General features: G+C 43.8%; 1 protein-coding gene and 5 long non-coding RNA genes across 9 annotated transcripts; 3 read left to right on the forward strand and 3 right to left on the reverse strand.

The window, feature by feature from the left end:
• The first annotated feature begins 2,055 nt into the window (after positions 1-2,055).
• Positions 2,056-43,741, forward strand: EFNB2 (ephrin B2). Its single transcript, XM_072782418.1, has 5 exons — positions 2,056-2,276; positions 24,305-24,588; positions 40,766-40,858; positions 41,593-41,706; positions 43,009-43,741. Exons 1-5 carry the CDS (start codon positions 2,155-2,157, stop codon positions 43,395-43,397), a joined length of 1,002 nt encoding a protein of 333 aa, XP_072638519.1. The 5' UTR covers positions 2,056-2,154; the 3' UTR covers positions 43,398-43,741.
• On the reverse strand, positions 33,732-43,016 carry LOC140607850 (uncharacterized). The gene is made up of 3 exons (XR_012009761.1): positions 40,031-43,016; positions 39,636-39,809; positions 33,732-36,143 (listed from the first exon to the last, which is right to left on the reverse strand). It is a non-coding gene; the product is annotated as an uncharacterized lncRNA (long non-coding RNA).
• Positions 43,742-86,338: 42,597 nt separating the features above from the next.
• LOC140607851 (uncharacterized) lies at positions 86,339-89,385 on the reverse strand. 2 transcript variants are annotated; one of them, XR_012009763.1, is made up of 2 exons: positions 89,295-89,385; positions 86,339-88,200 (listed from the first exon to the last, which is right to left on the reverse strand). It is a non-coding gene; the product is annotated as an uncharacterized lncRNA (long non-coding RNA). The 2 variants fall into 2 exon arrangements; XR_012009762.1 differs by having other exon boundaries at positions 88,365-89,381.
• LOC140607852 (uncharacterized) lies at positions 89,283-97,957 on the forward strand. The gene is made up of 2 exons (XR_012009764.1): positions 89,283-89,656; positions 91,602-97,957. It is a non-coding gene; the product is annotated as an uncharacterized lncRNA (long non-coding RNA).
• Positions 97,958-127,402: 29,445 nt separating this feature from the next.
• Positions 127,403-131,148, reverse strand: LOC140607855 (uncharacterized). 2 transcript variants are annotated; one of them, XR_012009767.1, is made up of 2 exons: positions 130,864-131,148; positions 127,403-128,073 (listed from the first exon to the last, which is right to left on the reverse strand). It is a non-coding gene; the product is annotated as an uncharacterized lncRNA (long non-coding RNA). The 2 variants fall into 2 exon arrangements; XR_012009768.1 differs by having other exon boundaries at positions 130,328-131,148.
• Positions 131,149-134,679: 3,531 nt separating this feature from the next.
• Positions 134,680-137,307, forward strand: LOC140608282 (uncharacterized). Of its 2 annotated transcripts, none has more exons than XR_012010304.1 (3): positions 134,680-134,876; positions 135,043-136,040; positions 136,160-137,307. It is a non-coding gene; the product is annotated as an uncharacterized lncRNA (long non-coding RNA). The 2 variants fall into 2 exon arrangements; XR_012010305.1 differs by having other exon boundaries at positions 135,043-135,676; positions 135,884-137,307.
• Positions 137,308-144,179: the final 6,872 nt, after the last annotated feature.

Consider the following 144,179-nt stretch of genomic DNA (forward strand, 5'->3'; position numbering starts at 1 on the left):
AAAAAAAATGATTTCCTAAAAGTGGCCGCTTATTTTTAAACCAGCAATTAGGGAAAATGAAGTTGTTTTCTTCTCAAAGATTTACCTGGACTCGTACGAATGTACTCGGTACCTCCCGTGCCTCGCTGTTCGTGAGCACAGCAAACCAGTCCTGACCACATTTTAACAGTCCCGGTTGAAACGTACATTAGCTGATGTTTAAGATTTCCACAACGGAGCACTTAGCCGTAAAAATCTTCAAACGTTCTACAGACAAGTTATCTAAACGAGATATTTTACCAAATGCTAAGTGTAGCTAGGCAATTCAGCTACAGAAACACACTTTGTAGGAATACTGTCTGGTTCAGTGCATTTATTTGAACGTTAAATCCTGGAGGGGACAGGTTTGTTTTGTTTGTTTTTCTCCCCCAAGCATGTTGTAGGTACACAACATGCTTTATTTTTTTCAAACTGAGCTGTACAGACGTGCAAGCCGTTGGAGTCACTTGTCTCTGCCAGATTCTGTCCGCCGTCCGTCATTTCAGGAGGCGCTCCTCGGCCCGGCGCGGGTGGGCTCCCGGTTCCGTCCCCGGCTGGGCTCCGCGGTGCTCTCGGGGCGGGCGCGTCCGGCCGGCCGCTAGTGGGCGCTGTGGGTCCGTGGAAGCCGCCGTCGCGTGGCGCTCGTCCAAGGCGTCCTCCGGGCAGCCCTCGCCGAGCATCCCAGTGAAGAATTCCCGCCGCCTCTACACTGGGGCGCTGTGTGTCCCCGTCACCCCCACGCTCGGTCACCTTGGGGCTGTTGGGCTGTGAGAGCGTGTCTCCGAGGCCAGGAGGTCCCGCGGCGGGCGCGGGCGCGGGGGGGCCGGCCACCCTCCAGGGAACGCCTGGGCTGCCGCCCTCCGGGAGGCGCGGTGCAGGGCGCGGGCGCGGGCGCGGGCCCGGGACGCCTGCGCCCCACTGTCGGCGGCCCCGCCAGTCGCCTTCGGTCCGGGCCCCGCCGCCCTCAGGACCCGAAATCCGGTGCCGCCGGGCCGCGGGCAGCGCAGGGATGCGCGTGCGGGGTGTGCGCCAGCCCCGCAGAGGGACGCTGCGCGGGAAGGAGGAAGACCCGCGGGGACACCCACTGCCCTCCGCCCCGCAGGGAAAGTTTCGCCCCCGACGTGGTCCCTCTGCTGAAGTTGGAGCCCCTGGCGGCCGCTGCAGGCGCGAGCCGGGCGCGGGCACAGCCGGCCCCGCGCTGTCCTGCACCGCACCCCCGGCACCCCCGGCACCCCCGCCCCGCTGCCGGAGGGGCGCCGGGGCCACGCGCTGGGCACCGCCCCCACCCGCCTTCCGCGGCGGCCGGGCCGAGCTCCCCGCTGCGCCACCGCCCGGGGCCGGGGCCGGGGCCGGGGCCCGGGCCGGGGCCGGGGGCGGGGCTCACCTGTCAGCCGGCGCCCCGCCTCGCGGCGCCCAATGTCGGGCGGGGGCGGATGACGGACGGGCCTGCCGCCCAACCGGCGTGCGGCTGCCCTGCGGCGGGCCAATGGGCGGCGCGGCACGGGGCGGGGCCCCGCGTTTATAGCGCTCTGACAGCGCGCCGGCCGCGCTGACTCTCCGCGGCGGGGACGGCGGCGCCGGCGGAGCGAGGAGCCGCGCGCAGAGGGTCCCGGCGCCCTCCCCGCACACAAAGGCCCGCGCGCGTCCGGCGCCCGCGGCGGGGACCGAGCCCCCCCCCCCCCGCGCGCTCCTCGGGTCGGGAGCCGCGAAGACCCGGGAGGCCCCCGCGCGCCTGGAGGCGCCCCTCGCCGCTCTGCGCCCCTCGCCCCGGGACATGGAACCGCGCCGACGCGGCGCCCGCGCGCTCGGGCCGCTGCCCGCCCCCCTGGATCTATAGTGCGAGGCGGTCGGCTCGGAGCGCAGCGTCCGCCGCCCGCGCGACGCGTCGCTCCGTCTTTGTGTCCCGGCCGCGCGCCCTCCCTGCCGCCCGCCGCCCGCGCCCGGCACCCTGGAGTCGCACGGGAGCCTGGCGCGGCGCCCCGGAGCCCCGAGCCCGCCGCGCCGCCGCGCCCCGCGCGTGCGCCCCCGCCCCGCGCCCTGAGGGCCCCGCGTGGAGCGCCCCCGACCTCGGCGACGGCTGGAGCCGCTCGGCGCGCCCCGGAGCTGCGTGCGCGGAGGATCGGGAGCGGCTTGGCCATGGCCGCGAGGAGGGACTCCGTGTGGAAGTACTGCTGGGGAGTTTTGATGGTTTTATGCAGAACTGCGATTTCCAGGTCGATAGTTTTAGAGCCCATCTACTGGAATTCCTCCAACTCCAAGTAAGTGGCGTCCGCGATCCCCCTCGGTCCCCGCCGGCCGGGTGGGAGGAAGGACCGGGCCGCGGGGCCTCGGAGTCTGTTTCTGGAGCCCCGGCCCCGGCCCCCGCCCCAGGCTCCCTGTCCCCCACCCTTGCCGCGTTTTTCCTGATGAAGCTCCCCGCGCGGCTTCCCGGCCAGAGCGCGGGTTCTAAGCGGCGTCCTCTCCCCGCCTTCCTTTCCCCGAGAGCTCCCGGGCGCCCAGAAGCCCCCGGCGGCGCGCGTGTCCTGCCCGGGAAAGTGTCCGGCGGCGGTACCTGACCCTCCCTTGGTTTCGAGGACGGAGAGCGGGGCCTCGAGCGGGGCTGGCCGCGGGCGCGCAGGCGCTGGCGGGCTGCGGAGGGAGGCCCCCGGGGATGCTGCGCTCGCGAGGAGCGCCCGACCCCGGCCCGACCCCGGCCCGACCCGACCCCACCCCGCAGGCGTCCGGGGCAGGAGAGCGGAGGCTGCGGGCCGCGGCCGCCCTCAGCGCCCCAGTGTGCGCGGGGAGCTCGCCAGCCCCGCCGGGGACCTCGGGCGGCCGGCCCTCTCCTCCCAGGCGGGGACACGGGCCTGGGTTGCTCCCGGAGAGCCCTCTCTCTGCACGTCGGCCTCTCTCTTGCGAGCCACTGGCGCTGAACTCTGTGCGGTCCAGACAGTTGAGTTGATTCTAAGGGCGGCTTTTGCAAAAGCGTAAGGCCCTGCCCAGTCGACACAACAACTGAAGCCTGGCGTTTGGGGAGCCTGGGAAGGAATGGGATCCTTGGATCTGACTTGCTCCTCTCAAACAGGGTAGCCAGGAGAAAGCCAGGTCTTGTGGAGAAGAACTTTCGGTGTGAGCTACCCAAACAGTTACGTTGAAAATTTAGAAAAGGCGACTCATCCTTAAGTAGGTACGGCCGTGACTTCTATGTAGTTACCTGTGCGTTCAGTTTTTGCATCTTGGCTCCCTGGTGGAATACAGTTTTAGCCAGATCCAAAAATATTTTACGGAATCATGGAATTTTAGCCTTGAGAAACTTGGAAAAAGTGTGGAGACACTGGCTGGCTCCTCGAGTAAGCGTTGGAGATCAGAAGGAAAACCAATGGCCTAATTTTAGAGGACAAGTAAGTTGGCCATGGATTTAGTAGTGAAGAGATGGGGAATTGATTCACAAGTCAGATTTTAATTAAAGAGTTATATCCATCCTTTAAAAAGTTGTGAATTTCACATTCACCGACATGTTTTACGGAGAATTCCCTATGTTAGGGGCAAGAAACGTCCCAGTCCTGAATCGGGTTAAATGCAGCCTTAGCATGATGCTGGATGGTACTTTGCACCACCACTCAGATTTAAAAGTTACTTAATGCGACCTCCTTCCGTGCAGCCCGGTTTCGCATGGACTAGCCTTTTTCCTTGATGTAAGATCTGTATTTGCCGAAAAAGTAGTTGCAGTGACATCGTTAACACCGATACGGAATTGTGAGGCACCAGCTGGTGCGGGGAAGCGCGGGGCTTGGACCTGCGCGCAGCAGCCTACGTCCGGGCGAGGCGGGCTCCGGGGCTCCGGGGCTCCTGGGCTCCGAGGCTCCGAGGCTCCGGGGCTCCCGGGCTCCCGGGCTCCCGGGCTCCCGGGCTGGGCGGGCCTGCAAGAGGCCAGCCAGTGTTCGCTTTGCGCCTACAGAGGTCACTCTTCCACGCGCAATGCTCGCGGCGCCAGCTCTCACCTCTTCCCGCCGGCTGTCTGCTCCGCTCCACTTTACACTTTCGCTGACGGATTGTTTAGGGAGCCCGACTCCCTGCCCCCACCCCTTCCGCCAGGATTTAATATTTACATTTAAATCTTGTTTGAAGAAATTCCCATTAACCCGTCCATTGCACAACTCAGTATATGTATCTCTGTGTTAACTACTTACTACTAGGTGTGTAATCAGGAGGAAGATTAGAAATACCCACTTGGAAGAAGAGGTAGAGACCTGTTTCCACCACATTAGTATCTTCTTTTCCTAATGCATTTGTGGTGTCTGTGTGGGGGGGGGGGGGGGGGGGCGGACTGATGTTTTACTTGCCATCCTGATGATCAGGATTCCTCCGTTTTTCTGTGTGGCGGCCCCAGATTTGAAGACCTGCTGGAGGCCTGCATTTTGGAGACGCCTGCCTCCCTGCCACTGATGAGGTTTCTGTTGCTGTGATTGCTCTGGTCCTCAAGAGTAGAATTTCTTTTAAAATTCTCATGATAATGACTTTGCGTGGAGGACTGGATAATTTGTCCCTGGAAAAGGTCTACTTAAGAAAGTATGCAGCTGAATGCTAGCTTGAGAGATCAGAAAGATTTCTTCCTGGAGGAGTGATATGAAAGAGCCTTTTCTAAGTTGGAGAATGAATAAAAACCCCCAGTGCCAAGGGGTTGCTCTATTTGGGGAAGTTGCATATTTATTTCCAGGGAAAAGTTGCAGTCCGTGAATACGATGTGGCACGAGGGTGATCAGAGGCAATTGAGGTTTCACATCAGTTCATAGGAACTGTGGAACAATTCATTTGTAATGAAGCAGCCATCAGTAATTAGATTTGTTTCATTCAGAGGTCAGCTTTTTTAGCAGGTGGTCGATGTAGGGAACAGGAGCAGCTGTTTGGATGCAGCGTCCAGAAAATCCTTTGTAAATTCACCGTCTCCATAACTACTTTAATCACACTGTCTGCTGCTCCCATCCCAGAGAGTTGATGCAGCAATCAAAAGAAGTTCTGTGTGCTGAAACATTAGCAACTACCCTGTGAGGTGGATTACTCCTATCGCGTCCACAGGCTCCGGTGGTGTTGCCTCAGTTGTAGTCCTAGGTTGCCGAAGCTGTTTTCTTTTTTATTCCACCCCCCCACCCCCCACCCCCACCTTTTCAACTCAGTAGAGAATAGCAAAGCCTGGCTTTCATTTCCAATTAACATTTCAGTAGAACAATTTTTCCAAGCATGATGAATAGTTGCCCCTTCTAAAGAAAAAAATCCATTTTCGAGTGAGCAAGGCTGTGTTCGTACGATGCTCTACAACGAATTGCACTGACTTTGCTGGAAATTTCAATGGAGCGTTAATTTCTTCTGTCTGGGGGTACTGTTCCTTGTACACCATATACTAGTTAGTTAACAAAGCGTTTTGCTTTTCCCATGTCATTTTTTCCCTGCATAATACGGAATTCCTGATATTGATTGCCTTGATACAAAAGAATGGCTGGATAATATCCAGATAACCTATAATATGTGGGCCCCACCACAGCTAGGCTCTGAATAAATACGGACCTGTCAGAGATTGATAAAATAAACTACAATGGATAGTGCTGTTTAAACAGCCCATTCAACACCATATATAAGCCAGCCTGCCTTCCATTGTGTCTGAAATTCTTATTTTTGTAGGTAAACAAATGCACATTCAACACTGATTGAATAGCCCCTTGAACTATGCTCCACAGTTTGCGTTTGGGTTAATCTTGTCGGTTTTAATATAGAGAGAAAAAAGCACAAAGCACCAGGGGTGGAATTGTTACTGCTTTCCCATCCACATTCCTCACATTTTGTCAGGATGATAAACTAGAGGTAATGGACTGTCGTTGTTTCAGAGGACAACCGAGCCAGGGAGAGCACAAAGACGGAGCTAAAGCGATATCTCACAACAGGCTTGTTCGCCCTCTTTTCAGGCGAGAAGAGAATTTATTTGGGAATCGTGTGTCTAGGGACTGCACTTTTTAACCTCGGCAATTACAGCTTCAAGCCTCAGGAACGGGAGCTGGAGGTTAAGATGATTTGTTAAGTACTTGGTTCTAAATCTTTCACAAAGCATAGCTGTTGACACTTGTCCTACCGAGGTAAAGAAATGCAAATGACTGCAAATTTTGAACCGTTTCTGGCTGGTGTCTAGGCCAAAGTGTGTTAGGACAGGTGAATTAGCCATCATCCCCAGACCATCTAAAGAGTACAGATTGGAATGGTTTCTCCATATGGAGTTAGCTTGAAGAATAATCAGTCTATTTTGATTACTTTTTGCAAAACCTCTTGTCAGTAAAGTTACCGAGAGAGATCCTTTGGTTGGTGGATCAGTGTGGTGATTATGCTCAGAGGGACGTTGCAGTCGGAGCAACTAAATCCTTGCTACCTTTGCTTTCCAACAACTTGGTCGGGGGTGGGGGGTGGGGGGGGGGGTGGAGGGGGTGGCTCCCAGGAGGTTGAGTGTGGCATCTACCGTACTGTGATGTTTCCCAGAGCGTGTGCCTGATGGGAGACGGTCTAAGATCCCAGCATGACTGCAGTGATGCGTCATAGGAATGGGAGTGGCAGAGAAAGGAAATACGGAGTGTAGACCCTCAACGAAAGGGACATAATTTTTCCTGTAGGGAGGGTTATTCCTTGAACATTTTATGAAAACTTTATTCTTAAACTGTTCCATCACAAAGTAGACACAAAGCGGGCTCTTGTAAGAAAAAAATAATGATGAAAATGGTACTCCTGTCTGCCTAATCTCTGCTTTCGTTAGCTGCTGACATAAAGAGCCTGTTTTTCAGGTCACTTATCATACATCTACATAGATTTGCTTATGAGCTCAGCTTTTGTGTAGCGGAGGAGAGCTCTAAATGGGAGTGTTCAACTGTTTAAAATATTTTGATTAAAATATGCAGAACCCATAGAACTATAAGCTTCTGGCCAGGAATTAGCTCTTTCAGAGAAGAGCTCCCCCCCCCCCCCCACACACACACCACCTTTTTTTTTTTTTTTTTTTTTTTTTTTAAGGGGTGGGATTAACATGAGGCTGGGACAGGGTAGAAGAAAAGGAAAGAAGGGAGGATGGCGAATGGGACAGTGTTCGAACAGCTTGGAAAAACTCCTGTGGCTTCATTGTCTCTGCAAAGCCAAAGAATACAAAGACATAAGCAACTCAGCCCTTCTCCCATGATGGAAAACGTAAACCATTGACATGGCCCCCTGTTTAACTTGTTTAATTCTTGTTTTAAATTCAGGGCTACGCCAGCCGTGTGAACTCTGAAGATTTCCTTAGTAATCCATTTTGTAGTTCCGAATCAAAAACAAAGTGAAAGGGTCTGACACAATTTGCTTTTATTTTTAGGCAAATCAACCCTGGTCATAGTTAATAAGGGGATTACAACCCAGACTACGTCTTTACAGATGTAATGTAAATCAAGGGCAGAGTATAAAGAAACTGATCCCTTTTGATTGAAGTATGGTAAAAAGGCATAGAGAAACTTGCACCAGTAATCTGATTGTATGGCAATAAAACCACCATTTTCTGTCTTTCAGATAAAAATAATGCGGTAAATCCATGCAGTTCATAAGATGGAAAGGCAGATAAAGGGGGGAAGCCATGGCAACATATAGATTAGCTTGATGTTGGAAATGACACGTCTCTGAAAAGGGGGTAGGAGCGAAGGCCCTTGCTCCGGGCTTTTGGCTATTATGTGAGAACCACACAGACTTGGAAACTCGGATTAGAAAGTATGAAAGCCCTACTTGTGGCCCAGGATGGTTCAAGCGGGAAAGAAAAGCTGCTCAGTTCTTGCTCATTGGTGGCGGATAATATGGCAAAGGTGGATTTCATTGGCTGCCTTTTTTTAGAGGTTGAGATATGGGGGCTGATTAAAACTTCAGATCACTGTGGTTGTTAAGGCCTGCAAGATTTTCCTTTTTAACTCCTGGCCTGACAGCGACAACCATTCTGTAGGATTAACTGCATTTGGCGGTCCTCGCCTTAATCTCTTTGGGTTTTGGGCAGGGCCATGCTGGGAAGGTAGGGCTGGAGCTACATGCAAAAAGAGAGAGAAAGAGAGAGACCTTTGGCTGGTAGTCATGCTTCAGACCCAGCACTCTCTCATCGCGTGGGAGAAGCAAAGCTGAATATTACCTGTCCCCTCACCAGAGAGCTCTTCTGCCAGGATTGTCCTTCCCACCCTGCAAAAGAGTGTATACTAAAATAAATAAAGTTGAGGGGGAGATTTTGTTCTCCTTCCAATCAGCAGTAATGCAGTATGACCAAATCAGTGGGCTCTCTTTAGATAATACGTTGCTCATAAATGTGAGTCTTAACTTTTGAGTGGGATGGGATGGGCGCTTGTCACGTAAAGACAGGATTGTGGAAGGTCAGCACTGCCCGGCCTCCACTAAAAAAAAAAAAAAAAAAAAAGGGCAAAAAAAGAATCACTGTGCCCTTCAATCTTACTGATTAGCCTCCTGTCTTCCAACAACCTTTCGAATAAACTAGACTTGTTTGTGCCTTCCACGTTTTCCATTTTAGTCATCAAGCAAAACAAGCCATCGAAACCCGATTGGGTTACATGTGGAGTGACATCCGCCATCAGGTCAAGCCAGAAAGGAAATGTGTACTCTGTTGCCTCCTATTTTGGCATTTTAAAAAAGTCTCAGCGTTTCTTTAGGAGAGCCTGGAAACTCTTTTAAGACATTGACAACACTGAACGCTACAAACACCCCCAGGATCTTTCTTGATAGAGTAGACCATGGGAGTTCCATGCTGTTCTCTTTACAGTGACATGGGGCCTTTCTAGACTAACTTGTTCAGTAAGTGAGATCTTCATCAAAACCTCAATATTCTCCTGCAGACTCATTGGGTTGATTTGGTTCCTAATACTGTAGACTTGCTGACTGGACCCTCTGTTTGGCGCTAGGACTTAGCGCCTTTGTTGCCTGCTTTTCTGCTCGTTACTATGTAGCTTTCATAGATCCAAAAACACTTAAAAATTATTGCACATGCGCTAGCCACATCCGGTGCCTGCGACGTTACCTTCCTTCTGAGTCTGATTCAGTAATCTGTACCAAAAGATCCATAGCACTGATCTAGATTCACCAAAGAGAAGGGACACCCCCTAATTTACAAGCTGGTCACATCCAAGCACCTTGCATTCTACATTTGACAATGATTGCTAATGGCCCATTCAGCTAAAGTATTTGCTTGTTAACGGGGAACAGAGCATGATAAATGTCCAGCAAGCTTGCGGCCTCCTTCAGCTTTTCAAATGCAGACTGGTGCATATTTATGGCAGGCAAATGACAAAAGAAGAAGCTGAATTGGCCTGGCCTCCCGCTTTCTACTAGGAACGGGGTTAAAGTGATTAGAGAAAGAAGCAGGGGAGCTCTGCCTCCTGTTTACAGCCATCCTGCAGCATTCAGCTTCTCGTTCTACCTGCGGAAACGTACTGCAGAAGTGCTGGAGATAAGGATGGTTGGATCTGGGGCACCAGTGGAAAAAGTAGGTGATCGGCGGTGAAGTGTTCTCCATGTACACTGGATGCTGGGTGAACCTATTTCTCTTGTGCCCTCAGAGAATCAGGAGTGGCTCTTTCTCTTACTTTTCCTATATAAATTCAAACATGTAATTCTAGTTCACAGCATTTTGTGGCTGGTGAGTCCATACTTGCTGATTATAACACACTCGGACACACAGGCACGCCCAAAACAAAACATAGTAGAAGAATGCTGCATTAAAGAAAAGTTGTTTCTGCCTTCGGTAGTTCTCTACGCAGAATATGAAGGAAAAGGGATTGTAGTGCAGTATTCATAGTTTGCTGTTTTGTTTCTCTAAAAGCATGGATAAGTAAAGGTTTAACAACTTAGTCGTGGGCAGACATTCACGATGCTTGAGATGAACCATTGGTGATCTGCTTTGCTTTGAAAACTTTGTTTTCTTCAGTACTACAGATTCTTCATATTTGCTGTATAAAGTGATTAAACAATCCAGTATATTTTCTCAATTTAAGTTCAGCTGCATCCTTTGATTACAGTCCTGGTTATATAGGTCTTCCAGTACTTGCTGGGCAAGTCCCTATTGCCTTGAAGGCATTACCCTGTGCTTTTTATGTACTGATTCCTTCCATATCACCCCAGAATGATTATGAGTGCTACTCTCGTCTTTGAAACCAGGAGAGTCAACGTGTTTGTATTGGAGGAATGTGATTACGGATGGTCCTAAGGCTTGGCTTCTTTGGGAGTTTGAGGCATGTGCGTGAGGTGCAGTGCCCTACTGTGTGTGTGTGTGTGTGTGTGTGTGTGTGTGTGAGGTACAACACCCACCATCTGCCCACTGTCCTGATGTTCCCCAGCCACACTCCCTGCAGGATACCTAACCTCTTGAGACCTATCAGTGTCTCAGGTGTGCCTTTTCCTCTCCAGCCTCCTGTGTTTCAGCTGAGGACCTGAGGCACAGCATGATGAAGTGCTTCTGAATCTTGGTTCTTGCTCTTCCTGTGAGCTAAGCTGGCTCACTGTAGCCTGACAACATTGGCCTGAACCAGAACTGTCGTATGAGTGGGCCTGGGACAATCATATTCAGGGCCAGCTCAGAATGTATCTTCCTGCCAAACAAGTTAGAAAGTGCCAGTTTTCACATAACCAGGACAAAAGTTGGGGTACATTTTAGATGAAAATAAGCTCTTGTAAGCCACACGTCCCCTCTTGCCTGGTGAAAATAAATCTTCATTATAATGGACTGTCTAATAAAGTTTACAGATTCCCCTAGATAAGTGCCCTCTTTATGACATAGATCAAACATAATTTCTTTAAATCTTTTTTCTGTAATCCCCCAGCACTTTAGTTAAATATCTAGAGTATAGAAAGAACATTATACACTGCACCGTCATGATTCATATGCAAGGCTTAATCCCCATCATTGCCGTCTTGTCCCTAAAAAGCAGGGATAGGAGCTGTTGCATTCTGCCAGTCTCTTCCTACTAGCTAGTGGTAACAGCCAGTAGAAATTAGTCTGGTGAACAGATACAATCTAGATGTATAATTATGGCTGCCCATGGTGTGTTAACCTGTCACCAGTTACTAGAGATCTCCCTGGCCCAGATCAGTGGCTCTAGAACTTTAGGGCACAGAATCACCTGGAGGGCTTTTTAAAACACGGTTTTGGTGGGCTCCACCCCCCCCTCCCAGTTCCGGATTCCTGAGGTCTGGGTGGGACTTGAAATTGACATTTCTGATAAGCTCTCAGCTGATGCCTACTGCTCTGAAACCACACCTTGAGAACCACTGCTCTAAATTAACTTTTTTTTTTTTTTTTTTTTTTTTTTAACAGCTCAGCATTAGCTCATCAACCTGTAAGGCTGTTTTGGGATCTCTGAAGAAGTCTGTGGTCTTTTTTTTCTGCCCCATTCTTGCCTTGTTGGAAGCCATAAGGGATCATCTAGGTCATTGACAGCAGATAAAGCATTGATTTATTCAACAAGCATTTGTTAATTGTGAGGCCAGTTACTAGGCTCTGATGATAGAAGAACAATCTCTACCCTCAAGAGACTTAAATCCTAAGGTGGGGACAGGGAAGGCCTGGTGGAATTACCATCACACTAGATCTCTGAAATGCACATTAATAAGCAACTCAAGGTAGTAACATTTCAGTGAAGAGCAGTCTGTGTCTATCAAGTGTATGTCATGTCGGTAAGCTTCCACATTATTTCATTCGTCTGAGCATAGCTCAAAGACAGATCCCACAAATGAGGCAGATAGATGCTGTGGGATAGCTAACCCAGTGATCTCAGCTACCTTTCTTGAGAATTAGCAGTACCGATTGGTTTTTAAGATGCACTTGATGGTAATGGAAAGGTCAGGCAATTTGATTTGCAAAGACGACCAGGCAAGTGCTATTTTAGTTTGATGAAGAGTACCTGCTTTGAAACCTGGCTGAGGCCAATCCCAGCATCGCTGTTTTGTTTTTTTTGTTTTTTTTACTGTGTAACTAGGAGGACTACTTCCTAGGTCTTATTTGTCCCATCTCTAAAATGGGGGCAGTAACCTAACAGCATTGAATAAAAGAAGTAATAAAATTGTGGTCAGGATTAAAAGAGTTTAGCTCCGTGCTTGGTGTAGTGAAGCAATAAATGTCAGCTATTGTTAATAAAATTAAATATCTGTGCACCTGGCTATGGTTCATTTTGCCTACCATATACGGATGCAGAATAAATAAAAATGACATGTTAATAAAGATTACAACATGGCATGTTCACCTTTTAAAGTTTGTTGTGTTGTATTTTGTTCAGCTGCCACACTTAATCTTTAAGAGTTCTCTGCTAGGTGAAGCACTTTTCTCTTTTCCCCTCTGCTGCAAATTGGACGCTCTCGCTCTGTTCACGGCCCCCGATGCTTTGTGACATAACACTGGAGAGATCTGTTTCTCCACCATGGACTGAGGAAAGCCTGGGCTGAATCCACTTTGTGTGTTATACTTGGGATACGGTGAGAGATTGTGGTGTTGAATAGTTATATGAATGCGGCCTGTAGGGATCGGCATAGTAGCATTTTTTGTATTAACGTTACATGTTATTCCTCATTTAGAAACCTACTCACCTGGTGGACACTATTTAGCAACAGTCATATAGAGAGCTTACTGTATGCCAGCTGCTGATCTAACATTTTAACAAATACCATCTGAGGGAGGTACTTTTATGTTTCCAGAAGTATCAATGGGGAAACCAAGTCATATTAATTAACTTGTCCAAAGTCCTACAGCTAATCAGTGGTACAGTCTGTGATTGAACCTGATTACTCTGTTTCCAGGAGCCGTCTTCTTCATTCTTTGCCTTTCTCTCTTATGCTATTGCATGGAGTAATTAGAAATCGAATAACTAAAATAAGCATATGGTTTACCGAAAACAGTGCATAAGCAAGTGGGTTTTTTAAAAAAAAAGGGCTTGAGGTATTATTCTTTCCTTGTCAATTGTGATTTATAACCTTTCCTATGATGAATATGCAATTTTAAATGGATCCTTTGAATCTTTGATAACAAGGTTTTACCCAATGGGAACTAGACAGTTATAAAGGTATATAGTATTAATGCATTTATTGAGTTTGATTCCTTTGTTAACATTTTCGCTTTAAATTTTTAGATATTTGATTGTTTCTTTGGGAGAAAGAAAGGTCAGATTTTCGAGGACAGTTGCATTTGGTTAGGTGCTGAGCATGTGTCAAACTAAGGAGATAGTATGACATCTTTTTTAGAGTCTAGTCACAATTAAATGCCATTTTATTTTGGATTTTGGGATCTTTGCCAGCTTCCAGCTTGTCAGAGCTGAGAAAACTCAAATCAAGTCCAGGCCTATTTCTACAGCAAACTGGGATTCTGGCTTCTTGCCTGTGGATTCATTCAGTATATCCCATCTGGCTTTTGATGTTCTGCAAGTTTGGAGCAGTTTGTTTCAGGAAGCCAGGCAGCCTGGGGTTCTCTGGACTCCAGAATGAGCCTCTCTGCTTGCATCTTCTCCGGGACTCAGTGTCTGCTTACCTGTTGACCAAGGAGCCAGCTGGAGGGCTCAACCAGGTTTTCCTTCTTTTTAGAGCTCAGGACCCACAGCATTCCTCCTATTTTCTCCACATCTGTGTAGCAGCCTGTTTGAATAACTTAAGAGTGTTAATTTCCGTGCATTTTTGCGTTTTGGTGAAACTATCAAAGCTGCTTCTGGTGACCGAGCAGGAGCTATACTGTCCACAGTTACAGTGGTGCACCATGCACATTTTTATAAGATACAGCTTTGGGGCAATCTCTGTGGAAGTCTCTAGGTTTGACTCTTGTGATGTCAGCAGGGCTGACCTGGCTGTTGTATAGCCTCCTTAATTTTCGTCCCTCTCCTATTCCCTACTCTCTGGGCTGTCCCAAAGCCATGAGAGGTGCAGAATAATGTCTTCTGTCCTATGCCCACAGCAGTCCCGTCCCTGAGCCAGAGTCCCTACTCGCCTGGGACGCAGGCGATTAGGTGGTTGGTTATAAAGTGATTGCACACAGCCTTGTAAACTATGTTGGCAGATGTATCCTCAACTGGCAGGGAGAATCTGTTCTTATATCAGGAGAGAACTAACAGTTTGGTCTCTTCTTCAACCTTACCTATTGTGTGCAAGGTCTGGGGGTGGGGGGACCTTGGAGTCCAGCAGGGAGCACTCAGGCTCCTTCCCAGGGATCTACACCTGCTTGAGGAGCAGGAATTGGACCCCTGTAGTGTGCCTCTTTCTTTCAGTGCTGGCTTCCCCACCAAAGGGGAGAGGTTTCATTCACCCATAAAACATGGCTGAATTGTCTTTCTAAACTGGCAAGATTCTTTGGAATTAAAAAAAAAAATGTGATGATAGGAATGAAAGGAATGGGAAGGCTGGCTAGAAAAGAGACGCCCAAGCTCTAGTGTGACGTTGCTGTGCATGGAGATCGCAGTGCCATTCCCTCCAGCGTGTAAGGTGCCAGCCCACTCCCTTTGTGAGTTACGTGTGCCTTTCAGCCCTGTGATGTTCCCACTCAGGCAGATGAGCAAATGGGATCTGCTCGTTTCTATCTGAAACAACAGAGAACCAGCTGGAAGTGCCCCTTGCATTTCCTGCTATATGAAAGCCACCTTTCTCTCTCTGGTGCCTCACCTATAAATAACAAGAGTTCCACCTTCCTTTATAGACTCTTGCTAAAAGCATGGCTGGGAACAAGACCATACAGGTGCAAACAACTCAGAGTTGGGAAAGAAGTTCGCAGCGTCTCTAGCCTCCACGGGTTATGAAATATCTGTTTTGATAATGGGGCCAGCGTGGATGAGCCAGCATGATGGAGTTGGCCCAAGTGGCTCACTTCGCTCTTGCCGTCCCACTTCGCCTCTAGCACCCCAGCCTTCTTCTTTAAGCCCCCCGGTTTGGCCTTATGTGGCAATGAACTTCACTTTGGAAGTGTTGAGGGGAAAGAGGGTTGCTTAGATCAGTTCCGTAAATAAAAACCTCTGTTTTTTTTGTTTTTAATGGCATAGCAGAGATCACCTAGTCTCTGTGAACCTGTGCAAAGAAAATAGTGCTATATGTACATCATGCACTGAACATCTGACTTACAGATGCAAAGCTCTTTTAAGTTTTTTATTTAATTCTGGTATAGTTATCAGTGTCATATTGGTTTCAGGTGTACACTGTCGTCGTGATTCAACAGTTCTGTAGAGCACTCGGCGCTCCTCATGACCAGTGTTTAAAGCTATCTGTTTCAACCTCAGCTTGCTGTAGGCTGTTCTGTGAATTGGAAGGGTTTTTGTTTTTTGTTTTGTTTTGTTTTTACAGCAGAACAGATAAAACTTAAAGAACTTGTGTTGTTTTCCATGGACCACAGTGGCAATGAAAATTTAAAACTACTGAGAATATTCTCTCTGAGCATTTTACAATAAAACTTGCTTAAGCCAACAATGTTTGAGCATTATGTCGCAAATAAAAAAGAAAGATTAACATCAAAAGGAGTCAGTTTTCATTCAGTTGTGCAGCATTGTAGGCTGTGAAACTTAATATTATTTTGACTCGTACAGTAATTGTAGAATGACAAGGAAATGGATTAAGTTTAAATACAAGTGTACACAGCAGCTACACGCAGACTGTCAATTGCAAGTCGAGGTCATTGGCCAGAGTGAGGCCTCTGGCTCTGCAGATTAGGATTTTATAAATAAAAGTTCCCTTTAGACTGGAGTTTAATACTTTCTTCAAGTGTATGCCTGGGTGAAGAGGCACAAATACTGTCGCGCCTCACCTTGCAAAGTTGCTAAACTGGTTTGAGCACCCATCTGCTCACAGTGCATTCTGAATTTCTGTGCTTCTCATCTTTCTTTTTGTGGAAGAGTTTGCTTGTCATTGGTGTGAAGCTTGAAACGCACCCCCCCCATACACCCCCTAGCTCTCAGATTTATAACACGTTAATGGTCTCAGATTCTATACCCTGCTTTTATGCCCCTTTTCTTTCCCTTGAATAAATCAGGTTCATGTTGCAGATATTTGTTAGTGAAGAGTGTGAAAGAAGGGGCACCTGTGCAAACCAGCACCCGTACACTTTCGAATTAAAGCAGAAAATGTCAATTAAAGGCTCCAATTATGACCTTATTTCTTAGAGCCACTCAGAAGATGGTGGTGCCCTGGCTTCAAGTTTTCAGGTAATTACCTGCCACTCCAAGCAGTGGTATCTGGTGACCTGATTCTGGATACAGCTGACACCCTGTAGCTACACCCCACTCTCGCTCTGCTTTCAGAGAAAGTTTGTGCAGAATCTTGTTCTGATGGGAAAGTGCAAAAGGGGGCAGTAAAGTGCTATCCACAAAAAAGGAAACTTTTTCCAAGTATTTCTCAGGGTCGACACTGCCTGTGTCTGTTGTGGGCCGTGCTTTTGTTTATTCCTCTTATAACAAACTCTTCTTTTGGGGACACTTAGAGAGATGATCTTAAGAAGCTGTGGCAGCAATGTAGCATTCAACGGAAGTAAGAGGAGAGGGGTATCCTGTCTGTTTATGATATGCACATGCAAATTCAAGTCCTGCTTCTGCAGTGTTTCTAATTCCCCTGTGCACAGGGTGCTTCTGAAAGGAACCTTGAGCTTCTGTGTTCATGCTCTCTTCTAGCCCCGTAGAGACAGGGAAGGCCCCCAGTGCATGATGAGGTTCTGGTCGTGGCTCTGGGCTTATCCAGAGCAATGTTTGTCTTTTGTCAGGAGGAAACCAGAAAACCCAACCGGTGACAGCCAAGCCTGCAGAGTCCTCCTCATTGACAATTTCGGACTGATTTACAGACCGACTGCTCCTCTTCCCTGCAGCCTTGGACATTTAATTAAAATAAAAATAGAAGCATTTTATGGGAAAAGTGCATGTTTTCCAAAATGTAGTAAACTCAGAGTGTGCTTAATATAGAACACTGGCTTGCAAATAAACCCATTCTGTGGTAAGACGTGATTTTTGGTGCCAACTGCTAGGGTAAACCTGCTCCTAGAACTAGAATTCAGATCCCCTGAAATGTTAGCCAACTTCCAGATTTTTGCAGTGCAGTGATTAGGCCTAAACTGTATCCATCCCATATTTTCTCACTTATTCAAATAAACTAGCTGTACAGTAATATACTAGGGTTTTGTGAACTCGGGAGCTGATTTGTTAAGTAGGCCACAGTTTCAATCATAATCACTTTAGTTACTTCCTAAGGAATTGCAGCAAAAAAGTTAAAACATCTACAGGTTTTACCTATTTTAAGTGCTTCTTTTTAAGACCAGAATTTCTAAAGATTGCTGAGGAACGTGGTATCGTTTGTTCTTGAAACTGTCCATGAAAGATTCTGTTCTGTCTTCTCACAAAAGCATTTAATGTTTATTGTAGAAAATTCTGAAAAATGCAGAAAGTGAAAAATCACCCTAGGTCCACCATCCAGTAGCTCAAAGCAGTCTCAGGTAAAGGTCTCAAGTTTGATCATCTGTGTATGTTTTTCTGTGTCATTGGGAAAATAAGCAGTCACACACCACGTATTGTCTATATGTGTATGTTTTCAATTGAAATTAGCCACGTACTTACAATAGTGCTCTGATGAAACTTTGAAAGGAAAGGAAAAATAAAAGCAATCCTCCATGGAAAAAAAGTAGCGTCTATTCATTTATGAATTATTTTGCTCTGCAGTTTGCTCCACAGGTAGAACATGGGGGTGAGTCTCCTGTCTCCCAAGTTGCCATATTGGCTGGATTTGCACTGTCCTACTACAGGAGACCAGGGTCCTATTTTCAGATGCATGATACCCGCCATAAGTTTGCAGAAATATTAGATACTTAGATTTTTATGTACCTAGTAGTAAATAGAAATGGCTCTGGATCTAAGCTGACACTTAACTTAGAAGCACTGTCATCATGCCTGGCTAAAGGGGAGTGTGCCCAACCCAGTCATTTGTTTGGACACAGACATGGGTCATTCCAGTCCAGGTCTTCTTCTTCTGATCTCTTTTTATCCTGTGTCAACAAGATACTTTGCATTCAGCTACCACTTAACTGAGCTGCTCCTATTTATATGGTGATCTGGCTTATCTTTCAATCACTAACCTCCAGGTGTATCCCCTCCCTCAGGAGAACCAGGCCTCCTGTTTCTCCTGTACATTTTCACTGACTGCATCAGCATCCAGGGAGCCCCTCAGCAATTTGGCCATTCTTCTAGGTTAATTTTGGACAACTTTGAAGAAACGCATAAGAAGTCACTGAATGTCCTGAGGTGCAGGAGTGGGTAGGAGAAGAAATGGGGCATTTTTAGTGAGGTTGGGAGTGCAGTTCTGGTTCCCCCCTACACCGTGATCCCTAAACACCTCAGCTACTGGCTTCCTATGGATTCTCCTCCTCCATGTGGCCAGGGTCAGAAGTTGTTGGAGCACCCACTGCCTCCGTCAGATTTCTCAAGCACCCCAAGACCTGGTAATGCAGTGATAGTCAACAGAGGAATCTGGACCTGAGATCACACGTGTGATGTTCTGGTCTGTCAGAGAAAATTATATTTTATGATCTGTGAACTCCTCAGTGGCTAGTTTATGCTTTAAATGCATTGTGCTAGGTTATTGTTTTTGTTTTGTACAGCATGGATTCCTAGTATGGATTAAAACATTACAGGATATCGGGCAGCCCAGGTGGCTCAGCGGTTTAGCGCACCCTTTGGCCCGGAGCGTGATCCTGGAGACCCAGAATTGAGTCCTGGGTCGGGCTCCCTGTATGGAGCCTGCTTCTCCCTCTGCCTGTGTCTCTGCCTCTGTGTGTGTGTGTGTGTGTGTCTCATGAGTAAATAAATAAAATCTTAAAAAATTACAGAATATCACTCATAAGGACTGTATTATAAATAGTTGCTACAATAATGAATATGAAGTTGAAATGTCTAATTGAGGTTATTTGAGATCTAATTTAGATTACTAAATATTAATGTCTAATTTAGGTTATTAGATTGATTCAAAGTTTTCCCCGGGGGAAGTATTAGAGTGTGGTGTAGTGAATAACTTTTTTAAAAACTTGGATTACACTTGATAGGTAATCAGAAGATAAAAACATTCTGATGTCCGATCAATTCATTTTAGGCAGGTTAACTGTTTTATTTCACATTGTCTCTATATTTTGATTCAGAGTCATTCCATCTATTGTCTTGCTTGGAAATGACTCACTGGGGAAAACCATAGGAGTTAATTCTCTCTTACATTCAGGGGAGGCCCTGCAGTGAGCAGCCAAGTCACAGCACTAACTTCCAGGAAGCAGCCCTGAGCCACCATCTCCTGATAGAGAGAGGAGGATATGGCTTCTCCCTCTCAGGACAGCAGCAGGGTGACTGCCCTGCCTTTCAGTAGCCTGGCTCTGAAAGGAAACTGGCCTGGCTCTTTTCTCTGGCCTAGACAGGACACGAAGCACTGTTAAGTCTTCTTTGGTTTTTGTTTTGGAAACCAGCAGATATTATGAAATGATGCCTATTGCTGCTCTTTGTTTGGGTAGCATTTGACAAAAACAACCTTACCTGTATGGTGTGGGTTGTAACTCTGCTCCTTTTGGTTAGAAGATAAATGTTATTTCAATGTATGTGACCCCCACCATGGGTAGCCAGGTTAATAATTTGAAATTAGCCAATAGTCACCACCATAATTCTTCCTGTTTTTTTTTTTAATACTTCCTAAGTCAAAACAGGATACGTGCGTGTATTACTAAATGTTACAAAATATTCAGGGCATAGTTATAATGTGTAGTTGACTTATTAAGGTCTCTCAGTAATCTTGAGGTAATAAAATCCCAATATGAATGACCTAGCTTCAAAAACAGTTATGATTTGTCTATGTTTTAGGTCTGTGGTTACTGACTTGGTTTTAACAACATAGGACACACTGCCTTCCACTCAAAAAAAAAGTGGTGTTACTAAGAAATTTACCCCATTTTATTTTCATTTACATTTTGAATTCTCATAAATTGTCAGGAGACCATCTGTAGCACTAAATACAGATTTTGTATAGTTAGTCAGTTTCTTCCTCACATATTGGTTCTCAGCCTCCTGGGGCAAGGTAGGGTTACCAGATGGCCACCTTTGTGAGCAGTGGTCTCAGGTGACTGCCTCTGGAACAGCCTCCACTGTAGGCACATGGTTGGCATAGAGTTAGACTCTATGTGACGTTTGCAAGTCTGCATGTCCATTGAGTTTCTCTTCATTCTCCTTAACGTCATGGCTTATCTATGCAAAGCTCAATTTAGAAAAAAATTGCATTTCACAAAACCAGATTTATGCTTTAATGTGATGCAGTGAGAACTGAAAAGTGTGCAAAGAAAGGGGGCTTTTCCTTTCGTGTCTCCTGTTGTTTGGCACAGCGGGTCTTCATCTGTTTTGCATGTTATGTACGTGTGCAGTGATTAAATCAAGATAATGTGGTAGAAGGGGCTTTGAACAGTGCTTAGCTGAGAATAAGTTCTCTGAAGCAGCAGTGCTTTTCTTAGTGGTTCTGGAGGGGCTAACTGCCTTGCATTTTAGATAGGAAGGGATTGTAGAAAACCGCCATACTCTCAGATCCTTCCAGAGAGAATGGGTCAAGAGCTCTGCACTGGTGCTTGCTCTCCAGAAACACCCATCATGCCCTAGAGTGATGTCTTAGAAATCCTGTCTCTTCCCCCACATCCCTGGCCCAACACTAGATGGTCCTGTCTACAGAATTCTTACATGCCTATAATCTGCAAATGGCCTATAGCACATAATTTGACTTAAATGTATCTGTGTATATCTTAGCTTCCATTTGTTCTTCCATATTTTTTCAATGAATACATTATTTATTGTGCATTTACCATATGTCAGCCCTTGGGCATTCAGTATTGAACCAGACACATGGGACCTGCCTGCCCTCAGGAGCTAGACTGTACGCTCTTGACGATGAGGATCTTATACTTTGGTCCCTCAGAGCATCCGGCACAGAATGGATTGCTTTAGTTGTTATTACGTGCTTGAGTCTTTTTGCTTTCATGTTGCCTTAGAAACTGAAGGTTCCTGGGAAGCAAAGGGGTTTGACTGTGCACAGTGGTAATGGCAGGCAAGAAATTCATGAATCAGGCTCTCAGCTCAGCCAGAGTCTTTATCTGCTGAGAAACTATAATCTCATCAATTGAATGACTGGTGTGCTTACAAGTTTGTACGTGTGTGTTTATATATTATATATATTTTATATATTATATGTAAATCATATTGTATATGTAAACCAGGTTATATGTAAGCATGTATGTTTTATATATATATACATATATATATATATATATATGCATGCTTCAGTAAACCTTTAAAGCATTCAAGTGCTCATTCTTTTTTTAAGGAATTCTTGAAACAATTACTTTTTCAGGGGAAAGCATCAAATCTTTGCCTTACTTTTTGCCAAAATGTATTCTGAAAAGTAAACAGACACTTTGCAAAGCATTTGAAACAGTGGGTTTCATCGGGATGTATTTTATGAGCATATCATATATGTTTATTGAAATTTGAGATTTTTCCTCTTCCCTTTCATTTTGCTAAGCCACCCCATGGCTTACCCTCCCCATACATCACTCCCTCATCACTGACAGTTATCGCTTTTTAAGGGATTTGTGTCTTCTGAAAATAGTCTAAAACATAGTGGTCCTCCTAGCCGGGCTGGCGATGTGTCAGACGTTCTTGACCTCAGCCCTGTCACAGCAGCAGAAGAAGCTGTAACGCAGATTTGGTGAGTGAAGAGACAGTCATAAGCAGTTACTTCTATGTGGGGAGGAGATCTCCTGTGAACCTTTTGGTTAAATGGGAGGGGGGAGGGGGCGGTAGCGGAGGAGCACTCTCCTGAAGGAAACAGGATCTAAGGAGCATTTTGAATGAAGAAAGAGCTTAGGGAGCCAGACGTTAACACATGGGGTGTGATGTGGGAGAGTTCTAAGATATGCAGACATCGTATGTGGCTGGGAGGGAATGGGGCAGGTCTGATGCATTTCCTTAAGGAAATTGACTGGATGCACAAGAAAATGGGTCCATCTGGCTGAGAAGGATCCTGATCTCTAAAGCCCGGGCAAGCCCCTGGAGAAAAGGTCCAAGGTAAAAGTTGATGGGTGTGAAGATCAGAGCTTTGAGAGGAGGCAGACGCAGGCCTGCAGGCTGCAGACCTCAGTTGTGGTCTAGGAATACTTCTAACACAGCTCACATGTGCTGCTTTTTCTGCTGCCAGCTCCCAAAGGAACAGATTTAAGAAAGAAAATGTGTGGCATGGGGTGGGCACCCCCAGGGAGGAATTGGCCTCTGGTTCTTAGATGCAGTGAAGATTTCCTAAGAAGGTCAAGGAATAAAACATGGGGGAAAAGATGTGTTAGGAAGATGAGCAGTATAATGTCCGCCACATTTCCTTTGGACTGACTGCCAGGCATCCTGTCCCTACTTCTTAACCATAAGGATGCACAGAATCACTGTGAGGAGCAGGAGTAAAGATGACAAAGCTTCATCCACAAATGTTCTGATTCAGTCTTCAGTCCATCCCTCAGAACCCAGAATTGTATTTTACCTGTAAGAAAAACAGATGTGCCTAGAAAGACTATACTGGCACTTGGGGTGGAGTCTGGGATTTGAACCCTGGGAGTTGAATTTTTGAAGCATTCTCCCCCACAAAACTGTATAAATGGCCAAGAGAGTCACAGAAAGGCTCTCAGTAGTGGTGATCCTCATTTGTCAAAAGTTTCAGAAAAGATTTCAAGGGTACACACTTGGTTGTTTGAAATTTGTCATTGTTATAAAAAATACTCATTTTGAGAAAGATTTTTTAAATGATTCTTTGTTTCTTTTTTTCTGTCAGTGAATGTGTCCTTGCTAAAGGAGCTGCTGTGGGGGCAGGCGGGGGGGCGAAGAAGGCCACCACACTCTCTTTGGGATTATAAATGATACATTCCCATAGAAGATCACAAACCACTATGCAGCATACATTTTTCCTACCATAAGGAGTATTGGTTTTTAATATAAATCTATACTATGATTTGTTATGTTCTGTGGCGGTTCATCACAACTCATGCACTTTTCAGAAAATTAATACTATTCATTAGCATAAATCATAACCTGTTTCCTCAGTCTGTGTTTGAAATTGGGGGTGCCCCATCATCCAGGAGCTCGCTTGCTCTCTCTCAGTGAATTATGACCCATTAATTGTCATGGCTGGTGGGCTTCCCTGGTTAAATAAAGGGATAGGATTGGAAAGATTCAGACGTGATGCTTTGTTCTTGGGCTTTAATATTTTAATGAGCCTGCAGGCTTGGCTGCTCACAGAGGGAGGACCGAGATTGGGTTTCTGAGTGTGTTGTTAGTGTTAGCGCTTGTAGATGGATGTTCATTAGAAAGCTCTTGTTTCAGTTTCTCAAAGAAACTCCCCATTAGGAAAGATCTTTCAGCAGCATGGCAAGCAAGAGAGAGAAAAGAGAGAGGGAAGCTTTTAGCTGTAAAGCATTAAGGGGATATTGTATCAGTCATCCTAGTTCTAAAGATTTGCTTCTGAGAATTAATTGGAGCAAACACATCACAAGGCAGAAAAAAAGGTTTGTGGAGCAGGGATGATAGTTGCTGTCCTTGCACTTGGGGGCTCTTCATCATGCAGCTGAATCAATACTACAGGGAATTATTTCTGGTTATCTTTTATGGGTTTGTAAGACATTTCTTTTGTTCGGTGTAATAAAAAACCCATTGTCTGATCAGTGGCTGACTAATTATGATAAGTAATTTGAAACATTCTTGATGAAACTTGTCTGTTAATTAACATCAGCAGCAAATGGAAACTAACAGGACAGCGAAGTGTGAGTGCACCCACTCTTCTCTGGCATTGACGCCGTCTTTCTGCAGCATGCCCAATAAACTAAAGCTGCCGATGGTTAAAAAAAAAAATAACAAACAGGTGTGAAGGTCTGACTCACCACCTAGGAAAAGTTATTGTGAACTTATACAAAGGAGTACTGAAACATTACAAGCGAGGGGGTGGTAGAAAGAAGTGTCAGGAGGTTGACTGATCCTACTGCATAGAGTAAGGAGAGTGGTTCCTTTCTTCCTTTTTTTTTTTTTCTTTAAAGCGTGATTCCTAAATACATTCATCCCATGCTGATCTGAACTGAGATACTCGTGGCAAATACAAATGTGGATTTATAAAATTGTACTTTGCAATGATTGATGTTGTCTGGCTATATTGTAATTATCATTAATTAAAACTGTTCATTGTTAATCGACTCAATGGCTTTTTTTTTTTTTTTTTTTTATGCTTTTAGATTTCTACCTGGACAAGGACTGGTACTATACCCACAGATAGGAGACAAATTGGATATTATTTGCCCCAAAGTGGACTCTAAAACTGTTGGCCAGTATGAATATTATAAAGTTTATATGGTTGATAAAGACCAAGCAGACCGATGTACTATTAAGAAAGAAAACACCCCTCTTCTCAACTGTGCCAGACCAGACCAAGATGTAAAATTCACTATCAAGTTTCAAGAGTTCAGCCCTAACCTCTGGGGTTTAGAATTTCAGAAGAACAGAGATTATTACATTATATGTAAGTATAATTTTATTTATCTTATAGAAATTAGGATAAGCTAAATAGGTTTGTATCAATTTTTTAAATTATTACTGTGGCAAATAATTTGTTGAGAATCTTTGCTGAAAATTGATTTTTTTTTTTTTATGAAACCTTAATTGAATGAGGGACCCTGTACCAATAGTACTCAATAATATAAATACCCAAAGAGGAAAAAACCTCCTAGAGTTTTTATACTTTTATACTACATATATATATATATATATATATATATGAATATGAATATACTCAGCATCTCTACTGACAAAAACATTTTTAAGGACCATTGGTGAGATCTCATAGGTAAATCTTGTGCGATGACTTTTCTCTTCATCCATCCATTCATCCATCTGTCCATCTGTTCATTCACGCATTTAGAAATTTAGTATTTACTCTGTGCCAGAAACTGTGTATAAGTGCTAGAGATTCAACAGTGAGCAAGGTAGTGTAATGGTATCCTTTCCTTGTGGAGTTCATAGATCCAAAGGATAGGGGGGTTACAGGCAACCCACAATCACACACTGGCATGTGTTAAAACCAGATTTAGAAGAATAAGACAAAAACTTGGGTTTGTTCAGTGAATTACCATTTTTTTAAATCTACATAATAATATGACACATTGTTGCAGGAAACTGATACTATATGTCCTACAGGTCATATCAGAGCCAACCCACTTCATAAAGCTGTGAAGTCAGAGGGTGCACACATCCAAGCACATGCCTACTAGGATAGCAAAAAACAGGTTGGCACAAAGGTACAATTGTTCCAGGGCCAGGGTTTTGTCAGAGTGCAGTCTGGGTGACTGACATCCTTGATTACATCACTCAAGCAGTGAAATATTTTGTTCTCAGTTTCTTTGGTTTAAAACTGCTCATAACTGGGTCAGAGTGTCCACTTGTTTGTTACCATGGGCTTCAGTTCACCAGGGAATGCAGAACTGCCGTCCTTTGGGCACGCTGTCCCATCTCTTGGCGACCCAGTAGAAACTGCCTTTCTCAGCTTACTGGCCGCTCTTCAGAGTACAAAGTCAGGAATTCACTAAATACTTATTTAGTACCCAATAATACACTGTTTCTTTACTGCATTAGCTATGAAAACAGAGATGGCCATAGTGGTCTAATTATCCTGTCCTTGCTGCAAACCTGGAACACCAGAGCCTGAAAACCTGTTTTGAAGCCAGTTTGACACAGAGTACCTTAGCAAGAGTATGTACAACAAAGAAACAGAAAGTGGTAAATTATGGACTTAAAGGAATAATTATCATAAAATGAAATTGAAAGTATTCTGAGGGATGAACCAAGCAGATGGGGTGGTAAAGTATACAAAATAATAGAGAAATCTTTGAAAATATAAAATAGTTATTAGGTGAAATAAATGGAGCTTTTGGAAACCTAAAACCTAAGCTTTTGGTTTACTTATTTCTTTGAAAAACTTTCTTTAAGTTAGACTGTTTACCAGGGACACTGATGTATAGTGTTGGGACCCGATGAATCCACACAGACAACTGTGCCCCCCTGGGTAGGTGGAGAGAGAGCACACACTGTGCCTGGGTGGGGGGGACGCCCTAGGGCACCCACTTCTCCTGCGGTGCTTGGTATAAATCACTAGAACTGTGTGTACTACCCAAGTCCACAAGCTGGCTTGCGTGGAGATAAAGCAATAGACATAGATTCTGTCCTCTTCTTTCCATTTATGACTTCATGAAGACGGCTTCGCACATTCTGCGTCCCCCCCCAGTGCAGGTGGTGTTGCAGTAAATGTGGTGGGTTTAGCTTCAATCTGAGGTAGGACTCAGGAATGCAGATACTGCATGTGCTTGATGTTAACATCTGTGTGTTCAACAAAGTGAGCATTTAGTAACTACATGGCATTAGTATGTGACAGGTATGTATTTAGAAGCATGATTTAATTTACATTAGCCTATAAAGTAATGACATCTCTTAGATTTCTTGTAAAAACTCATTATTTCAGTAGCAGGTAGCTGAGCTCAGTTGGCCTCCAGAACTGGCCCTCAGAGTTAGGATTTATTAAATCCTAACGTAAAACCTCGTGGTAGCCTGGGACAAAAGAATCTTTCTGAAAATAGAGCTAAGAGTTTCAAGTGTGAAACAGTGAGAGGCTGTTGGAACACTGCTGGTGGGGGGAGTGTCCAGGGCTGAGGGGCTGGCCAGGAACTGGGAGACTCTCAACAGACCGCTGAGAAATCCTGTCGTGTCACAGACAGAGGAAGATACCACAGATACCCGGGAAAGGCCAGAAGCTTATTGCTCACTCCCGCCCCCAGCCAGTAGAGCTCATTGATAGACAGCTTTCCCTGGAAAGAAGATGAGAGAGGAGCAGAAAACATTTTAAAATAGTTTAAAGAGTCTTTCCATTGCTTCTTCAAGAATTCCAAGATTTTTAAAAGTAACTGATTTCCACATCAAACGATCCCTCACATACATCCAAGCAAAAGTCACACTTGACTTAAAATAGTACGATTCAAGATAGCATAATGGAGAGTACTCAGATTTACAAATGTTATTTTTAACACTTCAGGTCATCAGTTCATTTTGAGACCATGAATAGTGTCGCTATGGGAGATGCTACAATACAACATGTGTCCAACTCTGAATCTTACTGTCTAAGCACCTGCAGTGCTAGGAGTATGAGTATTAACACCTTCATCACTGTGTGCTGATTCCTTGTCATGGGAAGGAAACAGACAGGATGGTGTGGAGTAGTGCTATGCCCAAGGGGCACAGTCTGGTTTTCCAATAGACTGCCCAGGTATTGGATAATTTCCTAGGTAAACTGATTCCGGGAGCTCTGGCCGGCTGCCTGGAGACCTGAGGTCTAGTCCCGTTGCTGGTGCTTGAGGAGAAAGTCACTTTATAGCTCTTTGAATTTTTTTCTAGAACATTCTTTTATCATTGTTGATGTTATAGCCAGTGATGGCGGTCTGCAGTTCCAAACCATTTTATGGTTGGGTATTTACATCCCGGGTAGGATCTCTTATTAGTGTGTCTCTTTGCCAATTGAAATGGACAGGGTCTGCTATGAATTCTTTAAGACATTTAATTTGATTTACAAGGTTACTAGATTTTTGGAATATAGCCATCATACTATATGGAGTTTGGGAAGTAAATATTAATTTTTAATTGGAGGTGTATTTTTAAACTACCAAGTATCCACTAAATTCCTTTAGAAAATGACATGACAAAATGATATGCTTCCTCATTAGTTCTTCTCATAGATGATTATTTGCTTTGACATGTGGCAAAATGATATATATAGGTTTTCTTAATGTTTAGAATTGACTTGTTCAAGTGACCTATTTCAGTAATTAACCTTAGGCCTGATTTGCATCATCAAACCTCCTAATCTTAAATGATCCAAAAGTAGGGATGTTAGTGCCATTTCCTGTGAAACTGCTCTCCCCCCACCCGCAGCTGTTCTTTATGACATACAGAATCTTAATTGTCTTAAAAGCATAGTAGGCATTCTGTATAACCTATAGTTATTTTTATTGTCTTTAAAATGTTTAAAAGCTTATGAAATAACTATCTGTTCTCAAGTGCCCATTTGCAAGGGAAGGTCTACCTTAGTAAACCCTCCAGTTAATGGGAGGATTGCATTCTTAACTGTGTTCCCAGCCTTCATCCATATCTGTGTCATAGACTTTATTTGTTAGACCCTTTCTGTGCATGGTTTACAGTTTCTCTTTAGAGCTGATAACCCAGCACTGAATGAATCGGCAATCTTGGTGTGCTGGCTCTTTGCAACATCCAACCTGATGAAGATTCTGCAGGTTGGTTATGCAACCTCAGCACAGAACCTTGCAAAATACCTACAGAGAGGTTTTTGTCATTCCATCAAAATTATGTGAGTCTGAGATGGATGAAAAATGGGTGCCATTATGTTAATACTTTTTAAGTGAACAGTGGCCACAGCCAGGCTGTGTGACAAAGAAGGCCACAAGCACAGGGCCCCTCCCAAGTCAGCTTTATGCAATACAATATCTACAATATTTTCCTTCAAGTCTATAGCCAAGACTTGGACTTGTGGAATAGTAATAATCTGAAAGTTACTATTTTTATTTTTATTTTTTTATTTATTCATGAGAGACAGCGGCAAACACACAGGCAGAGGGAGAAGCAGGCTTCCGTGGGGAGCCCAATGTGAGACTCCATCCCAGGACCCCAGGATCACACCCTGAGCTGAAATAGACACTCAACCACTGAGCCAGCCATCCAGGTGCCTCTGAAAGTCATCATTTCTAACAATTGTTTGGTGAAAGGTTGTCCTTGAATGTACCCCCTGCCATATTCCCAGGGGTCCTTTCCAAGCTGCCCCTCCCATTCTTTGCCTTGGGAAAGTCTTCCTTGAGGAGCACCGGACGAATTTGAATGAGTCACAATTTCCTAGGCTATTGGCTTAGTTCTCTAAAACAATTTTTAAAAAACCAAAGCATATGAAATTGGAAGGCTCCATAGTCAGCCTTGCTTGCTGTTTCTTAGGTATAAACTTCACTTCTGAGCAAAATTGCAAAATAAATTAAAATGCTTTCATACAAATATAACAAAACACTATTCTTGAAGAATCAAAACAGGAAGAGATTCCATTCCCTGCATTTTTGTCAAATATATATGTGTGTGTATATATTTTTAATTTATATTTATTTGATTATGTTTATGTTCCTTTTGTGTTTCTGATTTACTTACTTTGGAGAGTAGTATGGCACCTGGCATTAATAAAATATACTGACTCTACTTGTAACCTTTCCCCAGGAAAAATAGTTGTGGGAGCTTTCAAATATCCTTTTACATGTAGATTTCTTCTCAGGTATATAAGAATGTGTGGCCTGTGTAATGATTATGGGTTTTCTTTCATGAATTACTTTATTTATTTTTGAGATTTTATTTATTTATTCATGAGAGACACAGAGAGAGAGGTGAGACAGTGAGACACAGGCAGAGAGAGAAGCAGGCTCCCTGCGGGGAGCCTGATGCAGAACTTGATCCCAGGACCCCAGGATCACAAGCAAGCCAAAGGCAGATGCTTAACCACTGAGCCACCCAGGTGCCCCCTTTCTGAATTTATGTGATAAATGTAGCAAAAGCTACATTTCCATTAAGTTTAGTGATATGACAATATCAGCCTGTCAGTTATATCCCTGACTTTGAGGTGAGGATTTATGTCTTATACCTTGTATATGATTGCCAAATTCCAGTGTTTAAACACATTTTTATATCCAACCTACAGCTGTCATCTTTAATAAAACATCCATCAGAGACTTGGGTGTTTGGAGGATTATCTATACACAACACTTAGAGCAACACATCAGTGTGGTAGGTGGGCGTCTGGAGTCCAAAAGATCTGGGTTTCTTGAATGCCCTTCAAAAGTAACTTTATTTATATTCCCCAAATGAATGAGAATATAAGGGAAGGGAGAAGAAATGTGTGGGAAATATCAGAAAGGGAGACAGAACATAAAGACTGCTAACTCTGGGAAACAAACTAGGGGTGGTAGAAGGGGAGGAGGGCGGGGGGTGGGAGTGAATGGGTGACAGGCACTGGGGGTTATTCTGTATGTTAGTAAATTGAACACCAATAAAATGGTAAAGATTGGGAAAAAAAAAAAAGTTAAAAGTTAAAAAAAAAAAAAAAAGTAACTTTACCGGTCTCTGCCTTGATCTCTTCATCTGTAAACTGGGGATGGTGACATTCCCTGCTTTTGTAGGTTGATAGGAGTTTAAATGGGTGATACATGTAAAGTGCTCATTTCCAAGGTTGACTCCTAATTAGTACACCCAAGGGGTCTCCTTGGAGCAGAGTGTGCGATGCAAAAGACCAAGGGCAAAGCAATGCCTTCCTGCAAGCTAGCAGGCGGGGATGATGTACTCGCAAAGCATAATTTATTTGCGAACAGTCCATAAAATGAAACTCGAGAGAGTTTACAAGTTTCAGTAATGCTGCATAACTTAATTATAAGATCTCTTCTCTTTGTCTTCTTGGAGTGTTATAAAAGTTCTTTTGTCCTTGGGCTTCCTTTACCAAGAAACATGCATTTATGTATCTTTTTGTTGGTGGAATTGCCTGAGCTTGTTAACAGATCCTCTTTAAGACCCAAAAGAGACAGATCGGGAAGAGTGTTCTGTACATATAATCATTTCCCCACTTGTCATTTCCCCAACCTTGCCAGGGCTTTTTCTCACTTCCCCAGCACACAAAGGAAACACTGTATTTTTATTGATAATTTCAGCATCATCCTAATGTAGTGGAGAAAAGTGTGTCAGGGTTGCCTTGTCACTGAGACTAGCTGAGAAAGAAGCTTTCATTAGTCTGATCATTAGAAGCGTTGTTTCTATTATTTTTTAACATAATGTGAAATCCTCCTCTGTACTGAAGGCTCTTCCAGAGTGTATCGATAAGATTCCTGGTTGAATGTCCTATGAATAGAGCTCACATTCTTTACACGAAAGTTATAAAGTCTCGGCTTCTGCTTAATTGGAGATTGTAGTGAGAAATGAGAAACTTCTAGCTCACAATCCTGACGGGGTCATGGCCATTGGGATATCTATCCCTGATCGGTCACTCTGGCTATATAAGGATGTGGCTCTCATAGAATGAGACTCTCTTCACATCCAGTGGTGTCACCCAGGCAGTAGTGACAGCTTACCTCACTTAAAGTGAGACACAGAGTCCTGTGAACATTCTTCCTTATTCCCCAAAATCACTGAGGAAAGAATAAGAGGACTAATTCTTAAAGGGAAGACAAAGGAGAGGAAAGACTTAAAACCTGGACCAAATAATAGCAAAGCAAGAGGAGAGGAGACATGAAGATAGATTACTTAGGGGAGAAAAAAAAAGGGTATTCTTTAGGAATTTCCCAGAATAAAACTACCCTTACAATTACATAAAATACATGTTCATATCTCTAGTGCCCATATTTATAGCCTTTTAAAAGTTCATTTAGCCTTATAAATAATCAAGTAATTCTGGAGAATGAGAAAGAGCAAGTTTCTTTCTTAATAGCCTTTAAATATTCACCTTGAAGATCAAAACTTAAGCAAAATAAAGCACTATAAAAAAATACCCAAAAGGCATGAGACAGACATAAAAAGATCACTGTGAGAAAACTTATTTGTGTGATCCTTAAGAGTCACACATTTGTTCTTAAAATTCTGAGCTCCCAGGCTAGGTATCACTTAAAGGGAAGTGCTATGGCCTCACATACTGTGTGTCACTTTGCAGCCTCAAGAATGGGTGGTAGAGAAAACAAGAACTTAGAAAGTCTGAGTGGTAAAAAAAAAAAAAAAAAGGAAGTCTGAGTGGTTCCTACATGTACGTCTGGTTCACGCAGCCATGAAATAAATGCAGGAGTCAAGACTCCAGCCAGAGCTAGGAGACCATTAGAGCAGCATCTTTAGTCTGTGACAGTGCTCCGGGGTCAGCTAGCATGCAGATGCATACCTGGTGAGACAAAAGATCAAACATATGTGTTCCATCACATGGCTGTATAGTACCTCGAGGGAGTTGGCAGGCATGCATGCTTTGTACACAGTGACAGCAGAGTGTTATGTGTACACACAGCACATACACAGCAGTACACAGAAGCCCACACGACTGAGACACCCAGTGATCTCTGTGCTTGTTCAAACATGTTGGGCCTGCGCCCTGTTTTATATCCTTTAACCTAGAACTAACTTCAGACGTTGGCCCCAGAGTTGAATTAAGAAAATCCTATGGAGGGGCATCTGGGTGGCTCAGTGTGTGAGCATCTGCTTTCGGTTCAGGTCGTGATCCTGGGGTCCTGCGGTCAAGTCCCGCATCGGGCTCGCCACAGGAAGCCTGCTTCTCTGCCTATGTCTCTGCCTCTCTATGTGTGTCTCTCATGAATAAATAAGTAAAATACTTTTTTTAAAAAGAAAGAAAAAAAAAATCCTACAGAGCAGGAAGAAAAGAGAAAAGGCCACTGGGGAAAAGTGGTTGTAAACAGTGTGTCAGGTCTTCCACACTTCCTCTTTATTGTTAGATCTTTTCATCAATTCCATTTCTCAATGAGACTATGCTACTGGGGTTCTAAAAATGTTATCCTTTCAAGCCCCTCCATGGTAAGTTACTAAATAGTAAAATTTAAAAAATTGTAAATTTCTCAAATATACAAACTGAGGCAATGAGAATTCAGATTTCCTTAGTCTCAAATACAAGTGCTACGGTTGAGATGGATGGATGGATGGATGGATGGATGGATGGGCGGGCGGGCAGGTAGGTGGATGGGTGAATGGGCAGGCAGACAGCACCTCTGGCAGGATCATAATTCATGACGTTACAGAGGGAACCAGGCTGTGTGTTACTAATGAGACTTCTGCTTTGAAAATGGCTTTTGCATTAGTGAAGTAGCCCGATTTCATTGTTCCTGATGTTCAACCAGGAGATGAAGGTATTCTTTTATTGAAGCAAACATGTGGAAAATTGCTCTGGATTCCTAGAGTATAGAACATGTCCCCTGAATGGAATAAGGTTCATGTGTAGGGCAAATTCAGACAGGGCATTTTATTGGGGTTACCACTGGTCTCTGGATGGTCAAAGCAAATAACATCACGTCCATCTAAACTCTTATGCCATGGAGAGTGGAGCATTTTCTCCTTCCCAGTGTTATATTCGAAACTGTCAGCAAACATTAATTCAGTCACTAGTGAAGTCTTACCACCCAGAGATGAACTCTGCCTCAGATGGCTGTTTTCCACTTCGGTACTGCCGACTTCCAATTACTGGGCCATTTATATCATTGCATGCGATTAGTGACAGTGGAATGAGCAAGAAGTTGTGCGATGGGCGCCCTCCCCGCCATGAGCTTTTTACTCCGACCCTTTGCTATCTAGACATTTCCATGTCTCCTCACAGATACTTTAATGATTAGGACTGTTAAAAACCAGGGAGAGTGGGTGGCGGATTGTGTGCTAGAAATAATTTACTCCAATTCATGCTTCTTCATGGTTCAAAATGTTTCCATGAGATAGTATCACCCTCCCTTGACCAGGAAGTCTCAGTTTTCCAAATCTGAATGCTTACGTAAGGCTGATTACAATAGAGAATAACGCTTTATCTTTAGAACTCTTACATCATTCTTGCCATGATTTTTTTTTTTTTTAACATGAGATTGGTCATTCTATTGAAGTGGTCATCTGGCCACCTATTTTTTTAAAAACAGAATTCCTTTTAGTATATTTTGGCCCATAGTAGGGTTGAGTTTCATGCATAAAGGTAATTGTTCCTTTACTGTTGCCTAGTGCATCCTCAGGATGTTAATTTTGTCTGCATTGCTGTGACAATAAGATAAATTCCCTTAAAGCATAGTAGATGAAAACTTTTTTTATGAGATCTTATTGAAAATTTTTTTACCTGATAAAAGATTCCACCTGCATAAATCATCCTAATTTTTAGCTGTGAGATCTTAGACTTAGAAAGGGATGTTTTCCCTCCGCAGAATTCATTAAAAATCAGGACACTAAGGTGTTGCAAGCAATATTTTCAGGGGAAATAGAGTAAACCACTCCATAATCAATCTCATGTGGTTAGCGTGCCTCTAGCAAAAGAAAAGAGGGACTGGTAATTTATTGCTAGGACTGTTTGATCTCTCTCAGAAAAATGTCAGTGCACTGCTGGAGCCTGGAGGGTATTTCTTTCATTGACATACACCCCCCTATGTGTACACGCACACACACGCCCCCCCAACACACACACACACACACACTCAGTCACTGCTTCTCCCTTCATCCTTTTCAGTCTGGTTGTATGTAATCAGTGACTCTTCATGACTGTGTTATCAAAGGTAACTATGGCTCTTAGCATCTTTAATGATTGTCACTAACTTGATCTTTGTATATAGTTCTTGATGGTTAAAAGATTTTATGAGGAAGGAGTGAGAGAATTTATGTTCTAGATGTGGTGACTATGACTTTATATTGTTACTATTCTCTCAATAGGCTGGCTTCTCTGGATGTCCAAGTCTCATGTGACATATGAAATACGAGATATAGTGAATATTCTGGCAGTTCCACATAGTGTCCTCTTTTATCTCCCTCTGTCTCCCCCCAAAATTAATATAAAATGTGGCAAAGCAATATGTGTCCTTAAGTCTTTTAGCAAATGCAAAAAGACAGTTGACTAAACTGTTCAAGGTTGTTAAACCTCCTCTTATTTCTGAGCTGTCAAGAGAATATCCTATCATTGTTCATGATGAACATTTGAAACAGGAAATAAAATTATACTATTTTATTCAAGAGCATCCATTTATATTTGATACCTGGTTTCTTTACTCCTATTTTAAGGCAGAATGCAACAGAGAAGGTCTAAATTTTGACTCTATTTTTAAAATCATTTTTCCAAATCATTCTGTCTAGCAGAGAAACTAATTAATTGTGTTGTGTAGAAGTCACTGGGGCTAAGCCAGTTATTAATTCTTAATGCATGATTTACTGCTTTAAAATTTCAAAACACAACCATAGTTATGTGGTTTTAATTCAAGTGATTCTTCTTATGATACTGGAGAAATGTTTCCTTGGGTGAGAAATACACACATCCTACCTCCCCACTTACTTAGACGGTATTTTAACTGTGGCCTGTTCCCCACACGCTAAAATCAGTTAATCAAATGCCAGCGAGAGCTATCTCGTCAAGTAGAGATTAAAACAAATCAAAAACAAAATGCTTTTGTGGATATATATTTCACTTTGAAAATATCTTCCTTTGCATTTTTCCTTTTTCAAATGGAGGCCATTTTAAGAAGTGTTTATATAGCAAAGATAAGGCAAATTTGGTATTATGGGATGAGATGCCACGTGCTTTGAAATAATGCTGAATTTTTTTGAACATTCTGCCAAACGAAAATAACAAGGCCCTTGGAAACTCACAATGACACATTCCTCATCTCTTACACTATAAATCCTAAAGAAAAATACATAAAAAGAAGTTAGAAGAAGTGAATTTTTCTTCCTCCTTCTGGCACATTATACAACTGTTTCTGTTTCAGAAGTTTTATTAATTACAGAAAAAAGGCAATCATTTTTGGCGTTCAGTGAACATTATCATCTCCATGTTTGGAATCTTTCTCCTCAGTATCTGAAAGGATGCTCGTCAGACTTGAGGCATTAAAATCTACATTGAGATCTAGAGATTAGATCCCTATTTCCAAGGTACCCATTGTGAATCTGAATTGATGTCATGGTGTTAAGTAGATAGATGGTAGTTTCCTGGATTGTATGTTCACAGTAACTGATGATATTTTTATCAGGCTCCTTGTTTTCCAGCTTACAGATCTCATTCCACCTTTTTTTCCTTTTTTCTTTAGACACTCAGAGAGTTGCTAGCCCTGGTAGAAAGCAGTAACCTGGTTTGTGTGCCGTATTTATTTGAATGTCATGGCTTCACTTTCCATGTTTTTCACTTGATTCTGCTTCCTTTAGTTCCTCTGTTTGTCAGATAGTAAGCTTCTGGTTCTTCTGAGTCTGTGTTGAGCTTAAGAAGAGAGATGTGTAGGAAGACTGGCCCTAAGAAATCAAAATTAGAGGAGGGCAAGCATATCATGACATGGTGGAAGAGAACAGTACAGAGAGGATGATGGGCATAGAGAATGGTCATAAAAATGCTATTTATTTCATAATCAAATAAGAGCGAATATGCCCCATGTAACTTATATAAATTATGGTTTTTATACTTATTAGGCAACTGAACTCTGGCTTTCCTGACCTGTATGCTTATTACCTGTCTTTGGTCGACTGCTTTGATGAAATAGATAAAAAAATACTTGCTTTTGAGTGTCTGTCAATCATCTACCCCATCCTGGGGAGGGGGGGGGGCACCTGCCAGTCCCATCCCAATAAGCTACATTGTAAAATAATTTGAAATAATCCTCCATAGCATGAGTATGTCTTTCATCCTTTCTAGCATAACCAAGAATTTTCCTTCATAGTGTGATGCTCTGTATTATCCTGGAGAATTTCTTTGGGCTGCCCTCATTCCTGACCTCTTTGTGAATGAAGCTCATATATCGCCACAAACCCAGCAGCAAGTTCTCTATCTGATCACAGTGTTACCGATGTGATAGACCCAAAACAGGCGGAATCTGATGCTGCCGTGCAGCCCCCTGGGGTGCAGGGCAATAGCCATCAGATGAAGCCATGTTAAAATGTGCTATTACTTCCTCTCTGTGAGCACAGTCTAGAAAACACAGCCAGAAGATTCTTGCCCCTTTAGTCAGTTTTATTCACTGGTTCTCTTTTTCCTACTCCAATAACCAGCATACAAATGTCAGTGAGTCAGACCCGCAAATTCATGGGAAACCACAGATGTTGGCTGGTGCAGTTTGCAGACGTGAAGAACTTTTAGGCAGTGTGAACTCAGGGTACTTTTTTGCTGAGCAATGATCTCCAGCCACTGGAAATCAGGCCCCAGGGGAGCAATCTAGTGATTTCAGTATACTTACTACATGCAATTAGATCCCCAAAGCAGAAGCTTTTAAAAGCAAGCCATAAAATGCCCATGTATCTTTATTAAACCTATTTTCTAACTAGATGGAGAAACTTCTCTAGTAATTTTTAATTTTACAGAGTCTTTTTTTTTCTCTAGGCCAAAGGGGGATAAATGTCTGGGCACTAAAAGCTTAGGTATAACAGTGTTATGTTTTTCTGTTTCTAAATAAATGCCATCTCATCCATTTGTAATACTGTAATTGTGGCAGCATTAGATAATGCTGGTAGATAAAAAGAAAAACTAAGTATAATGAGGTGTAACTATTTTTACTCTTTCTCTAAATTAAAAATTCCTAATATATTTAATCAACAATAAAAATACTGCAACATTGTTTTTTTGAAATGGAAATAGATTTTTATCCTCAAGCATTAGCAATTCCTTGTTGTGTTTCAAAGTCAGCTGCTAAGCCTTTTTTAAAGCTTCTTGGCGACTGGGTGTTATGGCAGAAATCAGAGTGTTCATCTTGTGGCTTTGTTTCAAAGCTCACTGTCATAAGGAATTGCAGTCAGGATGGGACACTTGTCAGCGTCCATGCTCAAGGCAGGGACAGGGAGACCTCCAGGATGAGAACCGCACTCCCTGATGAGGAGATTAAGAGGGAAGAGTGAGGTTAATTTTCATTATGGGATCAAAAATAAAAGAAGTTCAAGTCACTCTTCATTGTTTTGTGCTTGCTATGAAGTTTACTTTCGGGAGTTTCCTTTGGTTGCTGACATCTCAAAGCGGGGGTTTTCTGTGACCACTCAGGTCATCCTAACGGAGGGCAGGGCAAAAATCTTTCATGACAGAACATCTAGCTGTATTTTATAGTTTATCCCCTTCTTAACCAGGTATTGGGGATGCTATGTGAACATTATGAATTTTTCAATATCTTCCAGTAACCTTTGCCGCTCCCAAGCTGATTTAAAGGGGGAATGAAGCAGAGTCTGGAATGCACATCACAGCCTCCTGCCTCTTGGGCTGCCCTCCTCTCACTACCCCCTTCTCCCTCCCAACCAGCAGTGGTCTCTGTAGTCCAAGAACCCTGCAAAGAAAAAAAAAAAAAAAAAAGAACCCTGCAAAGGCATAGCCTTCCATTTTTCTCTGTGCAACTCAGGGCCAGAAGGCTTCCCCCAACCCCTACCCCCAGGAATAAAAATGTTTCACCTGTTAAAGATGCAAAGCAGGTTCATTCTGCTACACAATTTCCCTCCTACCATCTCATAGTCTCTGGGTGCTAAATTAATAGATTGCAATTTAATTTGAATACTTGGGAGCTCTTTTACGTTTGGGGGTCATTTGGACAGCACTTACGGTAAACCAAAAGGAGCTCTGTGTGGAAGAATTGCTACTCAGAAAGGGCATTGACCTACCAATTAAAATGAAAAGAAAAAAAAAATCACCCAAATGACATGCACCTCTTGTGCTTGCTTCTAAACTGACGAAGGAGAAGCAGTCAGCACTTTTGAATTCTGTTCCCAGGTGACTGTTCTTTACCATGTCTGCTCTGTTCTGATATTCATGCATTCTTTATTTTCCTTTTAGATCTTAGTCTTTGACTTTATTATCTCCAGGTTAAGATAAACCTGAACCCTCCCCTTTTTCTGTGCACCACCCTTCAGATCTTATTTATAACATCTTTTTAAGCTGTTGCCAGAAAAAGTTAAGTCCTATAACTGTGCATTTGAGGGCACTTTTGCATGTGGGCACATTGATGTGCATATGACTTAGAAAACATTGAGATTCCATTTGAATTAAGTAAATGAAACTTTTGAAGCCATGGGCCAAATAAAGACTTCAGCTTTCTGTGTTTTTCTGCATGAAAACATATCCTCATTTCTGAGACAGATCAACTGAGAAAACTTTAAATAATTAAGTGAAGATTATAGCAGGACTGTGTCACTGCTCCCAAAATAGTGCCTGGTCCTAGATAGCCACACTGTTTTCTGCCTTTAGGAGGAGAGGAAACTATAGGGAAAGCAGAGGGAGAAACGGAGAAGAAGAAAAGTTTTTTGCTTTTTATTAGATTCGCTGAGGCATATGAAGTTTTTAGGTATTTCACTCCTCGTCCAGACGTTTTCTCAACAGTCTACCAGAAGATACTGTCTACTTTTTACCCAAGAAATTACTATGGCAAATGCTGCCTATTTTCCCGGAGAAGCAGTGCCAGCATCAGCAGAAGTGAGGTATGGTTGTAAGACTATAAACTTCTAAGGAAACACTCAGATAAGCAAAGAGATATTTATACGCACAACCAGCAGCCATTGTTTTTGAAGGAAAACAGTGAAAGTAAAAGTTGGTAACTCAAGAATACAAAGACAAGTAAGTGCCTTATTTTGCAGCTAATATAATTATCTGGAGCATGCATATTCCTCTGTGTGCATGTAGTCCTTGTTTGCCATTTGGAAAACAGCCCATTAAAAGAATGTCTTGGATTTATTTTTACCAGAAATTCTGTCCTTGTTTCTGTGCCTTGAAAAGTACAGTGTTAGTAGACAGACCTTTGATAATCAAAGCAGAAAATGACTTACACTGCAGAAATGTATATGAAACACTTCTGTTCCTTGCCCCTTGAACTTTGGAGGAATGAAAATGTGTAGCACTCTCCACCTTCTTTTCTCTTCTGGAACTTGACCCATAACTTAAATCCTCTTCCTCAGCCTGTCTTTTTACAGCTTTAGTTACCATTCAGAGGATGCACTGTCCTAAGGAGACAGAACAGCAGCGTGTTTAAGTAGAGCAGAGCATACTCTGTTTTTCAGAAAGTACTGAAAGTGGTCAATGCTCTGTCCTTCCTCCTCCTCCTCCTCCTCCTCCTCCTCCTCCTCCTCCTCCTCCTCCTCGCCCCCGCCCCCATCCCCTTGAAGTGGGAAGCCGATCAAGCTGAACAGGAGGCAGGTGGCTGCGGGACATCCTCCCCACATACCCCAGGTTGTCACCAGGCCCTGACGGAGCAGAGGATGTGTGCAGTCCCCTGGGTCCACCACGTTGTTCTGCAACGGATGGCCTGCTTGAGAGATTGACCAAGGTCCATCTTGGTAATAAGAACACACTCACTATTTCTGGTCGAGTACAGAAGAATGGAGGAAAACTTCAGAATTTGAAGACCTGAATACTAGCATACTTCTTCATCTCGAGACGGGCTGGGGAAAGAAGGAAGGGGGAAGTAGGGGAGTCTCCTCTTTTAGTGTTTACCGAACTTGGATGCTTGGCAATCAGGGAGCATCGAGCTAATTGTTCTTGAAGCAGGAAATCTGTAGTCGAGGAAACAGGTGTTGTGGGATGATTATTACATTTTAAAGTGACTGTGTTAACTGTTTTGCTCTTGGACTCCGAAATAGTAAGCTTTTTGGAAGATGCTGTCCCTTTTATGTATGGACTAATACTAAATCAGTGGGTTCTGAAGGAAGGAGAAAGCACTGAAGTGAACTTGAAACCAGATAGCATATGTGCAGCAGTGTTGACAATACCCATTTTTCTTTCTTTTATTTTTTTTTTTATGTTTGGCTTTCAGCATTCCATACTTTCAGAAAACTTGTGACTAAGAGTGAATTCTTATTTTTCAAATTGTTTTCAGACATTTCATGTTCATGTAAACTTGGCTTATTGATTTCCTGATTTTTCTTTATTTTTTTGTTTTGTCCATTTTATTTTTAATCAGCTACATCAAATGGGTCTTTGGAGGGCCTGGATAACCAGGAGGGAGGGGTGTGCCAGACAAGAGCCATGAAGATCCTCATGAAAGTTGGACAAGGTAAAGACCATCTGCTGCTTCATGAAGCCACTGTAATCTGGTTCAGCCCCCAGCGAGTGTGGCACCAATGCTGTTAATGCCTGCCTTCACTCACTCGTAGCTTAGTTTTGAAAGCAGACCTCTCTCTGTACCTTGAGCCACTGACAGATTGCCTCAAGTCAGTGTAACAAACTTCTTTTATTGGAGATTCCTCTAAAAACTAAGGTCAGCTAGGTACGATGTCCATTGCTTATATGTATATCTGTATATATACACTTTTTTTCTTCTTAAAAGTGAAACATCTCTTTGGTTCAACAATTAAGATATCCAGAATGAAAGCTAAGTTTCTGCCATTTTGCCCATTTTTGCGTCTTGACTACAGAAGACTTTAGTCCACAGAGCCTTTTCACATACAGATAACCTATTGTGCAGAATTATTCTTCTAATTAGAAATTGGTATAGTAGTCAATCAACTTGCTCGTTTAAATTGAAATGTCATCTGCAATGCTCTGCCTGCCAAATGCAAGAATCCCTATAGTTTGCACAGATGGCCTCACAATCTAAACCTCTGAAATAACTAGTATAACCGTTTTGTTTTAAAAGGAAAATTATATTCTTGTATGTCACAGTACTTTGCATAAAGAATCTTACGTTCATTGCTATTTATGCCTCTTGATATCTATATCCAGCAGCTCTTAGAGCTAGATCTCATTAGATGTCCCTGGGCTGTAAGTAATCTATTCTTTCTCATATAGATGCAAGTTCCGCTGGGTCAGCCAGGCATAATGATCCAACACGACGCCCAGAACTAGAAGCCGGTACAAATGGAAGAAGTTCAACAACAAGTCCCTTTGTCAAACCAAATCCAGGTATAGCAGCATGAGTGTGTGTGGATAGGTCTGGGTGTCCCCTGCGCCTCATGTCTTAAGAGGAAGGACAGCGTCTGAGCACTTGGATGCCAGTGGGATTAACTTGTAGTTTCCAAAGTCGGTAATCTTTGTTCTCAGTTAGTTGTTAGTAAGTTGTTATTAACTACTCAGTAAGAACAGAATAACTCATTCCCATGAAAGGTTGGCATTCAGAAGAGTAGAATTCATTAGATGTCAGTGCCAATTATGAGCACCACTCATTGAGACCAGAGTTACTTTTATTGGTGACACTTAATCGTGCTGGTTGCAACACTAGCTTAAAGCCAATGTTAATGTATATATAATTAATGTCCTAATCCCTCATCTAATTATATCTAATCCCGAAAGAACCCAATTGATCCTCTCCTACATTTTAGGTGGCAGCATCTTAAAATATTGCATCATGCCGTGTTTTTCAGGTGGTTATCATTGAAATTTTTTCACCTTTTCGGTGTAAAATAAAACACCAGACGGATCCCTTGGCCAAAGTTTAGAGAATACCAGATAGAGTTGGCTGTCGTCGAACTTCATTTTCTTAACAGTCCTTGAGCAGATAGCTATGTATTTGTTTCCATGCTAATGAAATTTTTATGGGGTGGTTGCCGGGCAGACGTCAGCAGTTTTATATCAGGGATCTGTGCGCCCGGTTGGTCGTCGTGTGAATTTAGCATCTGCAGCGATATATCCCCCTCTTCCCAAGCGTCAAGGAGGGGAGTTGTTATTTCTAACTTTCAGTGACAAGATGTGTCAAATTCTTGTGACAAACTGATAAATGGATAATATAATGATGCCAGGCAATTTTTTCATGCTTAACATTTGGGTTGGCAGCCTGTTCAGTGTGAGCGTTTCTGCTGCCTTCCAAATATATTTTAGGTGTAAATCAAATAATACAAACGAGTTACGAGTTGAACGTCTTCCCAGGCCCCAGCACTCCCCTCGGCGTTCCTGGGCCGGGGTGCCAGTGGGCAGGGCTTGTCTTTAGAAAACAGGCAGTTTGAGATTCCCACGAAGCCAGTGCCGGGGGGAGACTGCCACCACTGCCTTCCTGTGCCCAAGACAAGGCCCCAGGCAACGTCACAGCCCCGGCTCTGCAGCGGATGACCGATAACCCATGTGGTCGGGAGCAGCCGGCACACGACCCGGGGTTGCCTTCTGCCACCGGTCCCGGGTGTCGTTGGGGTCTGGCAGCCGCTGGCACCTGTGGTGCGGCCTTGCTCAGGGCCGCCAGTCACCACTCTGCTCCTGTCTCTCCCTGCCCGCCAGGTTCCAGCACCGACGGCAGCAGTGCCGGACATTCCGGGAACAATATCCTGGGTTCCGAAGTGGCCTTATTCGCAGGGATTGCTTCAGGATGCATCATCTTCATCGTCATCATCATCACGCTGGTAGTGCTCCTGCTCAAGTACCGGCGGAGACACCGGAAGCACTCACCGCAGCACACGGCCACCCTGTCACTCAGCACGCTGGCCACGCCCAAGCGCGGTGGCAACAACAATGGCTCCGAGCCCAGTGACATTATCATCCCGCTGCGGACTGCGGACAGTGTGTTCTGTCCCCACTACGAGAAGGTCAGCGGGGACTACGGGCACCCAGTGTACATAGTCCAGGAGATGCCTCCCCAGAGCCCAGCCAACATTTACTACAAGGTCTGAGACTCGGCGGTGCCTTGGCTTTCCCGGAGGACACCTGCCGTCCCGCTGTTGCCCGAGGAGGGCGTGAGGACCCCCGTGCCTCGCCTGGACTGGAGTGCAGCAGGGGTGGGGGGGCCGCCGCGTCTCCTCGGAAGAGCCCTGTTGAGTTGGACAGCTTCCCTGGTGTGTAGCGCCCCAGCCGCTGCGGTGGAGACGGACGCTCCCGGGCCGCTGGGAGCCGGGCAGAGAAGGTGCCCCTGCCGCCGGGACTGCAGGAGCTCGCCTCCCACCCCTCCACCTCCAAGCCATGCGCTGCAGTCACTCAGGCCGGGGGGGAGCTGGTGCGGGAGGGTTGGGGGGCCACATGGGGGGGTGGGGGCCGAGTGGTGGGTGGGTGAGCCTGGGTGGGGGGCAGACAGGTGTCCCTGGGGCCCTGCCACGCCCGGAAGTGCTGTCCTTGGCCTGGGGTGCCCCTCCTGAGGAGCGCCCGGACTTGTTACACAGACCTCTGGCTGGGGGAGGCTTCCAGCCCACGCTGCGGCCCACCCCTGCTGCCCTGCCACACTTGGCAGGGGAGCCCCTGGCCCTCCACACCCTGCATCACCGCTGGAACACTCATGTTTGGGGTCTCTTGCCCCCCTCACCTGCAACCACAGCTACAGTGGAATCAGTAACACACTTCTAGAAATTGTGTTTGCTAACAAGGAGCCTCCCAACCAGACGCCAGGCTGGGCTGTGAGCCCTGGAAGACGAGGAGTTCGTGGCCGGGGGTGGGCCAGGGGAAAGAGCTGTCTGCAAATGCAGTTAGCCGCCACTGCCTCTGAAGCCGAGAGTCCGGAGGAGGGGGTGTAGACCCAATTAGGTAGCACAGCACTTTGGTTTGGCTGAGATTTTAAGAGGCGAGTAGGAGACACAACAACACACGCAGTGGGGTAGGGTGCCTTTGAAGGAATCCGCTCTGATCAAATGGCAATGTGCAGGCAAAACAGTCCCTCTTCAATGGGGAGAACAAAGGGTCATTGTTGGTAGAGGAACAGGCCTGGAGGGAGGGGACAAGTGGGCCACTGATGACAGATTTGGGCAGGACTGTTGTGGTACTGGCAATAAGACATACAGCTTTGAGGCTGTGGGAGAGTCGGTCTGCTTTGGATGATGTTTAAAGCAGACTCAGCTGCTATACTGATCACATTTTATTAAACACAGGGAAAGCATTTAGGAGAATAGCAGAGAGCCAAATCTGACCTAGAAGTTGAAAAGCCAAAGGTCAAACAGGCTGTAAGTCCATCATCATTGATGTTATTGAGGCATTCTCTTATGTAAAAGGTAGGTCAGATTCCCCGCCCCTCCCCCATCAAGCCCCCTAACACTTGGGTTTATGGTGGTGCTGTCCTTGTCCTGGCTGCGCGGGCCGGGGGTGGTACTGAGCGCGGCCCCAGCGCAGCTGCTCTGTGTCTAGGTGAAGCACATGGCGAACCTCTTCAAGTCCTTAAAACGGAAATAAATGATGATGTCAAGGGGGAAAAGGAAGATAGCACGTATTTATAATAGGTATATAGAACACAAGGGATAGAAAGCAAAAGATTTTTACTAATATATATTTTAAGATTGCACACAAATCACGCCAGAGGATGTGAAATTCACTCGTGGCAACTGCGTGGTCCCAGTGCTCCATGCTTAAAAAAGAAAAATTGGACAGCTACTTCTGGGAAAAACAACATCCCTCCCAAAATAACAATAACGAGAGTAAATGCAAAAATAACCCAGTCCTCTGAAGGCATCTCACGGAACCTAGACTAGGAAATGCAAGCCCCAAACACCAGGAAATGGATGTGACCGCACCACATATTGAACCGTGGCAAGATGTCCCGGCATTTCGTGTCTGTGTTGTGTTTTCCCCTTGCCTTACTGGCTGAAGTGTTCGCTGAAACCCACCAGGTCCCGGGGAGCAGGGGGAGCAGGGGCTGTGGTGGCCAGTCTGGTTCCAGCCCCCTCCCTCTTCCTTTCCCCACCCCCTCCCTTCTGGGAAACAAAACGAGTAAACAGGAAACCTACTTTTTATGTGCTATGCAAAATAGACATCTTTAACATAGTCCCGTTACCATGGTAACACTTTGCTTTCTGAATTGGGAGGAAAAAAAATGTAGCAACAGCATTTTAAGGTTCTCAAACCTCCAGTGAGTACCTGCAAAAATGAGTTGTCGCAGAAATCATTCCTTCTCTATTTCCTGAACCTGAAAATGATGTTGGTCCAAAGTGCGTGTGTGTCTGTATGAGTGGGTGAGTGGTATACATGTGTACATATATGTATAATATATATCTACAATATATATTATATATATCTATATCATAGTTCTGTGGAGGGTTGCCATGGCGACCAGCCACAGTACATATGTGATTCTTTCCATCACCCTACCCTCTCCTTTCCGTGCATCCATACAAGATTTTCTTGTAAGCCATCAAAAAGTAACCTTGAGGATGGGGGAGAGAGGGGCAAGAAGGGGAAACATGGGAAATAGTCTGATTTTAATGAAATCAAATGTGTGTCTCATCGGTTGGCTACATTTTGGTTATACGCTAAACTGTGAAAAATCAGATGATTTGATGAAGAGTTACCTGCAACCAGTTGAAAAGTGTTCTGTGCGTCTGTTTTGTGTCTGGTGCAGAATATGACAATCTACCAACTGTCCCTTTATTTGAAGTTGGTTCAGCTTTGGAAAGTTACTGTAAATGCCTTGCTTGTATTATCATCCCTAGTCACCTGACTTTGGAATTTGCACCATAATGTTTAAGTGAAGATGCTGTAAATAGGTTCAGATTTTACTGTATATGGATTTGGGGTGTTACAGTAGCCTTATTCACCTTTTTAATAAAAATACACATGAAAACAAGACAGAAATGGCTTTTCTTACCCAGATTGTGTACATAGAGCAATGTTGGTTTTTTATAAAGTCTAAGCAAGATGTTTTGTATAAAATCTGAATTTTGCAATGTATTTAGCTACAGCTTGTTAAACGGCAGTGTCATTCCCCCTTTGCACTGTAATGAGGAAAAAATGGTATAAAAGGTTGCCAAATTGCTGCATATTTGTGCCGTAATTATGTACCATGGATATTTATTTAAAATTTCGTTGTCCAATTTGTAAGTAACACAGTATTATGCTTGAGTTATAAATATTTTTTTTCTTTTCTTCGTTTTATTTTAATAGCCTGTCATAGGTTTTCAGTATGCTTTACTTCCACATTGCAGTCAGCTCCCAGAAACAAAATCCGTGAGGTCACATTCCACGTCTGTTTCAAAACTGAATTTGTTCTTAAAAAAATAAAATATTTTTTTCCTATGGAAAAAGCGCCTTCAAAGTCTTTTCCTCTTTTTTTTCTTTTCCTTTTTCTTTTTCGCTTGTTATTTTCATTTGCTTTCTACTCCATTTCTCTATAGTGACAGTTATCTGGAGCCTTCAGCCCATGGGTGTTTGTGTGCCCATTTTTCAAATTGGCACATGCACATAATGCAATTGTTAATCTTGCAAAGGGCCACGAACCTGTTCGTTTCCCCGTAGAACTTGAACTCACATTTCACAAGTAATATTTTATTGTCCAGTTTCAGAAAGTCCTGGCCATCCTGACCAGAAAAGGTCTCTAGTTTCACCCAGATCACACCTTCTGAGCAGTGACCTAATTCAGTTGAGAGAGAAGGAAGGAGATGCTCTTGTGTTATCTCAACACTTAATTCTAGATTGATCCAGTTTCCATTCAAGCCAAGCCTTTAGCTGTAGGCAGCTTCATTGTTCTTCCCGGAATAATCCCAAGAGAAAGGGAGAAGTCAAATGTTCTCTGTAAAACTTCATCACTGATGAAACCGTGTTTTGTGATAACCAGATTGAAGCAAGCCAGAGGCCAGTGGGGACTTGAACCACATTTTTAATGCTGGTCTTCCTGGGGAAGGTTCCCCCCGGCGCCCTGAGGGTGGGGAATGGCGTCTCCTTGCTCTTGCTAAGACTGGTTGTGTTGTTTTCCCCTTGCCTGACATCCCACCCTTGGGGGAGGTCTTCATCTGCAGGTACTGAGTGTAAAGCCGCAGTCTAGGCGGAAACAGCTACTGGTAACTAAGTGCTCAGAGCGCTGGCTGCATTATTACCTTGGGCTAATCCTTACCTTGGGAGGGAGGTACTTTGGGGATGGGTGATGAGAAAGTCCCCTGAGCCCAGGAGCCAGGTGTTCCAGGCCAGGCTGACCTGCCGCTGATCACAGCCCCAGCCAAGGGAAGACTCTATGTTCAGCCCTTCCCCCAGAGGTCCCCATGAAAAGCTGGTTTGTGAAGCAGGAGTCTAGGCAACATCTTCCTGGCATACTGTCCTAAAGAAATGTTTGTGGAATAAATGCTTTCCTTAAAAAAAAAAAAAAAAAAAAAAAAAGAACAAACGAACCCCGGAGCCCTACAATTTCAGGCGATGCTAGAATGATAATTTCATCCACTACATCTTTTTACTCTGAGGCCTCTAACTGGCCCATCACTGCAAGTCCAAGTTTCAGAGCAGTTTCCAGCCCAGTGACTAAGCGGGATGTGCCTCCCTCCACACTGATATCACTAATGAACAGTCTGGGCTGAAACAAGAGAACAACAGACAAGTATGGCATTTTTCAACTGACACCGTGGCCTTTGTTACAATTTAAATGACCATAGACATCGTGTCACTGTTCCCACCTTGTGTTTGAAACTCAGTTCCCTAAATTAGGTAGGCCATACTGCACAAAAGACAGAAAATTCATCTTGTTGTTACTTTTTATAACTGGTGAGAAGGAAACTTCTAGAAACTTATGGCCGAGGTTGTCACGCTCAGATGCTTTGCCTGAAAGATAAACCCACCCCTGCAGAGTCATTGCCCTGAGCCACTGTGCTCTCCCCAGACTGCCATGGTCCACTCCGCCCTAATGAAACTTTCCTTGTTGGTAAAACACTTGCTGCTCAAACACTGGGAGAAAGGTTCCCAGCGGGAAGGAGAAAAAATAAAAATATCAATGCTAGCTAACAGTCGTGCACCTTGCTGTCTCTCTGGATCTCACCCAGAAAAGGATCAAAGGCAAAAACAACCCAGGGGAGTAAAAGTCCCCTCCGAGCGGGTGTACAAAGTGATGATTACCCTACTGTTTGCTTGGGTGGCAAGTAGGTCTTCAAGTGGCTCAAAACGAGACATAATTACTACTGTGCAAAGGGTACTAACCTGCATGTTCTGCTGCTTTTTTGTTTCCAGTTGATTTGGGATTATGGTATTTGTGGCATTTACACTATAGATGCACTTGAAGACACCTTTTCAGTGTTGTAACGGAAGAGTCTTGCCTATTCTACTTGCTTTTCTAGGTAGAAAGGCATTTATCAGCGACGGGGAAGATATTAAATAATATATTTATTTGTAATAAAACACATCAGGTAGAGGAATCAATTGTTTAGTGATTACACTGCCCCAGAAGCTAAAGATATATTCACCTCAAGATTTTTATGCCGTGATACATTGATTAATGAAGTCTCTTAAGTAATTATCTATGTGGAGTTAATTATATTTTTCAAGACAACTAACGCCCTCAAAAGCCAATAAAAAGCATATATATATATATATATATATATATATATATATATGTGTGTGTGTGTGTGTGTGTGTATATATATACACACACATACGGCACAAGGAAAGTTATTCCAACACAGTTCATGACCATAGATCGCTGCTGAATGTGTTAAATGCAGGAAAGGTGAGAGACCTGGCCCACGGCTCTGTTTCTGCTCCCGCAGACTCTCTGGTCTTTCCGCACATCCCATTGCGTTCTGTGCCTCAGCAGCCTCACCTGTAAAGGGAGAGGGTGGGCCTCCAACACACAGAAGGTCACTTTTAACTTCAGCAGGATTTGAAGCAAAGCCGCCAGCCTTTCAGCTGTACAGAAGTGCCTTGATGCAAGCTGCTCTTTATCCTGGCTTCCCAGGGGGCTGAGCTCTGAAGACCTGTGGGGGTTCACAGGCACACCCCACCCCCCTGGGGCTGCACTTGACCGTCTACCCACCGCCTCCAACAAGATCCCACGTGGGGCTCTGGGCTCTGCTGCTCCCTACCCCTTCCTGGCATGGAAAGAAAATCCCAAAAGATCCAATCACTAGCAATGTATACACACTGGTAGAACTGGGAGCCGTGCTCTTGCGTTTTCAGCCTTTATTCATAATTGTCAAGTAGATCTTTTTTATTTATAGACATTTTCAGGTCACTGGCAGCAGGCCCCCAACTTCTATTTCAATACTTTGAAGGAAGCCACCACAGGCCAAGCAGTGGGTATGGTGAGGGTGGCAGTCTCTTCCACCAGCTAACAGAGCGCACCTTCACTTCGTCTTCCTCCCTCACAGACTTGAGACTCGCTCACGTAGCACTTGATTCTTTCCATGCTGGTATCTGGAAGACATCCTTGCTATGTATGCCTCCTTTATTACTTACACTTCTGCTTCTGTCTGTGGCAAAGAATCGGATGGCTGAAGAAGCATCTTTTACTTGATAATAGAGCTATTATTTCCCAAGTGCCATTCATACTTAATATAATGACTGGAGTTTGTGTGTGTGTGTGCTTTGTTTTTAAAGCCATGGTGACCCTATCTTAAAAAGTCCAAGAACAGTAGGGGAGATAAATGTCATCAAAGACAATTGCTTAAAATTCACTGAAATTGTAAGCAAAACCCAACAAGATTGCTCTTCAGGTGTATCATTTGTGTGCAATGGTTTCCTTAATGCAACCTTATAGGAAGACTTAAAAAAAAAAGTGGTAGAAAGTCATGTCTAGATCTAAGATTCAGCAAGTGGGGAAAATAAAAATGAAATGAAACGTAAGGCGCCTGGGTGGCTCAGTCGGTTAGGCGTCTGCCTTCAGCTCAGGTCAAGATCTCAGGGTCCTGCGATTGAGCCCCATATGGGACTCCCTGCCCAGCCTCTGCATCTCCCTCTCCTTCTGCCTCTCCCCCTGCTTGTGCTCTCTCCCTCTCAAATGAAGAAATAAAATCTTTTTAAAAAATGAAACAAAACAAAATGCTACAGGAGGAGCTCCTGGCTTGGTACACCTTTCACTTGGGTCCCTAAGTATCTGGTGTCTCGGTTCTTTATCATCTGGCTAATCTGCATATTACTCAAGATGCTGAGAACGATGTGAGAGGTTTCAATAAACATAACTTCAGGTTTCTATGTTTTATGTGTATACTTTAGCACAGTTTGGATCCTTTTACTTCCTTTTGATGAAGTGTCATTGACTCTGAGAGGAAGCCTACACCCGTGGCAGCTGAGACACCTCGGTCCGGAACTCCCAGCTCTTGCAGGACCCCAGGCCAACTGCACAGCTGCCCCTCCATCGAGGTTGTCGCAATGTGGGGACTCCCTGTGCTTTAACTCACTTATACGTGCCTAGTTTTGAGGTACAGCTTATAAAACACCGTAAGTCAGAAAATAGTGTGTCTGTAGGTCTTCAGCAGTGAACACACACAGGTTGGAGAGGGAAAGGACGTCGAGGCAGGAAGAGCATGGTGTCCACCATCCTCAGCGGGAGTCTTTTCATCAGACTAGGCAAGGCACTGACCAGTAGCACGTGCAAACAGACTCGTGCTTATCTATAAGCCCAGAAGCTTCTGTCCAGTGAACACACACACGATTTGTTCATGTATCTCACATGCATCTCTTAGCATGCCAGTGTGCTAAGTGCGGGGGATAGTGGTGATGTGGAAGACAAGACCCCTCATTATGGGGAGCTCATGCTCCAGCAAGCAGCCCTAATCTTTCATGAATAGCGATGACACATCTCACATCTCTATAGGAAAGGAAGGAATAACGATTCTAACCATTGTAGGTTTTATTCCCGGAGCATCTTCTTTAAAAAAGTATTATTAGTCTGTTAGTAGGCTTCTTTCATCCACCTGCCTCTTCTGTTCTCGCTGGTTGAATTTCTTCCCTTTTAAATCTTTCACTACATATATGCCAACTGGCTGGTTAGGATGCTAAATTTAGTATAACTGCTCTTCCAAACATCCAAGGAGTTTGCTTTAAGTGCCTGCCTCTGGCCTTAAAGGGCAAATCAAAACATTTCCAATTGGTTACCAGCCCACATTACAATGTGTATGTGTATTTGAAAGACTGTTTCTTGGCTATAATTGGTAGGTTTCTTGTAGCCAGTTCTAAGGAAAGAATTGCAGCAGGCTTTCTGTCTGCTAACAGCAGTTAGCACTGAGCTCAAAGGACGCAGGAAAAAAAAAGAAGTCTGAGCATCTGGGATGTTTGCCAGAATGTCCTACAAGTTACGTGCAACATAAGCGTCTCAGCCAAGCAGATGCGGGGCTGCTCCTGCAGAAACCCTGCTCTCTGCCTTTCAAGTGTCGTGCTTGCATAGGGGAGAGGGAAGATAAGGAGCTCCTACCAGCTCCCTTAAATATTTTAGATAAAAATAATGACTGTGTTAATCTCACTTTAACGTCACCAGATTTATTCCTCCATGCTGTTGGCCAAGGGTCAGGAAGAGACTAGAACACACCATTTTCCAGGAGCAGCTGTGATGTCAGAGGTTCACACTGTATGTAGCAGTCGCATGCTGGTGTATTAAAAACGTCTCCTAGACGTGGCTGGAGCACTGTTCACCATCTCCAGAGGGGAAGCTGTGATGTACTCCATCAGACAGTGGGAAGTACACCTTGTGGCTCCTTCTCTCAAGCTTCCTCTGTGCAGCATGGGGCCTGGGCTTGGGTTGCAGGAACTGGCAAGTGTGGGAAACCGATCAGAGACTGCGCATAAAGCCCTGAGCAGGACTAATGAAGCTCTGTGTGTAGTGACCATTCACGACCCAGGGACAGGTGGCTGTAGCCAGAACAGCAGCATACCTCACCTCCTGAAGAATGACCTGTAGGGACACACTTTTTGAGTCACCACCACCTCAAGACTCACGAGAGAATGGAGTCAAGTCAGATGGCTTTTCAGCCCCCTTGTTGCACTGTTTTTAAGGGTCTCGTTGATGCTCACTCAGATTTTGGAAAAGTGCTTCAAATAGAGCAGCAGGATTTTTTTAAGTGACATCATCAGCCAAACAAGAACTGCGATGATGATGGTCATTAAGCAGGTGGAAGAGTCTGGTTCTGCTTAGTAACACCGCCCAGCTTTGTATGGGCCTGAACAGAAATCCTTTTGGAGAACTCATTCTAGGACAGACCAATGTCACCACTGTTTTCTGTGATGTGTCTTGATTTCAGATTTTGAAGTCTGATTTCTGACATTTTCATATGGCTGCCTCTGGACTCCATCTACATCAATCCTAAGGTAGAAAGACGGGAGATCTCTGAGCCTCTCTGCTCTTAAGTAGTATGCTTTTGGTCACTTTGTTTCCTTTTATTTTCCTTCGCTTGGTGCGTGGGGAATTTTCAGATATACAGAAAAATTGAAAGACCAGAGCGACAAACTTGCATGTATGCACACACATGCACACACATACACACTCCATCACATAATTCTTTAGCTGAGCATTGGAAAAGTAGTCACAGACTTCATGACCCTTCCCACATCTTTTAGCACCTGAGAAAAATGAATCCCCCTCGTGTACCCTTAATACTATTATCAATCTTGAGAAAATTAACAAGATTTCATGAAAAAATCAGTCTGTTAAATTTATCTTTTCAGGTTTTTTATTTTGGACAAAAATAGTACCATACCTACACCTGGTAAAAATTATGTTTCCTTAAAATATAATAAATTAAAAATTTAAGAAAAAAAATATATATGTATGTTTACTTTCCCAGCCTCTCCTCCATCCCTCAAATAATGATAAACAGAATCTTGTCTGTCTGTTCAGAAAAATACTCTACACATAGTCTTGCATATAATTGCATGTATTTTTAAAAAGTAATCTCTACAGAGATTGCACTGTACCTCTTATTCTATATTATGTTTTTTAAATAAATACTGCATCTTGGAGATCTTTCTTCATTGGTACATTCAGATTTACCTTTTTTTTTTTTTTAACAACCATGTAATATGCCACAGTTCTTTTAAATCATCACACACTAGCAAAGTCTGGTTTTTAAGCTCCTACACACAATACATCTTGAGTATCTTGTGATTAGTGGCAGAGACAGTGGAGCTCATCAGATAATTTACATACTCTCCTATTTTTCTCAGCCTCACTTGCAACTAGGTTTCAAAGGGTGCAGCTCAAAGACAGCGGGGCTCCATCAGCCTGGGTCCCTGAGGAACTGAATGAAGCAGAGCACCCCCCACCCCCGTGCTGACCTGTATCACCTCCTGTGCTCTTTGCACGAGAACTCAAATTTACATGTTAAGACAGAAGATTGGGAGGATTGTCTGTTACCACGGCATGTGCCTTGATATCTTACAGTATTTTTCCAAGTGTATCCATTAGGTAAATTCCTGGTGGTAGAGTCACTGTATAAAGGGGAGTGCACTCTGGAGTTTTGACAGACACTACTGGATTACCTTCCGATTTTCTCTTTCCTTTTTTTTGTTTTTTCTAGTTTAAATATATAATTTCCAACTCCATTCCACTGCCTCTTTTCTCCAGTTTGTTTGCATTTGTATTCTGTGATGCCCTTAAAACCTACAAGAGGCAAATGGGATGAGAAAGATTAATAGCAACAGGAGCTTTTGTTTGTGTGATTTACTATATTAAAAGTACCATCTCTTTAAGCAGCAATTGTTAAGACACTATATTACTTTGGTGCCCAGCTTTGAGAATTAAAAATGTTTATTTATATACACACGCTCATCTAGATGGATAGAGATAGATAGATAGATAGGTAGATAGATAGATAGATAGATAGATAGATAGATAGATAGATAGATAGATAGAAAATAGATAAATATTAAAAATATCTAAATATTTTTGAAGATTTTATTTATTTATTCATGAGAGACACACAGAGAGACGCAGAGACATAGGCAGAGGGAGAAGCAAGCTATGTGTAGGGAGCCTGACACGGGGCTCAATCCCAAGACCCCAGGATCATGACCTGAACCAAAGGCAGATGCTCAACCACTGAGCCACCCAGGTGCCCCTATATGTGTGTGTGTGTGTGTGTGTCAATGTTCGTTAGTGTATTCAATACTACTATGGGGACCCAGTGTGTGTGCATGCATCCAGACTTGTGGTCTTGAGCTGAGATCATGCTACAGACTTACATTTCACTCCCAGTGGAGAAGATGCCTTTGCTATTATACACTCAAGGTACTAACAGTCAGTTACCTTGCTAATGCAACTGTACTAAGTATCCAGGACCTAATATAACCTTCGACTAGTAAGACTTAGGCAGTAATTCCCTCGTGAATTACTTTGTTCCTTCTGTCTTTGTTCTTGCTATGGGCAGGTTGACTGGGATCCAGAACCAGTCTGAGGTTGTGTTAATGGTTCTACGGAAAAATTGCAAGACATGGGCTTTCCTTCCTGAGCGACTCCCCCCCCCCCCCCCCCCGCCCACCCAAATGACTCCTCATTTGCCTAAAACGTGCTAGAAGCTTGGAGGGAGAAATGGAAAGCACCGAAGATAAAGCTTCTATTGAAGGAGCAATTGCAGCCTGGGACTTTAATCTTGGTTTTCAAGAGAAACATATCCCTTTTTAGGAAAATGAATTTTGTTTATTAAGAGAAATAAAATTTCGGGGAAACACGGAATTGTTCTAAGAATTACAACTCTCTGCTGACTAAAGCAGTTCCAGAAACGTTGATTCTCCATTTTAAAACAGCACTTCCTGTATACCCCAAGCCAGAAGTCCAGATTCCATGAGGACTGGACAGTGAGCCCCAGAATCTTATTTTCCCAACAGGCATGCAAGATTGCTGATGAATACATGCTGATAACAGGTTGATGTTTTCTGTGTCTTAGGCTCAGTGTCTTGAGTTAAAGGGCCTAAACTCTCTAACATAATTCCAGTTATCAGATAAAGAGGAGCAATGAGTACGAGGAGCTAGGCATGGAGTGTGTGTATATATATATATATATGACATATATATATGACGATAATTTTTTTTAGAAAGATAAGTGGACTCTTTTTATTTGTTTATTTATTTATGATAGTCATACAGAGAGAGAGAGAGAGAGGCAGAGACACAGGCAGAGGGAGAAGCAGGCTCCATGCACCGGGAGCCCGACGTGGGACTCGATCCCGGGTCTCCAGGATCTCACCCTGGGCCAAAGGCAGGCGCCAAACCACTGCGCCACCCAGGGATCCCTATATGACGATAATTTAAAACACCTTAGAGCTAGAACACCACCCTAGAGCTGGAACCCCCTAGATTGGGCTGTGTGTGTGGTTGTCCACTTATTCTTGGATGAGGCTCAAGAGATCTCTGTCTATGGACAGACACCTACTCTGTGGGCCTCCTCAATGCCTGTCTGGGCCTCACTTGTCTGCACAGATTCCAGATGGTTAATACAATGGAATAAATGGAAATAGAGATACGGTCAACGCATCAGGGACTTTATGCAGATGGGCTGACAAACAGATGAACCCTTAGAAAAAGGGTTTAGTTGTATTTGAGCAGGTTTCATGCACCTCAGCTTCCTCCTCCCTCCCAACCATCCAGGCCATGTGTCCCGGGGCCTCCCCGCAACTGGGCTTGCATTCCTCCTGGCTGACCCCCTCTGTCCCAGTGCCACACCACAGAGTTGGCTTTGGCATGAACCACACCCACTGGGGTTTACCTGGTTAGTATCTCAGTTCTTCCCCCCAATTTCAACTGTTGAATTTGATGAGCAGACTCTAGAGGTTGGAAGGCTTGCTCAAAAAACGCATGGTTTATTTAACTTCTGCCTCCTGAAGACTATGCCCATTTTTCTTGCTTTTCTCCATAAAATGTCAGCTTCTAGCAAGTCAATAGAGAACTATTTTTTTGGCAATAAAAGCTCCTCCGTAACATTCAACCTGTGCCTTCTCTGTCCAGATGTAGAACTGGCTTTGGTTGTTGTTCCCTGGAGCCGTGAGGACAAGACAAGCAGGATTTATTTTTCTTTTCTTCCTTCCTCCTTTGCACACCATGAACGCTTCCATTCTTTTTCTGAAAGGCACTGAGAAACTGGGCGAGGCTTTTAATTATTTCTGCCAACACACAATCAATAACAATGGCGATAACCAAGAAGAGAGAAAACGGAGTCCATTTGTTCTCTCTCGGGCTCTTTCCCTTTCTTTTTTGCCAATTTCCACCTGCAGCTCATAGGGCTCATGTTCTGTGGATGTGAGCCACAGGAGGCTTAAACTGAGCATTATCAAAACACATTAGAAAAAGATCGCATTGCAAGGAAGAGCAGGCTTGGCCGGCCAGGGCAGTCCCCCCCTGAGCTGGGAATCCAGTGGAATGCAATCCATGCAATGTTGCTCATCAGGTCTTCCCTACTTCCTGGGCAACATCTGCAAGTAGTGGCCCTCCTGTTCAATCCAAATCACGCAGGGTTTGAAACGCAAAGGAGCTCTTGGAAAAATGCCATGCCATCACGTCAAGGCTTTCTTAAGAGATAGGTGAACACCGTGCATTTGCGTTGGCAAGAGAAGGCAGGGGAATGTATGTACTCCTGCTGCTTATTCGCTAAAGGTTCTCAAGAAAGCTACTTAACCTCCTGATACCTCAGTTTCCTCATCAATGAAAAGAGGTCTATTAACACCCACCTTGAAGAGCTGTTGTGAAGATTAGTGGGAATAGCATGCATAAATAGTCCCGGAAGATAACGGGCACTCAATAATGATCTTTGCACGGTGCTTCTGCATTTCAAATAGCTGATCTGAAGTCTTGGCTTTGTGATAAGTTCTACTCTGACCACACGCAATCCTGTGTTGCTGATTATTTTAAGCCCATACCTCTTAATGGACTTGCAAAGCACTGCTATTAACGTCACACTATATATACAGCATCTTTAGATGTCTCTAAACAAAGGGAAAACCATCAGCAAATTTTTCCAGAGTAGGGAAAGAACAAACTCTGTTTGTCCCTCACGGTTGTGCCTCTATTATTAAAACCAATATATACTTTATATATAATCAGGTGCTACTGATTCAGAACAAAGTAAGACTTGGTTTTTCTTGGTTTATACCAAAAGTTATAACATAATAATATAAAGGTGTACATTGAATGTATCACTGTTACTGTGCCTGCCCATCCACCTGTATTCCACATTTGGAGCTACAGCTCGAGAACAGAACGTTTCCAAACATAAGTAAAGGTGAGGGAAGTGTTCACAAACAGCCACTGAGTTCCAGAATGAGTGGGTTGGTGGTGGGTTTGCTTCAGTACTGGAATCTTCACAGCTTGGTATAGGATTTGACCATCTTCACAGTATATTTAATGAGGGTACAAATGTCCCTCTAACTATGGGACACCCAGGTGGCCCAGTGGTTGAGCATCTGCCTTCAGCTCAGAGCATGATCTTGGGGTCCTGGGATGGAGTCCCACAATCGGGCTCCCCGCGGGGAGTCTACTTCTCCCTCTGCCTATGTCTTGGCCTCTCTCTGTGTGTGCCTCTCATGAATAAATACATAAAATCTTAAGAAAAAAAAATTATCTTCTAACTAAATGCTAAATTGTGTCCCTTCCCAAATTCATCTATTCAGACCTACCACCCAGCACCTCAGGGTGTGACCATACTTGGAGACAGGCCCCTCACAGAGGTGATCAAGTTAAAGTGAAGCCATTAGCAGGGCCCTAATCCAAAATGACCGGTCCTCCTACAAAGAGGAAATTTGGAGACAGACATGCACAGGGAGAAGACGGCCGTCTACAAGTCAGGGAAGGAGGCCTGGGAATAAACCCTTCCCTCTTAGCACTCAGAAAGGAACAGACCCCGCCAACACCTTGACCTCAGAACTTCTAGCTCCAGAACCGTGAGAAAATACGGATCTCTTGTTCAGTCACCCTGTCTCTGGTATTTCATTACATCAGCTCTAGCCAACTAATATACCAAATATGTCCCGTAATTAGTTATTGGTCTGAAAGAAATTCCTGGACACCTTGTCACCTGCTTTCTATAACATATGAAGCTGTGAGCTTCAGCCAGGATGAGGAAGAAAGATGCTTCAGTAGAGAACCAGACATAACCTCGGGCAGGGGCTGGCAAATGTTTCCAGTGCAGGGCCAGATAGTCATCATCACAGCTTTGCTGGCTGCGAGCTCTCTGCTGTGCCCCTCCGTGCCGCTGCTGGTCTGTGGAAGTGGCTGTGGACTGTAAGTGAACAAAGGGCAGAGGCTGTGTCCCAGTCACCTTTCCAGACACAGCTGGGGGACCTGGGTCTGCAGATTCCTGGAGTAGAGCACACCACTCAGCTTATCCCATTCATGCCTTCCCATGCCTTTGGCTGGTTTATGACTCTGTAAGTTGTAGGTGACAGATTGCACTGCAGTCAGTCTTGTCTAAAGACGTGGAAACCAGTTCTACCTGGTAGAGGCAGGAGTTGCATGGACTTTCCTCCTCGGCTGCGGAAGAGGCTGGTTTTGCCTTCATCAGCATGCTCATTCCAATATTCCCGATGTCAAATTGTGTCTGTCCTTTGTATTCTCTGGCAAACTGTTTGTTGCATCTTACCAGTTCCCTTATTAATGAGTCAAGTGTAATCTTTAATGTGTGCCCATTTTTGTATTGGTTTCAGAGTCACCATTGGACCTATTTTTAGAAAATGATACTTTAACACTGGGTGAAGGGATTATGTCATCCAGGCAGATTAAAACATTGGCTCTATTATCCTACAGAAAGACTGAGAAGCCCAAGTGTATGAGGCAGTGAATAACAAAGGTTTTTTTTTCTTTCTATTTTTTGCTTTGTATTTGCTTGTTTTAGGTGGGGCAGGGGTTAGGGGGCAGGGAGGAGGACCAGAGGGTGAGGGAGATGGAGGGGCAAAGCATCACAAACAGACTCCATGCTGGTGCAGAGCCCAATGTGGGGCTTGATCTCACGGCCCACATGACCTGAGGTGAAATCAAGAATTGGATGCTTAACCAACTGAGCCACCCAGATGCCCCAATAATAAAGTTTTAATGTGGCAGTAATAAAGTTTTGATGTTCCTTTGTCCTGGGTTGATGGGTGCCAGCCAGGAATGTGGGCAGCCAAAGAGAGTGACACAGAACCTAGAACAGAGACCGGAACTCAGCAGATCTTGGCCTGCACGACAGATGAAACTTTTATTGTTGGTGACTTGGGCATCTCCTGTAAGCTCTGCCGTCCTGAGTTTTCCCACCATAAAATAGGCAGGACGGTGGTACTTCCCTTAGGCGGTGCATATGAAAGATTTGACATACTTTCTCAGAGCATGATGAACCACGTGCTGGCTAAGTAAATGCAGGCAGGTATTATTATAAAGACAACAATGAAGACACTAGAGTTTGGGGGCATATGCAACAAAGCAAGAAGGAAAAGCTTTGCCCCACCCTGAATTTGTCTGGGTGGCAACATCTCATTTCTAGAGAGGACAGTGAGCAGAAAAGGGGTGCCATGGCCAGAAGTCTAATTCTTTCATATCTCCCAACCTGATAAGAGCTGGGAATTTCCTTGCAAATTTTCTGCCAATGATTCATACTTGCAATTTTTATGATAACTTGGAAACAAAAACAAAGTCACAAAGCCATTTCCACTGAGTGTTGGGGATAGGGACAGGCCATTCAGGAGCCAGCGCGGCAGGAGGAACTGCTGAGTCCAAAAGGAGCGTGAGGGTCAGATGGCGACATCGGGCTGACACAATAAGGCATACGGGATCAGCAGTTTTGTCTTCTTCAGGGTGGCTCTGTATTTCTTAGGTCAGATCTCTGCTGATGATGAATGCACTAAGTCTCAAAGCATGCAGGGTCACGCGTACGTACTTTGTATGCATTCCTTTGAAGTAATCATCAATTTTTTTTTAAATGGTTCTGTTCAAATTCTGCACACACCGAAAGCAAACTCCACGAGCACACAATGACCTGCAACTATGCCGATGTCTAAGCCAGGAGCATGAGGGACACATGCCAATGTGTCCGCCAATCACCACGAGGATTCCAAACCTCCGAATAGGTGTCCTTGGGTGGCCAAGGGAGGGTGTAGGAGGGCCTCCGTTCGGGCTGCTGCTCCTACGACATCTCCCCGTAGGTTACTCTTGCAGAGCCCCCCCACAGCTGCTATCTCCCTGCCAGGCTGGTGCAGGTTACCCTGGGCAAAACGCCTGTGCAGGTCTGCTCACGGGAGGCCCTCCGAGGAAGCGTCGTTGCCATAGCTGCCTCGTGATTATCAGCAGAAGCGAATCACACGGCGTGTGCAGCTTCAGCTCTTGGGGGCTGTGTTTAACTCATGCCATGAAGCTCACGTGCTCCTTTAGCTCTCACCACGAACGAAGCAGGCAGATAGCTGTCACTGTGCTCCAAAGGCAAGGGGATGTGATCCCTTAGCTCAGCCCAGGATCACGAAGCCACTGAGCGCTTTTCAGGCAGGGTCCAGTTAACTCAGCAAGAGCTCCAGCCCCGGAGACACCGTTTGTCAAGCCCCTCTGACTGTAACCCAGTTGCACACTACACTGTCATCTAGCACACCCCCACACATCACACAACGGAAACAGAAGTTTCACGGAGCGACATGTACTCTTACACTTAAAAAAAAAAATTAACTCATTACATGATCTCACAATTTCCTCTAATTCTCCTGGGTCCAAGTGCACAAGTTGAAAATCACTGATAGAAAAGTCATATGATTCTCCAAAGGAGTTCAGGGTCATACGGGCATTAAGCTAAGGTCTTGGAGCAGCTAACAAAGTGAGCCATATTCTTGCATCCACGTGGCTATCCTCCTTTAAATCTTGCCTCAGGATGAGTACAGCTTCCTAACAATCTGTGCCTCAGTTTCCTTATCTGTAAAGTGAGGGAACTAAGAATGCCAATCTCATAGGGTCATTGTGATGTTTAGATGGGACTAATAAAGAGCATAAGACAATAGTGTCCATGGTAAGACTGTTTGCTTCTATTGTGTTTACGTCCAGCAGATTCAATGACCAGGAAAAGATACAGGCACCTTCTATTTTTTAATTTTTATTGGGAACTGACATGTGACATTGTATTAGTTTCACCTACCTAAGTAATGATTCCGTATTTGCATATATTGCAAAACCTACAGTTTTTGAAACGATTTTTTAATTAAAAAAAAACATAACAGAGAATTAAAGTTTTTGCTTCCTCTGAGTCCTCCTTTTAGAGCAGCCACGAAAAATTTCAGTCATAACGCATAAGATGAAATGAGCAGCCTGCACAGGTTTTGTCTTAATAATTTTTGCCTGGATGACTTACAACTGACACCATTTCCAAATAATCTATTGTGAGCACAACACCCCAATGGGAAGAATATTGACATGGCTTTATTTTATAGGAACCACAAGCTCCCTCTCTGTTATGAAGACCTCCCCCAAAGGCTTAGTCAACACTGTTGTCTTGTTTGACTGAATGTCAGGATAGCTGGGGATTCACGTCCAGGATTGCACTTGGTTGCTCTCACATGAGGTCGGATCTAGGCCTGTGCCCAAGCCCCATCCCAGACAGGCATGCATCCTAGGTGCATTTTTTTTCTTTATCTGAAGGTCCTTTCCTGGGCTTGCTTCCATGCATGGTCATGACAGGGGGAGAAGGAAAGAGAACCAGCTGGCGAGAGAGGAGGGGCCATCTGCATGACAGTCCATTTGTATGCAGAACTCAACAGACAAGCACGGAGTCACTGCTGTCATTGGGCAGCATGGGAAAATGGGAAACCGAGGGGACTGGGGTGCTGGCCTGCCCATTGCTCGTGTCTATGAGGAGCCGAGGAGTTCTGTGGGGAAGGATCTCTGGAGAACCAGAAAGAGAGTGGGCTCCCCAGTGTGATCTAGGCTCTGTGCCACGGTGTCAGGAGAGGTGCGTTCTGGGCATAATACTCTGCCCCTGAAGAGCCCAGCCCTCACATGCTCCCATCAGAGTCCTGCCTTGGCAAGGGACTGCAGTCAAAGCCACATACAAAGTAGAAGAGCAATTTTCCCCCAAATCTCTGTTGCCTGGTGAGAACACGAGGCTTCACCCCAATTCAGAGAAAATCGAAGTGAGCCCGCCACCAGCCAGGTACCATGTGAGGCTTGCTTCTGAAGGCAGCCACCAGGCACCAGCAGCAGAGCCTTCTACGCTGGGGGCCGACAGCACCCCGGGCCCATCTCAGGCAGCAGCCTCAGTGGCCCCACCGTGGGCAAGGCCATCACAAGGCAGGAACCTTGGTGGACACCGAGTCACTCAGCAACTGCTTTACGATTGGCTGGAGCAGAAGAAGGAAAATAGTGATCATCTCCTGGTTGTCCGGAGGAATTTGGTAAATAGACATCAGACGACCCTCCTGGAGAACTACACTCACAAGGGGGAATTGAAAGAAACTTAGGAGGGAGGTAGCCATGCTCAAGAAACACTGAATTATGAGCATCCTCCGGAGCCCTAGATTAGCAATCCCAGGACCATGAGTCATCTTTCCAGTCATCCTTGGCTGGAGTTTGACACCCGGGCCCATGACTGGTTTTATGGGTATTATTTGGGGATCAAACAAAAGCTGTATCTTTATTTTTAAATACCATCTGATCTCTCTTACCTGTGAAATAAAACAAAACCTAAACAAGTTGAGAGATACAGACACTAGATTGGTGGTTGCCAGAGGCCAGGGATGGGGGCGGGAGAGATGGGTAGAGGGGTCAATCAAAAAAAGAAAAGAAAAGAAAAAAAGAAACAGCATTTCCTCCTATTGTGAATAGAAGCATTTTTGTCATCAGCGGCACATTTTCCTTCCCAGGATGGCTTTATTCCAGCGCCCCTCTCTGTCACGTTGGGTCGGCTGGGTCAGATAGATGATTTCTAGAGAGATGCTTTCATCAGGGAGCAGGTACCAGGAGCAGTGGTGGCCAGGAGTCAGGCCCCAGAAGGTGCGTCAAAGCTGAGAAGGAAACTCTAGAATAAGAAATGGGGATAAAAGGGCAGGGAGTCCAACCGAGTCTGGGAAACCAGAAGCCAGAGTGAGTTATGGAGAAATGTACCAGGGTTGGAAAGGGAGGCGTGTGTCCCTAGCTGGTCAGTTCCCACGGCCTTGGGCATAGTGACTCAGCCCAGGCAGGGCCACCCTCTAGGTGACACCCAGCTGATTGCACACCGAGTCCCCACCCCTGTGGCCACAAAGCCACACCTCATCTCTGTGACAGGTGCTTGCCTTTGTGAAGGAGAAGCTAGGTGCCCATTCTCGGAAAGATTGCTTCTCACGAGTTCTGCACCCAGGAGAGGCAGTGAAGGATGGTGTCTTAACCAGTTTTTGAGTCAAGGACTCCTTCAGCAATCTGGTGAAGCCCAAGGGGCCCGACAAGGAGCAGTATTTTAAAACCTGTAAGTAACATGAAATACGTAGAGCACAAAAATATCACATCACTCTGATGCACACCTGTGAATAATAAGTTGCTGTGAAAACATATAATAGATAACTATCTTATGATTACAAATAAAATATAAAATAAAATAAAATAAAATAACATAAAATAATAAAATAAAATAAAATAAAATAAAATAAAATAAAATAAAATAAAATACATAGGACACCAGAGAAACCAATTATACTGAAATTGAGGTATCAAAGGAAACCAAGTATCTTGAAATACAGCTATGAAAATATTAGAGTAAGTGTGAAGTAGTAATATGAGTGCCTTTTCATTAGCAACACTTAGGCCACACATTCTTCTAGAGAGAAGATGGGGAGTTTCCCTGCTTCTCCTAGAGCGTGTGATGCTTCCTGGGGAGATTTTACTGGTGCGGCTGATGCACTTTGGAGGGTCACAGACACCAGTTCCTGAATTAAAAACTTCGAGGAGGAAAGCTGCCATGCGGCAATATTAAAAATGGCTTGAACACATAGTTTTGGTCATGGGTAAGAGCTACGCAGTCATACAGGTTGCTGGAATCTTCGCTCGGTCACCCGCTCCCTGTGACCAGAGGTAAGCTTCCACCTTCGCCAGCCTCACCTGAGACTCCCTTAAAGACTTCTGAGGAGAGCATGGGACCATGCTGCGAGGCGCCTGGCCCATGGCTGAGCACCTGCTACCTACCCAATGTGTCTTAGTACTGTGTGGTCTGTTATTCAGGTAACTAAGCACATGCATTCCAATGAGGAAGAATGTTAAGGGGCTGTAATTTGCTCATGAACTCCTAGGCGGGTGCTCTACAGAAATGGGCTTAGCCAAACTGTGTTAGAGCATTCACAGTGAGGATGTCAGCAAGGGTGAGTGGTCTTTAGGGAGCAGAGAGAGAGTTTGAGAAGAGAACGGGTCCCATGAGGGCAAGGACACCCAGGAAACCTCAGACATCTGCGGGGGCTGGTGCTGAAGTATTTGGAGTTAGAGCACAAGAGCAGGGCAGAGGAGAAACTGCAGCCATCGTTGGCATAACTGGAGATGAGAGAAATTCTGTTTCTCAGTGTCTGGCAATAGGGAAAAAGGTGCTTATAAAGATAATGCACTAACCGTTTCTTTTCATATTTGCTTTAACATATTCAAAGAAAAAGTGTTTTTATTTGACTTTCCTCAAAGCAATTCATAATATTTTGGGCACAAAGGCGTGGAGTGAACAGGAGAGGGACTCCCTGCCCCACAGAGCTTTTGCTTCCTGACATTCATACGGCTGAACCATTTACAACCATCAATGGCATTGACATCAGGAGAGATGTGGCGGGGTTCTTATTTGTCTGTTTTCATGGTTGCTGCCATCAAGATGTTATTTGGAATTGAATAAACCAGCTAGTAACTCTGAAGATTGGGTCTAAAAAACTCTTTCCTTTAAAAAAAAAAAATTATTTATTTATTTGAGAGAGAGAGAGCATGAGAGGGAGAAGCAGACTCCCCATTAAGAAGGGACCCTGATGTGGGGCTCGATCCCAGGACCCTAGATCATGACCTGAGCCGAAGGCAGATGCCTAACTGACCAAACCACCCAGGTGCCCCTGAAAAGCCCTTTTAAAACCCAACTCCTATGGAGAGGCAATAGGCCCAGCCTATTGGCTAATAACAGAAGAGCAAAGTTGGACGGCCGACACTAACCAGCTTCTAGACTCCCCATGGAGCCACAGTCTCGAGGCTCCAGGTATCAGGGAAAGAGCAGACAAAACAGCCAGTGGGACAGAATACGGAACCTGCACAAATACAGCAGACTGATCACTGACAGGGGAGCAGAGACAAAACAGTGGAGAAAAGATAGGCTTTCCACAAAGAGCTGGGACACGTGGACATCCACGTGCAGGAACACGAAACCAGACACAGACCTTCCACCTTTAGAAAAATTAACTTGCCGAGGGTCACAGACATAAGTGTGAGTGTAAAACACAAAAACATAAACTGCAAGGAGGAAAACTGGATGACCTTGGTTTGTCATTTGTCGGGGATATTTTAGGTACAAAACCAGGGGCACCATTCATAAAAGAAAATACAGACAAGCTGGACATCATTAAAAAAAAAAGTGCTGCTTTGTGAAAGACGCTGTCAAGAGCATGAAAAGACAAGGCACAGATGGGGAGAGAACATTCACCAAAGATCCATGGTTTGGCATCCATGCTATAGGAAATCCCCACACCTTTCCCTCAGTTTTGCTTTGGAACTAAAACTCCCTTAAAAATAAATAAATTTTGTACAAAAAACCCAACAAAATAGAACTTACTACGTTTGTCCTACAATATTCTCCTTGAAATTTCCTTATTTCTGCCGATGTATTTAAAATTCTTATAGTCATCCAGGCTCAAGACTGTAATAAAAAAAAACAGCATAAGGAAGCAAACACAAATCCAAAATGTGGGACCTTTCATAGGCAAAGCGAGGGATTTTCACATGAGTCAAGTATTTGAGGAAAGCAAGCAAATGAAGAAACAGGGCAGATGCCCCAGATGCCACGTGATTTACTAGTCATAACAGCCAAATATAATGCATCGACCTTGTCTGGACCTCTTTTGAGCAACCCAACTGTAAAAGGACATTTTTGAGACAGTTGGTGAAACTCGTTTATGGACAAGGGAGGCGGTGGATGAGGCAAGAGACATGTGTACTGTGGAGTGTCCTGATGGCCTTAGGGTACCATGTGCTTGTCAGACTCAAAGTCTGTGCTCTTCAAAGAGCAGTGACGTGCTCTTCTGGATTTCCTAAAAAATACTTGAGCAAAGAAAAAAAAATAAGAAAAAAAAAGTACAGATAAAGCAAGTAGGACAAAATCTTGATAATTATTAAATGTTGGTGATGACTATGGGGGTTCATTGCTACATTCTACTTTTGATTGTGTATGAAAAGTCATATAATAAAAATTTTTAAAAATTCTTCTTCGGTTTTTCCCTCTGTTCAAATATTTCCTAGGTCCCATCAAACCTAGATGTCCTAAAAACTTGGCCGGTTGTCCCCACTTCTCCACTTTTGATTCTGTCCTCCTGGCTTGTCTGGGCTCCCGCGCCCCTGCACGTGTCCCGCACCTCTGCCTGACGACACAGGAAGACCCGGGCCATGCTCTTCTTCAAAAGAGTAAAAACAAACCTAAAACCCAATTAGTCAAGCAGAGACTAATTTTCTGCATGTTGAGGGTTTCTGAAAGAAAAAGGAAGGATGTATTTGTATAGATTTGTAGAATCTAGAGAAAAGGGGCACCTGGGTGGCTCAGCAGTTGAGCGTCTGCCTTCGGCTCAGGTCGTGATCCCAGAGTCCTGGGATCGAGTCCCGCATGGGGCTCCCTGCAGGGAGCTTGCTTCTCCCTCTGCCTATGTCTCTGCTTCTCTTGTGAATAAATAAATAAAAATTAAAAAAAAAAATCCGGAGGGAAAACTGGCTTTTACTTAAGTGACATAGGTGGAGCGTTCACATTAATAAACAGAAGTACTACTACTCTGGAATTTTCTGGTTTCTGCCTTTCAATTCTTCAGTTTGTTTGCAAAAGGGAGAGCTGAATACTCAGGTGCAGCTTTGATGAGTGCAAGGCCCACCCCTCGTCAGTACCAGCTCTTTCTTCACCCCCATTATGGGAGGATCCCTCTACTCTCCCCAGGGTTGCACCTCTGCAGGCAGCTGCAGAACATGTCACCTCAAGGGGTGAATGCTGGGTTTCAAAAGCTCTGTTGGTGCCAAGTCAGAAACACAAGTTTTGCCACGTATTATTCTAGGACCGGCTTCTGCGCTGTTATGGGATTGGCGTAGACATAATCAGAGTGATCTCTCCTTTGGTAAAATCATCCCATGTTGGGGGTATGTCCTCATTCGGCTGGTGCCAAGGGCTGGATTGCTGCTGGCAGGTGGATTTAAGTGAAGGGCCCCATGCCTTTCATGTGCCGGTGCAGAGAAAGCCCTGTGCCCAGATTAGATTTCCAGAAGCACCTGTGAATTCTACCCACACACCTGCAAAGAATCCATGTTTTCTCTATGGGATGAGTGAGGATTACTTGCATCCTCCACTGTGCATTGATAAAAAAGTGACAAAAGTCCTTCAAGGTTTCCTGAAGAAAGGGGAGCTCTCAATGCATATTGTTGTGTCTCCAAGACAACGCATAAAAAGAAAATTGAGGAGAATCATGTCAGCAGTTGTTAGGGTAATTTTTTTTTTTTAATAATGCATCAATGTGTTTTAGTCTAAAATATGTTTGGTCTTGGATCCCAGACTATCAAGGCATCCATGTGATTATTTCAGAAATAGGCATACGGGGAAAGTGCAGGGAACCATATTTAAGGCCAAGATCAGAACACAAAATGACGAGTTTGCAACTTTTATAGAAAAGACGGATCTGAACGTGCCTTCTCACCTGTCTGCGGAGACAGGGGCTTTGGGGATGGCTGGCCTCCCTAGAGCCCCTCTTTCTCTCGATTCCCATTTCCGTGCTCTCACTGGTTCATGTTAAATTCTCATAAAAAGGTCTGTCTCTTTCCATGGATCTGGCTGTGTTGGCCCCTCAAGGTGGCTGAAAAGTGGCATCCATGCCAACCGACAGGCTGGCCAGAGTGAAGTGCTACTGAAGGCCCCCAGCATCAGCCGGGACTCTGGGTTCCCTCCTCCGGATGGCTGATACTTCTGATGACATTATCAGTCAATGCTGCCAGCCCGGATCGGGGAATCGGGGCCACGGGAATGCCTTGCTTCATGCTGGCAAGGGGCCTGGCATTTGTCGCAAGGCCATGAGGTTGGCATGTGCCCGAGGCCACTGAATATCTGGCATTGCCTCCTGTGATCCCATTCTGATGGGTTCCTGGGTGGAGGAAAAAGCTTTGATTGGAACCAGTACCTTTCTGCTGAATCATTCACTGAGGTGGCTGGTTGTCTACTTGGACAACGTAGGGAAAGTTAAAAGAAGACGTTCCCCGTACATTGCTCATTGGCTTCCAGAGCTAGTTTGGCTTCTAAAAGAACAGATTTGAAAGGCCCCAAAAGGGAAAGGTTTAAGGTAGCCCCACACCCGCAGAGGGGAGATGCCAGCCCAGCAAAGAGCAGGTCAGAGGGGTCACTGGCGGTAATGGAATTTCAAAACCATTGTAAAGGAGCTGTCAGGCCCGGGCACGCTGAGAGGGGGACAAGCGCGGGCTCCCAGCAATCTGATGTCCAGAAGTAATGAAATGATGAGTCTATTTCACACAATGGACCTGTCAAGAAAAATAGTGTCGCTTCAGAGGAAGCCTTGGAAGCCCTCCTTAGTGGCCTTCAAAGTATCAATTTTCAGGTGCTAAGTGGTAATTAAAGTTAGCAAGTTATAGTAGCATTCAGTGAAATTAGATCATGTCAAAGCCCACAGAAGGGGTCAGGATGAGCATTCATTCCCAGGGATGGAACATTCCAGCTTCGTTGATGTTTACAACACTGGAGAACGCTTTTAGGTTGAAAGAGGAAAGGCATCTTTTTAGTTCATTAAAATGCTCTGTTTTTGTGGGTTGAAATTCTCCTTAGAGGGAAGAGTCTGCTTTATTTAATACTCAGAGAAGGGGGGTTCGTTGCTGTAAAAAGTCATTTCTTCAGTAAGTCTTTCATTTTTTTCTCAGCAATTGCAGAAAAAAACTCTTCTCCAAATGGACTAATATGCTTCTTTTGTTTGATGCCTAAGGCACTTAACTTACATTAATTTGTAGCTATTTTTTATTGTTCTTTTTTTGTTTTTGCCATGCTTTCCACGAAGCTCAGAACTAATTCTGGGTCACCCTTAGCTTTTTTTGGTACAATTATCTCTTGCCCTCTTCGTTAGCTAATTTATACTCTATTTTTCTTGTTTGTATGGTTTTGCTGCAACTGCATTCCTTCGGAATATTTGTTTCAGACAATAATTTGCAGATAGGTGAGCCAAAATAGTAAATAAGTAAATCAGTTAAGTTGTAATAAAATAATACAAATTACACTGTGGCAGCAAAGTGGGTTAGGCCTCCCGCCTGTGAGGCCCTGTTGATGGGAGCTGGGTCCCAGGGGGCTGGCCTGGGATGGGTGTTGACGGGAAGGTTGTTTGTTTTATCAAAGAGTCGAAGAAGAGAGATGAAAGCCAGAGGCAGGAGGAGAGCTGAGGTCACAGATGAGGAGAAGGTGGATCATGCATCAAATTGGAATGACAAGGGAAGGCATAAACAGAGATTAGGCGGAGAGAGAGCGGTAGCAGAGGGGGTGGGAGAAATGGAACGAGGAGCCAGGTGCGGGCTGAGTGACATTTGACAGTTTGGGAACTAAATAGTGTTAGGCATCCAGTGGGGTATTTCTTTTATGTAGACCGGGAGCAGATAACATCCGTATAGTATCCCCATGCCGGCCGGTCAGAAGGGGCCCCTAAGACGGGTGGGGGGGGATCAGCGAGGACCTGCACTGGCTGCCTGCCTGTCATCCCACCAGTGTCTGGTCGCTGGATGGGGCGGCACACGCTCCGTCTGCTGCAGCCACCTGCTCCCCCAGCCTGCCAGGGGCCCCCGGGAATGAGGTGCTCACAGTCGCCAGAAATAGGAATTTTCATAGGAATGCTCTGAATTAATTTAGCATGTTGCCTCGTGTTTATGAAACAAAAAAAGCAAACAAAAAACAATGGAACTGTGTCTGTGGGTTGCATAGGGTCTCCAGGGTCCCCCTGTTTGCATCTCGAAATTCCAAGCCATGTTTGATGGCTATAAGGACACAAGTCCCGCTCTGGTCTCTGCCACTTGCCATCTGACCTTGTGCAAGGACCACGGCAAGCCACGGCCACCCTCTCCATCTGTACCTGTCCCCTGGTTTTTATCAGTGCTGCTAGAGGCTTTTCCATATGTTTACATCCATTTTGCCCACGTGTATTTTGAGATCTGGGAAGCCGGGGCACCGTGGTTTACTTTCCTTTGCCTCACTGTAACTATCACGGAATAGGTGCGTAACAAGTACGTATTGCTTAGTGGATACCTGTTAGCATTTCCAGAGCTGCGTTTTGTTGGGCAGCCAGATGGATTCAATACTTTCAGAGAGCAAATTGGTGATTGTCGTTAACATTTCAGATACTGGTATTGTGCTTTGAGGTGTGTATCTTAGACACATCCAGGCTGATGCTCAGAACGAGGTGTGAACACGGGTATTCCCCACGGCACCGTGGACAGACGGCAAACCTTTAATGTTCATCTAATGGGATTAAAAGGAATGTACAACAGTTGCAGTGACACAACTAGATTGGGTACATGCGTACAATGAGGTTGAAATGGGCGCACGATCATTGCCATAAATAAGAAGGCTGTGTAGCATCATGAATAGATCTCAGACACACTACGGAACCCAAAAGAGCAAGGTGTAGAATTATATAGCGAGCGCAGTGCAATATTACACATATGTACACTGAGAAAAGCAACACTGTCTACTTTGTGCATGCGTATGTGCATGTGTGTGCACATGTGTGCATATAACATGGCTGGGAAGTACACACATCAAATCCCTGTAATGATCATCTTAAAGGAGGTCATGAATGGCACATGATGCAAAAGGGAAGGGACAGCTCACATTATCAAAATGTCTTATTTTCTCTAAAAAAAAAAAAAAAATTAGGAGGCGCAACTGTTAGCATTTGTTGGATCTCGGTAGTAGCTGTATCCCTGTTTGTTTTATTCTTTTTTTTGTACCTTCCTAAAGTTTTGGTGTTTTTTTTTTTTTTTTTAACGTAAAAGGCAAGTTCATATAGTTGCAGAAATTCCATGTTTTTGTAATAGTGTTTTTCCTTTGTGTTGCCTCTTCCACCTGAAGTTTTTTTTCAAAGCACACAGCTCCTTTTTTCTCTCCGGATTTCAACTGTTCATCTTGGTGTCATCAGTGAGCTCACTCCTACTGGCTAACTGGAAAGTATCACTAGCCTTTTCCCCATTGTCTGAAACTTTAGGACTTCCACCCACGGTCAGGGCTGGCAAATGCTCAGTGTCCCTTCACCTCGACCCTCTGGATCACCCCATACTTCATTCTCAAATTGCATCGTGTTTACCACCAAATCCACGGCAACATTTTTAAGACTCAAGTGAAAGACATCAAGACTTGTCAGATGCATTTATCCATGGCCCAAGTGAAGAAATGATTCAATTCCTTTCGTACCCATCACTCTTCTAAAATGTGTAAATGAACCCACTTTCCCAACCTCTCCACCGAGCACACTGTGCGGGACGATTCTGGGACCCATGTCAAGAAAGCATCCCCATGCCTTAGACAAATGTGGCTTTCTCAGCATGCTTTTACAGGCGGCCAAAGGGATGCGAGAGGCTAAGAACCAAGGCTTACGTGCTTCTTGCCACTTTAATCAAAATCTTCATTTTTTCCCTCTGTGGAGGTTAAGGAAAAAACCTCCATCTGATAAATCTCTCGGTTGTTCTTTCAACTCTTTGGCTGCTCTTAGTTTGGCAATACAAAATGAGTGTGTCACCTGACGATCCACTTTGCTTAGCCTAGTAGATGACTCTTAGCAACACTCCACGCATTAAACCCTGTTGGCTTTGACATTGCTATAGAAACTGCTGCTGGTCACCAGTAACTTAAGACTCACAGCCAGAAGGTCAGAAATAAGAAGGAGCATAATAAAGATGCTTCCTTCATATATTGGCTAGCTTTGGGGGACAAAGAGTTAAAAATGTGAGCTGTTGGCTGAGGCAAAATCATTTTCCTCTATGGGTACCTTTGCCATCAACCAACCAAACTGCCCGCATCAGCCAGATTTCATGCCACACAGTCTGCATCCTGGAGGATCAAAAACTGTGTGGGTCTCCGAAGCTCCCGAAGTAGCCAGGGCTGTGTCCTCATCATTTCAGATTGTGCCATCGACCCCACGGCACCACGGATCCCTCTTTGCCCACAGCGACCCTGCTTCCTGGGGTCCCCGCTGTCCAGGGGCTAAGGCGTGTGATCATTAATATGTCATGAAAATTCCTCTGCGTTTTTACAGTTCTTAGACCTCACTTCATTCAGAAAGTCTCCCCAACCCCTGGGCTGGGCATGGGTGCCGGTCTTATTCCCTGCCCATAACTGCCTCCTTCTTTGTTTCCCTCTGAACAAACTCCTCATTCTCTGTCCTCCGTGTTGCTGATCCAATGGTTAGTGCCACTTCCCATCTTAGGCTAAACTCTTGGGCCATTTAACAAAGTGGCCCAACCTCCTTCTTCTGGAAACCGTTTCTACCCTTGGTTTTGTGAAATCCTGTTTCCCGGTTTCCTTTCTTGTTTCCAGTCTTAGGTTAATCTAATCTGCTGGTTCACAATTCTTGCCTCCGACATTGAACGTGGGGGTTGAACCACATACATCCTTCTCTCTATTTGCGCTCCCTGTCTCTAGAGGGTCTCATGCTCTTTCCTGGCTTTAGAAGAGGTTGGATGTCTTCATTGAAGCCTTTTCTGTGAGCTAGCTTCTCACTGGCACATCCACACTTCTATCTGACCCCCTTACAGGTGCAGCAATCTTCTGTGTCACTGTGGCTAGACTGTAGTACCTGGTTATTTAATCAAATGCGTACATAGGCGTCGCTGTAAAGGATTTTGTAGATGTAGTGAATCTCTACAATCAGTTGACTCTAAAGGAAGGCCAATATTTCAGGTGGGCCTCATCTAATCAGTTGAGGTCCTGAAGAGCAGAAAATGAGGACTCTGAGAGAGGAAAGAAGTCTGCTGAAGAGTACCATAGAAATCCTGCCTAAATTTCTAGCCTGCCAACCTGCCCTCTGGACTGAATTCCTTAAAAGAAGTGTACTTGTCTCTGTATCTCTCTATCCATTCATGTAGCTACCCACCTCCTTCTGGTCTGTTCTCTGGATGGAGGGTCCTGGCTAATAAATGGCTCCTCAAACTTGGCCTTACTCAGACACTCACAGCCTGGCCCACTCCCTGCCCCGTGTCACCAGTGATTGTCCCTCCTGCAATGGGCACCCTCCTCCTCGCCTCTGCCCTGGGTCTCGGTTTGCCTGAGACAGTTGCTTAGGCACGCTCATCTTGCATTCTCAAAACCGTCGTTGTTGGGATGATCCATTACACACTCAATTCCACCAGCACGTTCTGTGACTTGGCCCCAAATGAAGTCCCAAATCCATCTGCCTCTCTGCACCTTCTCCCTCCTCTAGTCCATGGAATTACCATCTCCAGCCCGGCTCCTGAGAGAGACTCCTAATCGCTTTCTCTTCCTCGGTTTTGCTCCCTGACAAAGCCGATCCACTCAGCAGCTTGCCAGGACGAACTCCGCAGACTCAGAGCGGATAAGTTTACCCGGTCCTTAAAATCTTCTAGCTGCCTCCCATTGCACTTAGAAAAACAAAATCCGAAATCCTTACCCCGCAAGCCCTTCCTGATCTTCCTCTGTCGGAGCTCGGCTCCCTCTGCTCTCCCTGCCATCACCAAGCTCCAGCCACACTGGGTTTCTGGATCCAGCCAAGCAGAGGCCCAGGCCGGGTCTATGTCCTTGCTTTGACCTCTGCCTAGAACTCTCCTCCTCTCAGTCTTCAGGAGAAGTCGCTTCCTTCTTGCTTTCCAGGCCGGTTTCAGGCACCTCCTCCTTACAAGTGCCCTGTCGGGGACACTGTTCGCTGACCCCTGCCCTGACACCTGCTTCCTGCACGCCCGCGGGAGCGGGAGAAGCCACCAGCTCTGTCTCCTGGCCCTCCCTGCACCCGGGGATGGCCACAGGACACTTCTGTGGGCGAGGTGGAGGTGGCCCGTGGGACGCAGACCTCCCCCGGGCTGCTCCCGGACTTCCCTCCCCACCTGGGGCTCGGCCGCCTGCTCTCCCGCAGCCCATCCTGGACTGGGCACCCAGTGCATGAATAAATGAATGAATTAAATTGGTGAAAACATTATTCTTTCACATATTAATTGGCCTGTGCTCTCCCCACGTAGAGAAAAACGGGTAAAAACAGAACAAAATAAAAATTTTAAAACCTAATGGTGTTTATGGTCGCCTCCTTCAAAAGCAATAAGTTATTTCAACTTAGAAATGGTGATGTGTTCTCTACTCCCTGCAACCCTCTTACATACGTGGATCGGATCAGAGAGACATCCACGTGATGTGGATACACAGGGCCACACGACTCTCAGCACTGGCAGGAGCTCGCTCGCCCAGAGCCTCAGCGCCAGCCTGGCCGGTGGGGCAGCTGCCTGGGAACTCCTTCTCCCGACTCTCACTGGGCTGGCTTCCACCCTGCAGCCTCCCTAGATGGGGGCCTCGGCCGCTTCCTTACCCATCTGTATAATGCTCTCAATCTTCTAGACTCTCATACCTTTTTAAAAGTGTGCTAAAGTTTGTTTAGAATTTCTTTTAAAGGAATAGAAAAGGTTTTCTTCCTGAATTTTCCTGTCAACCAGGGGTGAAAGCCAGCTAATATATGAAAAGTTCCACGTATAGGAGGACTCTGCAGGAAAGCCAGGACAGGGTCACATATGACTGGGACAGATGAGGTTTCCATGATTGTCAGATGAAGCAGAGAGGCAGGTGGGGGCTGAAATATCGCTTACTTATCTCTCGCTGCGTTCTCAATGTATAAAAACTGTGCCATCTGACACTGTGACAAGTAATACCTGTGTCTTCACGGGAGCCTATGTACCCCAAGCCTGTAGAACGAGCCTCCTAAAGCCATCTTACCTCCTCACCTAAACTTGCTGAGGAATCTAGAACTGACGAGGCTAGGAAGAGAGGAGTTGGAGGTTTGCTCTGCTCAGACACCAGCAGCCGGTAGGAACTGCAAACGCGGACCTCAGCTACAGGCAGACTCGGTGGTGGACCTCACGGCATAGTGAGCAGAATGCCAGGTGTGTACCTGAAACACCCGTCCAGCCTCCTGCTGCAAAACCTAGCCTTTTACTGCAAAGTTTCACATCATTGGATGAGAACACCAGTTTTCCCAAATTTCAATCTTTCCTTGGCAACAAGTAGCTAAAGTTAGGGAATTGGAACCTTACACGAGAAATATTTGTTAACTTGAATACAATCAAGATGTAGAGCTGTGTTTCCTGTTCTCATTCTCAGGCACAAACTTGCTCAGAATGAGCACTTCTGGAATGAAGAGACATTAAGGTGTTCTGCATTATCATCAGGAAGTCCCTCTTCTCATTCTGTTAGTAGTCGTTGCTGCCACCATCCTAGAGATCATCATGCTTGTTCAGGAGGTGTTTAGAAGCATGGGGCACTCCCAGGAGGGGAAGGCCTGTGTTAAGGCCTGCGTTACAAGTTGAATTGTGTCCCCCAGTAAGATATTCCCAAAGTCCTAACCCTGCCACCTATGGATGCGTGGAAACAGGGTCTATGGAGGCAGAAACATGTCAGGAAGAGGTCATCGGAGTGGACCTTACTCCAGTATGACTGGAGTCTCAATAAGAAGACAAAATGTCCTGTGAAGCAAGGACATGCAGGGAGAGTGTCACGTGACAATAGAGACAGATATGGGAGCACTGAGGTTGGTCAGCAACCTCCCATGCTGGGAGAAACAAAGGAGGGTTCCACCCAGAGTCTAGAGAGACCAACACCCTGCAGACACCTTGATTTTTGGCTTAGGCCTCCTGAACTGTGATTTCTGTTGTTTTAAGGCCTCTTGTTTGAGGTACTTGGCAGCCCTAGGAAACTGACCCAGCACGACTGGGGACCAGAGTGGCCGCAGAAAGGTAGTGCCGTGACCTTGAACATTGGGAAGAAGGGGGTTAGAATGGCTAGAGGTTTGTGGGACAGGATGCTCACTTCGGCTTATTTCACAATCTTGCCTAAGATTAGCAGAGCATGAACGACTGACGGGGAAGTCCAGGACCGGATGGGAATAGATAAGAAATTAGTTCATTCGTTCATCCATTCTTTCAACACATACACACAATCTCTGGGAGTGCCCAGCACACAGCAGGTGCGTTGCCTGTCCTTCCTTCTTCCTCTTTGCTGGACTCTCCTTCGGAAGTGCAGGCTGGCGCTGGGCCGGAACAGTGGGGAGGAAGTAACAGAAGAAAATGGCTTCACAAGATATTTGTGTAACAATTGTGGATGGAGCAAAGCTTTCCACGGTGAACAGAAGCCCATCAAGAAGGGGAGTTAGGTCCACAGAAACGTAGGACTTGGAAAAGCCAGTATTTCAAGATCTTTGGCTTCAGAAAGATAACTTTTTGAAATGTTCAGTAGAGGGAATGCCTGGGTGGCTCAGTTGGTGAAGTGTCTGCCTTGGGCTCAGGTCATGATCATGATCCCAGGGTCCTGGGATCCAGCCCACTTCGGGCTCCCTGCTCAGTGGGGAGTCTGCTTCCCCCCTCTCCCTCTGCTGCTCCCCCTGCTCATGCTCTTCCTTTCAAATGAATAGATGAAATCTTTTAAAAAATGTTCAGAAAGACATGAGGAAAAAACAAATTACCAGCTGTTCTCAGTCAGATGGTTATATGCACTTATGTCCTTAATAGAAGAGATATATAGAAATTTGATACATAAAGATTTTATCAGACACACTTGTAATAGATAAGCATTTTAACAGATATTTTTTTTCAGATTTCATTTTGTAGTTTTAGATTCACAGCAACATTGAGCAAAGGTAGAGACTTCCCATATACATCCTGTACCCTCACACGCATAGCCCAGGCCCCTCATTATGAACATCTTCATCAAGTTGCGCTTTGTTCATTGATGAACCTCCATAGATGGTCTTCATCACCCACAGTCCATACTTTACATGAGGGTTCATGTTTGGCATCATGCATTTTTTTTTAAGATTTATTTGAGAGAGAGCACGTGCGTGAGCGTCCGCAAGTGGGGCGGGGGGAGGGGTAGGGGGAGAGAGAGAGGGAGGGGGAGAGAATCTCCAGCAGACTCCACTCTGAGCACAGAACCCAATCGGGGCTCGATCTCATGAGCTGAGACGAAATCAAGAATTGGACGCTCAACCGACTGCCACCCAGGTGTCCTAGTGTTATGCATTCTATGGTTTGGACAGAGGTACAGTGACAGGACTCTAATACTGTGGAATCATACAAAATAGTTTCATCTTTCTAAAAACCTTCTGTGTTCTGCTTATTCATCCCTCCTTTCCCCCCAATGCCTCACAACCACCTGATCTGTTCATTGTCTCCGTTGTTTTGCCTTTGCCAGTATTACTTGTTTTAGTAGTTTGAACAAGGTAGTGAGTAAGCAATGCCAATCCCCAAAGTAAAGTGAAACTTTTATAACAGCTGGTATTATATTAAACAATATTTATTTAAGCTCTGTTCACAAAAAGTTTTTATAGAGCAGGATAACGATTTCACAATACCACATGAGAAATGGATTGTGGCTAAATTTTTAAAATGTATGTGTGTGTTTATTTATATATATATGCATATATATGGCTAATAAAGATTCATTTCCTTTTCTAATTATTTTAAAACAAATTGTTTAGACAGAAAATGTCTGGGATAAAGAAGTGTTAAGCTTTTCTAAAGCATCCAAACGTCTAGTTTCAAGTTTTTGCCACTTTAATTCAAGACATTTGTACATGTGGTTAATTTAGACCCATTATGTAAATATTACTTAATCTTATTGTTTTCTGGATTTCTGCTCAACATTTATTTTCAGATACCAGCACAGATGTCGATTGCTTCCATAGTTACTTTCTAAAAATTAACCGTAAGACTCGAGTCCCGCAGTAGTTTCACCAACTAGAAGAATGTGTAGAAGAGAATATAAATTTACAAAAGAAATACTATTGACCTTAGTAAAGTCCAAATATAAGGATTCCTGTTTAAGATGGCTTAGTGTGATTATCTTCATCTTCATGGTAGGATCTCTTTACATGGGTCAGTATCACTCGTAAATAGTTCTTTTGAATTTCTCTTTCTTCTTGATTGAAATCTTTGCCATCAAGAAGATACTAGCCTAAATTCTAAAGTAATTATTCCCTTTCTTGGAAGAATAATTATTACATCTTACAGTTCACGTGATCTAGTCCGATTATTAGCTATATCGTAAAAAATTACATGTGAAAGCGTGTGTGCCTTTAGTTTGATTTGTACTATAAAATGTGTTTAAAACCCAAGATCTAACTAAGCACTTATTTGGGCATCATTTATGGGCTAATTTTTACTATCCTTAGTTCCTTATGATGACCTCATAGTAACATTATTTCCACTACGCATTTTATGAAGAAGTGAAGGCAAGGTCTCTGATTTCTTAGGACAAGGCATTGAGGTTTTTAAAATTTCATACTACCATCCCAGAACACTGTCCATGCGATACTGCTTCTAGATTATACTTTTCAAAACGTGTGGGTAGTTGTACCTACAGCTTGTTACTATCAATCATTTGTCACGGATTTTACTAAAGCTCGCAAATGATGATGTTTTTATGTCAGAGAATACATTTTTATACATATTTAAATATGATATTTTTTATGTTAGAGGATGCATTTTACCAAAAATTGCTAAAACATTCCTTAATTCTCAGATTTTCCCATCTCCTATTAATGTGTTTAATGGAACGTTATCAAATTAAAATGTTATCATAGGGTTTGGCTAAAAAAAATAAGTAAAATAATAAACAGCAAAGTATTTAGTCATAAGGATAGTTTCCAGCTTTTCAGCTGATAAAATAAGTAAGCCTGGAAAGTAGATTAAGAAAATAATCAAAAGTATAAAAATAACAATACACATATGAGAAGAATTCAACATTCCTGGGCCAGCGTAGACTCTCATTTTAACAACCAGCCAGCACGAAAGACAGAGGGTTGAACTGATGAAGGATGAATCGCTGCTCCCCCACTGCCCAGCTCACTTCTGCAGTCTGTCGCAACAAACCATTGCACCTTGAAAAACAAGTCTGTCATTTTCCAAAGTAAACCAGCACTTTAGTTGAACCTTGCTCAGTGTGCGTCCAACATAGATGCCCAGGTGCCCAGGGCAAGACTCTTTCATTATTCTTTAATTATCCCAAGTTCAGAAATTTTGGTAGACCACTACTTCCTACGTGACTTTGAAATAATGCTAATGACCGTGGAAATTATTATACACTACAAAATGCTCTTACATGCAGAAGGATTTTATAGCCTTGTATTATTTCTCCTCGCAGCTCTCTGGCGTTGGGTGAAACTTCCATCTCTGTGGAACGGTTGAGAAGACCGAGCAGGAAGGAATTCGCTCCCGTGCACAAGGTCTATGGTGAGGGGGTCCTAACCCAGGACCCCGGCTCTGTGGCTACAGCAGAGTCAGGCTCTGCTTTCAGGTGGAGGTGCATCCTGCACATTGGTGCCTGTGGCCGTGGAGGAGGGCACCGAGCCTCCCCGGGGGAGATGTTCCCTCTGCAGCTGCTGTGGGAGCCCTCCCCACCCTCCGACCCCACCCCTGCCCCACGGGGTGGGGGTTCTGAATCCTCCCCCCAGTCCTGATGGCAGTGAGAGTGATGTGCTGCCAGACAGAGGGTTAGTCACAGAAGGATGACGAAATGGCCATACAGAGGATCTCAGAATTCCTCAGGAAACAGGGAGGGGTGCAAGCCTCTCCTTGGTTTCACCAGCAACTTTGGACAAGAGCCTTCCAGTCCATTTCAATTTTTATGCTGACTCTCCTCCGGAACCATCTTTCTGCGCAGTTTAAGTATCTCTCACATGAACATTCAACAGTGCAGGTGAGCCAATTCTTGTGTTCTGGCTTTGGAAAGCAGAGCATCAGAGCATTTGAAAAGGAAAAAATGCCTTCTCCCTGCCTTCTTGTTTAGCAGAGGATGTGGTTTTTGTCTAGTTTGGAGGGACTCCCCAGGCCAAGCCAACACTCCGGGCAGGTGGCTGCCGGCCGTGTCATAGGCTACTCCTGGGAGAAAGACCTTTCCTTCCCCTTCTGTGTGCTGCCCGTAGTGGGTGTGCAATGCTTTGTTGGGTGAATAAACGAGTAACTCAGTGTGTGAACACCTCCTTCTCTAGGATTCTAAAGGTCACGTGCAAAGCTGCTGATTAGCTGATACTAACAATTCAGGAGAAACTGCTTTACTGCCTCTTTCTGGATATTTAGCTAAATTAGCTATCATTATTCCAACTCTCTCTCTCTCTCCTTATTTATTTGAGAGAAAGAGAGAAAGGGGGGCACTTGACGGGATGAGCACTGGGTGTTATTCTGTATGTTGGTAAATTGAACACCAATAAAAAATAAATTTATTATAAAAAAAAAAGAAAGAGAGAGAAAGAGCATGAGCAGGGGAGGAGCAGAGGGAGAGAGTCAAGCGGACTCTGCACTGAGCATGGAGCCTGACCCAGGGCTCGATCCCACGACTTCGAGATCACGACCTGAGCTGAAATCAAGAGTCAGATGCTTAACTGACCAAGCTGCCCAGAGGTCCCATTCCAACTCCCTGGACAGATTTTTATGGAGAGGGAGCATTTTTATGGAGAGGGAGCAGAAAAATACATAGAGCATTTTTCTAGGTCTTATGAGGAATAAGGATGAAAAAGAAAGATTCGACCCTAAAAAACTTATATTCAAGTAAGGAAAAGTAGACATACCTAAAAACCATAAGAAGCAAAGTTGAGTAATACAACATAATATAGTGCACATAATATAGTGAGAGGGTGCCATCACGCACGCACGTCGGTAGGTGACCTGTGGGCTGCCTTTCCCAGCTCTGCAGCTCCTGCCATGCTCACTGTGCCTTGCTTTGGCAGGTGCTGCTAGTCTCATTGGCAGTACAGCCCATGGATACATCCCATAAAGACGTGTTTTACCAAGACAAAGGAGCCTAACGTGGGCTTTAGCTTAAGTGGGAGGCATGAAAAAAGGCATTGTTCTTGTCCTCAAATCTCCAAATCCTTCCTGGTTTAGAGATGCTTGTGCTGAGACCTGAACGAGAGACACGGTTCCTCTGCATTCTTGCAGCAAGTGTGAGAGACAACCAAACCCTGTGGGGGTGTCCAGAAGACCCCACAGGTCGCAAAGGCCCTAGAGTCTCCCGGGATCACTTGTCTCAGTAAGTGAGCCAGAGGTCTCTGCCTGTCCCTGCACCCAGCTCATCCCCAAGTCCTACTGGCTTTGGTTTCTAAGAATGTCACTTACCTCTTTGCTTCTTTCCTCCCCGTCACCACTGCTGTGGGCCAAACTGTCACCCTCCATTGCCTGGCCTCTTGAAATAGTCTTCCTGCACCCACTATGTCCTCTTTGCTTCTTCATGCAGTGGCTGGAGATGTTCAGAATAGCCATCTGACGGTGCCATCCCCGTGCCCAAAGCCCTCCGTGGCTTCCCTTTGCCCTTGAGACAGCCAAGCAGGCCCAGAGTCATCAGCTCCTGCTTTCTTCTTAGGACCCATCTCCCTCCCTTGGTCTTTGCTCTCCAGGCACACCGAGCTCCCCATTCACGCCTGGTCTGCTCCACCTCTGAAGCTTCGTGACATGGTACCCTTCCTGCCCAGAATGCTGCCAACGCAGCCATGCCACGTAGCAAACTCCTTTCATTCTTTGTGCTAGGCCCAGCAACATCCTCCAGACCAGGCCAGGACCTCCTCTTATGCATATAGGTTTTTTTTTTTTTTAAGATTTTATTTATTTATTTATTCATGAGAGACACACACACACAGAGAAGCAGAGACACAGGCAGAGGGAGAAGCAGGGAGCCTGACGTGGGACTCGATCCCAGGTCTCCAGGATCACACCCTGGACTGAAGGCAGACGCTAAACCGCTGAGCCACCTGGGCTGCCCATGCATATAGTTTTTATGGGTGGCTTTGTTATGGCTTATCAGTATATATGTGTGACCACTGATCCCTGTCTGTCGATCCACGAGGCTACCGCCCACCATATATTTTACTCACTGGACTCAGCATGGTGATTGGCACATGATAGGTGTTCCATAAGTATTTGCAAAATGAGACCATAAACTGTGGAGGTCGGGAGACCTTATCATGCAAGCTACTAAGCAAACTCTAGTGGTCATCTCACCTGGGTAGGCTTAGAAAGGCAGAGAAAGATGCTTTGGAAACCATTTTCTTCTCATCCCACCCCCTCCCTTCCTTCTAAGTTCCTAGTGAGATGCTAGTAGAGTTGGGTAGGGTTTGGCTTAGTTGGGTTAGAGACAGGGTTGGCTTAAACATTTGCCCTATTTCTTAAGACATTACTTAAGTGCTCAGTACTCCAACGAGTGCTCCAAACCCTTTGCGGCCCCTGTGTCAAGGAACAAGAGTGAAGAGGTGCTGTGTCTGCCTCTGAGGGACCCATCCTTTAGCCAGGGAGAGAAGACAATAAGTAAAAGTGTTTGCAGTGTGAAAAGTCTCCTAAGGAGAGGCATGTGCCAGGTGCTGCGGGACAAGGGTGCAGAAAGGGCCTCATAGTTTGGGGGAAAAACAGAATAAAGTGTCCCAAAGAAGGAAGTGTCCCAAAGAAGGTGAAGGTCGATCAGGGTCTGCAATGAGGAAGGAAGCAGGGAAGGAGGAGTCCAGGCAGAGGCGACCACCTGCATAGATGCAGGGCTGCCGCGTTCCTCGTGACCAGGGCACCCAGGCCAGGGAGCGGGGGACCCAGCACCTTTCTGGCAGTGGCATTGGCTCAGGCATGTTCAGGTACAGGTGGGGTAGCGATGCACCAAGAGATCCTACTGTGTTTTGTAAAACTGCACAAAATACTCACACGTTAAGCTTAGAACAAACGTATAATTTAGTCTTAAAGCAGGTACCATTTTCACAAAAAAATTAGAAGAAGGGCAAGTGGTAGCAGGTTCAAAGGTTTAAGAACTATTGTGAGAGAAAAGCTTAAAACACATTTTTTTTTTTTTCCCAGGTGGGGAAAGACCATCAGTGTTTGGATTTTAGCAGCCAAACCTGGCCACCCGGCCCTGGAGCCCTGGATTCATGCCCGGCTAGCGTGAGAGGTTCTGCTGGGGACAGAGACCCTCCCAGGCTGATCTCAGGACTGGAGTCCCTGTCAGGCCATGGTCTAGAAGGGCCCTCTGGTTTTGGCTTCCCTTTGCTTTGCCCCTTTCAAAGCTCGCAGGGATGGGTGGCACGTAGCCATCTCCCCTCCCAGCCTGGCAGCCAGCGCTGGGGCCGCTTCCTGGGGAACGTAGACACCTGCCTGAGCAGGAGGGAAGCCTTCTGGGACATGGAGCCACACAGGGCCCCTTTCTAGCATAGACACAACGTGAAGCAATGCTTGAATAATCCCACCTCTACCCCAAAGACCAGAAGGAACATGTGCTAGGTAGGAGTTTGGCAGACAGTATAAATGGTTTTTTCCTTATTGATTTTTCTGATGCTTAAAAAACACAGACTTGGGGCTCCTGGGTGGCTCAGTGGTTGAGCATCTGCCTTTGGCTCAGGTCCTGATCCCAGGGTCCTACGAAGGAAAGTCTCACATCAGGCTCTCAGCAGGGAGCCCGCTTTTCCCTCTGCCTATGTCTCTGCCTCTCTCTTTCTGTGTCTCTCATGAAAAAATAAATAAAATCTTTTTAAAAACCCACATACTCATTAAAAAAAATTAGACAATAGAGAAATTTGTAATATAAAAAAGTATAATATTTCTCAGAACCTCCTTCCCAGAGATGACTATTGTTAACGGTTCGATATTTGTTCCTCAGATTTAAAAAAAGTAAAAACACATACAAATTATAATGATTTTTTTTTTAAACCAGAATGGAATCTTTCAACTGGGTTTTGGGGATTGATTGATTGATTGATTGATTGCTTCTTAAGTAAATAATTTTGACAACTTTCCATGGTAGTACATAAGTCAGGTTATGTTATTTTAGACACATTTTTAATCTTGTGTAAGTTCTTTGACCTTTATTTGATTTTTCTGTAACACAGTAAATCAGTAGCCGGGGAAAAAAAAATTGTTGCACACCACTAAATCTAATTTTATCCTTTAGATTTTTTTTTCTTTTTTTGCACTAAGTCAATGGTACAATTTCTCCTTTATTTATTTTTTTTAATTTTTTAAAAATTTTTATTTATTTATGATAGTCACGCACAGAGAGAGAGAGGCAGAGACATAGGCAGAGGGAGAAGCAGGCTCCATGCAGGGAGTCTGATGTGGGACTCAATCCTGGGTCTCCAGGATCACGCCCCGGGGCAAAGGCAGGCGCCAAACCGCTACGCCACCCAGGGATCCCCAATTTCTCCTTTAAAAAGGAGAAATCTTCTCCCTCTGCCTATGTCTCTGCCTCTCTCTCTCTCTCTCTCTCTCTGACTATCATAAATAAATAAAAATTAAAAAAAAATAAAAAATAAAAAAAATGGGATCCCTGGGTGGCACAGTGGTTTGGCGCCTGCCTTTGGCCCAGGGCGCGATCCTGGAGACCCGGGATTGAATCCCACATCGGGCTCCTGGTGCATGGAGCCTGCTTCTCCCTCTGCCTGTGTCTCTGCCTCTCTCTCTCTCTCTCTGTGACTATCATAAATAAACAAAAATTAAAAAATAAATACAAAATAAAAAGGAGAAATCATCCAATGTTCTATGTTGCAAAAATGACCCCAAATTGAATGATAGGCCAGTTTATATTTATTTTTCAGGGAAAAGATACTTTTTGCTGAGAAATGATTTGTATATTTGATAGATTTTTTTTCTTTTTCCTGAGATAATCTCCTCAAAAAAAAAAAAAAACAAAAAAAAAACGGTTGCTGACCTGGGGTGGCCTGCAAAGACCTCTCATCTTGTGTTCGTTGTGTACCAGGAATAACAGAGATTAGTGGGTGGTGGATCTGAGCGGGCAGTCCAGGGAAGGAGCCCTGCGAGGACTCACCTTGAGAGGATTACAAGAAGGTAGTCGCGGGAAGGCCAGGCAGTGCCTCTCATCACAGGAAACAGAATAAAGAACAAGTTCCAATCCTGGAAAATATCTTTTCAGAGGACAGTTAGAGCTCTGTGACCTAGAGCCTGCCGACCATAGCCATTCCAGGAAACATCAGGGTGTAGTTCCACTAACAAGAGTTTTTTAAATGTAAAAGTTAAACAAAAACACAACAGTAGTAAATAACCAAACAAAAGGCAAAATGCAGCAATTTGTACATTGTGCTAAGATGGGTAGAAGTGAGCTACGGTGAGCAGAGAGCTCATGAGCATTCCCCACATGTACCTGGCTCCCCTCCTTTGAGCTTTAGCACATGCTGTTCCCTCTCCTTGGCTTCCCTTTCCACCTACTCTCGCTTTGGGGTCTCGTTTAGCTTTTGTCTCTTTTCATGGAGACGCTATGACAGCATCGTCTCCTCTGGCAGATGCTGAGTGGCTTCCAGTCAGCGCTAAGTCGGGCGTCCCACCCTGGCTGTCCAGAGGGGCCCCGGGGCCAGCGCGGGGTGACGGGACACTGGCCCAGGACACTCAGGAGGGTTAGCTCCCTCACGCAACCTCGGGATAATAACACCTATCTCCTCCTACCTCTTGGACATGAAATAATTTCACAAAGTACTTTGAGTACTTTGGAATAAATATAAATAAAAGCTATTATTATAGAACAAATTTAAACATGTTTCATCTTTGAACTGTGCAATCAGACGGAGGCGGTGTCTCTCTGCTTCTTGGCTAAGTGCTTTCATGACTACTTGACCCTATTTTTTAAAAATTGACTCTTCATAGCTCATTCACAGCCATCTTTTACTGGTGACTCTACACATTTCCAGGTACATTCAGTGTGGATGTCACTTATATTTTTGTACTGGATCTCGAATGAAATTTCTGTGTATTAATTGTCAGTCTTCTTCCCAGAAACTTGGCATTAATGCACAACTAGCTTTTATAAACTGCGTGTCCCGTAGGCTTCACGGTGCGGCTTAGAGCACAGGCAGGCGACAGGATGGAGCTCTCGACCCAGAAGGGATCACATATGACAGGCTCAGTACTGCGGGCCTGAGGCTCAGCAAGCTCATGGGCAACTTTCTGTACTGTTCAGCCGTGATGACAGCATCAGCACTGTCACATCTACTCTTGAGGGCAGGGAACCACGGTCGTAAAGTCCTGTTTGACATGTTTCTCTGTGACATTACGATTCCCTCTGTAGAGCATCATGAGTGATGTACTGGGTTCTGCAGTGCTTGGGGAGAGCACAGTTGAACACAAGCCAGAAGAAGCAGGCAGGGTACTGAGGCCATGGGCACAAGTGGGCTTGAGACAGAGAGAGATGTAGGTCAGGTCCGAACCCCGATTCTAGTAATACTCTTAGCATTTGCTGGCTGTCTTTCCTTGGGTACATTAATCAGACTTTTTTCAACTGTAAAATGGAGATGATACTTCTTGTCTCACACGGTTGTTCTAAGAGTTAGAGAATCATGAGTTTATAATACCGTGCCTGGCTTCCAATAATTGCACAAGAAATGTCGCTGGTATTCTGAGTGTGATTCAAGGATGGGGCCTCTGTCCTCTCTGCTCCTGCAGTGTGGCATGGTGTGGCCAGCCTCAGATGCAAGCTTGGAACTGTCCCTGTGCTGGGCAGCCTATTAGGTAGCCCCCAGGCACCCCTGCCTTCCAGGTATTTCCTACCCTGGGAACACTGTCCCCTAGACTGTGGGCTGGGCCTAGTGACTCACTTCTAACAAGCAGAAGGTGGCAAATGCAATGAGATGTTACTTCTTTAGATAGGTTGCGAACTTAGGAGGCTTTGGCTTGGGTGTCTTCCATCTTGGGTGTGTGTTTTGCTCTCCCTTGAGCTACTCACTTGGAGTAGAAGCAACTTCACCCATGGAGTGAGCTTGTGGGAACATCCTTCAGTGACTTCCTGGCACCATCCCTTCGGTCCAGCCAGACTACTACAACCTGGAGCCAGAGGTCACTGACTGAGCCACATAAACTGGGACATAATCAACGGTGGTTGTTTCAGGATGCTGAGTTCTTGGGTAATCTCTTCTGTAGCAATGGCTAGCCAACACGATCCCAGAGCTGCTGGAGCTGTGCTGGGGCTGTGTGTAGGCCAGGAGGAAGAGTATTATTAGAAAAGGCTCCCTAGTTTCCTGAGGGGGTGAGGAGCTAATTTCTCAAGGTAGCCCTTCACAGTGTGGCTATGCCTCCCTCTCCTGCAGACACACCTTCTGTGGCCCTGTACCACCACACAGCTGTCTACACCTTCCCAAAGGGGGAGCTCAGGGGTCTGCCTTCAGACTCCTTACCTCGTCTTCCCCTAGATGTGCAGTGGGTGGGCTGCCTTTCGCTCTCTGGTGCCCTGTGTGTATCTTCAGTACAGTTCTGATCACTGCTGCTCAGTTCACATGCCTGGTACTTGCTTCTCTCCACAAACTGGGGGTCTCTGAGGACTGTCTTGCTCCAAGCCACATGGTGCTTGGGTGATCACATGCTGGAGAACTATTTTTACAATAAACGAAGGAATGACTCCGACTCTCAGATGGTGATATTATTTTCTGCTTCTAACCTTTCATGACGTGCAAATATGCTTTCCTTTATATTCTTTAAATGTGTGACATGAGGGTCATCTCAGTGATGGAACAGATCTGAAAGGAGAAAGGAAGAGCCAGTTACCTGGCTTGGAAACAGCCTGGCGCAGAGCAGTTGGGCCTGTAGTGATCCGTCTGACGGTAGCAGAAAGGGAGGATGTCCTCATCATGCCAATAACGGATTCAGGGGCTACAGGGAAATGCGCAGTGGTTAAAACTACCTGCATTTAATCTGGGGACAAGCTTGGAGAAACAGTAACATGTGGTAATTTACATGTAGTAATTTTGCTCCTTCCTATTTCCCAAAAGTCTTGGGTGTTCCCTTTTGTAGAGGTTAAACGTTGAAGGACTGCTATGACATTTGTCTCCAGGGTTGCAAAGTTGAGGCTGGCCATGAGTCTTGAGCTTGAGACAAATCGGATCAGAGCCAATGGCAGGTTAGAGCCACATGTCATTGTGATTGTTGCTACTCAAATCTTAGGTTTATTTGAAAAGCCCTTGATGGAGTCTTAACACAAAAGCCAATTCTATTTTTCTGTCCTAAGTATAACATGGCAAATGGGCTTTTAAGGGTCTAATTGTAGAACTCCAGTAACTTGAGGCCATTGGTTGTTCTCTTTCTCACTTTTTTTGTCCAAATATGTGTTATAATGAAGGGCTAGAGATGCTTGGATGAAGGTCACTGCAACTACTTCAAGAACGCAACACCGACAGGATAAATTAGAAGCCTTATTTTCTCAAAGGGGGGCCCAAGACACGAAAATCCTTAAGTCAGTTTTCCAAGGTGGAAACGGGAAACTGAGAGCTGATTCTACAGAAGGGGACCTGGAAATATGACAAAGGTCTGGATAATGTCTGATGAGATCTGGTCATTACGCTGGCCAAACCAACAGCAGCATTGCAAAATAACTCACTTTATCTTTGGCAACAAAGGCTCTAAGAAAAGTAGCGAACTAAGTTTGAGCTTCTGGCCACAGTGAGTGAGGACCAAAAGGGAAAAGCTCTTCAGACACTAGGTCTTGTTTGTCTTTGTAGGCCATGCAGAGTAGGTGATCAGTAAGTGTTGCTGAATGTTTGACTGTAAGATCCTTCTTGGTCCCGGGGGAACTTCCGCCCTTCCAGCTAATTTATAATGTAGATCACATGCTTACCAAATCTACTTTAGAATATCATTTGCAATTTATATCCTGTGAAAGTATGACATCAGATTTCACGGTCTTATCCTGTTCTTGTGCGTGTTCCTTGGTTGCTGTAGTAACTGAGTTGCCATGGATTGCGCTGCAGGGGTTGTAAGGGTCAGCAAAGACCAGAGCTCTGTCATTCTTCATTCAAAGGCAATTGTCCCTGAAAAAATGTGACTTGCTTCAATATTTAAGACCCGGGCACTGATATTAAACTAGAATGATACTCCGGTTAAAGACCAATAATTAACCTTGTCTTCAACTCCAGATCACACTTTAATGGCAGTTTTATAAAGTGGACATTCCTCTGTCTTTCATTCTTGAAGTCCTGGGTAGGTTTTAAATAATGCATCTCCTGGAAAAGTACACGGATAATCGTTGCGACGTACTTTATGTCATTATCTCAACCCTCGAGACCTCACTACCCAGCTCTCCTCTCTGAGGCAATTGCATACATCTTGGGAATACATGAGATGAGGTTAACATTCAGAGTGCCGTCCTTTTGAAAGGATTCACAACCACAACGAAACACTGTCTTGATTGCTACCTACAAAATTTCTCCTTAGACAAGTTTAGGGTATTTCCTTTCCGAAGAATAATTCCCTGTCAAATCATAGTCCCTGATGTCATGGATTTAAAATATATATCCTGAATAGCCCTTTTAAAATTCCAAGTGGGATTACACAAGTTGATTTTGTTACCATAAAACCTACCTGATTATAAATGAAGACCATCTTCAAGGTACACAAGAAACCAGTATTCTCTCACTACTTCTCACTCTGTTTTCCTAAGTTGTTTTACTCTGCTGTAGGCTATACACACTGCAGTATGGCACATACTTAAGTAGTTGATTAAGTTTTTTAATGCCACTGGTGTCAGATTTTGGCACCCACATGAGAAACGTGTAAAATGCTATTCTCTTTTAACACAAGGGTTTGACGTTTCTTTAGATTTTGGGTTCTTTGAACAAGCTACCTCAGAAAGTGGTGAAATAATGTTAATTATTTTTCATAAGCAAAACCACAGATGAAATATATATGTAGTTTTATTCATATATAGTAACACCAGTAAGATTATTTCTACAAGCATATTTAAAACTTTGTCGCTTTGAATGAATTGTTTATAAAATTTTTGACTAATATTTAAAAGAAGCATCCAGTTGTTGCTAATAACAAACAAGTTTTAGAAAAGCTCTAAAAAGTTGTTTTCAAATTCTTCCTACATCTATTTCTTAAAAGGTTGCAAGTGATTTCTCTGCCTTTTTAGGTTCTAGTGATCAATACGATTTTAATGCGATGTCACACCATTAGAATTGGACAAATATTATTGATGTTAAAAAGCGAAATGATTCCAACTTCCTCTGTCATTAAATACATTGATTACATGACAGAAAATTAGTTCCTTTAGGAAAAAGAAATTTTATTCTTTCTGTGGATTACAGAGAAACTCCAGGCAAGACATTTGATTTACTTGAGTGTCTAATTATAATCATAATTGAAAGCGTTGCAAGTGAGTTATGCTGCCATTTGTCTAGGTTGGCACTTGCTTCCATATTTCAGCAAGTGTGTAGAACCCAGATCAACTTTGGAAAATAGAGCTCAAAATCGCTAAAAAAGCTGATTCTCCCCTTCCCCACCCCTCTCCCAGCCACTCTTCTTCCCCTCTGCCACAGTTTTCATGAAGACAAGAAAATGGGCCATATTCTGTTTAATAACTTAAAGAACTGATTTATTATTCTGAATTGTCAGAATCACTTTTGCTTTGCATTCACATGGTTTCAGAGAATGAAAACAATTGGTAATTTTCAATGTCTAGATTGCTATTATTTCCCCCACTTTTGAAATACCTAGCTTTGATAGATTTGCTCTTATGGATGGGGGACACAGGGGTCGTGGTATTTCTCCTGGATCATCACATATTTACACGACACATATATTCATACTGTGTGTGCATTCTTTAAAAATTAGCTCCAACAAATGTGGTCCTTGCAACCCCAACTCTCCTTTTCCTCTGTTGTCCTGCTGGTGTCTCCTCTTGTATACAAGACCTTCCCTTTGATGTCCATGGGAGATCTTGAGCAGCAGAAAGAGGTTATTTAGAGGCATAAAAAGGAATAAGAAAATCAAATTGTAGGTTTGCATCAATTAGCTGAGAACAAAATCATAGAGCGCAACAACAGTTGATTCATTACGCCCGACATACTCACCAAATGCATGTTTGTACTTATTTTAATTATGGGCATTATTATTTTATAATTGTCCCTTTTCCCCCCTTTAGGTACAGATCAGCTCTCCCTTTGGCACAATCTTATTTTTAATATGTTGGTGAAGAAGAAGAAGAAGAAGAAGAAGAAGAAGAAGAAGAAGAAGAAGAAGAAAAATCAAACATGTAGTTCTGCAAAATTAGTAACTCCTTAAAATCTCACTTTGTTTATAGGAAATCATGTGATTCAATCCACGTCCAAGTGCTTAGGTTTGAGCAAGCATTTGTAAGAGGCTTCTAATGAAATATTACTCTTTTAAAACATGCATGCTTTTATCTTTCAACTGCCTCTTATTCCCTAACTAGCCTTTTTTTTTTTTTTTCTTACTAGGCCTCCGTGTGGCACTTCCTGAATGACATTTCAATAGAACTTTCCAAATACAGTGTAACAAAGAGATCAAGACCCGCTGGGAAGATAGAGCAGATTTTTTTTTTTAAACGAAATGAATAGTTTTAATTATGTCTTTTCTGCCTACCCCATAGAACCTCCCGGCCTCCACCCCCACATCAAATCCTAAGTCAGCAAACAGAAGAACATTCGGACCCATTTCTTCCCACCTCTTTTACTCATAAGTTTTAAAATGATTTTGGCCTCCAAGCAGGTGCATTGTTCCTTGAATATACACAGTCTGGGTCCCCTGTCCTCTGCCAGCTATTTGCCCAGAGAGATAAGCAGACCTCCTACTGCTCAATTATGATCTTGTTTTCAGCCATGCCCCCAGGATCTATAGCAATCTCGACAACAGCTTGAAAAATGGACTTGTTTTAAAAGAAGAGCTGGCTGTTGCTGCTTCAGATGACGGTGAACCTCCAGTTATTCAGGCTGCAGAAAGGGTCAACCCTTCATTTCCAGCTAGTCTTTTCAGTACCTTGAAAACATCCAGAAGCAGTTATGCTAGCCTCAATTACACTTCTTTCAACTGCGAGCATAATTGCAAGAGAAAGTCAATTGCCTCATAGGTATACCACTTTCACATCACCAAGGAGCCAACTTGAAAAATCCTAAATCAAGACATTTCAAATATTAATGCTTGTTTTGTTCGTTTGTTTCAGAGAAGGCACTTTTGATAAAGATTGGCAAGCCACGGCAGGTTGCTTGAAATATTGGTTTTTAAATTTTAAAAACTGACGTGTGAATGTGTACAAGTATCAGCCACTAGAAAAAGCAGTCCTCTAGGAAACAGCCTTTTGACAGTCCACCAACTTTTAGTGGAGATAAATATTTTACGAAAACAAACAAACGTATTCAGTTAAAATTTCTTGGGCAAAACTCCAAATTCTCTCTTATTTGAGAGTCTCTTCCAAGATTATGACAGCTCCCTCTTTTTGAGTCGATATTTATTAGCACACACATAAGGTTATGGTGTCACAGAGTAGAAGCACCATTCTCTTCAGAATATTCTTGCAATTCTATCTCCAAGACTCCCTTGCTTTTCCAATCACATTAGACCTTTTGACTAAGCAAAACTCCGTTACTTGGAGTGATACAATTGAGCCTTCTGGGCCTCATTTTCTTTTAGCTCAGATATCCCGTTAATCTGAGCTTGCCTTCAAATGTATACTTTTGAGAAAGACCGAGAATTTATGTACCACTTGAGGTTGTTCACAACAGCTTTTACTTAAAGCACAAATGTATGCATTTAATTAATATGAGGTTTCAGGGTAGATTGAAGGAACAAGTAATGAATTTAATGGATAAATGTTGGGATTGTAAATGGACCACCACCTTGAATTCTTATAGTATAAGGAACCAGCAGTGTCTCACTGGAATAGAAGAAAGAAATGTAGAGTGAAGTCAGCAAATTTACCTGTGATGCCTGTTTACCACTCCCTCATTCCCTTTATGACTTCACATCTGCCTCACTGCAAACCTGTTTCCTTCCTCTTTGATTCCGAATACATACCTACACTTGCATGTGCACACATGTGTATACACATGCACACGTGCATGCACACGCACGCACACACACAAACACACACACACACTCTCTCTCTCTCTCCCAGTTCCAACCAGTTCCATGCAGTCCTGTGGCCTCATGCTATTTTATTGGATCTTAACTGGCTCTTAAGTATAAGTAATAGAAGCAGACTCTTTCTAGCTGTATATAGAGATTTAATTAAAGGAATATTGAATAGATCACAGACGTCTTGGGAGGGCTGCAAAACCAGATTCAAGGCCAAACCCCATGGAATCATGCCCTAAACCACAACCACAGAGGCAGCTAATGAGAAACCACCTCTGCTAGTCTGTTATGTGTACCGTCACTGCCCCTTGCTCCTCTGCACCAGGAACTCCATTTGACAACTATGGTGAAGTCACTGTGGCTTCTGCTAATTGCCATCAAATTTGTTTGGTTACGTGCAGCCATGCAATGGTATTTCCTTGTGTGGCTTGTGTGGCTGTGGAATCTGTGTGGGTCTATCTGACCAGAGAAACTTAGGCAACATGGCTGTATTCTCATGTTGTGTTCTCGAGCTACAGGAGATTGGAGAAAATCCAGTCTCTTCAGCTCTACTTTGGGAATGCAGGATTCTCAATTTTGAAAATCTCCCACTCATAGCAAGAGTTTCAAGAAAGTCCTGGACCTAACAGATATTCAAACAACAATTCGTCATTCTTAACGATCCATCCATCCACCATCCATCCGTCCATCCATTCATTTATTCTTTATTTTAACAAACGTGTATTGAGCAGAGCACTTGCTGGTGACAGGAAAGGTACTGGGAGCTCTGGGTGCGAACAAATAAGGACAGATGCAACTCTGAAGCATTCCTCGAATGAGGAAAGGAGATGGCTAAGCAGATGCTTGTGGCTGAGTGTGGCATGCCCTATAGCCTAAATAAGCACAGGTTGGTTGGGTATGAGGCCCATATCTGCCCTCCATCCTTCCTTGAAGTGAGCTTGGGGCCCCGTGAAGAGTTCTAGCCTCAAGACTGTGAGCTATGGGCTGCAGCACCAGGATGCTTCCTTCCTGCCTCCCTCCCTCCTGTGGAAGATGGTGGACAAGACCACATTGGGCCCTTTGTGTAAGCCTTCAAAGTCTTGGGGGGGGGGTTTCACTTGTCACAGCTAGCATTAGTTATCCTAAATAAAATATAGGCCACATGGTAAATCAGGAAAGCTCGGGCTGTCCAGGAGAAGGGGGACTTGAAAGTGTCCTCTTCAAATAATTCAGTACAGCTAGAGTCAGACAGATGAGTCTGGAGAGGAAATCAGAGGCCAGGTCTCTGAGGACTTCAGGCTGTCTTGCTAAGAATTTTTTTTTTTTTTTTCCTTGAGGCTCTGGGGAGAAACTGAAGAATTTTAATACCTTTTCCACCTTTCCACCTGGGAAACAACTTACCAATATTCTCTGCACAGCTCAGCTAATCTGATACACTGAAATCTACTTTGGCTAATAAAAGAGGATCGATCTTTCAGTCTTCCTGACTCTACTAGCTCAAATATGCAATGCTTTAATAAGATGCACTTAGCCCTCGAGTATCAGGCTTGCTTAGGATGAAGAGCAACTTGTATGAAATCTGTGGCACTCTTCAAATTGTAAGGAGTGTCTCATTTATGAGTCAGCCCATGTACCAGCTTTGAGAAGGCCAAAGGTACGGCACGGATAGATTTATAGAGCTTTTAAAAGTGAGGCTGAAGAAGCTAGACCAATTCACAGTGGCATTCACCTGGGCTTTAAAACATTTTATGAGGACTGTATGTTTTTCACATACAACACATGACCTATTGAGAATGAATTTTCATCCTTGGGGGAAAAGATATTAATATGAAAGTTCTATTTTATTCTACAAAAAAGCATAAATCCTAAATATTTTGAGTGAATGTTAGAGGGAAAGATGTAATTTGAAATATGTCCTTTATCATTTACCAGCAAAAAAGAAAAATCAAAGAATATTAACGTTAATTTAACATAAACATTTTTATAAAAAATCAGTATCTTCTTGAGATCATAGCTTCTACCTGAGGTTTTGAATCTTCCCTTTGTCACATCTTTTTCAAATGAGTTGTGTCATACATTCTAAAAGCAAGTTTGACGTCCTAGGAATTTGATATTCAGCTCTATCGAAGACTACCAGTAACTCCACTAAAGGACTACATTTAAATTCTATTTCTATTCTCAATGACTTTATATAGTAGGGGATGCATTTGGGTGTCTATTCAACCATTGCTAGATTGTGCTGGTAACAAATAACCCCAGAATCTTGGAACAAAACTTTCCTCTTACCCTTGTTGCAGACTGACTCAGACTCCACATGTCCTCTTCATTTCGAGCCCAGACTGAAGGATTGGTCACTCTCTGGGATGTATGTACAGTTCATTGGTTCAAGCAAGGCAAATGACCAAGCTGGGATTTCAGGGAGGGAGGAATTCACTCTCTCCAGAAAGGCAGCAAAAAAACTGGTAAACATAATTTACTGTAACATATAAAAGCATCTTAAAAATATGCACAAAAACGATAGCTTTCCTTCTTTTTTTCTCTTCAGCATTAGTTCACTTACTATCATTTCTCTACTTCCGCTACTAATTTAGGACATTGAATTCAATCTGCATAGATAGACTAAACATTGCTTACCTTTAAAACTAGATAGATGTTATTAATGAAGTGCTAAGATTAGTTAGTAATCTAAGTAAAGATTACCCTCCCTTGCAAAGACTTGGGAGGGTAGCGATTATTCATCAGAGGTGAGTTAATTTGTATCATTGACTAGATAGATGCAGACCAGTGAAAGGGTCAAGTGCAGTTCTAGAGTCACCATCTTAGGAGTCAACTTGGCATAAATAAATAAATAAATAAATAAATAAATAAATAAATCCATGCAAGCAGCTTAACAGCATACTCAGCAAGTATTCTTACAACCAAAGTGATTGTTTTCCTCCAGTCATTTATCCAACAAATATTTATTGTCTATTTTGCGTCATACACTATGACTATACCTGGCATTGAGGGTGCAGGTATGAACAGCATCATCTTAGCCCTCAAGGCATTTTCAATTTAATGAAGAAGAGGAATAGCAGGGCAAATGGCTTGATGGGCAGATGATGGAGGGCAGTGGATATAGAAGAATTCTTCTTAACGAGCTGTCAAGAACAATAGGGTTTGTTTTTCGAGAGCAAAACAAAGTGTATCCAGGATGGGAAGTCAAAATGTTTATAAATTGAAGAGACTACATGAATAGGGGAATTCAAGATGTCACAGTATTTCCCGCACTCCAAAGCATAGGGAGTGGGGTGTTATTGTTTAATAGGTACAGAGTTTCTGTTTGGGGTGATGAGAAGTTCTGGAGATGGGTAGTGGTGACGTTTGTACAACATGGTGAATGAATGTATTTAATGCCACTAACCATACACTTAAAAATGGTGAAAATGGCAAAATTTTCTTTTGTATGTATTTGTGTACATTAAGACAATTTTTAAAAAAATACGAGGTGGGGTGGTCAGTGTTGGAAAGATAGACACCCTTTGAAACAGACCTAATATGCAAAACTACCCGAATTGTAAATGTCCTTGAGATGGACTGAAAGGTATTTGAGGAGCTTAATACTCGATGTTTTCTTTGTTTAAAAAACATGAGGGCAGACGGGGTGGCTCAGGGGTTTAGCGCCGCCTTCAGTCCAGGGCCTGATCCAGGGATCCAGGACTGAGTCCCAAGTCCAGCTCCCTGCATGGAGCCTGCTTCTCCCTCTGCCTGTGTCTCTGCCTGTCTCTCTGTCTCTGTCTCTGTCTCTGTCTCTCTCTCTCTGTCTCTCATGAATAAATAAATGAAATCTTAAAAAAAAAAAAAAAAGAGAGAGAGAGAGATTTCTGGGTGACTGTGGAGGGACTGCAGTAGAAGCTAAGCCAAAGAAGATGAGGAGGGGTCTGAGGCAAGTCAGAGAGCAAGTCAGCTCCCTGTGAACAAGTGGCTGCTGAATTACCCAGATGGTCCAGTTGATGTCAAAAAGCTTGTCTCTAGGAGGTTATGGTGGCGCTCCTCTCAGCGTCTGGGTCTTCTCATCCTTACTCCCAGTGGAAGAAGAATCTTTAAATGTGATAGAGAGAAGACGGAAATTAAGTCAAGTTTATATTCAAATCAGCATGTAAGATGAAAATAGCTGATGGTCAAACTTATTCCTGAAAATCCCTTGTGATGATTCCGTATCAGTGACTTATATACTTTCAATCAGCACCAGAGTCTTTGGGAGGGAAAGGGGGCAGTGTTTCTAGGGCTGACCAAAAGATGACATCATCATCATCATCATCATCACCCAATCAGGCTCAGTAAATGGAATCGTCAGCAAAACATTGTATCAGATTGTCTGAAATTGTATTATTATTTCATTGAGTTATTGTATTCAGTATATGTTAATTAAATGCTTGAACAATGCAACTCCAATGTAATGTGTATTATTGTTAGAGTCAAACAATAATAAGAGAGAAAGTTTGGGGGGAGGATGGGTAGCTGTTCTGTTCTGAAGAATCAGAAAGATCTAAACTGACTCCTGTTCAGCATTATTATGGTCCACAGATCGTACTACCTGTTTTTATCTTCCCCAATAGTACCCACTCCATGGCCTTAACCAAGCATCTCAAAGGATGGCCGGGGAAGGAAGAGGGAAGAAGGACAATCAGGGGAAAAAGAAGCTCCTGGGGACCCAACCAAGACTCATTCAGTATGGACAGAGAGATGGTCCTACAGAAAACTAAAGATATGTATATATATATATATATATAAATATATATATATAAATATATATATAATATTAATATTAAATATATTATAATTTATATTTATATAATATTAAATATATATTTATATTTATATTTAGATATGTTATATATATTTATATTTATAAAGATAAATATTTGAGAGAGAGAGAGAGAGAGATATAGCAACAAAAAGCAGGAGTGGGGAGGAGAGGGAGAAGCAGACTACCCGCTGAGCAGGGAGCCCAGTGTGGGGCTCAATCCCAGATCCCAGGATCATGAAATGAGCTGAAGGCAGATGCTTAACTGACTGAGCCAACCAGGTGCCCCAAAGACATATTTTGTAGCATCTTTTTAATGGATGTTTTCCACTGTAGCTAGCAGTAAGATTTCATTATTGTTGTTCTTATAATGGCCTTTCCATGCATGGATTTTTAGATATTTAGGGTATAAATACTGGTTTAGACAGTAATGGTCATTTAGTTTTCTTTTTTAGTTTCTACCACTTAGAATCAAGAGTGGGAAGAACTCAAGGTAAGTTGTCCTTGACTTTGCTTCAGATAAAATGGTTTGAGAGGATGCAAGGATTTTGAGAGCTGGTCAAAATTTAATTGAAATGGTTGGACAAATGTGGTTCCAGGATGGGTTTTTTGAAAAGTGTACTAATTAAGTGGTCCTAATACCTTATAATTGATTGTACTTTTCAGAACCTAAGGGCATCCAATGATGTTTTACATCCAGAAAGGGACTCTTGAGACATTAGGGAGGGCCTGGGGATCAGAAGGCACATGGAGGCCTCACAGGAGAGAGGCAGCATGAAGTTGTAATAAAGGAAAGAACTTCTCTGTTTAAGATCTTGGGAGGCAGAGCAGCCCCAGGTGATGATGAGGTCTGAGGTGTGGCCATGAATGTGGGAACTGAAAGAAGGGGTACATGGAGGTCACTGAAGGTCACTGGAGTGGAGTTTGCAAGGAAATCAGAACAAATGGCACCGAGGGGGTAGAGAAAGGGGTGACGGACCAAACCTTTAAGGTACCTAGCTGAGGCAGGGAAAGTCAGTGGGTGACAGCCACATGGGGTGGGAAGAGCTACCTGAGTGGTGTTGACTTCAAGAGACCGGCTGTAGAACAGAAGAGCTCAGGGACTGAGAAGTGACAATGGTTGATTTGCCTTATTTTGGAAAACCACGAAATGGGGAAGTCAGAATTCCATTCAGGTTAGTAAGAGCAGAGAGGATCAGAAGCAAAGGATTGTATTGTTCCAGAGGTTGTTGACAATAAAAGGAAAATTCCCAAGGGAAAGATGTTGAGGTGATGATAAACAAACACATTAAAACAGCTGCACATGGAGGGGAGGTGAAAGGAAATTAGGCTTCGTCTAGTAAGGCATTTGAGTCTGGGTGGCTTCCAGATTGGTGGATTCAAAGTTCCAACCACTTCATTCCAGAACCCATTTTTCCTCTTGCCATATTTACGGTTTGGCTTTTTCTCAGGTGAATTCTTAATTACATAGTGGAGAGAAAATTGTGTTAGAAGTGCCCAAATCCACCACGAATCTGGAAAGGCCACACCCAGAAGAGGACAACTGGTGTCTCTTCTAGGTTGTCTGTATCAACAAGGAAACATTAACCCAAAGCCTTCAGATTTCTTATGTCATCATTGACTACACTTGCATTGCCTGCCTGCTCTTAAACCAATAACCGTCAAGGACAATGAGGTCACCACCACCAGTGTTGTAAAGGAGTTTTCCATGAATAGACTACAGGGGTATATGAAAAAATGGAATTTGGGATGTCTGAGTGGCTCAGTGGTTGAGCGTGTGCCTTAGTCTCAGGGCGTGATCCCGGGGTCCTGGGATCAAGTCCTGCATTGGGTTCCCCATGGGGAGCCTGCTTCTTCCTCTTCCTAGATCTCTGCTTCCCTCTCTGTGTCTCTCATGAATAAATAAATAAATAAATTTAAAAAAAGGAAGTTGTGTTAACAAAGAGGGATTGTTGACTAGGCAACTAATGGCATTAAACAACCCCTAATTCCCCACACAAATATTATTAAAAACCAATTAAATTGATATATATTATCAATTGTATAAATAAAAACAGAATTGCAATCTGCTCCAATTTGGTGTGTGCTCCTGTCGCTTTACCAGGATTCCTCTTGTTGAAGTCACTAATGATTTCCATGTTGCCAGAACTTCCAGACACTTCCTGGTATGTATCTTCCTTGACTGTTTTGCATGATTTGCATGCTAACCCCTGAGATAGTTTCTTCTCTTGGCTTCTGACACATCATGCCCTTCTGCTTTTCTTCCTCCATTTCTAGTTACTCTTCATGCTTTTGCTTTGCTTGCTTGCTCTACACCAACAGTTCTCAACGCGGGTTTATTTTGGCCAGTGAGGGACACTTGGCAATGCCTGGGGACATCTTCAGTTGTTCTAACTGAGGGGATTCTGGTAACATAGTAGGTAGAGGCCAGGGATGTTGCTAAACATCCTGCGATGCACAGCTCAGCCCTCCACGACAAAGAACTATGTGGCCCAAAATATCAGCAAAGCCAAGGTTGAAAAACACTGCCCTACAGTGAGCTTCCTCTGAAAGAGCTCTACAGTGGTCAGTTTGGGGCCTTCTTGTCTTCTCATTCCACCTTTTCTCCTTAGATGATCTCATCTTTCTCTGTGGTTCTAAATACCATTTATATGTCAACAAATCCCAGTCTTAGGTGTTCTGACTACATCTTTCCTGAGTTCCAAATCTAGACATTTACCTGTCTACCTGAAGGTCACATTAACATACCTCTCAGGTATCTCAAGCTCAGTACTCAGTATTTCCAAAATATATTTGGTCCTTAATTCTAAATGTGTCTCTCTTCCTCTTTGCTTCATTTCAGAAGAACTAACACCATCCACACTGCTGTGTAAGCCAGAGGCCTCTGAGCCATTCTTGAAACTACCATCTCTACCACCCATTGGCCCTCCTCTAGTCCATCACTGAGTCCTGTTGGTTCTTTTTCCAAAATACATTCTGACTGGGGCCATTTCCCTCCACCTCACAGATACCACCCAGTCCCAGCCCTGCCACCTCCTACCTGAACTCCTGGAAATGCCATCCTACTGTTCTTTGGCCATTCATTCTTGCTCCTAATCAGTTCTCTGTGTGGTAGCTGAGGGGATCCAAAACAAATGTGGATTAGACCATGACCCAACCACTGCACCTGGAATGAAAACCCCAAAATCCTCAACATCATCTACATCATTCCTCTCTAATTATATTTCTCGACATCCCTATATTTGTGGAGGGCTGCCATAACAAAGTACCACAAACCGGGTGACTTGTATGACACAAATTTATTATCTCATCATTTTGGAGGCCAGAAATCTGAGGTCAAGGTATGGGCAGACTGGTTTGTCTCTGAGGCTGAGAGGGAGAATCTGCTCCAGGCCCCTCTCCCTGGCTTATAGATGGACGTCTACCTGTTCTCCCCGTATGCAAGTCTATCCCCAAAATCCTCCTTTTTATAGGGACACCAATTATATTGGATTAGAGATCTTCCTTATGACCTCATTTTAAATGGACCACATCTGCAAAGACCCTGCTTCCAAATAAGGTTACATTTACACATACGAGGGAATAGGACTCTAGTATATGGATTTCAAGGAGACACAATGAACCCATCACACCCCTCCTTGCTCATTCAGGACTTTAATATGTGGAAGCTGGGGAACTGGTTGGGTTCCTCCTCAGCCAAGTGACTTGGCACCACACACCAGCCCATGATTATGTCTATCCATCAGAAAATAACAATCGACTCTGTGCCATGAACATTGAAGGTGGCTTTTTATTATCCCACAAAGGTTACATATTTGATTGCCAAGATTCTTTTAAATAAAAGTTCATGAAACTTGCATATTTACCTTCCATGAGGACAAAACATACATAGACTAAATGCGTGTGAATTTTCTTTGCTCTTTCTTGGTATTATATTAATTCATTTTGTTAATACCAGTTATTTCACAGTGATCAGAAGGGTTTCTCTATCTATCTATCTATCTATCTATCTATCTATCTATCTATCTATCATCTATCTATCTAAAATATATGTGTATCACACAGAAAAATGAATATGTTGCTACTAATTTAAGTGACCAAGTGATTTAGCATAGAAGGTTTTCCAAAGTCCATGGAAGGAGGTTTCGTTTTGGGTGGGGCGGAGGGGCATGTTGGCCTGTAACCAAGTACGGCTTTACAGATAGCAATGTCTTCATTTGGCCTGGAGAAGTCAAGGAGAAAGAGTTGTACCAGTCTTTCAATAGCTTCCACTGATCCATTAAACTTAAAATAGATTAATCTCTAGAGACAGTCAGCTTCCCGGACCAGCAATTACAGTGAAAGATGGCAAGCCCAAGACATCCATTTAATGGAAGCCTACCGCCCGATATAGCTCCCGCCATAATTCTGCTTCTCATCCTGTCCAAGCCAGCATCTCCCTCTCTGCTGCCAAGTGTTCAATGCCGACTTGTTCTTGCCTTCAAAGGCAGAGAAGAGTGAATTTCTGAGCTTTGCAAGTTGCTCATCTGGAAATGAGGCAAACTTCATTTTGAAACATATTAAATCCCTGTTTTTTAAAAAATAACTGAACCTGGGGGGGGGGGAGGACTATGGTTTAAGTGACACACTCAAGGTTGATTGACCTGAGGACAGCGAGTTTGAAGGGGCTGTGCCATTGCTGAGGCAAATAGATCCAATTTGCTCAAGGAATCAAAGCAAAGAAACATATTTATGTATTTTTTTATAGTTTGGTTTCTAAGAAATTTATCCTGAAGCAAAGTCCATCTGATTTGTTTGGGTTTTTTTCATCCGATTTGTTAAGAGGAGTTGAGGTTGGATTCATATTTAAGTACTAGACTTCAAAGAAACTTGTGTGTACTGCACAGAGAATGGTGATATAATATATGTTCATTCACTCACTCTTAAAAATTCATTTGTTGAGAGTTGCTTACACAGCGAGATATATCATGTGCTTCCAAAGATTCAGGGAATGTTGCAACTGAAGTGGTAATTCAGAAATAATCAGATCCTACCCCCTTCCTGAAAGAATTGAGATCTAGAGAGAAGATATTTATTTCTCAGTTAGGCTGTGTTAAAGTAGTTATGAACGTATACTCTTTTTGCCCCTGGAAAAATTCTGCAAAGTGCCTAATTTAGGTAGTAGCAATGCCTCAGGGAATCTGGCCGCTCTTCAAAGCCTTCCAGAGTTGTGTGCATTTTCCCCCAGATTGCTGGGTGCTAAGCCCTCTGGAACTTGTCAGTTTGTTATTTTGCAGGACGGTGTGCAAGACCCATCCCGTAAGGCTAGCGTTCTCAGACGTGTGTGCATGGCCTGAAACTCTCTGCTTGCTATAAAAGGGCATGTGAGTTTTGGTTCAAAGCATTATTTTTTACTATCAGAGCCTTTGTGAAAGTTTAAAGTTTATATATACACATGTGAATATTACAATTAAAGGTAGTAGGTAGTAGGCGATTATAAAGAATTTAACTTTAAACAATAATAAAAAAATTCCTGACAGCCAAATCTAAGATTAAATAAAATGCTTACTTGTCTTCCTAACTTAAGATTCTCTCTTCTCTTCCACGTCCTCATTTACATGTCAAGATCTGCATTGTTAGCCAATAGAGTATATTTAATATTCTACATATATTTTGCTACAGCTGCTAAGTATTATTTACAACTTGTCACAACTGATTTGACTGTTTCTTACCAATTCCTGCCCCGTAATTGCTTCCTCACACCTCTTGTTGGTGTATCAAAATCTGGCTAGGTGAGGTGGCCGTGGTGCCGTGAAGCTCTGTAATCATTATATTGAATGAATGCAATTATACCCCCGTGTGCTGGAGTGTTTATCGAGATGCTTGTGTCTACAGCTTCCATCGCTACCTTCGTGTCATCTCTTTGAAGACTATTAAAGAGAGAAGCTTCTAAGTTGTGCATCTGTTAATATCGTCATCTTTGGCAGGTTGTGGAAAACAACATGCATGGTTTTTTGAGAATTTAACTACATGCCACAGACAGTGCTCCGTCTTTCTAATGTATTTGCTCAGCTGGTCTTCACAGGAGTCCTTTGACTTCGATACCATCCTTATCCCCATTTCCAAATGAGGAAACTGAGGCAGGGAGCAGGAGAAACACTTGCTCAAGGTCCCAGCTGCTACATGGCAGTGTGAGCAAGTGGCTGCATGATGTGGGACTCCAGGGCCAGTGTTCCAAGCCACTAAGTGCATGGATGACAGGCTACACTTACAATGAATTTTTAAATAAAGTTACACTTGAATAAAATTATTACCATTTTCTTAAATGAGCTACTTAAGTTCCATTATACCAAGACGGACTATGTGATCAGAAAAAAAAAAAAAAAAAATCAGTGTACTATTCTGCCCCTAAGCCTCCAGACTCAGTACAGTTATTAACACCAAAAGTTTGTGATGTTGCTCTGGGCATTCTCGTGCTCAGGAAATACCAAGAGCCCATTCCTTGCTCTTAGGGGGAATTGATAAGCTCTAGAACAGTAAGCTATAAAGCGAATACTAGTGCTTGAAAATATAGGGTTTGGGTGTGCCTGGGTGGCTCAGTCAGTTGAACATCTGATTCTTGATTTTGGCTCAGGTCATGATGTAAGGGTCGTGAGATTGAGGCCTGTGTTGGGTTTGGAAGAAGAAATGAAAATGCCTAAACCCCCTCCTTGTTCTCATGGAGTAGATGAAGCAGTGAGGAATGAATTAATGAATGGAAACTAAAGAAGGACAGTTTTCCCCCAGGGTGGGGAGGTAAGATTGTTTTCATTAGTTGGGGTGGTTTCCAAAGAACATTTCAGCATCAGACTCCTCCCCTCGGTGACTTCCTTATGTGATAATTCCAGCTTGCTTCAGGCACTGACCAGAGTCCTCTGCAACACTGTGTGCTCACCTGTTACCGATCAGGATGGAGAATAATTCGAGCCATCTTGCACAGGAAATTGGTTTAGGTATTTGTCAGTTTTATGGCTATCCAGCTAAGCTGCAAAAAGAGAGACTCGAATCATGATTCTTCTGAAAACAACCACTAAATATTTGTTATTACCAACCAATGAGTAGGATTTTCTCACTGCTTCCTTTACTCCGTGAGAACAAGGAGGGCATTTAGGAATTTTCATTTCTTCTTTCAAACCCAAATATGTGTTTTCGGTAGGGTAAGGAAGCCATGGCCTTCTCTCTGTGTATGTCTGTGCCCTAATCTCTTTCTATAAGGACACTAGTCAGATTGAATTATGGCCCATGCATATAACTTCTTTTTACCTTAAATTACCTCGTTAAAGGCTATATCTGAGCTATTAGGGGATAAGCTTTCAACATAGAAATGTTCAGGGAATACAATTCATCCCATAAATACATTATATATATATCATTAACTCATTTACTCCTTATAAAACCCTCCCAAGGGAAATGATATCATTGCTATTTGCAGATAAACAAATCAGGGAGATAGAATAGAAAGGTACCAAGATCTAGGGCTTTCTAATGAGGTATGTCCTTACATGCAGACTATATGACCTTGGCTAAGTTGCTTTCACTCTGAGCTTTATAACAAGAAAGAGGATGAGTTTTGGTGAAGAGTCAGCCTGCTATCGTAAGACAATGCTTCTTGTCTGTAGTTAGACAAAGAAAGTTAAAGTCTCAATCAAGAGATCCTTAATGTTTTATATTCTTGGTTGAATATTTGATCACTTTATGCATCTGAAATATTTTACTGGACAAATATTGAGACTCTTTTCAAAGGCATGTTGTCAGTAAAAAGCTTTCTTGAAATTCGCTAACTTATCAAGACAAAGATCCCCTCTCCTCTCATGCAGATAATCATGAGGTCACCTCTTCCTTATCGATGTCACGAGACAAAGCAATTCCTTCCTGGCTGAGCAAAGGCAACTATTTCTTGGAGGGAACATCTGGTTGAACTCTTGTGCAAAAGAAAGCCTGAGATTTTGATGAGTTAACAGTCTGGGGACTGCTGACCTTATGCTTCTAACTTATTGTCTTTCTCTACTCCTTTTATTTTTATTTTTTTAAAGATTTTATTTATTTATTAAAGACAGAGAGAAAGAGAGAGATAGGGAGAGAGAGCACAAACAGGGGGAGGGGCAGAAGGTGAGGAAGAAGCAGACTCCCCGCTGAGTGGGTTTCAATCCCAGGACCCCGAGATCATGACCTGGGTCCAAGGCAGATGCTTAACCAACTGAGCCACCCAGGTGCCCCACTCCTTTTATATATATTTTTTTCTTTTATATTTTTTTAATGATTAAGTTACTTTTAACTTCAAGTGTTGACTTATTATACCACAAAATTCTACTTCTTAGGATTGCTGTACTGATTCAATGAGATGACACATGTATAGCACATTGCCTGGGACATTCTCAATATTTCGAATGTCAGTGGTGGTGGCTCAGCAGCTGATGTCCTGGGATAGAATCTCTTCATTCCTGTTGAGGATCCTTATTTCTCAGTGCTCAGAGCTTTTATTGCTGCTGTTGCTAAGGTTCTGTTATTATTTTTGAAACGAGAGTTTTTTTTAATGTGATTATCCTTTTTCCTAATAAATATTGGATAGAAAAGAATTAAGATCCCTAACAAGGCACAGTATTAAATGAGTTTTTAACTTCTGGTTCAAATAAGGTGCTACGCAACAGATTGCTTCCTGCAAGAAGTAGGCAGCTAACTTGTGCATTGGGAGGGATTACTCTCATTTTCTGCCTTCCTTATAAAAAAGAGCTTACTGTATTTATGTGTAAACACCTTACCTAAAATTAAAAGTCTCAGTGAGGACCTCTGGGAATTAAAGTTAAATATTCCATATTCTCAAGAAGACTTGTCTTCATGGTCTGCTGAGGCCCATTGGGCTCATTAGCTGCTTTTTGCATGAAGCAGAGAGAATAGGGGTGTGTGGCTATGGCTGGCTTTTCAGGTAGTCTTCAGACAGAAGCCAGGCCTCCTCTTAAGTGAAACCTACAAGTCCCAGCAAAAAAAAGGCCAAGTAGCCTGAAGGGGAGATGGCTTTCCAGAACGTGGTTTAGCTTCCCTTCCCTTCTCCCACTTATTTTTCACTATAAACAACTAAAAAGGCCAGTTTTCCCTTTGCTGCTGGCCCCACTGGTCAATCTGGATAAGAGACAGGGTCTTGAGTGACCTTCCAAGCCCTAGGGGTAAATCCAGAGGTCAGAGGTTAGGTGGGGTTAGGAATGTCCCCTCCAGGGAATACTCTCTTTCACCTTTCCTTAGATGGCTCTAGGTTGGCTTTTGTTTGCCTCAAGGCCTTAGGAACCTTTGTGTTTAGTTGGGCAGAGCTTTTCACTGGTGTCTTACCCTGTGATTTGTGTGGTAGGCTCCAAATTTAGAACCTGCCTTTCTTCCATTTAGTTTCCATTCATTCAGTGTAGTAGTGTGGCCTCTGAGTCACTGCTTTGCACTGTGTTTGAGCACTGATTAATAGCTAATGGGACTAATAGAGTCCTTATGGTGTGCTAGGCCCTGTTCTGAGAGCTTTACAATTATCAACTTATTTATTGAAACCTCCAGGTCTCTGGTTTTCAGGGTCTTCAGTATTATGGCAATTAGTATTTTAAATTCAACCTACTTGGGCAGAGGGCTGGCATATGAAAAGCATGGCTGCAAAGAAGAGGAAGTCAGTCACTTCCTGTTCAGCCTAAGGAAACTCAATGAGATGAGTTTACAGGTAACTATCTCACAGGGCTGACTTTGAAAGAGGTCATGAGAGAAGCACAGATATACTGCGGGGGGTGGGGGTGGGGCGCAGTGAAGAGGGGTGAGTTCAAAGGCATAGGACCAGCTTTGGGATGGGATGGACAATGGATCCTGTAAAGAGGCAACTTTGGGGCAGAGCTTCGGATCAGCAAAGACTTCAAAAGTCAGAGATGGAAGGGGAGCATGCTTTTAGAGGCTGGAAAGGCATAAGCCAAGGGCAGATACTGGGTGAGAAGCACAAGGTTGGTGTGGAGGGAAAGTGAGTCAGCCAGTCTATGTGTCAAGGACCAGCAGTAGACTGGCGGTAGACCAGGTTAGTTCCTAAAGTGAAGGATCTAGAAATGGAGATGGGCAAAACTGTTGATTGGTGATATTAAACCACTGAAGGGTTGCCAAAGGGTGACAATAGTCATAGTAAATGTGAGGGAGGGTCGGGCTGTGGAAGGATAAAAGCCAGAACCAGGAAGAAGAGTAAGGAGGTCCCTGTGATTGTCTAGTAGAGAGGCAATGAATTTGGAATCGGGGCAGTTGCAATGAAAAATATAAGGAGAGCTTAAAGGAGTTTCTGCTGTGGGATCTCTCTGTATGAAATGAAGGGGAAGCAGGATGTGGTATAATTCCAGAATTTGCAAAGGTGGCATAACGGTGGCTCTATTCACAGGAGTTGTGAAGTTAGGGTGTGTGTGTGTGTGTATGTGTGTGTGTGTGTGTGTGTGTGAATCCACGTGTGGGAAGGTAATTACAGGTCGTCTTGGATGTGTTGAGTTTGAGGTCCTGCTTAGACGTTCAGGTAGTAGAGACATGTCAAAAAGCCTAGGTCTCTGCCAAGGACAATCTTATTGAGAAATAAATGCACAGAGGAAAAAGAGTCATCCAACTCTATACCACATTCTTACTATCAACTATATCAGGAGAATAAATTCTTAAAGAGGTGTTGAAGCATCATCTGGTCTTAATTATTTTCTGTAATATGTGGATATTGAGATGTTTTGTGTCATTTACTTTTGAAGAATTAATAGGTAAAGTCATAGATACATATTCATTATAATACTACTACTAACTACAGAAAAAACAATGTACATAGAGGCAAACAAAACAAAACAATCCCAACCAAAAACTACCCATGGACTTACCACCTAAAAGGAAACATTATCAATACTCTCTATGCATTTTTATTCGTGTGTGTGTGTGTGTGTGTGTGTGTGTGTGTGTGTGTTTGCCAACAGGGAGGTTTCCCCCACATATTTCTAGTCATATTGTAAATACAATACAATTTATTTTTATTTTTTAATTTTTTCTTAAGATTTCTTTATTTTTAGAGAGAGTGTACACATGAGTGAGAGGGTAGGTAAGGGCAGATGGAGAGAATCTTTTTTAAAAATATATTTTATTTATTTTTTTATGAGAGACACACCGAGGCAGAGACATAGGCAGAGGAAGAAGCAGGCTCCTTGCAGGGAGCCCAGCACAGGACTCAATCCCAGGACCCTGGGATCACGACCTGAGCCAAAGGCAGAAGACGCTCAACCACTGAGCCACCCAGGTGCTCAGAGGGAGAGAATCTTAAGCATACTCTGTGCTGAGTGTGGAGCCTGACACAGGGCTTGATCTCATGACCCTGAGACCATGACCTGAGCCAAAACTGAGAGTCAGATGCTCAACTGACTGAGCCACCCACGATTTTTAAAATTAAATTAAATTCTCACTTTGTTTTATTTTTTAAATTATGTTTTAAAAGATTTTATTTACTTATTTGAAAGAAAGAGAGAGAGAGAGAGCACAAGCAGGGGGAGCAGCAGGCAGAGGGAGAGGGAGAAGTCAACTCCTCACTAAGCAGGGAACATGATGTGGGGCTGGATCCCAGGACCCTGGGGTCATGCTCTGAGCTGAAGGCAGACACTTGACCGGCTGAGCCACCCAGGCATCCTCGACCTTGTTTTAAATCAGCTGATCTATACACCTCTTGTGCAATCCTCTTCCATTGAATATTTTTAGGGAATTCAGGAAAAAATTATGATAAGAAAATAAAATTGATAGAATTTTACCTATTCTTTAGGCAATCCCTATCAGAAATTTCATTTGCTGTTTGCCAGTTTTCCAGTGTTTGTACATCTCTGAAATTAAACAGATGCTACCAGTACCTACATTTATTTGTTTGCAATTGGGTATTTGTCTTCAAATTGTCAGTAAATTTGTAGTGCTTATGAAAACAGAGGCCGGGCACAGATAATACTGATGGGATAGTGTATAATTCCACATTCATTTCTGGTGCAAGTTGGAAAATATGCTCTTTTCCACTGAGCCTCTATAGAAATCTAAAGTGTGTAGGGGAAATAGTTTGCAGCTTCCATCACGAAGGTAGACGCAATGAAAAAACAACCTGCCTGGCTCAAATACTCATGAATATTTTGGAGTTACGAGGGAAAACAAAATTCCTTTCTTGTGCCTTTTCTCTTCTCAACCAAAGGAAAACATACTCATTCTTCGTTTGTTTATGTTCTGGGATGGTGACCCTGGACCGTGGCGGGCCAGGGGAAGCAGCAACCACACCTGCCAAGGCTGGTCCTGGGACCTCTAGGTCAGGTGGAGCTAATCCCAAGAGAAGGTGAAGGCTTAATTTTCACTCACCTCTTCAGGCTTTTGTTTGCCTTGAAAAGCATTCTGAGGTCCTGGACCCTTTTTGCAGCTTTCCAATAAACCCCCTCAAAAACATTTTTTTTTCCTGCAATGCCAGGAAGTGGCATTTTGCCCAAAATAACTGGAATGCAAGTCTCAAAAGAGCTGAATTCATTTGAAAATTTCAAGCGTCAATTCAAAAAAGCTGTATATTTTGTAATGTTTTCCTTATCCTGAGCTTCGAGGAGCATACAGTTCGAAAGTTAGACTTGTTTGATTTAAAATGTAAATTCTAGTTTTGTAGCAGTGTTTTATCTGGTAGTTTCTTGATACTTGCCATTACATGAGAGCTAGGGATGGGATTGGAGTCCCATATGAGTGCCACACACAAATTATATAATCTTTAGTCACATGATTTCATAAATTTTATAAAAATTAACCTATTGATTTATTATAAATGGAGAGACCATCCTAACAGCCTTTTGTAATGAATGGTTCTTTGTGGACTCTGAATTCTAGGAACCTTTTGTATTACACGGTAGTACTGATATTTAAACAATATTCCCCCCATTAAGGATTAGAGCTAATTCTTTTTTTAAAAGCAGAATGCAAAATATTAGTGTCTTATTGTGGGGTTGAGGTTTACTTTAAAAATGTATTTATTGATTTTAGAATCAAGTAAAGACAATACTTGTTTGGTTGTCTGAGCCGAACAGTTGACATTATAAGGTTAGAGGGAGACTGTTTGCAGGGGAAGTGTGAGGGCAGAGGGCCAAACAGGTAACTGTCCTGGATTAGAAGGAAGGTACTGCCCAAGGGTGGTCTTCTGTAAAGCACCCTCTTGAATTGCTCTCCAAAATGTAAAAAATATTTAAAAAGTGTCTACCTAGCCAAGTTTTATTTCGGTGCTAATTTTGTGTGGGCAAAACAGGACATTTTCGTGTGTAATCGTGTTCATAAGCATGATATGCATAGTAGGTTCAGGCTGGCTCTAGGCTTTGAAAAATGAGCATCTTCCATTTATTTGCCTGGTTTGTCCACTTTAACTGCGGAGGCACTTCGAGTCTCTATTTCATCAAAACCCCACCAACTATGAACAAAAGCAAGACACTCAGTTCCTATAAAAATGGAAAAACGCAGATCGTTTAAGTCAAAGCTCAAATACAACTACCCGGAGAAAGAAATCCTGGGGCCAAGGTCCCATATTCTTCGACAAGAAACAATAATGAAATACTACTCCTGAAATCCAGTGATGATTGGAAAGTATTCAGATATTCTGAATTTATTGGAAATGGTGGGAATAGCTACTTTTTACTGAGCAACTTGCCTGCCAGGCTCCTTATTGTGCAGCGTCTAATTCAGTTTCCATAACAAGGGGACAGGGTAGGATTTGTCACCATGGCTGGAGCTGGAAGAGAGAACCTCGGGTGGGGAGGTGTTCTCCTGCTGGTTAGGGGTGCTGCCCTGATGTGAACCCCACAGGACCTCCTGGCCATGCGGTGTCTCCTTTTAGTTTACTTTTTTCCTCCCGTTTTTTTATGCTTTGGAATTTGGCATTATGAATAATTTAATGACCATTGCATGTGCACACGTGCACACACACACACACTCACAGGATATCTTACCCAGATAAAAAAGAATTTGATACAGAAGTGGCAGGGTTTCTTATGTCCTTATGCTTTTAGAGAAGCAAAATCGACTTAAAAACTTTGCCTAGAGGGCAGCCCAGGGGGGGGCTCAGCGGTTTAGCGCCGCCTTTAGCCCAGGGCGGGATCCTGGAGACCCGGGATCGAGTCCCACGTCGGGCTCCCTGCATGGAGCCTGCTTCTCCCTCTGCCTGTGTCTCTGCCTCTCTCTCTCTCTTTCTCTCACGAATAAACAAATAAAAAATCTTAAAAAAAAACCTTTGCCCAGAAAGCCATGTATTTCCAACATAATAAACATTCTCACATTATCTAATCCTTTATAGGAACTATAACTAACACGATGTTGGACACAAAAAGCTGCTTTATCCCATTGCTTGAAAAAGACATCACTGTGAGAGCCTTATGAGTGGCACAAGGCCATCTAGATATTTTATATTTAATCAATCATGTATTACCTGCTCTGTAATGGCTGGGCTTTCCTGGCTGCCTAGAGCAATCTGCCAGTCTCTTTACAAATCCAATCTCAGCCTCTTTCTGGGTTGTGAAGGTCCGGGGTCTTAATGATATTCATCTGTTGTCACTTTTGGCTTCAACAGCTAATGACACTGGAGGTTGATGTTTTATGGATTCTCTTCTCCTCCTGGAGAATGTGGAGACTGGGGACGCGCTGGTGTCACCAAGGGGGTCAGGATTGCAGTGCCCACACCTGGGGTTTGAAGGGGGGCTAGGGGAGCACGTCTCTCCCACCTGCTGAGAACAGCCAGGGGGGTCCAGAACCATGCAAAACTTTCCGTGCTTTTTAAATAGACGAACACATTTACAAAACAATATCCTTGAAATGGCTGTCAGGAGCACAGGACGGCTTCATGGGGGCAGTGATGTAGAGTCATTAAGTGTAGTAGCTTGTGGGAGAGAAAATGGGAAAGAGAGCAGAAGAAATCGAATACATACTCTCATTTGGAAAAGGAAACAGACCCCTCATGTGCTGAGGACCCACTCCCTTGGAGGAGAGATAATTAACTTTTTTGCAGTGTTTCCAGAAAAGCTCTTTCTTGCCTCAGTACTCTGGGTTGCAATTCAACACAGAACACGTTGTCGACGGCTTGATATAAATGACATAGGTTTAAACTTAACGGTGCTGCAGAACAAACTTTGTGAAGTTTGTGAAGGCTACAAACCAGATGTTCACAATATTGTCATTTTGAGAGAGAGAGAGAGAGAGAGAGAGAGGCCTTTTCACATTGCCATGGGGGAAAAGAAAATCTGTCAGAGTAGCTAACGGAAGACGCAGAGCTAGTGCATGGAAGGTTCTAAATTGCATTTGTCCTAAAAATGAAAGGTAACCCGCTTCGAGAGAGGGTTTTCTGGAGGTTCAAAAGATCAAGTCCACTGTGCTTAGGACTTCCACATTATTTCGAGTAAGTAAAATGTGAGTGTTCCTGTGGTCAGAACACGGGGACGGTAAAAAGCTCAGCATTTACAGCTGGGAGGGCCAGGAGGTGAAAGAGAGCAAAAGAACCTCTACCTTTTCATCTCTGGCCACACCTGCTTCTCCCGAAGTCCCCTAGGGTTAGAACAAACGGCCGAGGCCCTGCGGTCCTGTAATCTGTTTCCCTGACCAGCAGGCAGTAGGGGGGAATGTAGAGTCACAGCTGGTACTTAAAACACACACACACACACACACACACACACACACACGCTGCTATCAAAGTTCTGACATTCATATACATATAACGAGTATATAAATACCAGGTACCTTTGCCTACTTGGTTCTAGCTGTATATTATGTTCCCCGCCCCCCAAACATTTTTTTTTCCTCTTCAAAGCAACTTTTGAAGTTCATTTTAACCAGATTTCTCTTGTAAAAAAAAAAAAAAAAAAAGAAAGAGAGAAAAAGAAAAAAGAAAAAGGGACAGGTAGCTCTTGGCTGGGCTCTTATTCTACTGGAATCTTCCAGGCATTTCGAGTTGCCTGCCTTAGAAGAAAGACTACCTTTGGGGCCACTGTCCATTCATCACTGCATAAAAACCCGGGGATCTGAAGCCCTTTGAAATCTGCACTGTTTCTAATGCAGACACCATATTTATAAGGCGAGATGCAGAACTGGTTTGACTCTTGCAAATATTTCCTTTTTAAGAATTTGTCAGAGGAGGCTAGTTTATGCTTTGATATTAACCAACCCCAAAATGTCAGTGGCTTAAAACAACTAAGGTTGGTTTATGTCCATCCTGGGCAGAACCCAGACAGGTGAAGTAGCCACTGGCGGCTGTGCCAGAGAGCTCTGGAGGGTTCTGCAGCAACAGACAAAAGCTCAGTTTCAGAGGCACCCATCACTTCCGCTTACAGTGCATTGGTCAGAACTAGTCACGTGTTCTCACCCCAGAAGAGCAAGAAGAAATACTCTGTAAACAGGTAATCGCTGTCACAGGAGGAAACCATAGATGACAAAACCAGTTAGCATCCACCCCCCCACCCCCATCCTTTCAGACTTCTGAGTTAATGTAGGCTGCCTTTCTCCATGGTTATTCTCAGAAATGTAAATATCTGGTAAGCATGATCATTAGACCTCCTTGTTTTTCTTTAATGAATACCAAGAAAAAAGAGAGGCATAGATAGAAGCATCTTAGGAATGTTTAACTTCCTACGTTTTAAGAAATCTCAGTGGCTCTAGGTTGACAGGACTGCTTTCTGCATTCTGCAGCGTTCAGATAAAACCTAGTGGAAGAAACCTCAAAAGCTTCTGAAAAATCTAGCTAACTTTTGTCAGCTTTTTCCTGCAGAAAGTTCACAATCTTGTCGCATTATTCCATTTCTTAAAAGTGCTGTGAAATCCATAAAAAAAATATCTAGGTAAAGATGATGTGAGCTAAAAAAAAATGTTGATACATGAAAATTGACTCAGATCTTCAGCATAACCCCTATCGGGTTAAAATGCAAATGATATTTTCACTTGTGAGAACTTTAGAAAGATTCCTTTTGTGCAACCGTTGCCAGAAAACCAGCATGAATGGAGAGTTTTCTCTGAGCTCTGTGTATTGTACTCAGTGTGGCGGAGAACAGCGGGACAGCCCTGCGCTGTCCTGCCTTGTCTCTTTTTGTTTGGCTAACTACATTCTAGTAAGGACACATAATAATTGCAGCATAACAGAAGCTTTATGTTCCGACACAATGATTAAAGTATATCAATAATGTAGGCTCCAAGGAAGAGAACAGACTTAGAGCTATTTCCTTTTCAGTCTGAAGGAAGCCAAAATGAACTATCAATGAAAGTTATGGTCCATCAGCCTAGAAATCAATAGAAAAACAAGGCACTGCACAGAGCAATTCATTCAAATTGCAAGGGTCTTATGAAATCTTTAGGAGCAGGGATATATCTCCCCCAATATACTTTGATTTTAGAACATTTTGAGTGTACCAGCCGGCAAGGCTATACTTTGTTGAAGTGCTATCCTATCAGAGCGGCCACTAAGTTAGGTATTTGGAGTTTATTTTATTAGTACTAAGCAAACCACAAAACAGATAAAACAGTTTTATGGCCTACATCTGGTTGAGTAATAAAACATATGGCCGTACAGTGAAGAATGTGCAATTGTAAGTTACTGTAAGTACCCAGCTCAAGATAGTGATGAAGGTAACAGCAAGGCGCGGACACTTGAGGCTTATTCCTCCACACGTGGTAGAATGGATATTTATGGTTCCCAGACGTCTGGGGTGGGGTTTGCTAATTGTCATGGTTTTTTTTGTTGTCAATCCTCTGTTCAGGGTTTTTTTTTTTTTTTTAACCTTATTTGTAATAGAGCTATTGTAGATTCGGTAAGGGGTCGACCTCGCAGTCTCATACTTGATGCTGTATTTTGTGACTGTGTCATGATTCTGCAGGGCTGGTCTCCAGCTAAATCCTCCTGTTGGCTTCAGAAAAATACTCTGAGGCAAGAGAAAAATTTAGTCCAATTTCTTCATACTTTGAAGAGAGTTACTGGGTTGGTGAGTAATATATGAGAAATTCAAGTTGCTCTAGTGAGGAAGCTGTGAAACTAAAGATATCTGAGAGAGAAACAGTGGAGTGGAAAAATCACATCCTCACATCTGGTAAATTATTCCTTTTGTTGCTAGCACTGTGCACAAGTCAACTGCTACCCACTGGCCATACATCTTTCAAAAAAATAGGGAGCTCTAAACAAAATTTATATTCATGCCAACTCTATAATTTAAAAAAATGGTATTTGTGTATCACAGGATTGTACTGTATCTTGGCACCTTATTCCAAAGAATGATCCTTAGCCTGAGGTAAGCAAAGGAGGTAGAAAGGTTTAGTGAGTTTACCCTGGATAAGCTCCACATGCAGTTTATTTCGCCATTCACCCACTAAAGGGCATCTTGCTTGCTTCCACGTTTTGGTGATTATGAATAAAGCTGCTATAAACGTCCACTTGCTGGTTTCTGTGGGGACATACATTTTCAACTCCTTTGGGTAAATACTAAGGGAGTGCTTGCTGGATCTTTGCTAAGAGGATGTTGAATTTTGTAAGAAACCATCGAACTATCTTCCACAGCAGCTGCACCATTTTGCATTCCCACCAGCGAAGAATGAGAGTTCCTATTGCCTCATATCCTAACCAGCATCTGGTGTTGTCCGTGTTTTAGATTTCTGATACGTGTGTGGTGGTATCTCCTTGTTTTCATTTGCATTTCCCTGTGACACACGAAGTGAAGCATCTTTTCATCTGCTTATTTCCCATCTCTCTTCCTTGGTGAGCTATTTATTAGGGTCTTTGGCCCATTTTTAACCAGGTTGTATTTTGTTTCCTTATTGTTGAGATTTAAAAGTGTTTTTTTTTTTTTTCATATTTTGGCAGTAGTCCTTTGTGAGATGTGCCTTTGGCAAATATTTTCTTCCAGTTAGGCTTATCTTCTCATTGTCTTGACATTGAATCTCACACAACAGAAGTTTTTAATTTTAATGAAGTCCGGCTCATCAATTATTTCTTTCATAGATCATAACTTTGGTGTTGTGTCTAAGAAATCATTGCCATGCCCAAGGTCATCTAGGTTCTCGGCCATGTCCTGATCTTTTTATAGCGGGGATGTTAAGCTGCAGTCTTTGGGCGGATATGAAAGGCAGCAGAAATCAGATCAGAACCTTCTTTGAACCACTCTGTTCAACTACGGTGGAGAAGACCACCAGGCTGGCTCTGTGCTAGATGGTTTGAGGTGCTTGGGGTTCATCAGTGGGTAGAACAGACACCTGTGGCTGGTAGGGCTACATCCTAGTGAGAGGGGGTAGGATGGAAAATAAACAACTGACCAAGTAGATAGGTAAATTCCATAGTGCAGTAGAGCAGGATGAGTCTTACAGAATGAACTAAAGAAAGGAGGCAGGGTAAGGAGTACTGGGAACCAGTGGGGAGGGAGTTACAATTTAAAGTTGAGTAGTTTGGAAAATCATGGAGAAAATAACTATCTGCATGATGATTTTAAGGAGATGAGGGACTCGGCTGTGCCAATATCTCAGGGAGGATTGTTCTAGCAGGAAGCAGAGCCAGCGTGAAATCTTTGTAACGAGTGTGTATGTCTGGCCTATTTGAGGAATAACAGCAAGGGAGCTAGTGTGGGGTGAGCAGTGTGTGTGTGTGTCTGTGTGTGTTCGAGAGAGAGGGAATGGTAGGAGATGAGGCAAAGTAGAAGCTCATGGCAGTGGATATGGGTCATGTTGGCTCTGAAAGACATTTTAAGGACTTAGATGTTTATTCTTGGTGATATGTAAACCATTGGACGAGTTTCAGTAGAAGAGTGACCTCAACCAAAGTATTTTTAAAAGGATCCTTCTGGCTTTTGAGAAGTATTGGATTCTGGCTGTATTTTGAAAGCAAGACCAACAAGATTTTCTGATCAATGGGACTCATGAGAGATGAGGAGGAATCAAGGATGACCCTAAGGGAGGTTTATTTGTTGTCTTTTGATTTTGCCTGAGCCACTAGAAGGATAGAGTTGCCATCGACTGAAATAGGAAAGCTGACTCTAGAACAGATTTTGGTGGTGGTGGTCGGGGGTGGGTCGGGATTAGAGTCCAGTTTATGTCATGTGCAGGTTGAGATATAGTATACCAGTTGTCCACTCACCTTTATGCTTTCCTCAGAGGGAGGAAGGGGCTTTGGTTAATTTTAGATTTCTTGGTACAGATCTGTGGACGGATAATTCTAGGTGCTGTAGTTTGAAAAGAACACTGGCAAAGGAAAATGTATCGAGTGAGGTAACCAGGATGGAAAGGGACATGCTACAAAAGATTAAGAAAAATATCTCTAAATGTTTGAAGATAGATAAAAATTAAGCTCTGTGTTTAGAAGAAGAATAAGACTCCTGAGGGCTAAAATGGATGGAAGTTGCAAGGAAGCAGAATAAATCTTAAAAGAAGCCAGCACTTCTTACTGATTAGAATATCTGAAAAAGGAATAGGCTTGGCCTGTGAGCAGATAAGCTCCCTCGCTGGACAGAATCCAGCAGATGTTAGATAATCACTGTCCGGGGATTTGCAATGAATCACTTGATTTTAGAATTAAAAAGAACTTTACAAACTTTACAAACCCTACATAGAAATTCCACTGACAGAGGAGCTGGGAGAGTGAAACCCTGTGGTCTTGTCCAATTCCCAGATTTTGCTACTATAAAAGCTCTGAAATCCACCCACTGTCTTGTTCTCCATTTGTGCCTAAAACATATGACGTGCTCGCCATATGTCAAACATTGATTGGTTCCTCTCTGCTTGGCCTATGCTTGCATTCTGGGCTTCTGAAAAGTTGGAATCATTAGCCTGCAAAGAGTCAGTTATATTTGTTCTCAGACCTGTTTATGCAGGTTTTACTTCCTATTGTAATTACATGACTTAATTAACTATAAGGTAAACCAATGACGTCTGCATATGAGAAGGGAGTTGTTATTTCAGTGAAATCGAAAAGATTGCTTTGGAAAATTGCCATAGGGGAAGAGTGAAAAGTTGCTGTTGAATTTGATGTGGGAAAGATAACTCTGAAGATGCTGAGAGAAAAATATAAAAATCTACAAGGATTCTGTACTTAAATTGTAGTTCTTGATCTATTTTTAAAGCAAATGAAATAGAAAATTACATTGTGATGTTGTTCTGGGCTGTCTTGTGTCCCTCACCCCTGGCCCCCCAACATTCAACCGCACTTGGAGATCACTGTTTACAAAGTGATTAAGATGCAATGAGGTAGCGAGGGGGTCCACCTAAGTAGTGGAGGAAACACCGGGGATGAGTGAATACCAAGGGACCATGTGATGACACACTAAGAAACTACAAGCCACAAAGGGAAGATGCAGAAGAAAGCACACCTGCTGACACCTTGACCTTGGACTTACAGCCTCCAGAACGATGAGAACATCAGCTTCTGTCTCAGCTACCCAGCCTGTGGTGTTTTGTTACCGCAGCCTTAGCAGACTAATACAGATGTGTGACAGGACTATTAATGCAAAGAGATCGGATGGAAGACCCAAACCCAAATGTTGGGTGAATGGATGTTTTAAGGGTTCTGCTGAGTGTCTAAGGTGTATGTATCTATTATTTGATATGATTATAGCCTAGCCTACCTAGGTAGCCTGCCTAGCCTACCTTCTTGATTAATTTTAATTAATTGATTAATTAATACTTGTGATTAATACAGCAGGCACAGATTCTTTCCTCTAGACTGGAGGGCACCCACTGTGTTCGCCATCACTCTTGTATTTGCTTGTAAACACTTTGTCAAGGGCTGGGTGATGCTCTGGATCTACTGCATCGTGGCCCCGCGAGAGAAGTCATGGTGGAGGGAACAAGTAGATGTTGTTCTGAAGTTAAGAAGCTAGTGGTAAGTGAGATGAGTTAGACACACAACTAACTGTCCTTCGGGGCGGTGGGGTGAGTCATATTTGAGGAACATAGTGTCCCTGCAGGAGCTTTCAGGAAGGCGGAGTCATTTTAGTGGAGGTGACCAGGGAACATTTGAATTCATCTCTTTAAGGCTGAAGGTTGGATCTGAACTCGTGGAAACCGGCAGGAGGGTTATTCCAAGTAGAAAAGCTGGTGTGAAGAAAGGCACAGAGCTCTGAGAGGTCACAGGACATTTTGGGGTGGCAGTCATGCAGCAGCGGGGCTGAGGCCGGGTGGCCAGGGGAGGGCTGGAGGGCATGTCCGGGCCTCCTGGGGGCAGCCCTGCCCATGACTTGCTAGTTCTGCCTCTCCCTGCCTTCTCCCTTCTGCTCCAGTTCCAGGAAGCTAGCTGCGACTGTCTTCATGTGGGATGTGCTTCACCACCTCCCCGCCTCGCATGACATAAATCCTCCTCTATAGAAACTCAGCTCGGGTATCTGCTCCTCGGGGACATTGCGTAGTTTCCTGTTGCTCCCATAACACTTGACCACAAACTAAGTGGCTCCAGACAAACCCCGCTTTATCCTCTTACAGTTTTGTGGGTTAGAAGTCTGACACGGCCTCACTGGGCTCAAATCAAGGGTCAGCATGTTTGCTTTCCTGTTTTTTTTTTTTTTTTTTTTTTAAGTAGGCTCCATCTACAGCGTGAGACCTGAACTCACGACCCTGAGATCAAGAGTCATAGGCTCCACTCACTGACCCAGCCAGTGCCCCTGCTTTCCTTCTTGGAGAGTCTACTCCAGAGCCTGTTTCTTGCATTTTCCAGCTTCTGGAGGCCCTTACAGTCTTTGGCGGGCAGCCCCATCCTCCACCTTCACCAGCAGTGACAGGCTGGGTCCTCCTCGGGTCATGTAACGCTGACCTCCCCTCTGATTCCCCCTTTCACTTGTAAAGACCCCTGTGATCACACTGGGCCCACCTGCACACACTCCAGGATAGTCCTCTTCCTTTAGTCAGCAGAGTAGCAAACTTAATTCAATCTGTAGCCTTAATCCCACCCCTCTGCCCTGTAACCCGATATATTCATGGAATTGGAGAATCAGGTCGTGGACATCTTAGAAGGCCATTATTCTGTCTCTCCCAGAAGATTTCCTCACTTCGCCCATCAGCGTCCCATTGCTTTCATAATACCTTATACATGGTGCATCTCCACCTTTACACTTACTAATAATGAAACAACTACTTTTGGAATTTTATTTTTTAAATTTTTAAAAAAGATTTTATTTATTTATTCATGAGAGACATGGAGAGAGAGAGAGGCAGAGACACAGGCAGAGGGAGAAGAGGCTCCCTGTGGGGACCCTAAGATAGGACTTGATCCTGGGACCCTGGGATCATGACCTGAGCCGAAGGCAGACGCTCAACCACTGAGCCACCCAGGTAGGTGCCCCTGCTTCTGGAATTTTAAATATTGTTTAACGATCACTTTATTTCTCATATCTTCCATTATACACGTAGCCTGTTGAGAGAAGGTGCTGCCACTTTTATCTTATCATCATTTTTGTGTCCCCAGAAGGCAGCACATAGTGGTTACACGGTAAAGGAGGGGGATGGGATGGGGATGGAGGCATTAAATGCCTTACAAAATGATACCACATGCATTAGATGAGGAAAATGTTTCTTCGGCTACTTAGCTGCAAAATTTTGAGGAAGGAGATGGCTGAATTCTTGGTAGGGGATACTTCATGCCCTCCGGCTCCCGGGATCCCCAATCCCCTGACGATAAGAGTGTGCACAGGGAAGAGCAGGCTCTGGGCCGTCTTCAGGAGGTCACTTCTTTACCTTCCCTTTCTTAGCAAGAGAGGAATGAGCCAACACAGAAGGACACATCCTGATGTTATGCAGAGGCTGAATTCAGCTGGGATTCCTGGGTGAGCCGGGCAAGCGCAGGTGTGTGACTTCACAAAGCAATCCCGAGTCAACAAGCAGGCGCCAGAGGACCAGCTGCCCCCAGCGTGCAACGATAAGGAGGCGACGTTGGCTTCTGTGCTCTGTGATCCACGCTGGCTCTGGGCCCCCATCCCTCTGCCTGCCTCCTCGCTCTCTGCCCCTTGACCTAATCCAAGATGCTTCCTGGGACATTGCTCCCTCGGTTAGAGGAGATCCACTTGCGTGACTAAAATAACCCCGTGAAGGTGCAAAAGGGGGCTGAGTCATGTTGTGAGATGAGTTTTCAATTATTCTCAGTCTCTTATCTCTCAGAGGCTCCGGGGACAGGCTCTGCTCCTCCCCATCCACAGGCAGCCTGGGAGAAGGTCACACCGCCAGCCTGTCTGTCTGTCCCTGGGGCAGAACCCGTCTCCTCCTCCCCTGCCAGGATTCTTCTGCTGAGTGTTAGCCCTGAATATTGGAAAGTTGGACTCTCCCAAAAGTTCCAAAAATGATCCCCGATCTAAGTGTTCAAAACGATTCATTAGTTTGTTCTCTGTTGGCTCTTAACTTTTCTCTATTCCGGGGAATCTTGCTACACTGCCTCCTCCTCCTCCCCATCTTGCTGTTTGTGGTTTCATTTTAGCTTTCTGTCTACTAATAGCAATCGTTTTCTGAGCTCCTACTCTGTGCCCAGGCATTGTACGCTTATGGTTTCTGCTTTAAAATTCCTGCAAATGAATGTCATTCTGCCAATTAAAAAAAACTTTTTTTCATTCTGCCAATTTTATAGCCAGACACTTCCCCAAGGCTGGGTGCCTACTTGATAAGCAACAGAACATGATGTCATATTGTTGGGACTCCAGAGCTGGTCTGAGTTCTCTGCTCACCTCAGGGTGTGGGTAGAGGGGTGAGGTGGTAGGGAGGTGGAGGGTGCCAAGGGAGAAGACAGGATTCAGATGTGTACATAGCAGGTGAATGAACTGCTCTTGTTGACTGCTTTGAAACGAGCGTTAGTGTGGTCCCCACGCAGGATGTGTGAGAGGCATCCTTGGAAAGTTTACAAGGATAGCTTAGGGGATGTCTGGGATGTCTGTTGTTGGATTTGTCAGGATTTCTTCCCCTCTTCCTCTATTTTGGATGATGGAAAAAAAAATTAAAATATTTAGAACCAGCCAGCTAGACTCAGTGTAGACTGCACGCCAGGCAGGAGCTGTCCCAGGGCACAACTTCCCGCCACCAGACCCATCGGCTGTGTTGGCCTTGAGCATGATCGGCACTGGGTTTCTTTGCACGACGTTGGGTCTGGTGCTGGTTGGTCCCGGCATCCTTGACAAACATTGTTGGCCCATTGCCCTCAGTCTTTTCCACCACATCTCCCTGGTTCCACCACATCTCCCACACAACTTGATGAGGTCGTAGTGGAGGAAGTTGTTTCTCCGTGGAGGGATCTTCCAAGGGTATGTGGGCTGCTGCTGCCATCCTGGGGTCTTGTGCCAAAGAAGAGTGAGCCACTGTGGATTTTCCAGGCTGTGAATACCTTTCAGCACGGGCTTCTTGACCTTCAAAGCTTGCTTTGGCTTTGATTTTTGCAAGGGAGGGGCATGGTGTCGGGGGTTTCCTTCTTTGCTTTCAACACCATCCTCATAAAAAGGATCTCTCTGTCCCAGATGTTTTATATCTTTTAGGATCAGTTGCCTCTAACACAATCGACAGAAATGAAGTAAATAAGAGGTTGACATCACTTTTGATGATGTTCTGAAAGAGAAGAAATTTGAGGAAAAAAATTAAAGCCTTCAAAATGTGGCAACTGGGAACCAGCGAGAAAGTGAGTTGTTTACAACTACAGCTGCTCAATAGAATTTGTCCTCGCATTTACCCTTCCTGTAGGAGACCCACGGGTCACTAATTATGAAAGAGTCAGGGATGCAAATGACATTGATCAGCATCCAATTCCTGGGAAGATGACAAAAATGGCTTATCAATAAACTTCTACCACACCAGGGAAACAAATGAAATGCAGATTTGACAAATTAGCCTTGAGATTAGAGCGCAGTGGGATCACTTTAGGCATTTCGTTTTGCTTCTTGCCCAGATAAAACCCTACTGAGAGTTACTGCTGCTTTAGCCTTTGCAGGGTAGAATCATGGAAGAAATGCAACGACATTACAGATTCACAGCCTTTGCTTTCAAAGCAGCAGTTTGAAAAATAAATTTGTGTGTTAAACATTAAGGTGAAGTTTAATACCTACTTGTTAGAAACCTTTGAAGGGAGAAAATGGGATACTTTGTTCTGGAATAGATCACTTGCTTGAATTTGACGTTACTTTTATCACATTTCCTTTGAAAGATGTTTCTGACTTAACACTTGACCTCTTTGAGAAGATAAAAGTCCCATGTCTTATTGACAAAAACGTGTGTTTGTGTTAAATGAAATACATTCTGTAATCACAAAAATACGGTTCAATGGCTTCAAGATTAGATGACTTAACACAAATTTCAAAAACACGGGCTTGAGCGTCTACACTTGTAAACAGGTTTACAAGAGTATCATGTAGATATGGTGCATATGCACTGTCTTTCCATAATAAGTCATGTTGTCATTTCTTTGTCTGCTAAAACACTTTCATAATGAAACGTAAACTATCTCGAATGGATATGCATATTCTATGCATTTGGGGCCAGGAAACCAAGGACAAAATCAACGTATTTGTACCATAATTTTTTTATTTGAATGAAACTCAGAGTTGTTTTTTGACTGAAGCATCTAGGAAGATATATTTTTGAAACAATATTGATGGCTGGTTCTTCTCCCAGAGCTCCTGATATAAATTGGGGTGCAGCGTGGTACCGGGTCAAGAAGCTGCAAAGCATCCCTGGTGATTCAGATGGGGTGGCAAAGCTGAGAACCAGAGTGGTAGAGCTTTATATATGTTATCTGCAACCGTGTAGTATTGCTCAAATTCGGGACACCATCCCGTGCACTTAATCATACTTTTACACTGTATTCTAAACCAGGAGCTCTCAAACTTTAGTGTGCAAACAGAATTCCCTAGAAGGCATGCTGGGCCCACCCCCAGAGGTTCTGATGCAGTAAGCAGGGGCAGGGACCATCATGACTTATATTTCTAGTAAGTTCCCAGGTGATGTAGCTGTTCCTGGGACCACATTTAGAGAACCACTGGCTTAAACAGAGCTAATCACAGAATCACTCGGGGCCTCTTTTAAAACACTATCCAAGGTGAATCCTTCTCCTCCCCGGGAGATCCTGACTCTGTAGAAACGGGGCACATTTGTGTTCTAACATTTGCTAGGTGTGGGAAATACGCAAGAGTGTAATTAAATTCATATAACCGACGAAGGTATGGTGTTCTATGCAGGCGAAAATCAATTATTAAATCAGTGCTGCTCTAGATTGTTTGGGTCTCCCTAAAATTCATATGTTAAAGCCCTCCCCATACGTGATGGCATTAGGAGGGGCCTTTGGCAGCTCCATAGGATCACATGACATCATGAGGGTAGGGAACCTGTGATGAGATTGGGGCCCTTGTAGGGTGCCCAGGAGAGCCAGCCTCCACTTTCTGCCACAGTACGAGAGGCTGGCGGTCTGCCACCCGAACAGGGCTCTCATTGAGCCCTACAATGCCGACACCCCGATCTTGGACTTTCAGCCTCCAGAACTGTGAGAAAGAAATTTCTGTTGTTTATAAACCACCCCCACCCCTCCCTAGTCCACAGTTTTCTGTTAGGGCAGCCTAAACTAAGACACCAGGAAAGGTGAGGGGCATGTTATCTTTCTACCATCTTTTTGGTTTTTGTTTTTTAAATTTTTTTTTTTTTAAATTTAAATTCAATTTGCCAACACATGTCTACCATCTTTTTGATCAATGGCATATATTTGAATGAACACTTCTTAAAAGCATCAGTATTAAGTGAGGGATGCTATGATGGTGAGGTGAGCATTAGGCTTTAACGAAAGCCATCTCTGCTGAGCGGGGCCTGTGCCTATTTCCTCATCGTCTTGGCCACTGACCTGGCCCAGCCATGTCCCAGCCTGTCACACACAACAGAGCGCGATGGCACTTGTGTCATCCTATATAACGTGATAGCTTGTCTCCACAAAACACCTGCTAATATGTTAATCAATTGTCAGATTCAGGACTTGGTATTTATTTTACACACGAGGAAAGAAGGTGAGCACATCAGTCCGCGGTGGCAGGGATCCTGCTCCCACGGGTGGCGTTTCCTCTGCCCGGAGCCTGTGTCATCTCTGGGGGTTCTGAGCAGGGAGGAGCCTCACTTTTTGTAATACTGAATCATAGAGATCTATTTGGGAGGATTTCGACTGTAATGAGTAGCGCCTTATATTAATGTTTCATGTATGACGGTATGTTCGTCTACTCATCCACCAGATTTCTAAAAAGAGTTCGTATATATTAGGGAAAATGTGAAACGAGCATATAAAATCCAGGATTTTACAAATATTATGTTACCAATATATTATCAATTATACCAATGTTATTCCTGAGGCTGAAGTAGGCATCGAGGTTTTTAAAAAGCAATCTATTTTAAGGAACTAAGAAATAATAATGTAGGTGTTACTTCAATACAACAAAAATTATGTAAATGATGAAGCTGGGGAGCACTCTTTTGTATGAGAGTGACATTTTATGTAGATAACGTGTTCTTTAATACAACTTAGAATGTGGTGCGTTGTCAAGTAATTTATGTGTGCACTTGACAATTATTTACTCAGGAAGATCCAGACTGCCCGGTATCTTTTTGAATTTCTTGTGTGTGTGTGGTTTCCCCTTCAAGTCTAACGCTGGTGTTAAAAGCAGCTTTCTGAAATGGCCATGATTCATTACAAATCTTCTTCTAAAAAGGATTTCAATGAAAACAAAGCAAGTTTTTTCCTTTTTTTTTTTAAAGCAAAGAGGTTTCTTTTTATAATCGAGACAATATATTCTTTTAAAGTGGTATTTCTTGACATTTATAGTGTTGGTGACAAGGTCATAATTTCCATCGTAATGAGGTACCTTTTAATAATGCATAACCCCTGATGTGCATCTTCTCAGGCTACACCATGGCGAGTTGCCCCCACCAAGGCTGAGGAGACTCTGAGTGGGTCACGATTTGACTTAGCAGGTCCAGTGGCCTTTCATCCACGGCTGTGCCCTAATCCAAGCTTCTTCAAGCTGTGTTTGAGTAAACCCAAATACTTCGAGCTGAGAATTCTGTGCTTTGCTGCTTTTATTCCAGGGAGTGGTTAACTGTGAATAAAGGTACTCCATGCATTCTTATGAGTTTTTAATGGTCATAGCTGAGAATGAGTAGGCGGTGATAGGACTGGGTTTTGATTTTGGAAAAGCTCTTGGATTTTTTTCTAGTTTTTGGAGTAAAGTCACATGCAGAAGTATTGCCACTGCCGAGGGGAGAAAGATCTCATCGTGCGTGTCTGTGCTGATCAGAAAGTAATGCTGACAAATAGTAAGAATTGTATACTCCAGATGGAGCTTTGAAGTGAAAATGAATCCCTCGCTCCTCCACGGCTATATGTGGGTCTCTGTGTGTTTCCGCAGTGGTGGTACCCTCTGGAGACTGGCCACAGCATCTCCACTCAGGCCTGCAGCCCGAGATCATACTATATATGTAAATATTCTTTTAAAACAGAGCTTTAATGTTCTGTAGGTAGGAAAAATAAAGCTTTCACATAGATTTTATTTTTTTTTATTTTTTTATATTTTTTTTTATTTTTCACATAGATTTTAAAAGCATTCAAACTTACTGGGGTGCCTGGGTGGCTCAGCTGGTTAAGCAATCGATTCTTGGTTTTGGCTCAGGTCCTGATCTCCTGGGTCATGGGATGGAGCCCCACTTAGGGTTTCACGCTCAGCATGGAGTCTGCTTGAGATTTTCTCCCTTACTCCTGTTCCCACTCGCACGTGAGTGTGCACGCTCCCTCTCTCTAAAATAAATAAATAATTTTTAAAAAAAAGGCACTATAACTTACTGCTGAATTCGTATGGATAAAATCACGGAGAAATTCTTGACTTGTGTTACACAGAGGCATGAGGTCTGGAAAGCTTGAATGGGAAGTAGTCACCACAGTTTTGGGCATATTGTAGAGTTCAAACCCATATGTCTTAAATAACTGAGAAATGTCACTGCCATTACAAGCATCTTATAAAAGAGTAGTAGCTATGGAAGCTGAGGCTTACTAGCCATGGTAGACAGGGCCACCTCCTGCAGGAGAGGGAGGCACGTGCTGCTCTCTGGTGACCGGAGCCCCCAAAGCTTGCACCCCACTCCTGTGTCCTCCTGCATGCTGGGATTTCAGTGGTTGTGGCGCTGTGCCATTGCATGAAGCACCACTCCTCTTCCTGGGATTTCTGACAGAGTCGGATTGACCATAAATTTTGCAAAATTGCTCTCGTCTCTCCCACCTGTGGTTTTGCTTTCATGTTTGTTGGCTTTAAAAAAAATGAATCATGAGAGGAAAACCATGTGCCAAGGGTCCACCTCAATTTATCAGCATCTGTGCATTCCCCGCTAATTGCCAATGCTGTGCAGCCTCTCATATGTAGTACCAGGCGGTGACACACACTGGAATCAAAAACCCTTTGGTGTGTTTCCTTGTGGGTTTGTGAAATAGTTCCAGTCTACCCCATGTGGTCTCTCATATTTGTAGAATGCTCAGAGCACTAAGATGTTAAAATATATTTTTTTCAATCATCACTTTGTGTTTCTTATTTATGTCATTGGTTAGATAGCTTAGCCCTTGGAGTTTTTATTGACTTTGTTTCGTTTCCTAGGGAGATCGCCAACTCCTTACCAGAGATGGTAGAGGAGGCCTGTCTCGGAGCCGCCCTGCCTTCACATCCCTGCTCCTTGGGCTGGGCTTTGCACCGCTGCCCTGTGGCTTTTCTGACTCAGTGATGGTCAACGTGAAGGCACATTGCTGCCCAATCTCTTTTGATGTCTCCTGCTTCACATGGTGATTCCCTTTCTTATTTCTGTTTTGAGAAATTGAGCAAGACCTGCCATTAAAGCAGCATTGGCTAACATGATTTATACTTGGCAATAAGGCAGCCCAGGTGGCTCAGCAGTTTAGCGCCGCTGTCAGCCCCGGGCGTGATCCTGGGGACCCGGGGTCGAGTCCCACATCAGGCTCGGTGCATGGAGCCTGCTTCTCCCTCTGCCTGTGTCTCTGCCTCTCTCTCTCTCTCATAATAAATAAATAAATCTTTATACTTGGCAATAATGTAGCAACTGCCTGGAAATAACCTCAGGTTTTCTTAATTAAATTAGTCACAAACTTCCAGGGAATAACCCAAAGGTCATTATTATCACTGCAATCCTAAGAACCTATATATAAGAAAAAATGAGTTGATTACCTTATTTGGGGTTTGAGTTAATTTGATTTACACGCTGCTCTGGATAGTGGTATAAAAGGAAAGTGGTGCTTGTTTTTCATATTCTGCGGATTTCTATTCTTAGCTTGGATAGTATGCCTAAGCACTTAAAAAAAAAAGTTGGCGCACACTGCCGAAAGCAATAAATTGCTAAAGAACTCATTTTTGACGCTGGCTTTAGCACCTTTGACCTTAGACTAACTTTATTTACTCAGTTACTCTGTTAAACATTATTATATAATATATCATACAGGGATATTTTACTTTTCTGGAGGAATTATTCCTCAGGACCGCTCTGAAGCTATAGAGTGCTGTTACACAAATATTTGCATTTATCACGAATATGGTTTTAATCCCTTGCCCAAGGAACAAACATAAATATAAATTTAAGTATTCCTTCTAGATATTCTGGTGGGGGGAAGTGTCTCTGTTTCAAGATTTCAGAGAAGAAAAACTAACTGGTCCTACTTTCTGATCGTTATAGTTTGAAATGTGCATGCTTATTTTTAATTTTTAAAAAAGTTTTAAAAATATTTTTTTTATTTATTAGAGAGAGAGAGCACACAAGCAGGGGAAGCAAGCAGCAGAGGGAGAGGGAGAAGCAAGCTCCCTGCAAGGAGCCTGATGTGGGGCTCGAGTCCAGGACCCCAGGATCACGACCTGAATCAAAGGCAGACACTTAATCAACTAAACCACCCAGGTGCCTCAAATGGGCATGTTTAAATCCACTCTGAAAACCCCTCTAGTCCGAGCTGAGCCTAGGTGTTCTTCAGCTGATAGCAAGGCGTTCTTCGCTCTCCTCCTCACCGTAATCAGGCTGCTCATTTCTCCCCAAGCGTGTTCGCCCAGTACGGTGGTTTCCTCCAAGGCTAAGCCGGGGAAGGTCATGAATGAAGATGGGTCAGTTGAGGCTTCAACTTGAGAAGACCAACCAGGGAAATCTGTGCCGCCCCATCTCTCGCCAAGCTCCACGTTTTCTTAGGCTGTTCTGCTCAGTTCCACATACCTTGACCACGGCAGTTGGGGATGCCAACTCCCTAGCCCCAGACCTGGCATCCCTACACAAGAAGGTCTCACAGGAGCATTTTAACGTATTCCCCTCTATCTGTGTAATCAAATGCCAAGGGGCCTGAACATACTTCTGTGGGACTGGGTTCTTCTATTTCTGCACATACAGCTGCCAAATTTAAGGCATGTTAAGGAGTTCTTGCAGATAATTCCTAGAAATTGAGTCCTGTGAACACCAGAGAAGTATTTCTGCAGTGGGTCTTTGTCCCCGGGTTAACACTTTTCTAGGGTGAGTGAACTTTTCTCTGCGGAGACCAAATAGAAGAATCATTTACCTTAGCATCATACTCTGGTAGAGTCAGAATTTTCCAGTTCCATTCAGGGTTATTTCATAAATCCAGTGATGGAAATATCTTTGTTGTTGGAATGGTATTTCCATTTAGGCACAAATATTATAATTTTGGGAGTGATTAACCCTGGATCTATCAATATTTTTGCTTCATGGTGGCATTCAAAGAACTGTCTATTCAGTGGAAAAAATAATCTCATTTGGAATTTGAATTAAGATGGGGGAAAAAAAGTGTTTCTGGCTTCCCCAGTAGTAACAGGTGTTCCGTGGATAGAACTGGAACCCACAATAATTATTCCAACATGTCTTATCATAAAGATTCTAGTTTACTTCTCAAGGGTTCCATTGAAACAACTGAGTGTAAAAACACTCATGTTTATAGCAAACAGTAAGAAATAAGAATGACATCAACCTGCTAGTCATCACGGAGTCAGTTTCTCAGATGGCCCGACTTGTAGGGCCAATTTCTGCCTTCAAGTCTAAGAACTACATTTCTCAGTATTAAGAAAGGAACATGAGTTATGTAGAAAGCTCAGTGGCAAACATCTCCAAGGACACTGAAATAATGAAAGAGGAGTGATATTTTATATGATTCGGCTTCTAGAAAAAGGATATAATAATACCAGGAGAGTACAGAGGGCTTAGGATTGGTAATGTGACTTTTAAAAAGAAAAATCTGTCATTTTCTTTCTTCCATTTTTTCAACATATTGATTACATTGTGTGGCTGTTATTTTGGTAGAAATGGCAGTTTGGGTTTTTTTCTTTGGACCTGTCCCCAGCTGATTGTCATTCTTCTTGGAGCCTTGCTGGAATCTCTCTCATACAGGAGGAGGAGTGGGAACAGAGCCTCTCCTAGTGGAAATTGCATTTACCCTGTTCTAGGAAATAATGGAAAGATCCATCTAACTGCTATCACACAATTACAGGACTGGCTGTCTGCTGAGATAGAGTTTTTGTCCTGTCTTGAAGTGAATTCCTGAAGGTCATTGGTTTCTTGACCGAACTCTACCCCAGTTCTTGTGTAGGTTCCAGAGAAACGCTAAAGTACATCTAAGTAAGGCATCGTCCACCTAAGTACAGCCTTGGACATTACTGGAATTGGGCCAGAATTCTTATATTTGTTTCTGATAATCAGTTACCAAATTGAAATTTGTGGGCTGGGAAAAGTTCATTTTGTTCATGTCCATAACTTTAGGTAAATCCATTTGGTTCCTTGTCTTGCATAAAAGCCCACCTTACCCGTGTGTGCAGTGGCTGAGCCAAGCAAATAATATTTTCCTCGAAAGAAGAAGACAGACTCTCTACCCTGCTAGTTTTCTTTTCATGAATTGTATATTGATTTATATTTTCATGAAACTTTGGCCAGTCTGCTAAATGTGAGTTTCTCCAAGACAAGATGTTAATCTGTATTTAATGCATGTATCATAAGGTTAAATCTGGCATGAAAGGCAATTGAGATCACCAGCGTTCTTGGTTCAGTGCTTTGCGGGAGAGAGCAGGAGCACAAATCTAATTTTACAAGGAAATTGCTGAAAGAATTGATGTCATAGAATGGATATAATAGAGCAAGGTATTTAAAATTTGCATGCTCAGGTGGGTAATAAGCACTTAGAAATTATCTCCGGCCACTGAAAAAGGACCATTTGTTAAAAAGACACTACTGTTTTTTGATAGCCGTGAGTTAGGTTATTAACTTCGCCTTTTTTTCAATTTGAGTTTTTACTATTAAGGTGACTTTACTCCAAGCATATTTTATTTTATTTTGAATGATTCAAACAAAGTACATGTTTGCACTATGAGTTTGAATATACATTCTCTCTCTATTATGTATAACTTAACCACAATCTGATCACATGTATGTATGTGTGTGTTTATTCAGAGGAAAATGAATGTGAATGTACTATTTTATCATAAATAAAATTAATTGGAAAGGGAGGGCATTGCCATGCTTGGAATTTCTTTTTGCATTAAAAAAATATTGTCTTTTGGAAGGAAAAGGAGGAGCTGAAAGTAATTTCCAAATTACTTAAAAATGCCCCAGAGTTCTGATTCCCATTGCCAGAGCAGTTTTACAGATTTGGTTTGCTTGTTGTGTGCTGTTGGCAGGACAGTGTCACAATGTAAAGTTGGTGGCGGGGAGCAAACTCACAGCCTGTGCTCAGCCTCAGGGGCGGGGGTGGTTGTGCTTCTCCCATCATGCTGGCCCTGCCTGCCAACAGGGCTCCTGGCTGCTCTGATTTAGGTCCTAAACAAACATCAGGGTAACTGAAGACCCTGGTGAGCCTTTAGGGCTGCAGGGTGACACCCAGGGAAAGAAGACTGTGAGCCAACTCTCTGATGGCCCAGAGAGAACATGAGGTGGCCCATGCTAAGGGGATTGTCCTTCGCATTTTCTGAACAGAGCAAAAAGCAAGAGAGATCATGCTGATTCCATATTACTGACAACTAAATATCTACTATTCCCTCCGAGCAGCATTTGTGATGTCTGAGTGTCATCTTTAAAAAATGGCATACACTCCAAAAGAACATTTGCAGAGAGATGTGGTACTTTAAAATAGGAAGGGCAAATTAAACATCAAGAAATACATCCACCTCTTACAGAACTTCTCAATGGTTGATGCACAAACAGATTTTCTTGGTCATCCTCCCATCCCCATCACCAAAGTTCACCGATAAGATAGCTTTTCAGGAATGGTATTCCATTGCCGAGAATGATCTCAGTTGATAAAAAAGGAGTTTTTACTAACCTAATTGACGACCCTGATTTTTTCACTAACAAAGGAACAGATACGGTGATTTTATTTAGTGGATGACTTTCTTGAAGCTCTAAGGTTAGAATCCTGTTTGAGAATTAGAAGTTTCTGGACACCATGAGTGCTGCATATGGGGTTGCTGGGGTGACTTTTGGGGGTTGACCAAAGATCTGTGCAGGTGGGTTCTGAAGGAGTCCTGGAAGGGCGGCATATTTCAGAAAGTGGGGATAACTCAGAAGATGATTGAGACAGAGCACTGGCAAAGAGATGGAGGGAGGGCCAGATGTTCAAGCTGGTGGGCATGAGCTCAGGGTGGAGAGCTGGTACAGAGTGTAGGCCTCTGGCCTCTGGTTTGGAGGGTATCTGGTATCTGGCCCTGCCCCTTTGCATTGTAGCCAATAGATGCTTACTCTTTGGAGTTGAAGAATCAGGAAGGACAGGTTTGTTGCTGTTGTTTTTTAAAAAAAAATTTTTTTAATTTATTTGACAGAAAGAGAGAGAGCACACACAAGCAGGGGGGAGGGGCACAGGGAGAGGAGAAGCATACTCCCCGCTGAGCAGGGACCCCCCCCCCGGCCCCCCACCATGTGGGGCTCAATCCCAGGACCCTGAGATCACCACCTGAGCCGAAGGCAGATGCACAACCAACTGAGCCACCCTGGCGCCCCAGGGAGGACAGGCTCTCTCAATAACAACATCATCGATTACAAAGCAGTACAGCTCTGGAAAGCAGATTTTTAACGTGGGGGAGAATACAGAGTGGGGTACAGAGGTGGAGTCCTACTTAGAAGGACGGGCTTTGTGGAGCTCCCCACAGTGTGCAGTGGGTGGAGGGTGATTGTAAAGTTCTAGCAACCTAGGTGGTGAAATCCACTTCTCTCTCTTAAGTCTCAGAGGAAAAGGAAAGAATGTTATGGGTTGAATTGCATCCCCTCCAAATTCAAATGTTGCATTCCTATCCCTCATTACCCTAGAACGTGACCTTATTTGGAAACAGGGTCCTTGCCGATGTAATTAGTTCAGATGAGGTCATAATGCAGTAGGGTGGGTCCCTAATCCAATATGACCGGTGTCCTTATAAAGAGAAGCTCAGACACAGGCATATGTTTATAGACAGATGAGGGCGAAGCTTCTACAAGCCAAGGAACACCAAAGATTGCCAGGAAACCACCACAGGCTGGGAGGGAGCCGTGGAACAGATTTCCTTCACAGCCGCCGAGGGAGCCAACCCACTCTCCAATTTAGTGAAGTTTGAGCAATCACTATTTGAGTTTCATAAGCCTAGACATGTCTGTAAAGACGAAGGCATCGTGGATGCTGATGTAAAATCTTTGTATAAGTCAATTATTTAATGGAGGCGAATTCACAATGTGTCTTGAGTAGCTAATTGTAGATTTGTCCATATTTCAGCATCAAGCTTTGCTTCCGACAGCTCTTACCAGTTAAAGTGCACGACAGCCATTGTTCAAGTGGCTTCCAGGAGCATCACTTGATGTGGCCAGGAGAAACCCCACAGCCAGAGCTCACGAAACAGAGCACACGTGTGCGATGTTGGCCATGGTGTGCCGCCTCATGGGATCAGAAACCTAAACATCTAAAAATCCCAGGACGTCTTCAGATCAGGGAAACCTGATTTGGCAACAGCCTCCTTTCTGTGGCGCATTAATACTTAAATGGAAAATCTTCTTCTCTTAGCCATGGTTATGTAACACCTGAAATGGGAGCTCATTCATATTCATGCACGTCTATACTAACATGGTTCCCCTTTGTCCGTTAAACAACCTGAGATCTTTTCCTCTTTTAGGGAAAGGAGGAGATGGAGGTGGAGGAGACAGGAGTGGGAGGAGAGGAAATCTCAGATTTTTGAGTTTGAAAATGAGAACACTGGAAAGTAGGAGAGTCTGGGGAAACTCAAGTTCTCTCTCCGTGAGGTTTCAAAGAAGCTGAAATGAAAGAGGATGCCATCAGAACTTGTCTTGACACCTATCAGATAAAGCCAGAGCCCACCCCCTGCTCGCAGCCACCTTGCTGAAATGTCCTGCAGGTCAGTAGGGGGAATAATCAGCAAACCTGTCACGGGAGCCAGCTAGTTAACTGCATAGATGGTGATCTTGATCTGAGAAGAGATGAAGACTGAAGAGGCAAGAGGTTAAAATCACTCTGGTTCCCTAAGTGTTCCTTAAATCTAGAATAAGATAAAGCTGTAGTGAAGATGGAAGAAATGAGCCTCCTCTATCATTCTGTTAAACAGAAGGCGACAGAGATCCAAGAGGTGATGTCTGCAGAAGGGAAAGTGCTAACTTGGTTCCTTTTTGCTGACGGTGCATTCCAGTTAGAGGTTCATCTCCAAATATCGGTGGGGAAACATCTGGAGCATGTGGAGCCATCGCTAGGGCATCTTTCATCAGGTAAATGAGCAAAATTGTTACGAAGGAATTTGTGGAATCCATCCAGGCTGCTTTAACAAAATACCCTAGGCGGGGAGTGGAGGGAAGGCTTATAAATGATGGAAATATATTTCTTGAAGTTCTAGAAGCTGGAAGTCTGAGATCAAGGTGTCCGCGAATCCAGATGTCTGGTGAGGACCTGCTTCCTCATTCATAGATGGCATCTTCTCCCTGTGTCCTCACAAGGTGGGAGGGCAAGGGAGGGAGGGAGCTGGGATCTTTTATAAGGGCACTAATTCCATTCCTTGGGCTCCAACTCATGCCCTTATCACCTCCCAAAGGTCTCACCTCCCAGTAAAATCACATTGAGGGGTAGGATTTCAAGACACAAATTTTGGAAGGATGCAAATATTCAGTCCATAACAGAGTGGAAACACAAGATAAAATACTGAAACACACTGATGCGCATCATCCGTCCCCACTTGATTTTGGGGAAGATGATAGAAAAGGGAATTTGTGGGGTGGCACCTGAGGAGTTTTAGTTCAGGGAAGCAAATGACTTCTGGACTGAGGAAGGTGGTTCTGCAGATATTCTGGAAAATGGTCTTAAACAGTTAATCTACTCCTCGGCCCCATGCTCTTCAATGAAAAGTGCTGGTACAAAAATCCTCAGGAGTTCCTTTTATTCTGGAAATATTGGAAAGGCACAAGCTGCAAAATCTCTTTATGATTCTAGTCTAACATCCCTTGTTTGTTTAGCGATTCAAAGTCCAAATGAAAGTCCAAAGCCTCCCCCCCCACCACCCCAACCCCTCTTTTGTAATTCAGAGAACTTTCTTCAGGAAATTGCTGGTATAGATTTTCAAAGGTTTTGTTGCAAGTTGGCCAGGTCCTTCCTAGAAGGGAGTTGTTTCCCTAAAATCTGAGTTTATCTTTATATCCACCTGACAATCTGCCTTGGCCGGGGCTGTGTGCCACTTATGCCCAGGACACGTCAACTAAAGCCTCGGTGTCCATCGACAGATGAATGGATAAAGAAGCTGTGGTCTATGTATACAATGGAATATTCCTCAGCCATCAGAAACGACAAATACCCACCATTTGCTTCGACGTGGATGGATCTGGAGGGTATTATGGTGAGTGAAATAAGTCCATCGGAGAAGGACAAACATTATATGGTCTCATTCATTTGAGGAATATAAAAAGTAGTGAAAGGGAATAAAGGGGAAAGGAGAAAAATGAGTGGGAAATATCAGAAAGGGAGACAGAACATGAAGACCCCTAACTCTGGGAAACGAACTAGGGGTGGTAGAAGGGGAGGTGGGTGGGGGGTGGGGGTGACTGGGTGACGGCCACTGAGAGGGGCACTTGACGGGATGAGCACTGGGTGTTATTCTATACGTTGGCAAATTGAACATCAACAAAAAATAAATTTATTAAAAAAATAAAATAAGATAAAAAACCATTTGGAAAGGAAGAAAAAAAAAAAAAACAAAAAAAACAAAGCTAGCTTCTGAGCCTCAGTCTTCTGGGCCTTTCTTCCTCCCCTGACTGCTGTTGCTTGAACACCTGCCATGAGGATGATCACTTGGTTTGTCATTCCTCTGGGTCTGAAGGTCGGGTGTGCTGTGGGGCAGGGAGGATTGCAGAATTTTGGCGGACCCTCCTCAGCTCTTTAGAACCCTGGCTCATGCACGAGTTCTCTGTCCCATTGCCCTTCCCATCACACAAAAGCCTTAATACTGTCAGGACAATAGGATGATAATAAAGCAGGAGAGTTCAGTAGGCAGCATTCATAAACGATCTAAATTAAGTAGCCTAGAAGGAAGGAGAGGCTTCCCCCCCAACCCCCGCGTAAATATGAGAGGCTGGAACCCCTGGGGCCACCGAGGAGTCCTGCGTGCTGCTGGAACAGCACTGAGGAAGCTCAGACCACACACATGCACGCATGCACAGGTGGTGGTGTGCAGAGAGACCCAGGGAAGGTGCAAGGCAACATTCACAGTTGTGTTGGATTGTTACTTCACTGTGCAGGCAAGAATATTAAGGAAAAAAAAATCCCCCAAGACTGTTCCTTAGCTCTTTAATAATTAGAGTCTTTGTAAGATTGTAGAAGCATGTCTTCTCTGACAAGGTTAAATTTATAAATTTCAGTGCTGGGGCAACTTCAAGATTTTTCTCAGCCTTTATAAAAGGTAGCAGTGGGGGATTCACATTGTGTTAGCGTTTGCCTTTAAAATAAAAAGAAGCGCGTGGGTGTTGGAATCAAGATGCTGTTGGGCATGTATGATTTAATATTTGTCATGAAGCAAAGGGAGAGAGAGCTGGAGGGACTGGATGAATGGAAGTTGACACCCTTTACTTGGGGACCAGATGATTTATTTCCAAACTTGTTCATCTTTTCAAAACATTGTATTTTATGATAATTTCAAATGTGTGGAAAATGTACCCAAAAAGGTATATGGAGAGCTCCTGTATTCCCTGTACTTGGTTTGGTAGGATGAATAATAGCCCCCCAGGACATCCAGGCTCTGATGCCTGGCCTCTGAGAGTGTCATCCTGTAGGACAGAAAGGGACTTTGCAGATGGGATCACTGTGATGAGTGATGTTGGGGTTATCCTGGATAATGCAAGCAGGCCCTCACTGTCACCAGAACTGTCCTTGTAAGAGGGAGGCTCAGGGAGATTGGACTGTAAAGAGGAGACGCTGAGGAGAGAAGCAGCCTTGCTTGAGTGATGTGCTTTGAAGCCAGAGGAAGGGGCCACGAGCCAAGGAAAGGGCGAGGGACGGATCTTCTCCACCCACCGCCAGCCCTGCTGCCCCCGACTTCAGCCCCTGAGACTGGCCTTACACCTGGAGCCTTCGAGACCTTGAGAGAATAAACGTGTGCTGTTGCAAACCACCAGGTTTGTGGGTAATTGGTTACAGCTGCAACAGGAGGCTAATAAACCCAGATTCATTTATTTTTAACATGTTGTCCTTTGCTTTTCTGTTCTTTCTCTTCTGTGTATATATGCTTTGTTATTGGTGGTGCTGTTATTATTACTGAACAGCTTTTGAGAGTCATGACCCGGCACGTTCTCCCTCATAAAAGGGGAAATGACAGGAAGTTTAATCCAGGGCTGCTCTGCGAAAACTCGCCTTGTCAACCATCACTGCCCCTGCTTTTCTTACTGCTGTGGCCAGTGGAGACGTTGTCCCGCCGTGCAAACCTGTGCTTCCCGAGGTTCTTCTAGAGGATACTCTCTGCATCTTCTTGTGGACTCTGCATGAACACACACTCCCTGTCGGCCTGCATTAGGTTGTCCCTGCCCCCCACCCCGACCTGGTGGCCCCTTTTCAGCCTCACCTTGGGTCACTGTCACCTTTGTGTTTTAGTTGCCTGGGCAAGCTAGCTCCCTTGGTCTGCGGCCCTTTACACACACCTGTACCTGCCCTCCGATTAGTTGGTGAACTCTGACTCACCTGGCAGGCCTTAGCCTACCCATCATCCCTCTGGGAAAGCCTATACTCCCAAGTTCTAATTTATGCATTCACATCACCTTGTGCTTTTCTGTGCAATACTCCACAAAATCATAAGTATTTAATTGTGTGTGTGTGTGTGTAGCTTGCTAGTGAGATTGAAGTATAAAAACCATTTCCTATCTCCTAAACATCTGGGCGTGGGCAGCAGGTCACTGTGAAGAGGATCTTCCCAATTAGAAAAAAGTCATTTGACTGCCTGCCCTTGGCCACATAGGGGTGATGCAAGTCACTCCTAGATTGGGTCAATATAGGGGGTGCCAAATGGCTGAATCATTTTTCATATTTTTTTCTCTGTTTTAGCAGAGGCTGTACCTCCCTTTGGCATCTAGATTCTGGGCAAAGGAGACAGGGGTTTTCCTTAGGAGTGCAAAGACCTCTGGGAGGGAAGGAACTGAGTCCCTGCAACAGCCCCTTTCAAAGTGGGTGACACTGGAGAGACACCTGAGTGCCCCCGGAGGGAGAGGAGATACTGAGCTGGCATGACTGTATAAAATTCTCAGCAACCATTTTGTCTAGAGCTGGAGCGACCTACATGCCCAAGCATCTGGACCTGGACTGGTGCTTTGGGAGCAACGAGGGGGTGCCTGAGTCTGATGTAAGTGATGCACACAATCCTGGGTCTGCCTGCAGGTTCACTGGCTGTGAAGGGAGACAAAGCTGGATGTGGTGCTTCTAAGCACATGGGGATGCTTGAGAGCTTCCCTGGGAAGTGTCAGCACTGCAGAGTATAGGTACCCCTGTCTGGTAAAAGTAGACCACACTGGAGAGCAGTGGTTATTGATTTTAGCATCTGCCTTCCTCCGTAGAGTGAAAATATCTTGAGGGCAGTGCCATGGTGCCTTATCTGGGGCATCTCCTAGACCTAGCATTGCCTGGATTGATGCTTCGTTTACTGAATTAATGAAATGACACCAAATTAAGAACGTCCATTCAAATATCAACTTCTCCATAGAACTTCACAACTAACCTCATTCTCTCCATTCAGTTCAGTAAATATGCAAGAACTCTATTAACTATGCATCTAGGTATGTATACATATGGATGGCTAGTACCCACATGTGTAATATCTATTTCCAGTATTATTTTAAAATCCTGCATATTTTATTTGACTATTTTTCTTCTGTCTACTTGACCTCTTTATCAGATTACCGGTTCTTTGGTGGGATCATAATGTTATTTTTTTTTAAAAGGGACTGCTTCATAACATCTTCAAGTAAAGAACCCTTCTCTTTTGAGATCCCAGACCTCCCCTGCCTTTCTCACGACAGTAGCCGTATTCCCAATGTTCTTCAAGAAATAGATATAAGGTCTAAAGTTCCCAGGGATTCACTGTCCATCCTTTCAGAACCATGGCTTTCTGATATCTCAGAAGAATACTTTGTAAAATTCTCTGCGTGAGAAGATTTGGCATCATCTTCCAGGATGCCATGTGGGTGCTTGGGAAGCTCCCCACCACACCAACACCTTCCCTTTAGTTGGAAGAAAATGTTCCTTCCATAACTTGGGGGAGAGAAATCCTTAACTTGGGATCACTCTCCATGGTCAGCGCCTGATGTGGGTTCTGGCATTACAGTCAGTAGTGGGGCACATGGGGATGACCCTCTCGTGAACAGAAGAGCGAAGCCCCTGAGCGGGAAGAAGTAAGCCCGAGATGGCTGGGCCTTCTTGGAGATGCCAGAGATGGGGTTCACCAAGTTCACGTGTTGTCCGGGCGTGGGCTGCACCTCCTGCTCTGAATGCTTTTGTAACTGTGTTTGGCTGACTGACATAGAAGTTTGCATAAAACAGGCTTACTTAATAGGAACTGACCTCAATCTTTTTCCAGGCCCACAATGGAAATTTTCAATAAGAGAAAGTCTGTTTAATACATGCATTTTGTAAACATTAAATCGAATTTACCAAAAGTGTTTTTACTTTCATGCTGCTTTGCACAATGAGTTCCATCTGGGAAAAGCCACAGTTTTCAGGAGTGGGAGTGAATTTCTTCTATTTTATTCTCAGGAAAGTCTGTGAAATCACCAATCTCTCTGGTGCTTTTGAGCAGAAAAACTAAATTTCATGAGGTGATGGGGCATCAGGGGCTGCCCATGATGAATCACCATCAGTTTCTGCATGACCGTTCAATTTTCAATACTGTGAATCGACTTTAGCCAGAGAGCACCTACTAGAAAGTACAGGTCCCTGCAGTATATTAATTTCCTAACATCCATGTTCTACCCTTTGCAATGCATTTCATTCTCCAGGTGTGTCTTTAGGAAATGAGACCCTTTGTCCGGGGTTGGGCTGCATTTCTTTAATAGGGCAAGAGGCACATCTAATGTGAGAAGGACCATAAAGGACCATCCAAGCAATGTGGCCTCTTCCAGAGAGAAACCCCAAGTCGAAAAGATCCCCAAATGCTACTTGTAGGTGGAGCTGCAAAGATGAGGTGTTATTCTTGCTTCTAATTCGCACCGTGCATTAATAGAGATTCCTTTGGAGTCCCCGCAATTCCAGGCAATTCTCTTAGGCTTAATCTGTTTTCCTAGTGACAGGAAAATATTCACATCCATATCCAAACTCATAAATTGAATCCAGAAGTTTACTGAAGCTGAGGGAAAGCACACCATGGTAATAGCCATGCCTCGAACTGTGGAAAAGCCAAAAATCTCTTTTGCACAAGAAAGGCAACAGTTTCATGTTGTTGGAGGCAAGGATTTTGTTTCCCCCATCCACATTTGTCTCTGTGACCCACATACAGTGTCCCTGAAATTGTAGGGGATCCACATTAATACAAGAGCAAGCAGGGTCCCCAGTCCACCCCAGAGTTCTGGTGTAGTGTGCTCAGGTTAGCTTAAGGAAACCAAGAGGTGGGATGTTCCAGAGGGAAGAGCACAATCCCAGCTCTCCAACAGCCATCAAAGTTGTAGGTGACCATGTGTCATACGTGACAGCCAAGGATCTTGGTTCTTCCCAAGCTGAGCAGCAGCCTCTGAGGTGGCCTGGAGGTGAATGAAAACCTGGTCCTTGTCCAGGGACTGTGAATAGAGACCCACTGAGAGGGACACTGAGTTGTGGTGTTTGTTTGTTTGTTTGTTTGTTTGTTTGTTTGTTTTTCCCGAGACCTAAGAAATACACAGAGAGGCTTAGCTTCCATGGGTTCTGGCTACATGACCATGGGATTGCTTTTCTTCAGAAACATTCTTTAACCTTTCCCTGTGTTTTAATGATCTACTGTTGCTGATCAGTCTGCCTTAAAGTTTAGTGGTTGAAGCCCATGGTGGGTTAGGAATTTGGGCAGGGCTCCTGATTGCTCCATGTGGCTGACTGCTGGACTGAGCTGGAAGGTCCAGACAGGCTTCGCTCACATGTCTGGCTCCTCGGTGCCCCTTTTTCTCCATATGGCCAGCTTGAGCTTCTCGCCACTTGCTGATTTGGGAGTCGTCAGCCTTGTTGCATGGAGACTGGCTTATAAGAAGCAGGATGAAGAAAGCTGAAAGGCTAAGCTTGGTCCAGGCACAACATCCCTCTTGCCACATTTTCTTGCTTGAAGACCACAAGGGGAGAGGAGAAAAGGTCTTCCCTATGGACGTCAGGAGCAGCATGGGCTCACAGGGAGGTATGGAATCTTGGTGGCCACGCTGGGGGACAGCCTGCTGTGCACTGCATGTCTGTGCCCTCCCCCTGCCCCCTCTCCCTATGTACACATGGCAGCCCTCATCCTCAACATGATGGTGTTTGGAGGAGGGGCCTTTGAGAGGTGATTATCATTAGGTGAGGTTATGAGAGTGGGATACTTTCAATGGGATTCATGACCTTGTTAAAAGAGGAAGAGACACATGTAAGATGACAGCGAGAAAGCAGCCCTCTGCACACCAGGAAGTGAGTTTCAGACACAGAATCTGCCAGCACCTTGATCTTGGACTGCTAGCCTCCAGAATAAATAAATAAATGAAAAGAAATAAATGTTTGGTGTTTAAGTACCCCCCTCCCCAGTCTATGGTATTTTGTTGTAACAGCCCGAATGGACAAAGATATGACCCGCGGTATTTAAGAAGGCTTACTACCTGTGGGATCCTGAGCACATCCTACTCCTTGTAAAGGATGGAGACTATTGCGCTCTTCTGTTTCCTTCTCTGGCGATGGTTCCTCATGGCCAACACCTGTTTAGGGGAGCCCTAAGCTCGCAAGGGTTTTGGGAGAGAGGATGAAATCTACCAACACTGTTGGCCAGAGGGATGGTGCTCTATGGGGGAATGCACGAGTACACAGATGAGCTAGCGTTGAAAGGTGGGAACATAAGTGCAGGGAAGGGATGAACGAAGGATGAGGCTATTTGGAGAAGAATTTAAAAAGGCAAGCTGATGAGGATGTCGACATGTTTCTCCTATAGGCAGTAGGGAAAGGTCTTTCTAAGAGACAGAACAGAACAGAACGAGCAGCTAGGATTCATTGCCTTGGAGGCTGAAAGTATGAGCTTTGTGCATTCACCTCCTCATCTTTGCAGGCAGCAAAGGGCATGGAGTGTGTTCCATGATGGGCACTGTTCTTGGCAGAGGGGACACACGGTGAGTAGTTTGAGATGCAGAAGAAGGTCCTTTCTTGCCGCGATCACATCTGACGTTTGGGAGGAGGGTGGTTTTCTTCTGTGTCGT

Source organism: Canis lupus, chromosome 17 (assembly GCF_048164855.1).
Source record: "Canis lupus baileyi chromosome 17, mCanLup2.hap1, whole genome shotgun sequence".
Taxonomy (NCBI): domain Eukaryota; kingdom Metazoa; phylum Chordata; class Mammalia; order Carnivora; family Canidae; genus Canis; species Canis lupus.

What these genes read in the sequence shown, in the direction of transcription:
- EFNB2 (XM_072782418.1), top strand. Translation starts at nt 2,155, where the DNA reads ATGGCCGCGAGGAGGGACTCCGTGTGGAAGTACTGCTGGGGAGTTTTG. An exon ending in TGGAATTCCTCCAACTCCAA is followed by an intron (nt 2,277 to 24,304) that starts GTAAGTGGCGTC and finishes TTATGCTTTTAG; the next exon opens with ATTTCTACCTGGACAAGGAC. An exon ending in CAGAGATTATTACATTATAT is followed by an intron (nt 24,589 to 40,765) that starts GTAAGTATAATT and finishes ATTTTTAATCAG; the next exon opens with CTACATCAAATGGGTCTTTG.